This window comes from Lethenteron reissneri, chromosome 39 (assembly GCF_015708825.2).
Source record: "Lethenteron reissneri isolate LAM-NWPU_2019-01 chromosome 39, ASM1570882v1, whole genome shotgun sequence".
Lineage (NCBI taxonomy): Eukaryota > Metazoa > Chordata > Hyperoartia > Petromyzontiformes > Petromyzontidae > Lethenteron > Lethenteron reissneri.
In genome coordinates, this window is record NC_083817.1 from 2,491,326 (window position 1) to 2,598,986 (window position 107,661).

Genomic DNA, 107,661 nt, shown 5'->3' on the forward strand with positions numbered 1-107,661 from the left:
TTGGTGCACAATCACCATCACAAAAACGCAGCACATTCGTCAATAACAATGTGTGGCCTCAGAAGACAAAACATAACAGGCAACGTTTAGGGCAATGTCCCTGTTTTGTAGAACATGAGAAGAGAGGCGAGATATACTAATAAGAAAGACTAATAAGAAAGACTAATAAGAGAGACTAATAACAGTCGGAGACTACACTATGCACCTTGGGGCCTGTTGAGAAGCAACATTTGTAATGTTTTCTGATGACCAGTTTTTTTTGTACTAACATATTAATGAGTTACCTCATAGTAGCTCTTAGGTAATAGGCAAACACAAACCCCTTCAGTGATTTGTTTGTTCGCCTGATGATGAAGATTACCGTATAGAGTAAATGTGAGAATAAGTGCGTTTTTTAAACAGTTATCTTAATCAATATTAATCGGCAACGACGCCACGAACATGCACGTTGTCGACAGTGGCGATTCTAGGGCACAGATAACCGGGGTGTTGGGTTATTACTGCTATCAAAGAAGCAAATCACATTCATTCACACCCTCTGCGTAAAACTCCGTACAGAGAGATTCTGACATAGCTTCCCATCGCTAAATAAAACAATCTTACTGCTATCAGCCAAACATCCACATTTCTAAAACATTACCTGCAATTACTCATTTGGGATCACACGGAGCATCAACATCGCACCCTTACTGCGAATAATCTGGCAGGAGCCTCCTGAAAAAGATGTCCGAGACTGACACCCGTCACCATAGTTTTAGTTTTAATCCCAACACATTACAATTACCCTCAATCGTTGCTTGTCATTAACATTCAAATCACGCGTGGCTTATTAAGACAAGAGTAACAGTCTAATGAGAACAATTCAGAAATGGCAAACGATGCTCATTGGACACATTCCAAAAGATGAAAGCCTCTTTGAACGAGGCTCTGGCCGGGCGAGGCTAAGATGAAGAAAAAGGTAAATTCTGCTTGACGACGTGAAGAATGGGAGGACGTGCTGGGAAATGAAGGCGACAGCTTAAAATCCGACAGGGTGGAGAGAGGTTGAGCGTTTGGCTAACCATCGAACCAACACGGTCACTTCATCACGCTCTTTCAGATGCACTTCTGCGGCCGTCTAAAACGCTCTTTCTTCCGATATTAGGAAGCCACTGAAGCTATGCACTTTTAAATCTAGGTTGAAAAACTAATTTCTTTAGAATGGCTTTGCTTTAGAAATTTTTTAGTTTGTTGCCTTTCCCCCGGCACCTCCGATTGGCGCAGTTGGCTATGTACGGTGCGTAAGAAGTCCAACATCCATACATAATACAGCGACCTGCCAATGGGATGAGGACTAAAACGAACAGGACATCGTGGGCTCTACAGTGGAGCCTCAGCAGCCCGGAGAGTCGCCTCTTACTTGAACTTCTCGGCCAGGATTAGGAAGCCGACGAAGAAGACCCCGAGGAAGCCCGTGACACCGATGAGAGCCGGGACCAGAACCTCGTCCAGGGAGCTCATGTCGCCTTGAGGAGCCCCATGCGGTAGGCAGGTTCGGTAAATGTTGCGTGAATCCAAGCTGGGGCGGCCACTTCCAAACGAGACTTTATCTCCTTGGCAGCCAAACGCGCACGTTCACTTTGAACACCTCACGCACTGGGCTTGCCTCGTGATGAACACGAGAGGACGGCCTACCCTGGCTCTATCGGACAGCAGATGCCCTTTGCTGGAGGTCATTTAGTTATTTGCGGTTGAGCTGTGGAAAAGGCTGTCTCTGGGCCAGGCAACATCCGATAAAACAGCGCGTGTCTAAGTTCTCTAAAAGTAGCACGCGTAAGATATTTTCCCCCAATAAAGCCAACCTTTGTACAATACTTGGCTTTTAAAAGGCAATGATACCATAAAGACCGTAACCCTGATGTATCCTTCGTTAATAAGTAGCGTATGGTGGCTTTTTCAACATCAGCTCATGTTTACTCATTATCTAGATGCGGAGCTCTGCTTGTGGTTCTCACTGGTAGCGTGGAGTCTTGGCCCTGCTGAATTTGCAGTTATCGCTTCCCACAGAGCCGTTCTACTCGCCTATTCGCAGTATCTCGCACTTGACGGGTGCGCCTTGCAAGATACAGAGGGTGGCTTGCTTAATGGACATTTTCCACAACGAAGAATCGGCCTAGAGCCACAACCTCGTGTGTGACCTGACCAACAGGGGGCTACTGCACTGCCAGAACGAGGGCATCTCAACCACCACAGCCACCACCAGAGGTCACCAGTAAACACACCTCAACGAAAACGGCCGTCACGGCTCAGGAGGCTGACGGAAAATGTATATTTTAAGTAAAATATAAAGGGGAATATGTTGGGAATGGCCATACAAATAAATATATCCCAACACAAATATCATGAAGACTGCCATACAGGAGAAAAATACAGTATATAATATCACAAAATAGTAAGAATGACCACTATTTATCCGGGATAACCGCACCGAGTCGAGAAACGATTTTGCATCCACATTGGGAAGTTTGTCCAATGCCGTGAGTAGTCGACTTAACGTAGGAGGGGACCAGGGGAGGAGGAGGCAATTGCACTCAAAGCTATGCACATTTTAACATACAACATTTGGCTGCTCTGCCATGATTTGACTGCTATACATTTCCACATGATAAGCCACTTCGTTGAGCTATCATTTGTGGCCATGTCGCATGTAAAAAAAAATAGCTCAGTGGGCTTTACCTGGTAATATCAAACATTGTTTAGTTTTAGTTTAAATTTTTTTAGTGATTTTCTTACCTTTCCTACACCTACTCTTGGTTCTTTCGGTAAAGTCACGTAGAAAGAAAATAAATGTAATAATAGAATACGACGTTTCGATTGCATCGCAAGCAATCGTCATCAGGTAGAACTAAATTTGAGAGAGAGACAACACACAGACACAGAGACACACAGACAGACACACAAGCACCTATAGTTTGTTTTATTGTTTATTGTGGTAATGCTCTGACCCGCCTCTACTGGACATCTGTGAAAAATAGTTTTATAGCTCATCGGATTTCTCCAGGATAATAAAGATTCTGACTGCCATCTTTCGGCCACTTTGCAGCCCCCCCAGCGTGTAACACTCAGCACGGTGCTGTATTATTCCTCGGCAAGCCCGGCATTCATTCCCCATCGAACAGACTCAAGTTTCGGGGAATTCATCATATGATGATAAAGATTTGACTTAAAGTTTGGGGAGCACACTTTGTTATGAAAACGTTAAAATTATTGGCTGGCAGCTGCCATGCCGTCTCTTGTCGTGTTCCTTCGGTACAAACTCACGCAGTGGCCAATTCGTTGTTGCTTGTAGCAAGGGCGATGGCTGCAGGCAACCGGGGATCTGGGCTCAGCAGCAGCGAGAGAGAGAGCTACGTGATGAAGGGAAGCTTTGGCGCTGGCTGAGAGTGAAAACAACCATGACGGCAGAGCTGCCCTCAACATTGACAAAGCCCTAAAGCCTGTCCAGAAAGCCCTGGCTGGACCTCAGCCGTGCCGTGATCTCGACCCGATCCCCAGCCCTTCACAGTGGACGCCTCTGATCTTCCGAAGGACAGATTTAATAAAATTAACCCGTAAAAACAAAGTTTTTCACTATAAATCCTTTATATGCGTGGCGGCTAGAGTCCTCTCGTCCTCTGGCTTGAGATGGCTGCCACCTATGGGTCAGATGATTGCCTGCCACCATTAAGCAATTGGTAATTAAATATAATTAATTTTTTCCTAAAAAGTGTAAAATTTGGGAAAACTTTTCTTCACGAAAATAAATTGTCACGCACAACGAGTCTGTGTGGAAAATGTCAGCTCGATTGGATCACGGGAAGTGGGTTAAAAAACGACCGAAAGATTTGCACGGTCGTAAGCGCGCAAGCAAGCAAGTGAACTTAATATAAAGGATTTAAAAACAGTGCCATTGCCATTCGAAAGACCCCCCCACCCAGCTCGCCCTGGTATTTTATGACCGTACGAGTTCCAGAGTTTCCCCGTGCATTCGTGAGCCGAGGGGCCGTCCATAAATGACGTCACGCACCTGGGGGGGGGGGGTGAGACATTTGTGACGATGTGTGACGAGAGGGGGGGGGGGGTTGAGAAATGTGACGTCACATCAAAATGCGCAACTTTAAATAAATATAGACAACACGTTCTACTTAATTAAGCATACTTTTTAATAAATGTTTAAATCGATTTGAAGCATGTTTTATTTTGAAGTGGGGGGGGGGGGCAGAGATTTGTGACGTCATATTTGAGGGGGGGGTCTGACTTTTTGTGACGCCGCGTGACGAGGGGGGGGGGAGGGTCAAAAATCGTCCAAAATCGCGTGACGTCATTTATGGACGGCCCCCTAGTCACAGGTGGGTCTCGGGCGGCGAGCGGCCACTACGTTGCGCCCGTGGACGATGTGAACGCAATTTGGCGACCTGATTTGGGTGTCAGTGAGAACAGGAGGTGACCGCTTTTATTTTCCCACGATGTTCTGACCCGCCCCGACTGGCCATCCGCGTATTAAAACAAGAAGAGCTTTACATTCTAGATTTGAAGCTTTCGTGACTGCAAGGAATTCATACTTTTAGGTTTTTTTCGGTAAAGTCACGTAGGTAAAAATAAAAGTAAATAATAAAAATAATAGAAATAATAATAGAAATAAAAAAGAATAATCTAAATAATAATAGGAATAAATATTTATAAATAAATTATTTAGATTTTTAGCCCTATTATTTTAATTACTTATTATTTCTATTTAAAGCTTTCGTGACTGCAGGGATTCATCTTCTTGGTTCTTTCGGTAAAGTCACGTAGAAGGGAAATAATAAAATAATAAAAATATATAAATAAATAAATAATTCTCACGACGTTTTCTTTTTATTATTTCCCTTCTACGTGACTTTACCGAAAGAACCAAGAAGATTTCTATTATTATTTATATTTCTATTATTATTAAGAGCTTTACAGCTCATCGGGATACCTGCCGTGTTTAAATAAATATCCTTGATTCCGAAACGCGGTCGCGCCATTGGCTGACTAGAAACTGCGGTGACGTCACTTAACGGCTTCCTCTGCCGCCATCTTGCTCGGGGACGCCGGGGCCCAGCGAATCGGATTGGTGGTGACGCGCGGCGTGGGGACGTCACGACCAATCACGTTGCAGCACGGGGGGCGGGGGGGGTATTGGGTGGGAGTGGGAGGATGGGGTGGGGTGGGGTGGGGGTGTGGGGTGCAGGGTGGAGGAGTGGGGGGAGTGGGAGGAGTGGAGTAGGGGGTGGGAGTGGGTGTGGGGTGAGAGTGGGGGGTGGGAGTGGGGGGTGTGGGATGGGGTGTGAGAGTGGGGGGTGGGGGGTGCGGGGTGGGGGTGCGGGGTGGGGGTGTGGGGTGGGGGGTGGGAGTGGGAGGGGGGAGTGGGAGGGGGTGTGGGGTGAGAGGGGGGGGTGGGAGTGGGGGGTGGGAGTGGGGGGGGTGGGGTGTGACAGTGGGGGGTGGGGGGTGGGGGGTGGGGGGTAGGGGGTGTGGAGTGGGGGGTGGGAGTGGGGGTAGGGGGTGGCGGGGTGGGAGGTGGGGGGAGTGTTGGGGGGGAGTGAGGGGGGGAAGTAACCTCCCTACTTAAGATGGCCGCCTGAGGCGCGCGCTCCCAGCGACTGGCGGGGCCGTTTGAAATCGGCGAGGAGTGCGAGCAGCAGGCGACACAAAATCGGCGAGAAGTGGGACCACCGATTCCTCTCTGCCCGAGTGGAGCCCCTGACCCTCATTGCCCTAGAAGCACCCTAACTCTACTCCTTTACCCTGTCGGGACAACGAATCATCATCATATCGGAACTCCCAACCATTTGTTTGGCCGTAACGCAATCGGCGGCGACTGGGTAACCAACCCCGGACCCCATCGTGACCCTGACGACGGTGCCGGGACCCCGATCCTGCGACACACAAATCCTCGCCATGTGAACAAGAATCTCCGCGTGGACCCAGAGAAGAAGAAGCAGCAGCAGCAGCAGCGACGGCCATGGTGAGCGTCTTCTCGCCCTGCACACCGCCTTGTTACTAGTTTAGTTGCCGCCGAGGATGACCCCTGACCTCGCGGTGGTGGTCTGTGTGGGTTTGTGATAAAGAAGGTGGCCGCTACGGTGTTTCTCGTAACTTGTGTGACACAATGCTGCCGTGTTCGTGAGCAAGCCCCCCTGTGCCCGAGTGAGGCCCTAACCCTCATCGCCTTCTATAAGCACCGCGTCCCGGTTCGATTTGGATATCGCGGATCGATTTGTCTCCCGGTGTGTGTGCTTCGTTGTGTGTTGTTGTTGTTTGACGCGTGGCCACGTCTACTCCGACTGATGCTCCTGATGTTGTGGAGTGACTCATGCAGCCAGATATGGCTTGCAGGGTTTGGTGGTGGTACGTGTTGTTTGTGTCGTTTATTGTGAAAATTCCGTCAGTTCCTATGATCACTGTTTCATTGCTTTCGTGGCTTTATTTTGGTGATTTCGGAAAGTGTTTTGGTTTGTAGTACGGAGTAAGACTGATGGCCTTAATCTAAGCTGTCTTATAATAATAATAAAAAAGGTGTCAGTTTTTTTGCCAGATAAAAGGGTAAAAAACCAAATATCATATTTTGCTACTGGCAAAGGAGGTTCCAATGGTCTAAGTTGTCTTGTGGTTGTTGTTGCTGTTTGACTTGCATCCCACTGAGATTTTTGCACACAGTGTTGGTGTACGGTGCTTTTTCTGCAATATTTTGCTGTCTTTTCTTGGATTTTCTGTTTGCACTTGGTCACATATTCGCTTTAAGATGTTTTCTTGTTCATGTTTTTTGTTTATTGCGGTTGCACCCAATTCAAGAGCCGACTGGCTCACAGGGCTCTACCTAATACATGAACTTGAACGTTGCTGATGCTGCTGCTGCCCGTGTTGCCCCTCAGAGGCGGAGCTGTGCCCCCAGCCAGCTGGCCAAGCGGCAGCTGGGCGAGGATGGCGAGGAGTGGGTGCCACCACACAAGGAAGAGGTGCGTAGATCTCCCCCCCCCCACCTACCTGCGTTGACATGGGACTATCGGCGTTCACGACTCTTAATTGTACCTTTTGTGCCTTTTGGCGTCATCTGGTCCAACACCATGTGAGACTAGGCTCTAAGAAAAGCTGTCTCGGGTGTGGACCAATCCATTTCAAGGACGGTGCATACATTATCAGAGTTGTGTTTTTTGTGTGCATTCCGACCGCAGGTATTGTGGTCAATGCAAACATGACTCCTTGTAAAAAAGGTGCCAGATAAAAGGGTAAAAAAACCAATTGTCATGTACCTGTGATGTGTACGATAGGCACTCTGAGTCGGGGTCGTTAGAGAACATCGCGGCATTGAGTCGTTGGGCATAAATGTCACAGAGGGGGAGGCCACGGCTGCGTGTGTGACTGTGTGGCAACTCGCCGCTGCGGTGACGACTCTGCAGGTGTCCAAGCGCAAACGGCACGGCAAGGAGGCGGCGCTGGACTGGGACAGCTTCGTGTCTCCGTACCGCAAGCCCCTGGCGACACTCGACAATTCGCCCCACAGTTCGGATGGAGCGGCACACGTGAGACGCGCATTTATTGGGAGAGACGCATTACCCACTGGGATTTTTTTGCACACAGCGTTGATATACGGTGCTTTTTCCGGAAGACTTTGCTGTTTTTTCCTGGATTTTTCTGTTTCTTGTTTTTGTTTGTTGCGGTTGCACCCGATTCAAGAGCAGAATGGCTCACAGGGCTATACCTAATCAATGAAACTGAAACTGCTTTCACACGGGGTGCCCGAGAGTGGTGATGGCTCGTGGTAGCTTTCATTTACAGAATCAGAATGTTTATTTATTCTGAAGGAATCCGATGAGCTAGAACGCGCCCCCTCTCTCACTGACGTCCATTCTGCTTGCTGTCTGTTCCAGGAGGCATTCATTCGCAGCATCTTAGCCAAGCCTTTTAAAATACCCATCCCTAACTACAACGGTAAGTGTCTTGTGTGTGTGTTTTTTTAAGTGCAATTAATATATATATTATAATGCCATTTATTTATCAGGAAAAGCCTACGTGAGTGTATTAGATTCATGATGATTGTCAAATTTTATTGAGTGTTTAACATGTGTGAGGAAATTGTATTACTTGGGGATACCTGTACAAACTATGGGGTAACACTATAAGTTCTGTACAGCTTCAAGAATCAAATGCTCCTCTGCTGTTCCCTGGCCACAGACATGTCTCCCATCCAAGTACTAGCCACGCTCATCCCTCTAGCTTCTGAGATCTAATGATATTAGGCATATTTAGGGTGATATTGTCAATTTTATTAAAGAGGAAAACTTTGTGCAGTCTCATTCGATGATTTAAATGCAGATAGGTGGTATGTATGTTGAACTTCTTTCGCACCATACGTATCCCACCGTGCTATTCAGAGGTGCGGGGGAAGGACAACAAGGTTAGGTAGGTTTGTATCTTGCTTCATTGTAGTAAATGTAATAAAGGAAAATGCTCTTTACATGACTGACCTATTGTTGATAATTGGTTTTTTACCCTTCTATCTGGCAACAAAACTGACACCTTTTTTACATGGAGTCATGTTTGCATAGACCACAATACCTGCAGTCATAATGCAAACAAAAAACACAAGTCTGATTAATGTATGTGCAATGTCCTTGATGTTGATTGGTCCACACCCGAGACAGCTTTCCTTAGAGCTGTCTCGGGTGTGGACCAATCAACATCAATGACTGCACATTATCAGAGTTGTGGTTTTTGTTTGCATTATGACTGCAGGTATTGTGGTCTATGCAAACATGACTCCTTGTAAAAAAGATGTCAGTTTTGTTGCCAGATAGAAGGGTAAAAAACCAATTCTCATATTTTTTACTGGCAAATGAGGTTCCAATGGTGACCTATTGATGTTTTGACACTGTGTTCCACGTATCCTATGGTAGTGATTTTGAGGGCCGTGTGTCATTGGTGCTGGCAGGGCCGCTGGGGGTGAAGGCACTGGGGGTGAGGAGGCACGGGGCGCGGCGACCCCTGCACGACCCCTACGTGGATGGTGCCCTCGTGCTCTACGAGCCCCCCGAAGTCACTGCCCATGATCTGCTCAAAGCCGACAAGTACAGCCCAAAGTCTTCAACTGTATTGACATTCACAATACGTGCATAGAGTCGCGTATGTAAGAAATTATTACGCTGGTCACCACACTTTTTCTGGCATAAGGTATTCCAACGATTCTAAGGTAATTTTGGGGTGCTGATTCCAAATCTGGCATCAGTTTTTGTCTATCACATCAGGTTTTTGAGATCTCAAATATTACATTTTCAATAAAAACTGCAGAAGAAAAATATTAAATAAATGTGGATATCTACATAAAATGATATTATAAACGCACTATCCTAAAAATACAGCACCAGATTTTAACACTAAAGCAGTCACTGACTCGCAACAACTTGCAATCATAAGTGACAGAGTTAATTTCGGGTGAAATCAATTAAAATGGGGTATGCTGATAGCATAAAAATTAGATGTGATAGAGCAAATCTGAGATCAGATTTGGAATCAGCACCCTGAAATTAGTCTAAAACAGCTGCAAGAAGTCCAGGCCAGAAAAAAAAAATATTTTTTGTTGACCAGTGTTATTTATAATTCTCCAAATAGTTTACTGTACATAGGTAAGACAAACAAAAAGTATGCAAAACATTCGACAAAATAAACTATTCTGGGATCGTAATCTCAAAGCGACAATTCAAAGAATCGCTGGTGCCGGTGAATTATCACAGTCGAGAGGATGTTTATAATGTGTTTGTAAAGATTATTCTGATGTAAGGGGGCCAAGGTCGACTTGAGTTTTGTTTGTTTGCAGAGACACACAACCGGTACATGTGGTTGTGGATCCTGAACTGTGCAAAGTGCTGCGACCCCATCAAAGGGAGGTAAGCCATAAAAAAAACTCTAAGAAAACAAGCACTTATAAAGATTGTAAGAATGGGAGGTAACCGAATGGCTCGGGTCGGAACGCTGAGCTGACACCGTGGTAATCCTGGATTTAAATCCAGGTGGCCGTCTGTGATTGAACAAGGGTTCTAAAGTTTAGTGAGTTTATGGACTCTGCCATGTCACAAATGAGTACTATAAAAAATAGGTTCTGTACTTAATTTCGTCAAATTCCAGCGTTTCCTGAAAAGTGCTGTTAAGTGAAAATGCATGAAGCGATGAATTCCTGTACCGAATCTCATTTGTGCTGTAAAATCAGCCTGTAGGCATCCCATGGCAAGACAAATAGCTGAAATGAGGGTACGCCAACACGTCGTACTGTATCGTACCACTCGGGCATGCAGTTGAAGAAAGTAGTCGTCGACCACTCGGAAACTGCGTTTAAGAGGTGCATTCTGCGTAGTGCGAAAAGTATATTCTCGAATAGAAGAACAGTGTTTTGGCAAAAACGCGTCGTGTGAAAAGGCATTAAGCGAAGACTTTCCTTAGATCAGTTTGCGGCTTTCATGCTGTGTGGACCAGAGGTCACTAGAAGGGATCTCCGATATATCCGTCTGGTATTAATTTCCATGGGTTCTGTAACACGAAGGGTTGATGGTGATAGTACAATCGGGATACAATTTGGGAAATTAGGAAACAACGATCTATGAGAATGCACGTAATAAAATATGATTATGTTTACTTAGTCCCCTCATGTTGTTCCACATTGTCGCATGCCTGGTCACTGTGTGCAGGGTGTCCAGTTCCTGTGGGAGTGTGTGACAGGAAGACGTATCCCTGGTAGCTTTGGCTGCATCATGGCCGACGAGATGGGCTTGGGGAAGACGCTGCAATGCATCACACTCATGTGGACGCTGCTACGGCAGAGCCCAGATGCGAAGTAAGACAAATGGACAGACTGCGTTGCCGCATCCAGTAGCATGCGACGCAAACCACATGATTGGTGGGATTTTGTCTGAAGCAGTGGACAGTAGTGGAGGGGGGGGGGGTGTGTGCTAACGCTGCGTGTCCTGCAGGCCCGAGATCGACAAGGTAATGGTGGTGGCCCCCTCGAGCCTCGTGAAGAACTGGTTCAATGAGGTGGCCAAGTGGCTGGGAGGGACGCGTGACTCCGCTCGCCATCGACGGCGGGAGCAAGGGGGAAATTGACAAGATGCTAGGTTTGTGCACTTTGTGATTTCACGTGTTCAATTCATTTGACACCATATGTAGCTAACCGTGCGAATCGGAGGAGAAATATAATTCCTATGCATAAACACTTGCGAATTTCCGTTTGTCCTGGAACTAATTAAATTTGTGTAAATCACGTTACATTGTGACTGCACGAGGTGACGTCACATGATGCATGTGTGATGTCATCGCCTTGGTCGAAGAGACTTATTCTTTTAGTGCTGTTATTGCTCAGTTTTGCATAAACTTTTTGATTAATTTGGCCGGTTTTCTAGAGTAAGTCCCTAATAGCGTCGTAGCTTGATACTAAAAGTTTTGTGTATGTTGAATCATCTTTATGAGTGTTATTGTGAGTCCTTGGTTATAGGTGAAGGGAGAGAGCTAATGCATCAACCTTAGTTGGAAAAAATTACAAAAAGCTACACTTGAAACTCTGTTTGACAGAGTAAGATTGGTTGGTCTTTGGCTCAAAGTACTGTCGGTCTCCAGAATATGAAGCGGTGTTGTGTGGATTCACGTGCTGCATGCCGTGTGTGCAGGGAGCTTCATGGCGCAGCACGGCTTGCGCATCCCAACCCCCATCCTCATCATCTCCTATGAAACGTTCCGCCTGCACGCCGAGGTTCTGCACCGGGGCCACGTGGGCCTCGTCATCTGCGATGAGGTGACGTCATTGTTACACCGACTTGACAACCGACACCTCAAATTTTCATTTGGAATATAAAGCCACGGCGGTAGCGGAAATTTAATGTTCCGTTCTTGTGCGTCGTGCGGGGGGCAGGGGCATCGGCTGAAGAATGCCGAGAACCAGACGTACCAGGCGCTCAACAGCTTGAACGCGCAGCGTCGCGTTCTCATCTCTGGCACGCCCATCCAGAACGACCTGCTCGAGTACTTCAGCCTCGTGCACTTCGTCAACTGCGGGATCCTGGGTGGGTTCAGTGGCATCGACGAGACCGCCACCTCTCACACCCTTCCCGCGCGACTGCCACGTCTAATGATGGGTTGGCACCCGAGCGAGTAGCTGCACAACAAGGAAACTAAGTGGCGTATCGCAAGTATGCATGTGATTAAATACGTCACTACAGTACATAAGAAACCTGTTGCAGGGACAGCCACACGCAAGGCACCAGTCATTCAGCTGCATTTAACTGCAGCTGAATGACTGCTTGTTTAGCCATGGACCCAGCTGAACAGACATACTTGTGAGGCATAGTCCCCCTGAATAACACGCCATGTGTGTTCACGAGACTCGGGCTTAATGGGTCCCAGCGAACCGTCTCTCCCTGGTTTTACGACTACCAGAATGACCTTCACTACTGAGTGGCGTTTGATCCCACGGATGTGCTGTCTGGTGTTTTTGACACAGGAACGGCGCAGGAGTTCAAGAAGAAGTTTGAACTCCCGATCCTGAAGGGTCGCGACGCCGATGCGACCGACGATTTAAAGCGGCGCGGAGAAGAGCGGCTGCAGGAGCTGATTGGCATTGTGAATCGGTATGCGGTGCTCGGATGATCCGCACCTCCCCCAGGCTTGCGAGCTGCCCCCTCGCACCTCCGCATTTGTGCAAGGCCGGTTCTGTGTGCGGAGGTTTTGTGCGTTTCTATTTCAGGTGTCTCATAAGGCGGACATCGGACATTCTATCCAAATACCTTCCCGTCAAAATAGAGCAAGTGGTGTGCTGCAGGTGCGTGATGCCACATCTTACCGAGTGCTATCATACATGCATATGTAATGATTGTTTTGTTTCACCCGAAGACGTTTCTGCAAGTTGGCAAATAATCTCAACTTGTTTTTAATGTGTAGCTCTCCAATGTGTTTTTGGGTTGTGTTGTGTGTTGTTCGGTGTGATGTCCAATATTTCCTTCTATGTGCCTGGTAACTTCAGTTCCTGGAGATACTCCCAACACATGGAACGTGGAGCAAAAACAATAGCCATCGTGCCATATATATCACGCGTTACAACCCAGAAATACATAGGAGAGCCGGAATAAAAAATTCCGACGGCAGGCGAACAGTTGCGCGGGTACGGGTGCCAACGTGCCGGTGTGATGACGCCGCGTGCTGCCCGTCACAGGCTGACGGCGCTGCAAGCGGGGCTCTACAAGCTGTTCCTGCGACAGAACAAGACTGCGAGCGAGCTGAGCATGGCAAAGAACGGCACCATGAGCGCGTCCTCCCTCTCCTCCATTACGCAGCTCAAGAAGTTGTGCAACCGTGAGTTCTTAGCTGTTGCAATCCCCACGTGCACGCGAGGTTCCCACCAGATGCTGTATCGGAGGTCGGTGCACGTTGACGGTACGCATCACAGCTGTTGTCGGCAAGTTTAAAGAGAATCGCGAGATTGTGAGTTTTGTTTATTGCACGCAGACCCATCTCTGATCTTTGACAAGTGTGTGGAGGGAGAGGAGGGCTTCGAGGGGGCCCTGGAGCTCTTCCCTGCCGGGTACCACCCCAAGCTCCTGGAGCCGCAACTCTCAGGTGACGCGAGCTCATTGTTGAGTTTTCAGCAGCAGATTCTAATTGGAGCTCAGTCGCCTATGACAGGGGTGTCTAAACTTTTTGCAAAGAGGGCCACATTTGATAAAGTGAAGATGCCCAGGGGCCAATAGTTCCTTTTGACATTTTTTTAACCACAAAAGTTACGTGGAAAAACACATTGTTATAAAACAATTTTCATTGTCACAATTACCTTTATTTTTCAAATGACAATGTAACCAAATATAAGCCACTCAGGCAGACGTGAACAACTCTAAAAACGCAATTCTGCCTTTCATTCAGTCAGATAACATTGAACAAACTGTATAGAATACCTTAAATTTCCATGAGTTTTATGATGTATTTATTCTGACAGAGCTGGCGAGCCATAACTAACACATTATAAGACCGAAGCTGTGGGCCATATGAAATCTGACCGTGGGCCGTGATTGGCCCGCGGGCCGGACTTTGGACATGCCTGGCCTATGAAATAAACAAGGGCTGGCCTTGTATTATTTCTAAGATATGGTTTATTTTATCAAGATTTTTTTTTTACCCGTGTAGATTGACAGAAAAGGGGAGGGGGGGACCATAGGGGTTGGTATGGGAGGGCGAATGCTGCTATACGCCGTCCCGGCATATGCTCCCACACTGCACCGTCACGCTCGTCTTGTATCCAGGATCAAACAACGTGGCCACCATTGCTTGTATATTGTCAGTTACCTGTGTCGTGTAGGAACCCAAGAATCGTCTCCTTACAAAAGGCTGCATTGCTCCCGTGTGGAAGCAGCCCACAGCTGCAATGCGTCGGCCTGGTTGTAAACAATGGGTGGTGAAATTTCGATTTCAAGCTTTCGCGACTGCAGGGATTCATATTTAAAAATATATATTGCTGTGGTTTTCACACCTAATGATGATTGCTTGTGTTGCAATCGAAACGTCGTGAGAATTTTTTTGTTTTATTTTATTATTTCCCTTCGACGTGACTTTATCGAAAGAACCAAGAATAAAAATGGGTGGTGACTGTGTGCCGCAGGGAAGATGCTGGTGCTGGATTACATCCTGGCCGTGACACGATCCACCACGAGCGACAAGGTGGTGCTTGTCTCCAACTACACGCAGACCCTTGACCTCTTTGAGCGGCTGTGCCGGACCAGGAGGTGAGGATAAAGCCCGGTGGGCACCATTCCGGTACAAGTTGGGATTTCTCCAGCGCCTAAATCCATCTGCGTGTGTCTCGAAGCCGTACAATTAAGAAGGGGAGCGGGGGTGAGCATGTGCATGTCGTGAGGATTGTTAATAGAAGAGGGATCTTTTTTTGTTCAGAATTGTTTCATCACAACCAATGTTTATTTATCAGGCGGAAAAACTTTTGAGGTCTCGGCAAAAAAATATTTGACAGAACTGGTGAAGCGTTAAGACTGGTAATAGTGGAAGCGTAACAGAAATATGAAACCACGTAATGTATTGAATGTGCCATTTTTTATTTCAAATTACTGAAAGGCGGAGGGAAAGGTGCCAATATGGTAAATGTCCAGATGAAAGCATTTCAGAGAGCAGAAGAGAATTTTCTCAACAGTGAAAATGGCCAGGGATGGTAGTGCCACGCACATCCACGAGCCAGGGGTTAGAATCGTGATCTAATACAGCAATGGGCAAGTAAATGAATTGCGCCCATGTTAATGCAAATGTTTTGTGCATTTAAGCTACCTGTACGTGCGGCTGGATGGGAGCATGTCCATAAAGAAGCGGGCAAAGGTTGTGGATCAATTCAACAACCCATCGGTGGGTGACTGCTTAATCCTTTTGTACTTTCGAGTGCATGACCTCACAAATGTCCACGTCTATTTGTTGGTCTCTGGCAATTCATGCATCTATTCTAGGGAGCAGTAATGCAGTGGTTGGCGCATTGCACTACAAAACTGGTGTCTCCGAGTTCAATTCCTGGCTACTGCCAACATCTGTGACGAGCGATATCTGAACCCGTCTTGGACCTCCTCTCGTTTGACTCGGCCTTATTCGAGTACCTGGTGTGACGTGTAAAACTCGGCACTGGAGAGATAAAGGTGGTCGGGCATGGTGCTTCGCCGTCCACCACCCCGTGCACCATGATGACTTTCATTGCTGCTTGCTAACAACAGTTTCCCTAACCATGTGGCTATCTCTCCAATGTGTTTTCTGGTTCATCGTGCCGAACAACAAGCGAGATAACCGAAAACAGAGTTATATTGCACAGCCATAAATACCCTACAGTCTGTATGGCTGTACGGGAGGTGTTTGTCTTTACTTGTTGGTGGGTGTTTCCACTGCCTGCACAGAGCCCGGAGTTCGTGTTCATGCTGAGCAGCAAGGCGGGTGGCTGCGGGCTGAATCTGATCGGCGCCAACCGCCTCGTGATGTTCGACCCCGACTGGAACCCGGCTAACGACGAGCAGGCCATGGCGCGCGTGTGGCGCGACGGCCAGCGCAAGAGCTGCTACATCTACCGCCTCGTCTCCGTGAGTCCTACGTGGGCGCTGTACCAGGCCAGTGGCGCAAGTCGCGGGTGTGCAGGCGGTGCAACTGCACATGGAGCCCACGGGCAACAGGGGTCAAGGTGCCAGGCCACGAAGAGGGGTTAAATTGGACAGGTTCCCCTATTTAATTCCTTGCAGTGGGACCCATGATTCATTAAGTTGATGCACATGTACCATGACAGTTACACGTTTGTATATCACTGGTTTTTGATATACAGTTCGGGAGGATGCTATGGCAAATAAAGAAACATTTTGACTCAACACAATTATAATTAGCACTGCCTTATAACAGAATAGCCTGACATTTTTGGCAATGGCCACTTCTTCAGAGCAGAGCCACTGGCCAAATGTCTGGTACATATACATATTTTTTATAATGTGCTACCTGGTGTAGTATATAAACATCTGTGCTGTTGCAATTAAAAGCGGTTGGGTGTGGTGCTGGCAACGCCACCTCCCTCATACGCCATGCCGGCCTTAATTGGTGCCTACGAATGGCACTTTCTCCACCGCAGTCTAAACGGCTAAACGGGGGATGTTTGTCGTTTTGTGTGCGACAGACGGGGACGATAGAGGAGAAGATCCTGCAGCGGCAGACGCACAAGAAGGCGCTGAGCAGCTGCGTGGTGGACGAGGAGCGCGACGTGGAGCGCCACTTCTCCCTGGTCGAGCTGCGCGAGCTCTTCCTACTCAACGAGAGCACCAGCAGCGACACGCACGACAAGTATGACGCAGACAACTCGCACGCGCCTCGCTACCGCTTCTCCGCAGCAGCACTTTGCTCGCCAGCTGCCTTGCGCTTTCAACTATCAAATCGTACGGCCTTCAGTCTCAAAATAAAATCCAAAGGGTACTTCTCGCAACACTCATTTATTACACGAAAAAAGATTACAGTCAAACGTTCATTATCTGGGGTAATGGGAAGGAGTGGCCCAGATATCTTTTTCTCAAGCATGGTTAATCCTCACACAGATAACCGTGAGTTAACTGAATCATTTCCTTCATTTTTATCTCACTTGGGGGCACGTGGATCCCAAGCTGTTTTGTCACAAACCTTAAGTCGTCTAACATGGTCGGAATCATGAACGAGCGATCATTTGAAACCTGCCTGTGTTGATTTCCAGGTTCAAGTGCCGGCGCTGCGTGAACGGGATCCAGGTACGCCCGCCGGCGGAGGGCACGGACTGCACCAGCAACCTGTCTCAGTGGCACCACAGCTGGGACAAGCGGCACCTGCAGGACCGCGTGCTCACTGCCGCCTGGGACGCCGCCGTCACCTTCACCTTCCACCATCGCTCGCACGAGCCGCGATCCACCGCGTGACCTCCGTTTGTCCGGCAGCACGGGGCGCCATGACTTCACCTCGATCTGCTGCTGGGTGCTCGGATGAAAGCGCGGGGATGCAAATCTACTGACGAAACATTTAAGCGATACTGTAGCTATCAAGGCACGTGTGGTAAAGACTGCACTTGCACGGAGCGCATGTGTGGGTGTGCACATCGAATATAAGGCTGCTATTCAACATCATAAGTCCTGTAAATCTTACTGTCAGTTTTTTTTTATTATATACACAAATGCGCTCAATATTTTGTTATGCTCGTTCGACGATGCCATGTGATGCTGTTTTGTACGTAGCCATCAAGTGTCTCCAATAAAAAGCTGAGGGTCACGTACACGTTCCTCCAAAGTTCGAATGCCACCTCGAGGCAATAAGATTTTTCCGTACGGCCAGAGTCCGCACTGCCCAGGCTCAGGCGAGCTGCTCCTCTTCGGGGACGTTCCGGCTGATGACTGCCACGCGGCGACCACGGGGAACGCGTTCGCCCCGGAACACCGACTCCTCGTCCTTGAGAATCTCATGCGTGAACTCGTAACGAACCCGTCCCCTGCCAGCAGCAGATTGAGAAAGGGCAGCAACGTGTTTGCGTGAAAGAACTGTGCAGACCACACGAGCCGGGATGGTGCAGAGCGCACAGCAGGGGGTTAGGGGTGTGAGGAGGTGTGGCACACACCTGATGATGTAGAGGGAGCGTGGCTTGAGCAGCACATCGACTCTGATGGTGGGGTCCTGCTCGTGCACGAAGCGCATCACACTGGCCGACAAGAGGCTGAGTCCTGCGATGATGCTCCCGCAAAACTGCAGACGCGCAATGGCAGCACGACTCAACCAGCGTTTCATGTATGGGGTTATGATCAGGTGGACACCTATATTGGTACACAATAATGCAGACAATTCGTTTTGTAAATTGCAGATGTCTGCGCTTATGCAGGTTGCAGTAAAGCTACACTGGATGTGTACAGTACTGTCTGCAGACAATTGACTTGGTCGACAGCCTATTTAGTCTACAGTACATTAGCCTGCACATTGTTGTGAACACCTACATTAAACTACATCACTGCACACCTGTAAAAACTAGGTGACAATTGCCTATTCCACACTGCTGGAGACATATCCTGAATACATCTGGCTCAATGTTGACTTCGATTAATGTACCACACACTGCTGCAAATCGCTCTGTCCTACAGATGCGGACATCCGCAGTACAACATGACTCCGGTCAGGAGCAGGAGATGTATAACTGCTGTTCTACAGGCGTCTATTTAAATAGCGTAGCACACACAAGCTTTACATCAGAGCTATGTCCTTGTAGGTCTGCGCTATCGTGGAGGAGGTTGATGTGGGCCCCACCTTGACGCTGTCCACGTGGGGGCGGATAAACCCGGCTGCGTCCAGGTCGAGCACGTGTGTGAGTGGCATGACCTCGGTGCCCGGTGGGAAGGCCCTGGCTAGCATTCGTGCCAGCGTGGCCCGGTTTCCCTCCGACCAGCGGCGGGTCTCCGTCTCGCGGTATCCGTGTATCGCCTGTTGGGATGGATGGGAAAGCGTTCGGGCTCAATCATCGACTCTCAGGCAAAGCAATTGTATGGCTAAATCAATTACGACTGCATCTCTAATAGTTGTTCTTCATCGGCTATATGAAATCATAATTTCTAAGCCTTGCCGGTAGAGCGAACAACTCGCAATCAAATGTTGCGAGTTAAAATCCTGGTAGAGGGTTTACTAAGCCAAGCATCCCTCTGGGAAAGATCGCATGAATACCAATTTCCCTAAGGACTAGCCCCTGCCATAGGAATGTGGAATTTCCACCACTTGACTGTAAATGGGGGTGAGCACGACCTTTCAATTCTCATTTGAGCAGGAACTATCACTTCTGACCCAACCACAACACGTGGTGAACTGGGGCTCGTGCAAGGAGTTTTACACTCCACCGCTGGATGGCCTTGGGGGTTATTTTACAAAACTTTACCACGCGGTCAGTGCCACTTTCTAAAAGGCGGCGAGACGCACAGCCACAGAAGCTTAGACAGCATTCAGATGAATTTCGATTTAAAGCTTTCGTGACTGCAGGGATTCATCTTCTTGGTTCTTTCGGTAAAGTCACGTAAAAGGGCTGAAACGTCGTGAGAATTTTATTTTATTATGTTTTACTTTTATTCTTTTCCTTCTACGTGACTTTACCGAAAGAACCAAGAAGAGCATTCAGATGGCTCGATGGGAAATACTGCAATGGCTTTTGCTGCGCTGCCCTCTGCTGTCAAAAACGTAGCCACGCAACCGCCTTGGATAACCCGGCGTGCATGGGGGTCGTGGTTTACCCATCCAAGCACTATCCAGGTTCAACCCCGCTTAGCTCACGATACGGGCCGCCTTCCTGGTGATCCAATACTTATCAAATAACAACTCTGCTGATGTTAGTTATTAGCGCGGGCGGGGTGGGTGGGGGGCGATAACGCAGCCGTCGAGTTCTCACGTGGTCCCAGTGGTCGAACTGGTACTTGAGTCTGCGCAGGGTCGGCTCCACGTCCTTGACGAGCAGCCGCTCTTCCTCCTCGCTCACGAACTCGTCGCTCACCTCCACGTCCCCCCGCACCATCGCCTCGACCCGCGGGGACTCGCAGCTCAGCCACGGCCTGGGGGTATCGTGCCGTGCCGCGTGGCCGCTCTTGTTGCGGGCCCCGCGGGGCGCCGGGCAGGCGAGACGCGAGAGCGAGGCCCGCAGCGGTGATGCAAAGAAGCGAGCGAGGCCGGGCCACGTGCTGATGCTCATCGCTCCCGGGGGTTGTCGGGTCGGTGGAGAAGGCTCGCAAGCTGCGCTCAGCCGAGGGAGTCTGAAGGAAATGCGGCCGGGGAGAGCCACAGACGAGTTTCGAGCGAGAGGTCACAGCTGAGTTTGAGCACCGAGTGTGCACTAGGGGGAGACACCAGGTCTGGTGAGGTAGGGCTACATCCCTCGGCTCCTATCCTCACCCCTCTCTTCTCTATTCTTAGGTTTTTTCGGTAAAGTCACGTAGGTAAAACATCAAAATTAATTAAAATAAAATAAAGATCACGACGTTTCGGAGGCAACACAAGTCTCCGTCATCAGGTGGGACCGTCACAGCCAGATTAGCTGCATCAAGTGAGGCAATGATTCAAGATTCAAGATGTAATCAAGATGTAATCCATTCATTGGCTACCACATTCTGATGAGCTCCCCCCCCTCTCCTCCCCCCTCAACTCGCTTTTAAGGGATTACATCTTGAATCATTGCCTCACTTGATGCAGCTAATCTGGCTGTGACGGTCCCACCTGATGACGGAGACTTGTGTTGCCTCCGAAACGTCGTGATCTTTATTTTATTTTTTATTAATTTTGATGTTTTACCTACGTGACTTTACCGAAAACACCTAAGAATACCTCTCTTCTCTCTCACGATCTCTCTCCACCACGCGTCTCCTAGCCCGGCCTCCTACCCCCCGGCCTCCCTGAGCTCTCTCCCAGCTCACCTCGTGTCGCTCACCGCCCCCACGCCCCTCTGTGACCCGCCTCGACCGGCTCTCCCCCCCCTCTCCTGCGGGCATTTAAACCGGGGACATGGCCCCCTTCGCCTGCCGCCCACGTGCTCGCGAGCTCACGCACACGCCACGCGCCTTTCGTGAAATGTCAGCGGTGTCAAAGCCCTTATCAAGTTCCCTACCTTATTACAGAACAATTCAGAGCGTATTGGTCACCCCCCGTGCCCCTTAAGGCCGTCCATAAATGACGTCACGCACCTGGAGGGGGGGGGGGGTTGAGAAATGTGACGTCACATCAAAATGCGCAACTTTAAATAAATATAGACAACACGTTCTACTTAATTAAATAGACTTGTTAATACATGTTTCTCCTACAACATCAGAGTGCAGCGGCACTTTAAATATGCACTACAATGACAAGTTTAAAGCGATTTAAAGCATGTTTTATTTGGGGGGGCAGAGCTTTGTCAAAAATCGCGTGACGTCATTTATGGACGGCCCCTTATTAAATCTCAACGTTCTCTTAATCTTATTTAAAACACGAAACTGCTCCACCGACACCGGGCTATTTGCATGGGTGTAGAAAGTAAAAGTGTCCAGTGCTTCAAGATCGGTTAAATATTACCAATGTTAATATTAACGTGTGCGTGACGTCATCACGTTCGAGAGACGTCACCGCGTAACCACGCCACCGCGTGATGTCATGACGCTTTGCACGCTTGAATGACGTCATTACGCTTGGCGGTGACGTCGTTACGTACTCATAAAATAATGGATTTTAAAAATCACATAGATGACCGCTTGTGTTGCGATCGAAACGTCGTAGTTTTTTTTTCTTTTAATCTACGTGACTTTACCGAAAGACCCAAAGATTATGAATTCCTGCAGTCACGAAAGCTTTAAGTCAAGATTTTAAAAACAATCCTTGCACGGGATTCGAACCGGAGTCCTCGACTTAATGGATTAACCGCTTTGCTCTCCTCTCCACCACTCGGGCAGTAAAATACACGCTCGTGTTCTAGTTGTTATATCAGTGTCGTAATTTTACAACAAATAAAAATATTCAGAAATTTAAAAAAATTGCATAAGTTGCTCACGTGCTAAGATTTTTTACTAAGTTAGTTTTTGGTCAAAAGTAAAATGATAAATAGGATGCAAACCCACAAGTTCGATTCTCACAGGCGACGGACTGCGTTCACGATTCGGCTATCAGCCCGCGTGTGAAGAAGCTACGATACAACAGCAATCACCAGTGTCCCTCTGGACAATGTGACAAAATCAGGAGGCACACAATTCGCCTCCTTATACATTAGCAAAACAATACTCACCGCATTAACAATACACACCGGGTTAGCAATACACAACACGTGTCTTTTACTGGTAGGAACCTCCTGGTTACACCAGCCCACAGGGGATTATTGTGTCCGTCGTGCAGGGAGGGGCTGGGTGGGGAGGGAGGGGCTGGGTGAGGAGGGGCGGGTGGGGAGGGGCTGGGTGGGGGGTGGGGCTGGGTGGGAGGGGTGGGGCTGGGTGGGGAGGGGCTGGTCACCCCGTGGTGCCCTTATAAAACTCAACGTTTAACCTACTCACGCCGGCTTGTGCCCGCCCTCACAGTCGGGCATATTTGCGGAATACACCACGCCGCCGTTGACCCTGGCCATTGACCGAGCAACCCAACGTTCCTACCAGCTCCCTCCGCAGAAATGAGTTTGTACACATTCCATCAGCCGGGGCACCGCCTTCTGGGAGTGCATCATTGCAGCAGTATTTGGTTCATCGCAAGCAAAACTCTGAACCGGTTTCAACATTTGTCTCATCGGCAGGGTCAGGCCAAAAGTTTATATGCAAGGACCCAGTGAGACAAGTTTGCTTGTAGTGAACCAATGTTGTGGAAATTACGCACTCCCAAAAATAAGGCCGTGCGGCAGATGGGATGTTTTAAAAAACGCTTTTAAAAATTCCCTTGTATGTGAAGTGACATATTTTAATCATGCGCCGTATATGTTTATTTATTTAACCGTGGGCGCATTTGTGGAGAGGGAACTGCAAGCATGAACCTGGTCTCAAACTCTCTACTGCCCCAACGCGGAGGTGTGGGGTGTGTGTGGCATTTAAAGTGTCGTGTGAGCGGCCTGGCAATGGAAAGTGGGGCGATGAGAGACATTGACACCGCGTGGCCACCAGAGGACGCCACGTCCTCGCCTCGGGGACAGCATCGGTCAGGGGAAGTTGATAATCGGTCAACGTTGTGCACGCGGGCTTCAAGGAGTTTCTCGGTGCATTTTCTGAAACGAATGCTGCCGGAGAATGAATCGGAGCAGGCGGTGTGGCGTTTCGCACGATGTGGTCGAGTGATTTGAGATTGGTGACTGCAGTTGCACTCTGGGCCATTCTGAATTTAACTCTTTTCAACAACTGCAACAACAACAAAAAAACACGTTAATGGAGAGAATGAATGCTTCGTCAAACGCACTCCTGCATGAATTGTCTCCCCGTGCTATGCCACTCATGGTGGTTGTTTTGACGCCACACTTTACCACCCTGGTCAACATGGGTTGGGTGAAAACAGGGGGCTCAATGGGCGGTCTACATCTCGTTCTTCAATGATGTTAGCATTGGCTGGGAACCAAAGTCTTCTCTCACGGTTCATAAGCATCGCGCCATCGCTCCAGTGGATTTCCATCCGCAAAAAGGCATTTTCACGGATCGATTGTGGCCACGCATGAGTCACAGATAATAGGGCCATAAATAAGAGGCGTTACTCTCACTATATTACAGAATCAACTTGGTGGGGCGGTACTCTACATAGTTTGAGAATGAGTGTGTCTCATTAAGTGCTTATTTTAAATCGTGTCACCGCATCCTGGCGAGAGGATGCACATTGCCTCATCTGCGATATATCACGCATGACCGTATCGCCACTCGAAGCGCGATATTGATCGTGAAGCCGAACCAATCCATAAACCGCCATTCGCTACTAGGTGGCGGCGACGTCACCACGGCGCTTGTGCCAGGCTAAGTGCACTTTATGTCCACGTGAAGTGTCGAACGCCCGCTGCCAGGTCGAGGGACAGACCGAGGTGCCGTGGGTTGACTGAGATGACTGGCTGATGCACTCCACCTGTGCCACCGACTGTACCAACCGCATACCCCCACAGTCCCCGCACACCCCTTACCACTGCTGCGCCCGTGCACTGCCCACGCCACCTTCACCAACTCCAACCACAACCTGTCCAACCCCCGTGTCCAGGGGAAGGGGGGGGAGCCTGAAGACGAAGGGGCGGGTCTTAAAAAGGAAAGGCGCAGTGACAAAATGGAGTGGGGCTTATGGAGTAAAGGGGGTGGGGCATAAAAAGGAGGCAGGGCCTACAGAGGTTGGATCTTGTGTTATTTAAGGTAATAATGCAGCAGGCAGCCACAGGCCAACTAATGTACTTGCTATGTATCAGTTTCATGAGTCTGGAATGGACAATTGTGGCCACGATTGCACTTGCTGTTGATGGGGTTTTCAAGGCTTTTAAAGGGATAGGAGTTGCACGTTTAGAAGTTAAAGCTGGTTTGTCGCTTCTTGAAAATTATATCCACCCCGTGTAAATGCATCCAGGTAAACCGGTTTAAACTGAACGGACTAACGAGCTCTCAGGTGTGTTATCTGGTTGTGCTACGTGTTGTTCCGGAAAGATGTGATGTTTCGCCCCACGTGGTGGGAGTTTCTTCAAAAACTGCTGAAACGTCGGACATCGTGGCGAACACATGGCAGAACACAAAAACACATCACAGATTCGTAAAGCACAACCGCGGAAACCTAGTGGTGATGGGATAAAATCCGATATTTATTTTTTGAGAATAGGTCAAAACGGTATTGACTGACATCATAAGAAACAGGATTGCACTATAAATGAATAAAAATATTTGACCATTTCAAATATTTATGCCCTAATTTCAAGATATGAATACAAATAACACATCACTTGGGACGCTGATTAAAAATTCTTACTTTCGTATTATGCACTACTCTTATCGCTGCATCACTGAATAATAATTTACTTATTTATCCAGGAAAGCCAAACTGGGCCATATGGCTCTTTTTCAGGAGGGTCCTGCAATTTAATCTTTATTTAAAGATGTTTTCAGCCACCTAATGAATGTTTTATACAAGTCGGAAGAAACCGGAGCACCCGGAGAAACCCCACGTGCGCGAGGGGCCAACACCGTCTCCTTACGGATGGAAACAGATGGCGATTAGTCCACTCACTGAGCTGCCTTCTCCTGGCGAACCAGGGCATGGCACCTTGACGCCCACGGAAAAGGAGTTTCACACCATTTGCGTAATCCACCAACCCTCGCCTCCACACTTATCATTTACAGGCATTCATAGCAACCACGGTCATTCAATACAACATTAAAGAATGTTTATTTTTAGATTAATTGTACTGCATGTAAGAGGTAAAAGTACAGCAATTATTGGGAAACCATCATCAACCATCATTACTGGCAGGAGTTGGCACACAATTTGTCGCAAAAAAAATTAGTTGCCAAAATCTGGACAAATCTGGTTAGTGCTGCCCCTACTGGGTAACTGCGTTGGCACCTTCCAAGCAGACCATACGTCAGATTACACGGCTCATCATCAGCCATGGTTAATCCACTGGTGGATGAAGGCTTCCCCAAGCTGCTGCCATCGCTCATGGTACCTCAATGTACTAATGAACATAGCACCTGCACACGAGCTGATGTTATTGCTCCACGAGTTCAAAGTCATGGCAGGACAAACAATGGATATTTTCCTTGGCTGAGATAGAACGTTGTCACTATGCCAATGCCGTACCTAACGTAGCCTGTAAACGTTGCATCACGGCCCTGCGTGCGCTTCCTCTACGAGCGTGCGGCGTTCTCCACCTCCCGCATCAGACGCAGACACTGCTCCTCCTGCCAGGGCAGGGCCACGCACTGCACCGAGAGCGGGAGGCCCACCCCTCCAGCCACCGCCTGCAGCCGCGCACGAAGGGAGGGGGCACACGGGGCGGCAGGAGTGAGCACGTGGGGTCCATGTGGTGTGGCTTAGCGCCCCGGGTGCTGGGGTGGGGGGGCTCCTCGAGTGATGGTTTTTGAGCGAAGCAGGAGGGGTCTTGTGTGGCACGGTTTTTGAAGGATAAGGGGGTGGGGCCCGGGGTACCCATGTGGTGTGTTGGTGGGTGTCGGATTGGGGATTCCATGTGGTTTTCAGTAACTTGGAAGAGAGAACAGTTGGGGGTAGGGATGAGAGGGGGGGGGCGCTGACAAAATATCATGTTTCCAACAGGTTTTTTCCTTTCTAAAGCACGTCAACCATCTTGACAGCAACCCTGCCAAATGAAGCGTACCCAAAGCAAATGGCTCGGATGTCTATAAAGGACCACATTTACGGGCGTTACGGCAGGGCAGTGCAGAATGTGCAGGCTCTGCGGGTAGGAGTTGTCACAAACCTTGGGAAAGGCCTTTTCCCAGATATCCCCGTAGTGGCCTCGGTACTCGCTGAGTTCTTGCTCATCCTGCACAGTGACCGTCCCCATCGGAACCACACCAGCCGGGAAATTCAGCAGGTTGTACAATATGTGGAAGACTGTGAGCGCTGGTAGAGGGAGCACAAAGGTTCATAAAAAAAGCATTCTTTTGAACATTGAACAACACATGTGAATGTATAAAGCATCTCAATGTCATATGCTATGCTGTGCAAAAAAGCAAGAAGTGCATTATTAGATCGTGGAGAAAGTCAGATTTTTTATTTGTCAAAATACGATTTTTTTATGCTTTATTTTTTTACTTAATGTAATTTTAAATAACTGCTCGCAGAGTATTTAAGGAACATTTGTTTAAATTGGTTGCAATACAGTGCTTTTAAATTAGCATTTTATACTCCACAAGCTCCAACCAATGTGCGCTATGAACCCAGCGATCCCCAGGTCAAACTAACATTGGTAGATAGCGATATCCAATCCAGTCCTGGCCTCCCCCTACACCAAAGCATATTAAAGTATGATCAAACCCCTGCCACAATCGACACAAGAATGGGGAGGCATTCATCCAGCAGCAGATTAACAAAGCTAGCGTGCAAGTGAGAATCGAGAGGTGGGGGCGTGAGGTGGCCTCACCACCGAGCTTTCCACTGTGGCCGATCTTTAGAGCGGGGCCCAGCGCCGGGCACAGGAGCACTTCTATCCCCGCCACCCTCCACGCCGAAATAAACTCGGTGCGGTACGCCTGCCAAGCAGAGGCACCCACCGACAACGTAGAATGTAAACGACCTTCGTGTTGCATTGGTGTTCACGTTTCTCAAGTTTATTTTGTTTAACCAGGGGTGAGAACTCGTTTTCCAAAGTGAACCTGGCTCACCGGAATTACAAAAGCAAAACAAATAAACTGAAGTAAATCGAAATCAAAGGAAAACACCACTCAGGTATTCGTGACTTACTGACTGCACATCTCGAAAAGTGCAACCAAATACTGCGCTTTGTTTTGATGAAACTCATTGTGATTATACTTAAACAAAGCAGTCAAATATTTCCCTTATTTCCATTGTGCATTCCAAATTTCCGTGCCAAGCGACATTTATTTGTGTATTTCTTATCAACACACATTTCAAGATAGCTAAGAAAAGTCAAGGTTGATAAGAACCCGTGTTCTTTAAAAATAGTGCAGCATTATCTGTTTTACCATCACGGCCACTATCAATCTACCTCAATTGCTGTATGGAGTTTCCACAGTGCTGCAACATTTCTGTAAAAAAAACAAAAAGATGAGAAGATTTTAAAAGTCTGTGTGATTGATGTAGTGGCAGAAAGTGTCAGTCAGCTTTATTTGCAAATTTCAAAGCTCCTTTTCTTCACAATAAATAACATCGCCTGAATGCATGTGGTCTGTGCTAGTAAGAGGCCACGTGGGTTTATTATTTTCTGTGGATATTTTTAAAAAATCCATAAAGTCTGCTCACTTTACTCCACCCTGCATGCGAAGTGCCTTGGACTGTCTTGGGGCCTGAGACACGAATACGCAGAAACACACGCTCACGTACATGACCCGACCAGCAATGTGACCGCATTTTCAACATTGGGACGTCATTAGCAACCTTTTCAAATTGCAGTATTCGGGAATGAGTCGCTTACAAAGGGTTTTGTGAGCACGCTGAGCAGCCAGGATAGAAGCTTTGGTATCCGGTACATGCTGATTTGGTAGTGCAGGTTAGGGTCAACCACATCCCCAGCACTGGAAACAACGAGAAGCACCACAGTTACTAAATCACCCGCGTCAGCGAACAGACGCCACTCAAATGAAACATAAAGCAACTAAAAATTATCTGCGTAGAAATACAATTTTTTTTTATATAGAATTGCTTGTGAAAAATCCTTCAAGCGGCCTCATCATTTGCACTGTGGGCGGCACATTTTCCACTCTGCAGTGACACTCAAACTGATATATTAAATTCTGAGAGCTGGAAAATAGCCAAATCAAGTGTAAAACACCAAATATGAAGGCTTATCATATGAAGGCTTTATTGTGTCGTCACCGGCGACCAGGTTGAGAACCGAGATTAATCCTGCGAGGCTGCCTGCAATCGGACCCAGGTGCCAGCTCAACGCTCTAAACCTCAGAGCCACCCGGTCACTTCCACACGCCTCCTCTTTGTGTCACCACGGCCCATCGTGCTCTACGTACAACTTCCCCAGCAGCGTCTCGGCACCGTCGGCGAAGAGCGCCTTCATGACCAACTCGGTGAGGCAGTATTCCAGGCGTGGCGGCTCAAACGGGATCAACTGCACACGCGGCGAAAGCACATCCCATTATTCACAACAAATTTAAATGCATGTGTGTGCACCATATTCCCAGAAAATGATTATCATGTTGCCTGCCCAAGGGCATGACCCTCACTCAAGCTCCCGCCTCCAATCTCATACGATCCCATTTCCTCTCTTCACCTAACATCAGGGCTTCATTTCAGCTGGGTATGTCCAGGTCAGTGACCCGGAAAATATTTCTTGACTTCCTAATTTAGGCCTAGTCACCAAGCCTCCACAGTCCTATATCTAGGCCTACTCCAGTCCACCAGTAACCCAGAAAATATACGGTGAGCAATTAAGCCTTGCCTCGAGTCACCACTCTGTCCTAGGGTACTTGAGTCATTACTATGCAAGGGAGAGCTGAGACGGTTCTCCTGTCTTCAACAGTATTTAGGTTGACCCAATACTAGATGGGATGTTGGGAGCTTATGCCATGGACCTGCCCTTGGCTGGACAATGGAATACAGTAGTTTACATAAATAATTGACATAGCAAATTCATTTTATACAATTTAACTTTATCCATGTCGAAAATGATGTGTTGTGGGGAGCAGCAGCGTCGTGGTTAGCGTGCTGTGCTCCCAACCCAGTGACACGAGATCAATTCCCACTCACTGCCAACATCGGTGATGAATAACTGAATCGGTCCTGGGCCACCTCTAGCTCTACTCAGCCTCAACATCAGAATTGGCGAGACAAAGGGGGCCAGGCATGGAGATGGCCACTCACCCAGTCGTGTGTCCTTCCGGCCTTAAATAGGTGTTCGCTACCGTCACTTGCACCAACACAGTCTGTTAAAAAGGCTCTAAAGGGGTTTTATTTATCTTTGTTGATATTCTAAGTTCTAATACGGTTGGGTTGCTGAATCGATGGAACCCGTTGAGACCGAACCTTGTGGCCGTTGTTCTCCAGCAGCGCCCGGGCTTCCCGCACAGAGCGCCTCATGCTGGGATTTGGCTGAATGAACCCATCGCCCTCATAGTAGCCAACCACCATTGGGCTCTTGTTCTCATAAATCTGAGTGCAAAATGACATGCAAATTACACGCGCTTGTTACACTTGAAAATGTAAACGTGTGTGTGTGTGTGGCATACTAACATGCAGCGCAAACGTGGACGATAGGAGAGACTAAGAAAGTAGAGTCTGGGAGACGAGAGTAGAGGCAGCTGGTGCGAAAAAATTAAGACAATCCAGTAATGAGATTGGATCGAAGGAAGCAGACCACGTGTGAGGGCCAATGAAGAGGTGGAAAGGCAGTGCTGACGATGATGTGGAGGGCCTAAGAAATAGGAGACAGGACTGGAGAATGATAGATAAGGCATGGAGAGGTACTGCCTATCAACCGACCCAGGCAATGCCTGGACGACACAGATACTGATGATTGCGCCTGTGTGTGTGTGGCACGTTGATAATGCAGATTAAACTGCGACCAACCTTCCTGTCAAAGGGAAGCGGGGGAACGGTTGGGTCCAGGGTGAACAACTTGGGACACAAGAGTGCCTCCATGCACAGGGCGAGACCGTCCACGTCGCGGGCTATTGGACCTGCCGAAGGTATCACTGCAACAGAGAAACGCGTGCGCCGTTAGCCTGCTCCACCCGGTAGCTGTGCAGAGCCACTCTGTTTCACGATGTCGGGCCTGTTTTCAGGTGGCGTCTCGCTGGAAGCGTGAGTGCTGCAGCCACACCCCGACAGAATCACTGCTGCTGGAATGTGGCTGCACAATAACAAATAAAATAAGCAAAACTAATTCAACTGGTGTGTACGGTGCCTTTAGACCGTACGGCCAAACAGACATGAACTCGACATGTAACATTCTTACCCCCTTTTTGTCCAGGGATGCTAGACTGTCCGCCTTTGTTACTGCGGGAAAAGTGAGATAAAGAACCGCAAGTATGAATCTGGGCTGATTTAGGATGCACAGTGCTTCTGTACTTAACGTACAACATTTTTTTGACACGTCACACACAACAATGCACTGCACAAGGCATAAAACAGAGCACTTGTTGCAACAGCACATCCACGTCTCACATCTCAGCGCATCGCACCCTACACTGATTATGCATACACACACTCAACTTGTGGACACAAGACAAAGGTCAGTTCGGGGTACAAAGGGCAGTGTGGCCAACAGGATGCCCAGCCACCATTGTCTCCCCAGTGGTGATGTTTACACATCACACCAGGTACTCAGTTCATGCTAAAATCGGCCCAAAGGAGGCCCAGGGCCAGTTCAGATAATCATCGCCAATGTTAATCATGAGCGGGAATCCAATTCCGCTTGGCAAGTTCATAGCGCAGTGCGTTAACCACAAAAACACACACACACTCAGCGCGCATACATACACAAAGACAAAGATCCCCCGTGTAGCCTGAACAGACTGTTGGGGCAAGTGCTGTTAGCGAGCACCTATGAAGCCAGCACGGCTCACAAGGGGGTGGGTGGCCAACACCACGCCCGGCCACCTTTATCTCTCCAGTAGCGATGTTTACACACCACACCGGGTACTCATTTGAGGCCGAGTCGACCTAGGGGATGCCCCTGACCAGTTCAGATAATTGTCACTGGTGTTGGCTGTTAGCGGGAATTGAACTCGGGTCGCCGGATTCGAAGTACAGCACGCTAACCGCGACACTACCACTCCCCTTACGCGCGCACACTCACACACACGCGCGCACTCACACACGCGCACGCACACGCGCGCGCACACAGCGTGCACAAACATCCTGTGAGCTGGGTGGTACCTAAGCCGCCCCCCCGTGGGCTTGAAGCCACAGATCCCACAGAATGACGCCGGGATGCGGATGCTGCCTCCGATGTCGGAGCCGATGCCCAGGATGGAGCCCCCACCCCCGATGAGTGCCCCCTCTCCCCCAGACGACCCCCCCGGGGAGCGTGCCGCGTCCATCGGGTGGCTCGTCTGCCCGAAGATGGGGTTACTGCATTCAAAGCTGTGGCACAGTTTGTTGAAAGAATCACACAACTCGATGCACATCGGTAAGAAAGATCACTCTTTTGTACCATGACGCGTGTTCTATTTACAGGGACAATGTCAGACCATTCCCCAGTGCAGCATGCCTACACTTTATTGCCAAGATGAGGGAACGCACAGTAAGAGGTCTGTGGCAGTAAGATGGCCTGCGATGCGACACACTCTCTGAAAATACCAAAGTTTGACCTGCTGCCTTCACTTAAAGAAACAAATAACATCCTGGCATGGCCCCTGGTGCACAGAGACGTCTGTCCACTGTGGATAAAGTGGGATTTGAGAGGTTTACCTTAACAAGGACTGTGGCACATTTGTCTTTGCAAATACCACGGCACCCTGGTGCTTTAGAACCTTTGCGATGACACAATCCTCCGCGGCAAGGCTCTCCACCCCGCAAATCAAACCGCAGGTCGAGTAGCAGCCCTGCACAAGACAATCAGAAGTTTTGCAAAAAATACAAATTGAGAAATACGATATTCATCGCCATTTCAGCTTGCTCTTTTGTGATTTATTGACATTGCGGTTAAATCTTACAGCCAGGATATACAGCTCGGATGTAACATCCTGTTTTGCAAGACCGGCGTATAACAAAGCCACCATTGACACTGCTCGTTAAATACACATTACAAAACAATAGAATGGTAAAACACGACACGTCACATGCATGAAATGCAAGGGATGCTAAACATCTCAAATGACGTGAGAATATTTTTCCACTGACACAAGTCATGGGCCTTTCATCAGGGCTTACTTCTTCACTGGATATTTTCTGGGTCGCTGGTAGCCTCGAGTAGAAATGTGACAAGTCGCCACAGTCATAGCAAGAGGTATACAGAACATTTATTTATACTGGAGGAATCCGAAGAGCTATAAAGCTCTTTTTCACACATGTCCAGTAGGGGTGGGTAAGAACGTTACAACAACAAACAGTACAAAAACATGATAGTAGTGCAAAGTTCAAGAAAGGTAAACAAATTAAGAAAAGTAAAATCATACTGACTGTGGTGTGCCGGATGTACAAATATTCCACCCAGACAGACCCGGCCAAAATTAAGCCCTAGTTTTTATTGAAGTCACGTCATGAAGAGGCTTCTCACTGTCACCTGGATGTCATAGTTCTCCTTGATGCTGACCGGCACCCCGTGCAAGAGGCCCCGGCTGGAGGCATTCACTTTCTCCAGAGCCTGAGCCTGTGTGAGGCTTTCAGGAAGAAACTGAACAATGCAGTTGGTCTTCTCATCCACCTCCAGCGCCTGGCAGCAGTCACCCACACAAATATCAGCACTCAATACAAAGCCAAACAACCGCTCACAGCTGTGTTGAGAAATGGATGACAGAAGAAACAATGTAAATATACGTTTAACCCCTCTCTGGACATAACCTTGTGATAAAATTTCATGTTTTTATTTATTTACTGCCTCATACAAAATGAAAGATATACAAATTTCCACCAATTTTTGAAATATATTTTTTGGCTGCGACTTAGCGTCGACGATTCTACTGTGTGAACAATGCAGGAGACATGAACCAAAGGCTCTGCTCAAGGAACTTCTCCCATATTGGCTGCTGCGCCTGCAACCCCAACCTCATCAATCAAGGGCACATTGCCTCCAGCGAAACAAATTCTCATTTTCACCGTGCAGCCTCCAAGCGCGACCTCCCAGGGGATGCGCGGCCGCCACTGGGGAAACCGCAACACCCTAAACAATCTGCTTAAAACACATCTCTAACAGCCGCCACCGACCAAGCCAACCCTCTCTGAACAAAGCAATCTGGTTAAGAGCGAGTTGCCGTGAATGCACGAGGGATAGACCCTCAAGGTAGGAGATAGGCAATGCGTGAACGTGGCTAGCGGAGGGGAGCAAGATTGCCCAGTGGCGGTGAGACCAGAGCCAGCTGGTGGGAGGGGTGGGGGGTTGTTTTTGTGGAACTGCATTTCCAGGCTGTTGACCATGCTGTTTTCCCATATTCGAGAGGTATGGAGGTGAGTCGAGGAAGGCACCTTGAGCAGATATGTCCGCAGGACATCGCTGGGCAGCAGCTGGTTGTCCTGCAGCCTTTGGGTCAGCTCCTTCAGGGACAGCCCAAGTATCTCCTCCTTGGCCTCAACGCCTGCAGCCTGCAGCGGGAAACACTGCAGTGAAAAAACATCGTGCAGCTCTGGAAATCATCGCCACGCCAATCAAGGATTGTTTTAATGGTGCTCACGGGGTGTTGTAATGAGCGTGTTAATGGGCGTGCCGTTACTATGTTTCGGGAAAATAGGGGAAATAACCTGGGGTTAGCATACGTGTCGACCCTAAAGGGTTCAAATCGGCGAGACCACTCCATGAAAACATTGGCAAGAACTCAGACATTCAGAGTGAACCCCAAGAAACGGAGGGATACTCAAGAAACGGAGGCACAGAAACCTGTCTCACATATACTGTTGGCGAAATTGTTTTTACAGGGCTTCTTATTAAATGAGTTTGCATCGCAGTAATGGGCTAACGTACGCGACTGAGTGAAAACGCCCATAGTGAATGAAACCGTTGATAATTGTTACTAGTTTGCTGTTTTCTCGTAGAAAGGTTGCAGGTAAAGACAACAACTTCTGGAGCTGACCCTTCACATGAGACCTCAACCATCGGCGGCAGTTGCTGGGCCCCTGCAATGAACGGGGGCGGTGTGATTGGTGAACAAATCACGGCGTGAGACCCTCAACATCGTGAGAAATCCGTCTCAAGGGTAATCCTTGAGACTTCACATGTATGAGTTTGGGATAGGATTAGAGCTACGGTGTTAACAGCACCAGTGCCACATTGACAACACTTGTGTTGGGGCCTATAAAATGCTCTCTTAGCCTGCCATCGGGTCTGCGTTCATCTGTTTTATGTTTTATCTGTGTGTCTATGTCTCTCCACGTCTGTGTCCCTACTGCACGTCTTATAGAATAAAAACGCTGACGTAACTATATACACAAAGATCCCCCGGACGGTTGGGGCAAGTGCTGTTCGTGAACACCTATGACACCTATGCAGGCCGGCACGGCACACACACACACACATAGGTGTGTGTGTGTGTGTGGTCAACTCCACTCCCGGTCGCCTTTGGCTCCCCAATGCTGATGTCTTACACACCGCACCAGGTATTCATTTGAGGCTGAGCCGACCTGGGGGAGGCCCAGGCCCGGTAAATATATTCGGGAATCGAACTAAATTTGCCGGGTCCGTTGCGCAGTACAGCCCTCCCTTGCAAAAAGATGATTTGTGCAACCGGGGTTACGAATACATTCGTATACAGTAGTTACACATTGGGTTGACACTGGCTAGGTGCTGGCAGGTTACGGTACAGACCTCGGTGTTACGGGTTTAACCGAGATGACCGACAGATGCATCGCCTGTGCTCCCGGGATACTGCACCACCTCACTGCGTTTTAGCCGCCCGGCGCTCCGCTCGTTGTTGTGAGCGTCGCTTCTCTGCCCTCCGCTGTTGTTGGAGGGCGACTGCCACCCAATGAACTACCACTTAGCGTCCTTCAAGATGAACCGACGCGGTACAGAAAGATGTGTGGGCTCGTTGGACTTAGAGAGACAACGCATGCTGTATACGGGCAGTCCTCGATTCACGAACGGGGGTCAGTGCCCGTGGCTGGTTCGTAAGTCGGATAGTACGTAAGTCGGAACACAATAATGTACTGTATTTAAATACACGTACGGTCAATGTTTTAAAACGTGCTACGGTCCAACAATAAAGTGAAGCGTTGTTACACTCGTAAATATTAAGAAATGTTGTATGTAATACGGTAATAAATACTGTATATTTTTTAAGCTTGGTGGTGTTCATTCAGACGCTGTCTTTCCGACAGACCTGTTCTTCACCTGAGGACGGCTGCTTGCGTTGTGGCCGAAACGTCGTGAGAATTGTATTTTATTATGTTTTATCTTTATTATTTTATTATTTCCCTTCTACGTGACTTTACCGAAAGAACCAAGAAGATAAATACTGTATAGTAGATAAAATATAAAATAAAGTAACATACCTTGAGTCATGATGCTGGCTTGCCTGTCGGAAGGAGCTTAATGAAGTCTCCACGATTGCACACACAAACGCACGATTGCACACACATGCGTGTTTGTGTGTGTGCGCACACACAAAAACGCACGTGCGCGTTTACGCACGTGTGTGTACGCGCACACACGCACGTGCACGTGTGTGTACGCACGTGTGTGTACGCGCACACACGCACGTGCACGCGCACAAACGCAAAGACCCCCCGTACAGCCTTAACAGACTGTAGGGGCAAGTGCTGTTAGCGAGCACCTATGAAGGCCGGCACGCCACACGAGGACGGTGACCAGCATCCACGCCCGACCGCCTTTGTCTCCCTAGTGGCGATGTTTACACACCGCTAAATCGGGTAATAATAAGGCCGAGTCGACCTAGGGGAGGCCCAGGTACCGGTTCACGTAATCGTCAGTGGGTGTTGGCCGTGAGCTGTTCGCCGGGTAGCGCAGCGCAGCGCTCACCCGCGCGGGCACACGACCGCGTCCCAAGCGCGAGTTCGCATTTGCAAATCAACGTTGTTGACAACAACAACATCAACAACAACAACATCTCATGCGAGCCGATTCCCGTTAACGAGTGCGAGCGTTCGCCAAGACCGCCCGCAATGCAACGGACCAGGCCGGGTCTCAGCTCTGCCCGGGCCTCGGTCCTGCGGTGTCTGGGGCCGCGGGCTTTGCGGCTCCACTCGAGGCGGCGACTCGAGCCCAGGGCGGCCCGGGCGACGAGGAGCGCCGCGCAGACGCCTCCCGTCACCAACACGAGGCCCCTCGGCGTCCGCACGAGGTCCCACGGCGTCCAGGAGACCCCCAGCCAGTCCTGGTCGCCCCACATGCCCCGCAAGGCGCCCGGCACCTGCATTTGTGGCGTCTGTGGCTGGACTCTGCCGTGCGTCTGTGCACGTGGCCGGCTAAATATACACACACTGTCTAGATTGTAGAGTCAGATATACACTGTCCTGTGTGGGCCAAGTACGGTAATTATACCTGGAACCTCGCCCTTGGGACGTTGCACTCGTTTAAGGGTGGCCGCATAACAACGCACATGGGTTGTGTAACACGTGGCAGAGAACACATCGGTATAAAGATGCAATTCCCTAATGTGTATTGGAATATCGTGAGACGTGATCTGTCCACTGAAGTGTGATGATGATGGTCATGGGGGGGGGGGGAGGTGTAGCCCTAGCGGTTGATGGGTTATGCCACTTTAGGGTTTGATACGTAGGCTTTTGCGACCAATATCCATAATACAGGGGTTGTTGTTTTGGGGTATTTTGCCCGACTCTTTACAGCTGACCAGACGACTTTGGAAGAAGTTGGAGTACCCACCCTTTACCCCTCCACACGCCACCTACCGATCGACTGCGATGTCCCCATCACGACTCGTGGGTTGGCCAGACACGTCGGAAGTATTTAATTATTTGTGAATATTAACCTCATTAAATTATACAGCGAAGCAGGAACACGTAGAGTCGAATGGGCTTACGCAGGCGAGGCATTTTTGTTCAAACCTTTAAATTTAATTTGGCTTGGGCAGGACACGTGCTGTAATTAATCTATTTGCAGCCAATTTCAATCCACGCCTGAATAAATGCCTCCCCCAGGCTCTGCCACCAATGGAGTTGTTTGACCATACTTCACAACATTGGAACCTCATTTGCCAGTAAAAATATGAGAATTGTTTTTTTACCCTTTTATCTGGCAACAAAACTGACACCTTTTTACAAGGAGTCATGTTTGCATAGACCACAATACCTGCAGTCATAATGCAAACAAAAAACATAACTCTGATAATGTATGCACTGTCCTTGAAATTGATTGGTCCACACCCAGGACAGCTTTCCTTAGAGCCTGGTCTCACATGGTGTTGGACCAGATGACGCCAAAAGGCGCATCAATTATCATACTTCACAAGTTTGGACATCTCAGGTTAACGGACGCGGTGCCCGTGATTGGTTAAGATATCACTCGCCACCCACGTACAGCCATGGCAGGGAACTGAACTCAGGTTGGCAAAGGTTTATAGTAGAGTGTGTTAGCCACTGCTCCAAACGCTGTAGTCTATAACACTGCGAATGTAAAGTGTGCAACAGTGGCCTTCTTTTAACAGGGCCTCTTCACCTTGACAAAATCTGCTATTTTTAATATACATTTTGTCCTGAAGCAGCGCTTAAAATCCTGAACAAGGTCAGACTGTTTATATTTTAAAGTGTCAAAGCTGTAGCTGTAACCAACCACCTGTGAAACGATAGCGTGGAGGAAAAAAATCAAGAGCATCAATCTCGGATAGTAAAAAATAAATTAAATGCAAAGGTGCGTTTATAATGAAACGGTTGCAACTATAAAGGGTACCTTCAAAAGAGCAGGAATAAAAGGACAAAGTGAGTCAAAATCAAGCTGGGCACATGAGGATTGGAAGTGACATGAAACGAGAGTGAGATAATCAGAGGCCGACCGGATGAAGTCTTCTTTATTTATGGGGTCCTCGTCTCGTTTTGAGGTGGAGACATTAAACAGCGTTCAAACGACCGTACAAGTCATACAGTGGGAGCCAAATTGAGATTGTGCCCAGTTTTATATTTTATTTTTCCCCTTGGTGCCTTTGACTTGTTATTGCTTGCAAAGTTCACAAGCCAAAAAAATATATTTCCCCGCCTGCTGAGATGATGCCACCAAACGACGCGGTTGTTTAATCACACCGATCAGCGCTGCGAGTCGTACGGAGAGCCACAGCACATTGCTTTAAAGGCAATTAGGGCGCTACAGGTACCATAAAAGCAACACCTGTGTTTATGCACAAGTTCTGTATATTCAGAGCATGCAAGATAAATCAAGTACAATACGCCAGAGGGCAGCGCAGTTAGATAAATTGTTATTCTGCACTTCTATGCCCGCGCGTCTATGCCCCTCCACCTTCACCAACCGGCAATGACAAACGTGATGAAGTATGGCCAGACACCAACACCCACGTGCCCGCATGGCAAGAAGAGGCCTTCATCCAGCAGTGGAGTGACAAAAGGATGTGCATTTGCAGGCATTTTGTGAAAAGTTGAGACTCGGTGAGGCTTCCCAGGTGAACAATCCGCATTAGGAGTATTAATACTCATTCCAAGAACAAGTCAATACCATGGATGTTCTCTTTGTATTGGATTTCATAACATTAGCGTTGAGCATGGTTCTCTTGCAAGTCTATTGAAATGTGCATGTACATTTATACCCTCACCTGTCTGAAACAGCGGAGAATGTTTTGAGGAAATAACCCTGAAGTTGCCCGGCTGCCCTGTCTAATCAAAGCAGGTCCCCCGTCACGGGCTGGATGGCATAGCAGGTTCACAATGGCCGTGTCGGTGCACCAAGCAGGCCCCGATAAGATTCTATATTCAAATCCTAGCAACCACCCATGAATTGATGGTCTTTTCACGGTTAGCAACCACCAGGCAAAATAATATTATTTTACGAAAATATATTCATTTCATTTCGCGAATTCAAGCTGCGAATGGAAAACACGTTTTGGTTTGATGTGACAAACATTGTGCAAAGCATAATCAAATGTGTGCGACTAGTTTCCTTTAAAAAAAAAAGAGATCACTACGTTACTTCAGAACTAGTTATGCAATTTAACATTCCTTGACAATTCAACACGGGGCGCTAGCTTCGAGCACCTTGATCCAAGGGTTGACCACGAGATGCACACCCATACGCCACTGCAAGGAGTTCCACATCGAGCCCAATATCCAAGCCACTGGTTTTGCCAATCCAAACTGGGTTGGCCTCGCTTTCCTGGGACAGATCATAGCCTCGATGCCAATAGCCAATTGCAATGTTAGATCTATTGCCAAAAAAACAAGGGCTCGTCCTGGTTTTCACCTGAGGGCCAAACCCCCTCAGACGACATTAACTTTGCATTCTGAGACAAGTGGTTGTGTCATCTCACCGGACAATTAACCTCACTTCATTATCCCCGACACACACAGACACACGTACCCACCAACAGAGAAGCAAAACACACACAAAAATCAAAACATAACATTTTATTAAATAAATGAGTGGTGTCCCAGATATAAAATATTTGCCTATGTACAGCTTTAACCAACCGAATAATTGCGTGGTAGCAAAAAGACATGAACGCTACATCTAGTAAGTGGACACACGGCTGCAAGGTTTGAGCTGTATGAGCTGTACACTACACAGCAGTCCTGCGTGGTCACGAAGAGGCCCTGCGCGCTTGGCCAATGTGGCCGAGGCAACGAGTGAAAGTGAGGCGGACCAAGCAAGGGCCATACTTTCCGGAAACAAATCACTCCCCCACCCCAACACAAAGAGACTTCTTTTTCACTGTACAACTGAGCCGTGCAGAGCCAACACGGCGTGGTGCAGGAGGAGGTGGCCGGGTTGTTGTAAGCTGCTAAAGCAGAGCCGTTGCCGCTGATGTCACGCGTACTTAACGCATCTTTAGCCCAAGCCCGGACCCTGCTTAAGTCCTGAGCCAGATTCAAATGTCTTGTGAGGACACAATATTATGGTTTGGTTTGGGGTTCGGCTCGGCTAATATCGAGTGGAAACCCACCCGTAAACCTTGAGGGGCCTGCACTTGCCTCGGCTCGGATGTGCCAATGGAAAAAAAGGGTTCAAGAAGCTATTAGTCCTAACAGCGCTACATGCCTAATAGCGCTTACAGCACCACGAGATTGCGGCGACGGTGGGACATGGCAGGAGAGAGCACAGGGGCAGACTCCGCTTGCTGCGGCTGTGAAACCAAGGCCTCCATCCCAGAACCAGCTCAGCGCTGGCTCGTGTTACACAGAAAGGGGGTTCAGGCCCGTGCAGAGGGAACTTGCAGCCCAATCGCCGACGAGTGCTAATGACGTGGCAACGTCAGGCCACTCGAAGAGCCCCGCAGCATCACGAGCCAGGGCTGGTACCCCATTCACTGCTGCCACAACGCAGCCCGTTTCGTCAATCAGATGGGCCACCAAAACCTGCGATCGGTCCCCGCACGGGCCCTCCCGCAGACAGGATAGGGCACCGAAGAACTGCGGGGGCGACGTCAGAAACCACTCTGGGACATGGAGACCTTGGTCTTCATTAGTGTTGATTGAGAAAGTCACATCTTTGTTAGATTTCATTGTCAGCGTTTTTGTTGGTTGTTTAATTACTAAATGAAATCCTGATACGAAGGCTCGACGATAATTCCACAGGATGCCTTCGACCAGACTAAGACGAAAATGCCGGCGAGATGAACACTGCTCTCGATCACGCTCAAGCCCGTGGTGGAACCCGTTTTGCAGCGAGCCACCGGCCCTGGAGGCGATTCCCGTTTGTCATGGGGGGCCGACGGCCAAGGGGTCAATGACGCATCTGGTGCTGCCGATGTCACCTGCCGGGCTCGGCCCCACACAAGATTGCAGGCCCCTGACGCAAAGCTTCCAACAGAGCCAGTTCCATATCGCGTGGACCCAACGTTACCAAATAATTCAAGCCGGCTCAATTATACAACCGGCCACGCGCACTAAAACCAAATACTGCTTTCAAAACAGACAATAAAATAAATACTTTTTTTCCACACACACAAACTTTACAACCGGGTATGTTTACAAAAAAAGGCAGCAAAAAACTTACAAATGTTTTGGATTTTTTTTACTTTCAAGGTGATTGTTGTCCTTAAAGGAAAAGGGGGGAATACGTGAGGAAATGGAGCTATTTTGGGCAGCTCGAGGTATCAGGACGAACGTGAGGAGTGAGAATCCGCTGGGTGTTTCGCTTCCCGTGCTGCTGCTGTTTGCAAAGTCGCAGCAGCCCCCCCCCACCCCCCCCACCGGAAAAAAACGATTCTCGTTGGGGACCACACCGACGAAGATATCCCTCCCCAATTGTACTCTAGCACTGCAAATGTTCCTACTTCCATCATCCCTCTAAATTACCTCTAACAAGCACAGAATGTGAAAGCCAAACGTAAGTTTACAAAAAGCACGCATTGGGGCCGTTCTGCATAGCGCCAAAAAACTTTGTCCTCTCCGGCAGAAATACGGACTTCACACGCACCTCCGTTCTCCTGGTTGTCATGTATCCATAACTTAATTCACTACAAATTCAAGTATTGTTTACAATAAAAAAACAATATAAATTCACGACTCACCGTTCACGGCATAAATTAAATAATATTAATACTATACAGCAATAGGTGTCTATAGTGGCTGTGCATCGTTCGTATGTACATGGTAACTCTCGTTTGAATATAACGTGTTATCTATAAATATCCCTGAGGATGAAGCACATCACTTTAAAGATTCCTCCTCACGACTGTTTACACGGAGCGGAAATGGCTCGCCAAGAAAGCACGATTGTGTGACGTGTGCGGCACAGAAAGTACGAAACGCAACCCCCTTGGTTGACTGCGGAAGCAGAGGGAACAAAAATAAAAACGCATACACGAGGCTTTCTTAATAACAGGCAATGGCAACAACCTACCCAAGCACCCGCACTAGATGAGGAGAAGGCGGCGACAGTCATGGGCGCTTTGTTCATTGTTGTTTGCGGTGAGGGGAGCGCGATTTCCCACCTCGCGGGGAACACGCCACAGCACCCGGCACGACTCGCTCACAACATCGACGAATCCGTCGTCCCGCCAGAAGCCGCAGCGAGCAGGCCAAGCGCCCAGTGGGTGGGGGACTGGGGCTATCCTCTGGTCTCTTCCCATGCCCGTGTCCTCACGACCAGTGGCAAGAGAGCTGGGCTCGGTGGGCCCGGCCCAGATTCCCCACGGCAGCCTCATGTGGCCACGCCAGCGCTAACCGTGCAAGCGCTGTTCGTTTTAAACAAATCATGTTGTTCAATGCAGCTGCGCCGTGTTGCCCCGGGCCACCTTCATCGCCAGTCGTGACGTCACGGGGTCAGCATGGAAAACGCAGGGTCACCAGTTGGGAAAGACACGAGTGCCCGGCGACCCTCTCTCTCAGGTCAAATTTTAGGACTGTGTTTTTTGTGTAAATTATGAATAATAATAATACAGTATCTGAATACGTTTATGCCTTGTAACAAAAAATTACAATCACTTCAGTGCGGCTGTGAAGGGCAGGGGAAGGGTGAGAGGGATGAAGAGGGAGGGGTCAAGCCCACAGAGCCGTGCGCGACTCTTGAGACAGACATCGGGGCAAATATCGAGTCGCCGAACCGTTCCGAGAACCTCTCTAGCACGGCTTGGCATTCCGCTGGTCGTGAAAAATGCAGCACCAGAGAAGCAGGCCACTCATGGCACCGCCGCTGCCCAGTTTGTTTCAACTGACGCTTGCCACCAGGTGCTTCTGTTTTTGCATGCTCGGGTGCGAGGAGCGTGCGCCCTGCATCGCGACAGAACTAAAGCAGGGTTTCCCGGCTCTCTCTGGCTCATCCCACACAAAATCTCCATTTCAATTCCGAAGAACAATCTCTGAAATTGCGACGATGGAGCGGCCACGGGGCGGGATGCAGCGGGCAATGTGGCACACGCTTTAATAAGCGGTTTCTACTCGGGGAGAGCGTTTTAGGTTTAGAGGTGGCTTCGTTTTAAAACACAATCCAGCCTTCGAAGTAACCTCGCTCTGGTTTTGCTAAAGTTCCAGCCGAGAGGATCCGTATCAGGGCAGCCAAAACAATACCAGGGGAGCTGATGTTACCTCCTTTAAGCCAAAAAGCTGTGTGGGATCAACCCTTGCTCGGGGGGGGGGGGGGGGGGGGTATAAACAGAAAAAACATCAACAATGATCACTCTCCGCTGTGCAAATTATAAACCATGTTCAGCCTCCTGCACATCAAATTACCATGGGTGTGCGGTTTCACGCAAACACACACACACATATATATATTTATATATATCAACTCGTGGTTCACAAGACGTCCAAAAATCATCGTCGTCATCGTATTTTGTCTTTCGCCATTTTGTACCCAAGCCACGTCCGGCGTTGGCACGCGGCGGCGGCGGTCGCGTGGCCCGAGGACCGGCGGCGCCCCGACCGTCTCTACCCAAAGCGCTCGCGCACCAGCAGCATCAGCTTCTTCTTGCCCTTGTACGTCTGCTTGAGGCCATCGAGGAAGCGACCGAACTGCACGTGACCGTCGGGCGACAGGGAGAACGCCTCGCGCGCCTTGCACAGGAAGTCCACGAACTCGGCGTAGTGCCGCGGGGAGATGTGCGCCAGCCTCGAGTGGGCCGTGCGCACGTACGCCGACAGCGTCGTCTCCAGCAGCTGGCGCAGCGGCGGCTGCTCCGCCGGGAGCGGCATCGACGCCGCCACGGCGGCGGCCGCGGCGGCCGACGACCCCCTCGGGCACGCCGGGCGCCGGCTCAGGATGCCGGGCGGGCCCATGGTGCAGCGGCGCAGGACGTCGGCGAGGACCGTCGGGCACTCGACGCCCTTGATGACGAGCGGGATGATGGCGGCCAGCTCGTTGCGGCCGAGCGAGTGCGCGAGCGCGCACGCCCACAGCACATCGTTGACGGCGGGGTGCGTGTCCTGGTTGTGGGCGATGGAGAGGCGGGCGAGCGCCAGCGCCGCCAGCTTGTAGGCGCGCAGCGGGTAGCCGCGGTGGTCCATGAAGCGCGCCACCGTGAAGAGCTGCAGCCAGGCGAGGGCGCCGCTGTCGGCCGAGTCGAGCACCACGCGGTAGGCGGCGTCGAAGGCGCGGGGGTCGCTCTCGCACAGCGTGAGCGCCGAGTAGGCGCAGTTGGCGGGGTCGCGCACCGCGCACTCCAAGGCGAGCGCGCGGGCCAGCCCCGCCAGCTCCTCGGCGTGCCGCGGGAACTCGGGGCACAGGCCCGGCTGGTGCGAGCGTAGGCCGTGCGACGTGATGGCCGGCGCCACGATCGTGGTGGCCTCCACGGGCGTGAAGAACTGCTGCCAGCTCTGCATGAGGTTCACCAGCGCCTCCATGCCTGCCAGCGGCGGGGGGACACGCGACGACGAGGACACGCACGGTCACGCGCTCGCCCGGCCACGTGGCGCCTCGCCACTTGAGGGCTCTCCGGGGAAGTGGCTCAGCTTGTTGGAATCATAATTTGTCCCGGTATTACTTGCGCAAGTTTTTTTCTGATTTTACAAAACCGAATTGTGTTTGTCAACAGCCACTAATGGCGTTGAGTGCAGTGATCGACGTGTTTTAACAATAGCATCATCATTATAACGTCTCCGATTGGATGAAATACATCACGCGTTTGGTTATTTCTACCTAAATCTTTCTCTGTGCGTCCAAAGCACATTTATTTGACGAAGTATAGAGGACGTCATTCCTGTTTGCGAGTAGGCTGTGTTTTGGAAGGGCTGATGTGTTTTTTATATCCATTGTATACATGCACCAAAAAAAACGTATTCATATATAAACGTCTCTTTCCTCGCGTACGAGAGTTCATGGGAAACCTGGTAGGCGTCTCCCTCTCTGAACTAAATAAATACATTTGGGTTTCGAAGTTCCTCTCCTGTTCAAATAACTGTCAAACATCTGAAAAGGAAGTGCTAGTTTATTTTGCTTAACCAGGTGAGAACCACGTATGGACGACCTGGGCCCATACAAAAATGACCTTAACACATCACACCGTTTGAAAACGTACCGACTTCCGTGGCAGCGGTGACCACCCATCGCACCATTTCCTGCCGTCTCCAGTTCGCCGATCGCAGGGTCATCTGAGCCGACTGAGAAGAGACAAAGCGAGTGCGTCCAGCTGTGAGCCCCCTCTCGGAACTTGTCCACTCGTCCACTCGCACGCGCTCAACCCCCGGCCTAAGCCTCCGTGGATGCCAGTACGGAATAGAACTTCAACTTACAGCACTCTGCCAATCCACTGCTGGATGAAGGCCTCCCCCTACCTTGGCACGGTTTGCATGCTGTAGAGTGCGCAAGGCAGTATGAATGTGGCGTGGTGTGCGTTGCTACCGTGTGCGTGCGAGTGACAAGTGGTGGGAGCGCTTGTGCCGTGTACCACAGATCATGGTGTGTTGCGTGTATAATAGCGTATGTATCGCATGGTTTATGCCACCATGTGTGTATTCGTGGTGTGTTGCGCGCATACCGTGCGCCCCAGGAAGAAGCCGACCGCCAGCATGCGGTTGTCGCGCGTCCCCTCCGTGGACACCTTGAACGCGTCCTTCGCCAGGCGGAAGAGCAGACGCGGGGACCGCATGTGCATCTTGATGGCCCGCAGCACCATCCTCACGCGCAGCATGTCGCCTGCGCACCAGCACGGGCTCGTCAGCTCAACATTTGCCCGGACTCCCAAGACTCGACCCAACATTGGCCAAATGCCGGCCGAAGGCCGACTGAACACCGCCGACAAACGACCGAAGACTGGGCGCGCTGGCGAAAGCGCCGGTGGGAATCCTACGGCTTCTTTGCATACACTGCGAGGAAGTGCACCACAACTTCCTTTGCATACAGGCCCACGGCCACATAAGGCCTGCCCCCACTTTGAAAGGGCCCGCAAATGATATTCATCCGTCGCCGCAAGCATCTTAGCCGCACTAACCGAATACTCGAGGGTGGGGGTGCAGGGAGAGGGTGGGGGGGGTGAATATTTTTAACCTGGCCACAACGCAGCGTCGCTAATCTTAGCGCCACACTCAGTCACGTCCGTCAGTGCGGGGGCGCCTCTGCGCCTCGCTCGGCGCGCGCACGTCGTTTCTGCGTTACTATTGGATAACGCCGAGGTGGTAACATGCGGCCCGCTGTCAGCGAGCGGCAAGGGCGATAGACGAGGGTTGCGATTGACAGGGGAGGGTCGAGTGTGTGGGGGGGGGGGGGTAAGAGGCAGAGGTCGCAACCGGGCACCCAATACCCGTACCCTACCCGATACCCGGCTATCCGTACCCGGCCGGGTACGGGTACCCGTTTGCGACCCTGGTGCGGCCGGGTACAGGTACGGGTAAGGAATCAAAACCCGTTTGCGACCTCTGGTAAGAGGTGGGGATGGAACGGCGGCAGCGCGGGGTTGAGAGCGGCACGCACCCTTGGCTGAGGTGAGCATGGTGGACGCGAGCTCGCACTGCTGCGTCTCCAGGTGGTCGAGCACGGCCCAGGGGAGGGGCCACGTGGGCAGCAGTGGAGGGGGGCTGGAGTCGCGGGCGGACAGCAGCGCCGGGAACCTGCCGGCAAACAGCTCTGCATCAGTAACCAATCACCATTCACACCGACGGGCACACGGGATGGGGGTGAAGGCGCAGCCCTGCAATCGCCCGCTCACGGCCACTGCTGGCGGAAGGACCTCTGACAGAAGGGAGACGTGCAGAGCACCCTCTTGGAGAGAATTTTGGATTCCACGCTGGTGAGACGGTGTCTCGGAAGGAGTTGCTTTCCCACCTGATGACGGACACTTGTGTTGCGCCCGAAACGTCGTGATTTATTTTACTTTATACCTACGTGACTTTACCGAAAGAACCAAAGAGGGAGGTGGTTAGTACCGACACTTTACCCCACCACGTACGATCGGTCAAATGACCGTGGGTGCATCTGTTTATACTGCTGCGTGGACAGAGGCGGGTGGGCGGGCAGGATTGAAGAAACTCGCACCGTTGTTTTAAGTGCCTCGCGGAGAGATGGAACTGAGCCAGCGACCTCTGGATTTAAAGTCCAGTGGTACAAACCATTACACCGCAGAGGCAGCGTCACTATTTACTGAACATTTATAGAGCGCCCCGATACGAGGAACGTCCGTAGACGTTGGTCGCGCGGCAACAAACCACCGACATCAAATACTGCGCAGGAAATTGGACCAATGCGGAGAATCACGGCGGCCACGAGCATGCGGTCACGAGTTCAACCCCCACGTCCGTCCGTTCCACAACGACCGCAACCGCGACAGATTTATACCGTCCCACGGCGGCAGCGTTGGGGAGAACGGCGACAGCGGTTAGGCTCGCGCGAGCGCCAGGAAGAAAAAAATCCCAGCCTCAATTCGGTAACTCGGGCCAAAAACACGACTCGTGGGCCATGACTAAAGCGCTTCTCCCAGGGGTCTCCTCTTCAACCCCAAACCCCAGAAACAACGCCAATGCCAAGAGGGGAGGGGAGGGGGAAGAGAGGGGGGGGGGCGCACGTACCTCATGGCCTGGAAGCCAACGGAGTAGGCGAGCTCGGCGTCCCATGGCAGTAGCGCAGAGAAGAGGAACTTGGCGTACGTGTGCATGGGCACACTCTCCCTGTGGACCACCTTACCCAGGCCACTGTACGGGCCTCCTGCGCCCCAGACACGCGCGCGCGCGCACACACACAGCTCGTTACAAAACAGCTCATTGCGCAGCCTAATTACACAGCAGTCGTTACACAGAGCATGGTACCAGGTATAGGTGACAAACCCTTCTCCCAGCTAATTGACGAGCTGTCAAGATTTGAGGGTCGTAATTTGAGTCAAGAAGCCATCTCCTTATTTACACTGCGGTGAACCTCGCGCCGCTCATGGCTGCCATGCGTCACGCGAACAAAACGACATTCTGCGTCCACGGCCCGTTTGTTAATCCACTGCTGGATGAGTGCCTCCATGAACCGTGTGGGTCGTGGGAGAAGGTTTGGCCATGCTTCACCACGCTGGTCGCACGAGGGTTGGTGGAGGCAACGAGCATAGATGCGTGCACATCGAAGTACAGTACAACAATGGCATTTGTTCCAATCCTCTACTGCCTACGACGTACATGCAATGTGTAGGGATCGAAAAGAATCGATTCGTCACGCGAATAAAAGCCCGATGCCCTCATCGCGAGTGTCATCACCGAATGCAACCGGTGCGCGTCGGTAAGCGCGCCCCCCCCCCCCGCCCCCCCCGTCACGTGGCGCGCGTCACGAACCGTCGAGCTGCAGCTCCGCCTGGCGTCGCAGGACCCGTCCGAGCGGCTCGTCCAGCACGAGCTCCCCCAGGCGTCCGATGAGCTGCTCCTCGTGCCTGCACGCCAGGCGCTGTGCGGCGGAGCCCGGCGGCATGCAGCGCTGCTGCCCCAGGCCCAGCAGCGCCACCTCCAGCGCCAGCGTGAGGTACGACTCGCCGTCTCGACCGCCGGGGAACGGCACGTGGTGGAACGACGGCGCCTTGGAGGAGGCTTTGACGGGCGGGACGACGGGGTGGCAGGTTAGGGCGGTCCGGGCAACACACGGATGGACAAAAATATCTGTGTGTGCGCATATGCACACACACGCAAACAAGCAGACAAAACACAGGTAGACAAGCAGGCAGGCAGAAGGGCCCATGCAAACACAGGTAGGCAATCAGTCATTTAGCCAGACACATCAAGACAGATCAGTAAGTCAAAACGTCAACAGGCAAACATATTGAGAGGTAAACAAAAGCCAAAGATCCCCCCCGTATAACCTTAACAGACTGTTGGGGCAAGAGCTGTTAGCAAGTACCTATGAAGACAAACAGGCGAACAAAGACAGACAAAGAAACACACAGGCACAGATACAGACACACGCACACACAAAGTAATCTCACCGGAGCTGTCGGCGCTGACCCCCGACTCATCCCCCGAGCGGCAGGCCTCGGTGAGCGTGTCGTACAGCGTCCCCACGGGGTCGAGCGGGTGTCCCACCCACCCCTCGGGGTTCATGACGCTCGTGCTCTCCTTGTGCAGCGACTCTGGAGCACAAGACGGCGAGCCCGAAAGGCCGGCACGCTTTAGCGAGCCTCCCCCCATTACGCAACAATGCAGTCGAGAGAGGGCGAGCGTGTCTGCAGCCCCCGCGGGTCAAATCACCAATTACTTTGGAGGTGTGTAATTGGATAGTCATCATCGTCATCATCCAGCGTAATCAATCCACTGCTGGAGGAAGGCTTGTCCCAAGCCGTCGCCATTGGCCGCATCGGCCATCATCACGTCGAGCGACCGGCCCCGCCCGATCCCGATTATCTTTCCGTAAGGGGGTCCCCCCCCCCCCCCCCATTCGTCGGTTTGCGTTTTTGTTCCCTGATCGGCGTGTTCCACGTATGGGAAAAAATCAAATCACTAAACAATTTTTTTTTACCAGGTAAGGCCCACCGAGCTATGTAGCTCTTTTTCAGAGGCAACCTGGCCACAAATGACAGCTCAAAGCAGTGGCTTATCACGTGGAAATTTATAGCAGCCAAATCATCTAAAAACGCACGTTTCTAAAATGTGGAGGGAAAAACCGGAGGACCCAGGGGAAAATCCACACATGCAAACTCCAAATATACAGCAGGTGTCAGGGTCGGGATCAAACCCACAACCTCCTGCATACCAGGCGAGGCAGATAACATCTCGCAGCCACCGCGGCGCGTGTAATTGAGACGCCGCCCGGCTCTGCCGCAGGTGGCCGATGGGCGGCGCGGCGGCGGTCCCCGCGAACTCACCCTTGCGCTGCTGCTGGTACTCGCGCAGCTGCTTCTCCTGCTGGAAGAGCAGCGTGGACGCCACGGTCACGGCGAGGCGCAGCGCCTCCGTGGCGTAGCCGTGCGAACGCAGCGCATCCACGCGCGCGCACGCCGTCGGGAAATACTCTGGAGTCACGGGGACGGGGCGGGGACGGGCAACAAGGAGATTCACATTTGCATCGCCCGTTCGGCGCTAGCGAAGACAGAAGGGGTGGTGGGGGTGGCCCAACGTTCATGTTTGGTCAGCAAAGTCCCGGGCGCAGAGCGGAGGCACCCGAGCAGAGTGCAGGGCCTATGAGCGGCGCCCGGGGCCCAAAGCAGAATGAGCATGGGTAGGCCACTCACTGGGGCAGGAGCGAGTGTGAAAGTGTGGCACGTGGTGCTGACGGAGAGGGGGGCTACCAGCTCATCACGTGTCCTTGTTGTGCCTCCCAGAAATGTGGCATCTCAAAGCACTGCTGCTGCACGGCTGTGGTGCGCGACTGCTCCTGCCACCAACTCACCATGCCACAGCGGCCGTCCTCGGGCTCCGAGCAGATGGGGCTGCTGCGTCTGTTGCTGCTGCTGCTGGTGCTGCTGCGCGTCACCATGGTTACACGTCTCGTAGTCCCCGGCGATGATCTTCTGGAGGTGAGCGTCCCGCCAGTCCAGCTCCCCGGCCTCGACGGCGCGGGCGAAGACGGTGCGCCGTCGCCGAGCGCCATCTGCGATCGGCGCGAGGGAGGGAGGCACGGGGCACAATGTGCGGTGAGAAGAGGGTCGTGGGCGTTGTAGGACGGACATTATTGCACGGGGTCGGACCCGCTGCGAGCTACTCGATTGCTCCCGATGCCGGGCAGCGCCAGGGACAATCTCATGTTCAGTAGCTCACAAGTGTAGAGTGCGTGCGTTCCTCTTACTGTGGTGGGTGTCATTCAATCTTTAAAAAGGTACAAATCCATAAACCTCCTCTCCTATCCAAACATTAATTATCGTGGCCGCCGTAACGCAACCCCTGTTAGTTGTGTAGGCGGCGATCACGTAACGACGCGCGGACTCGCCAGTTGAAATGGATTTTTTTCTTTTTTACTACGCTCGCGACGCAAGCGTCGATCTGTGGGAATCAATCATTGACAACCTACAGTGGCGGGGCGCGCCGACGCCGGCGTGCCCACCACGGCTCACGAAGCGAGCGACGCAGCGCAAACGAGACGGCCGAGAAGAAAACAAACGAAGAATCAAATTGTGAGCCCCTCGCCCCACACCCCACCGAACGATGAGAATTCGTCAAATTGATGAGTGGAGGGGGGGGGCGGGGTTGGGGGGCGGGGGAAGAGGTGAATTGTCACAGGCCTCATTGTTAGGGCTCCTCGCTTTGTTTCTCTGCCCCCGGCACTTCCACGGAAACATGAGCAGCCTGAAAACACTGCACGTTGTTGTGGAGCAGCTGGGGGGTTTGGGGGGGCGGGGGCGGAGAGGGGGGGGGGGTGCAGGTGGAGACGGAGCACCACAGTGCCCGGTGGCGGCGCTCGTCACAAGCAGACCGAGCGAAAGCTTCAAGCGGCCAAGCAGCGCAAGGGGCCCAGGATGGTGGATGAATCATCAGCTCGAATACAAAATCCAAATAAACATAAAACGCCAGTGTACATGCAAGAAACCAATTAGTCTCCAACTTGTCTGCATCACTCTTCTCTCACCTCACGACAGCTCAAGTTGCGTCTATATTTCCCCCATCTTACCACAAACAGCGTATGTTGTTCTATAGCTCTCGAGCGATCTCGCTCGAATGTTGTCCATTTATTATTAGGGCCTCCCCCCCCCCCCCCCAATGGGGCCGGCAGAGCCGCGACCGTGCACCTCCCGCGAGGGGGCCCTCACCAGTGAGGGGCGCGCCCGGCAAGGCCCCCACCGGCTCCAGGAGGTCCCCGCTGGGGTTGCCGTCCTCCGAGGGGCAGAACTCCGTCTCGTCCCAGCGGCGCAGGAGACGCAGCCAGCCGGCGCGCTCCGAGGGGCGGCAGTGCGGGTTGAGCACCACGCACATCCACAGCGAGCCTGGGGGAGAGGGGTGGGTGGGGGGGGGGGCGTCACCACTTCTTCTTCTCTCGTACGGCGGGGTGTGCCGATCGGTAACGTTAATACGTCCGTGCGCGGTTTGGTGGCGGCTTCTGGAGCGGGCACCGGCGGTACAATGTGCTGCGATTCACATGGAGACCCGTGAATTCGCTTCGTCGGTCACGGGTCGAGACTGCCGACCGCAGTCGCGCCGCGGCCTCTCGACCGGCGCATCTGCCACGCGACGTGCTCATGACGAGGGGCGAGGGGGGGGGCCTCAATCAATTAACGCCGGCGCTAACGCAGGAGGCCTGGGCGCCAGCTGTCCCCGTCTCCAGAGGTCCCCGTGGTTTCCGCGGGGGCCGTCGCCGCGGGGAGGTCGGATGTCACAACTCGCGCCCGCGCGTGCACGTCACGGCCCAAAATTCATTCAGTCGTTCGCGTAAACACGGACGCTGGCGGAACAGCGAGTCCGTGGGGGGAGGAGGGGGGGGTGGCGACTCGGCAGACCGCTCGGATCAACGTGTGGTATGGCCGCGGAAAACCCACCCCAGCTGTACAGTTTTCATGGTAATCAAATCATAAAGTAATGAACAGACAAGGGTCTGTTGCACGACCGAAACATAAAATAACAATGAGGTCCATCGACCCAAAGGGCATTCTGCCGTTGTCCGGCAAACACTGCCTGCTGCATTAAACACTGCCATTTTCCAGCAGCATTTGTTTAAACAACAAAACCCTGCGCGGGGTTCGTCTTCATCAGCAGGGTACGACCCCCAAGAAATGCAGCAAATTTATTTGCCAAAAAACGAGTCTGATTGCTGCCCATCTGAGATGGGCGATGTTTGAATAGAGTGAAACTGATACGACAACGCATTTCAGGGGAGCGGTCAAATTGAACGTCGGGGGCGGGCGAGGATTCACACAATGCTGGCTCTCCCCGAATCTGATTATGGGGGTGGGGGGCCGGTGAAGGGGGGGGGGCGCGGGGGGGAGGGGTGTTGGTGCTGGGGGTCTCGCACGCACCCAGCTCGTCCCACAGCTGGCGGAACTTGTCGAGTTTGGCCACGCCCTGGTGCTGCCACGCCGAGAGGCGAGGGTCGGCCATGAACTGCTCCGTCATCAGCGTCAGCATCCGCGCGCCGTTGCAGTCACGCATCTTCAGCATCTCCCGCACCTGCAGCCGAGCCCACACAGCGACGACGGCGACGCACGCGTGAGCGAGCGCGTCCCTTACGCCGCCCGCATCTCCACGTCACCGAAAACCGTCTGATCCGAGATCAGGCCTGCCCCCCCCCCCCCCCCCCACCACCATTTTTTTAATTTTTATTTCGCTCGGACCTCATGGCGCTCACGCGATTTAAATTCTAAATGGTTGGGCACGCACGCAGCGTCCTTACGTTCAGGGTCAAGATGTCATCGTGGCGGAAGTCCCAGAATGCCACCGCACCTCGCCAAGGCCGGCTACTATCCTCAGACAGCAGCAGCAAATCGGCATGCAGCGACCTCAAGGCTCTGCCCAAAACGGCGGCATCGGCGACGATTTAAACGATTCATCATCCGATCCGAGATGCGATTTATTTGCTCGCAACCCCGACCGTTAACGAAACCCGAAAATGTTTAAGCTGCGGAGACAATTTATGAACGCAAACGAGCGGCATGAAGCGGATAAACATCGCGAAACCGCTCGGCAGCGCTCCGTCGTGCACGCGGACAAAAGGGGCCTCTCGCACGAACGCATTCGTTTGCGAGGCGACAGGGTTCGCAAAGATGTATTTATTCAAATTATACCCTCATTCAATGGGCAATCTGAAAGGGCTATTTCTTACACAGCCCACTGAGATTCATTATCCCTCTTGTAAAGGATGCTTGGATAAGCAATAGTACCACAGGAGCCGTTGCTTATTTATTTACCGCTTGGGAGCTAGCTAATTTTCACATTTGGGATTCGGGCTGTGACAACAGCGCACAATGGCCTACCTCTGCGAGCGACACAAGAGCATCGCTCAGATCCCGCTGTAACTGCGCGCGACGATGCTCGTTCGTCATTCGTTCCCTGGCAACCAAAATGCACGAGCGGACGCAGCAGGAGTTGAATCTCGACGCCTCCTCGCAAAACGAGCCGGGTGTGAGAGCATAAACCTGCGAGTCACCTGGCCCAACGCCTGGTCAGCTCGCCACTGGGACCACCTGATCGCGGTGTCACGAGATCACCCTCAGTGTCGTGTCACCTGGCCAATAAGGTCATCTGATGACGTGGTGACATGGTTACCTGGTCACGTAAAATCACAGAGCAACCAGGTGACTAGACCACCTGGTCACCTTAGTCACATGACCATTGGAGCCACTTGGTCACGTACTTCACCTTTCCACCCAACTATCTGGTCACCTGCCCACCTAGTCGTCACCTTGGTCACCTCGATTACGCATCCCCCCCACCCCCACGAGTCACATGACCACCTGGGTCACACGAGAAGCTGCCACACGGGTGCAGAGCGGTCCGTGGCCTCACCTTGGCGAACATGGAGGTGAGCTGCTTGCCGGCGCAGAAGTAGCCGCCCTGCGACAGGAAGTGCCGCACCTGCTCACGCACCTGCTCCTCGTCCAGGTGCCAGCAGTTGGCATCGTCGATGGCGGCGCCCGCCGTGGGGTCCGGGGCTCCTGCAAGGGACAGCGGTCAGGAGAGCGGCGGCGGCGCCATCGGCCGTCGTAATCACCGCTACCAGGGCTTAAGTTGCGGACAGTGTCCGTCCGGGTCGCTGGTCGTGTTGCCACCCTGTCCTACTATTCCCAGGATCATCCGCTTGTGAGTTGAAGCCAGTTGCTGTCCTGGGAAGTCCGTCAGGCCCTCCCAGGACGTAAGAAGCCCCGATTTGTGTCAGCTGTGTAACGATGCACCACTCAGGGCATCGCGTTTACAAAGACTTCTCCCCTCTTCCAGTACGGCGAGATATTCCTCTTCCCGGAACAGCTCCCGCTTTTTCTGAAGCTCATTTTACGGCGACCCAGACAATAAACTCTGCACCTGAAACCACCACATCCAGTGTGTACTTCCTCTTGCTATAGCTGCGGCAACCAGTCAGGCGGTCGCCTACTCCTTTCCACCAACGGCCCGGAAAACATTCAGCGAGAAACATTCAGCCCTGGCGGCGACGGTGACGAAACAATTATACACCGCGCGCGCGCACGTGTAATACACCGGGCACGTACGCATGCACACGCCACGTACATAAAAACTAAAAGCATTACAGCACTCAGAAGAATAATAATAATAGTGATTTTAACCGCACTTCTATTGTGGCACATGCAAGGCGGCCGTATATTTCACCAGACGCTGACGGGCGGGACAGAAAGCCGGACGGAAATAGGCCGTGTGTGCAACGGACGGGACGGGGGGGGGGGGGGGGGACGCATTTCATGCGGGTGATTGGGCCATTCACGCTCGCAGTGGAAAAAGATACAACGGCAAAACATTTTCCCCGCGGCGTGAATGTGAACGATAATTGCGCGGGACGTCGTTAAGGCCGCTATTAAGGGGCGCGTGATTAACGAAGTCGTGGGGGGAGGCACGAGAGCACAGTTCGGCGTGGAGAGAAGTCGTCTAATTGCAACAATTTAGAGGAGGCGAAAGATCCAGCTGGAAGGAAAAGAGGGAAGGAAGGAAGAAGGTTCGAGAGGATGCGGCGGAGACCGCACATCGGCCGGGCAAAACGACACACCGCAGACTGCGGTAAGGAGGAGCTGAGACAAAGCCGGCTGCTGCGAGGCGCCGGTCACGGCGGTGACGGAGCCCGTGCACGGTACGCCGTTGTTTTCTCCTCGCAGAACAAAAACTTAGAAAGCTGCAACCACTGCGTTGGGGCAGCAAGAGCCGGAGCAGACGACGAGTCCCCACGGTCGAAGACCAAGAGAATGATGAAGAAGAAGAAACAGAAGAAAAAGGACCCAAATTAGGCATATTCCAGAGGGATTGCTTTGCTGGAGCAAGCTCCAGATGGATGGGAGGGGAAAAAGGCACCTTGGTCATATGACCACCTTGGGACCACCTGACCACCTGGTCACCCCCTTGGCAGAGAACAAAAGGCACTGCTCAGTGAGGAGAGGAGAGCTCAAGATCAGACCGGAGGGAGGAAACTCGAACCAAGAACCTGCCCCTCAGGTAGAGACGGGTTACAATGGGGCTCAATGTTGGTGCTGGGCCCCGGGTTGCTCTCTCCGCTCTGGCCCCACCACCTCCCCTTTCACACACGCAGTTCGTTTTTTGCAATGCCGATTGTGATGGGGCGGCGTTTCGGCACCGCGTACATCGCCATCCTCCACTGCTCTGGTTCGGTCCGTGACCACGCTGCGTGCGGCACGATGCCCGCCGTCTTGCTACCCCTGAGTGCGTTCGGTTCCCGAAGAAGCTCCCGGCACGTGGAGCGGAATGTCGGACACCATCGTCTCGAACAACGCGTCGACGGCACGAGAGGGGAGCGCGTGGGCGTAACGTACCGTGGAGCTGGTTGATCTGCGAATCGCACGACAGGATCTCGTCGGCGAGCCGCTGGGCGGTGGGCAGCACCTCGGTGTGGTGCGCCGCGATCAGGTACTGTGCCAGCTTCTGCAGCTGGTCCCTGCTGAGCTGCGACAGCGTCTCCGAGATGGGCAGGCGCAGCTGCACGCGCTCGGCGCGCCGGATGCGGTGCAGCGCCAGCGCGGCGACGTGAGCGCAGTACACGATGCCGCGCTCGCCGCAGCCGCAGCTCACAGACGTCAGCTTGCAGCGGTCGAAGCTGAGCGCGACGCGCAGAGTCCGGTCCGAGTCCGTCACGGTCCCGCTCAGGTGGAAGCCTGGAGGAGCAGGAGGAGGGAGGAGAAGGGGGGGGCGGCCACGATCGGTTTTGCGTCGGTGGAAAAAACTTTGAAGAAACAGCGTCCGCTGCCGACGATTGCGCCGGGAAGGTGGCCGGCTGGTTCAGCGGTGAAAGCGCCAACAGCCCGTGGTGTGAATCTAGGTGGCGCTGCCGGTGATAAAAGTGGGTTCCCGAGTGTGCCCGGGTTGATGTTCTCAGCCCGGTTACCAGCGGCTTGTATAGAGACCCGCAGACCGACACGGAGACTCGCTCGTAGGCGCGTATATAAAAGACTCGGAGACTTACACAGAGAGCCATCATCAACTTACACAGGGAAGCGAGTTGTGATTACAAGCGTGGCGATTTGATGCTCTGCGCTCGCTTCGCGAGTTCCAAACGGATTATTTGTCTCAAAATTTTGGCTGCACACTCACAATAAATCGAGCGAGAAAAAAAAATTGTACAATTAAATGTTGCCGATCGAAATCTCATGCGCAACCTTTAACATTCGTTCTGTTTTTACATCATGTTACTCTTATTGGTGGCAGTAATTTGAGAAACAAACTATTATTTACACACATGTTAAGAGTCTGTGAATCCAATCCTAACCGCTGCCTCTCTCGGTGCGGGAGATTAACTTGCTCCTCCAACAACAGCAACAACAACATTTCCACCAACCTGACACTCAGGACACCTGCTACGGTTGCCACGTTGGGGGTAACATACAACAATAGAAGCCGAGGATGAACGCCGGTCCAGGGTTTTTGCCATTTACACGAACGCTGCTGGTAACACAATTGGTCTGCAAGCCCATGAGGCCGATGGACACGTCTTTACTACAATATCGCATTCTTATTGTGGGAGACGTAGAGAAATTCGATGTCCTGTCCGTTCATTTTGTTACCGCTTCCATGATCTTTAACCAGAGTGCATGAGGAGTTTACACAAACAAAAAGGCACATTTTCATCATGATGTGATTTTTTGACCCAGAAAACCCACACCGAGCCTCAAGAATCCTTTTCAGGAAGGGCGCTGCACTGGCTTGTTGGGACAGTTCTGTTTTATGGAAAATTGTTCACATGAGGAGGAGACCCATGTGCATATGTCAACACTAAAAACGCACAGTCGAGTTCAAGAATTCACTTGCTGTACCGCAACCTCCTTGAGGCTCGCTGGGTTTCACCGATCCACGTGTGCGAGATCCACCAAAAACCCGCGCCTCCAAAAGCGACAGGCCAGGGCGCACGCCCCACTGATGCCGCAAAAAAAAAAAACACGGACTAAATATTCCTCGGGAAAGACATTGCGCACCGACCGTGCAGCGCAAAGCCATTAATCATTCACGCGTCCGTCAGTCAAGCGCACCGGCGCTGAGCGGCACTGGCAGGCGCGAGGGTCTCGCCGGGCCCGATGCTACTCCGCAGCAGCGGCGGCGGCGGCGGCGCCCGGCTCCCAGGATTGCGAGCGTCTCTCGTGGCCGGCGCCAGTGAGGGCCGTACGCCCACAGCCAACATTTCCCTTCCAATCACCCCGCAAATTGGCTCCTCGAGTCAAATGCAATGAAAGAGTATGCGCATACATTTCCACGGGTACGCGTTTCCACGGCACCAAGAAATAAAAGGGTTTTTTTTTTAATTCACGAGTGACCTCTTTATTATTTGACGTTGAGCCCGATTTAACCAACCGCTCGAATAAAGACATTTTTTTTTCTCAAAAGGCCAACTCCGAATTGAGCCTCAAATTTGGCCCCCCTCCCCCCCCCCCAATGTCCGACGCCATCGTTCAACATGCCCGAGGGGATAGAGAGAGAGCTTCTTCTGGAACGGCGTGTGGCGAAACATCTGACCTCGTGCCAAACAACCGGGGGGGGGGGGGGGGGTAACCACACAAATACCATACAAATCCCACACAGGAGTTTTTTACGCGGCCGAATGTTTGCTTGGGTTTTTGCGCCCATTGTTAGGCGCCCGGCGCTGCACAACAAAACATTCTCCACGTACACCATTTGCCGCTTGTTTACCTAAATGACGGGCGCTTGAATAGAACATTGCCAAGGCCTCGGAGCGGAGAAAGGATTCAAATGGGCAGGCAAGCCGTTCCACGCACTCCATGGGCTTCAATGGGGGTGAAATGACTTCTCAAAAAAGCCTCGCATGTCCAAATAACCCCACTGCCTTTTCTTTTGGATAAACAGAGCAATTTTCATGTTCCTGGGATAAACATGCACATCTTGATAAGTGCATCAGCCTTATCCATGTACCCTGGCCCATCCCCGCAGACTACTCACACACAAACCCGCATAGCCCCAATACACACATAAATACAGATTTCCACACACCTTTCACACACATCACTGGACAAACTCAAACACACACACGTCCACGCATCCCGCATACAGAATTGCACATGTCTCTTAAGCAAAACACACGAACATATAACACGACGCACGCATCACTGTGCTCACACGAGCCTTCGCAAAATAAGTGTACGTCACTGGCAACACCGCCTACCCGGCCTGCTACCCTGGTACCGTGGTACCTTGCTACACGCTCCACACGGCGATCATCATCCTTAATTTTAGTGTCTAAATGAATCGGTGCTGGGGATGAATTGAAGATGCAGCGGTGGGCCTTTACGAGTGCTGGCGAGGCTGTGGGTTTTGATGTGGGGCTTGGCTTGTCAATTTCTAGGCGAGGCCAGTGGGGTGTTGTTTGGCGAGGCCGTGGCTGTTTTTTGGTGAGACCGTGGCCGTTTTTTGGCGAGGACGTGGATGTTTTTTGGTGAGACCATGGCCGTTTTTTGGTGAGACCGTGGCCGTTTTTTGGCAAGGACGTGGATGCTTTCTGGTGAGACCGTGGATGTTTTTTGGTGAGGCCGTGGCTGTTTTTTGGTGAGGACGTGGATGTTTTCTGGTGAGGACGTGGATGTTTTTTGGCAAGGACGTGAATGCTTTCTGGCGAGACCGTGGCTGTTTTTTGGTGAGTCCGCGAGATGTTGTTTGGCGAGGATGTGGACGAGCATCTGTGTGAGGAGGATGCTCACCACGTCTGCGTCCGTCCCATCCCGTGCTCAAACTGCCTCAGTGCAGCTCCCTCAGCCCCGGGCATTTTTAGCAAATCCTCAAAATTTCGTGCCCCACTAAACTTGTCAACACACATCACCGATGTTCCCTGCTGTTTGCTATTATCCCAGACTGCTTTTGAAAAACCCCTTCGCTTGTTTCACTGTGATCTGGGGGAGGAACCCACATCCTTTTTGTTTCCTAATGAATCTCGAACAACGCCAGACGGAGAAACGTAGATTCATTAATTTACAATTGGGCATGGAGGGGGGGAATAATAACATCATCGATATGTTGTATTGTATTAAACTGTGCATGTCCGTGCTGCGTATCCATAAACATCGTTACATCGTCGCTGCTCTGGCGAGGAACCAGAAGGTAGATAGGGGGGACCCGGCCACACTCTCCGTCGTCCGTCTCGGTCACGGCCGAGAGAATGTGGACGACTCCGGAGCGGTGGACAGCGCAGCGTCGCTCGGTCTGGCTCGCCACGACGAACACGCGTGTGCAAGGAAGGCTTCGCCCGGGGGGGGGGGGGGGGGGGGTGGGGGGAAGAGACACTCTCCGCGCATTTCTCCTGTGGCCATCTCGAGTGTAATTGACCAAATCCTCTCATCTCATTTGCGCTTTCACCGCGTGGGATTCGTTAGCGGCGCAGAATCCCGGCGCCGACCGCGACGAGCCGTGCGCGCCCGGCTTTGCGGAGGAGACGCAGACGCGACGCATTTTTTTAAAACAAAAAATCCGGCCGCCGAATTCGCCGAAAAAATGCCCAACGCCCACCGCGGTGCCGGGACAACAATAACGAATCGTCACGCCACCCCCAGCCCGGCCCGGCCCGGCACGGCGCGGCACGCCACTCGCTCGGACGTCCTTTCAGGCCGGCGCCGCTGCCCATTGGATCCGATGTCAGAGCCGACGCGGACGCCGCGCAGATTTGGAGACAATGAACGGCGGCGGCGGCGCTGGGCCCGGCCGTGCCCTCTCAAAAGGAGCAGCTCCGCCATCTGGATGATCGCAGCAGCAGCGAGCGGGGGCGGAGAGAGCCATCGCCCTGACCCAGGACCACAGCCCGGAATGACGTTGCGAGACCCAAGGCCGAGGAGGATCTCGGGAGTGAAATAAAAATGCGATTTGATTGTGGAAGTGGACGTCTCACCTCTCCCCGCCCCCTGCCCCCACCCCCCCCGCCCCCCACTTCGCATATGGCGGTCACTTTGAGAGGAAGGAGCCAAGCTCACAAAGCTGAGTGGAGGTGGGGGGGGCAGACGAGACCCCGTCCTTTGTTGTCGAGCGGCATCACCGGCATGAACCGGTGAACCGCCGCACACTCGACTCCCCGTGCCCCCCCCCCCCCCCCCCCCCATGGCGGAGACATGGCTGTGTGCGTTTCATGGCGACGCCGATTTCGGGCGACAATTACCACCGCATACGGCCTTTTAATTGTCATTTCACGAAGACCTTTGCCGTGCGTTTAATTAACGGCTATCAAACGCGCCGTGCTCTGAGGCTACGGCGCGCGGGAGGGACGTGCGCGTGCGCACACACGTGTCGTCTGTGCACGTGTGTGTAGGTGTGTGTAGGTGTGTGTAGGTGTGTGTAGGTGTGTGTAGGTGTGTGTAGGTGTGTAGGTGGGGAGCGGTGGTGGAGCGGTTAGCGCGCTGCGCTACGAACCTGGAGACCCGGGTTCGATTCTCGCTCACGGCCAACACGAGTGACGATTATCCGAACCTGTCCTGGGCCTCCCCTAGGTCGACTCAGCCTCAAACGAGTACCTGGTGCGATGTGTAAACATCGCCACTGGGGGAGACAAAGGCGGCCGGGCGTGGTGCTGGCCACCCACCACCACGTGTACCGTGTCGGCCTTCATAGGTGCTCGCTAACAGCACTTGCCCCAACAGTTTGTTCAGGCTATACGGGGGATCTTTGTGTATGTGTGTGTGTGTTTACGTGTTTGTGTATGTGTGTGTGTACGCGCGCTCGCATGTTGGGCACGCCGCCGCCTGTCGCCCGGCGAGCCCCCGACCTCCCAATCGATGTCTCGGCCAGAGAAGATAAACATCGCAGCCGGTCCCCCCTCGTGCCTCCGCAGACGCACTGCGGATTTCAAAAGAGGCTTTTATAAAAAAAAACCCGGGAGATAAAGCCAAGCGATGCGTGTCGAGGCGACACGACGTGTCATGTCATCCTCTCCGGCCCACGGCAATCGCGCGCTCCTCCTTCCTCCTCCGTCGCTCAGTCTGCACTCCATCACCGCTCCCGAGCGGGGCTGCCAGGAACGAACGGGGAGACCGCACGAGCGACTGCGGATGTCGGCAGCGGCGCCTGCCGAGTAAAGCAAGCGCGGCGAATTGTCCCGGCGAGTGCCGCGCGTCGAGCCGCGCGTCACTCGTACCCGTCATGCGTTCCGACTGAGAGGAAAAGAGAGTCAAGTTTGATCGCTTATATTCCACTCGAGCCGTGAAACCCCCCAACCTACCCACAATCCCCATAACGAAATGGCCAAACAGGCGAGGTTACTCTCTCGGCGTTTTACGAACGAGGCTGCGGCTCTGGCAAGGGGGAGATACTCGCTGCACCGGGCAAGCCGGCTGGGCCAGGAGCCCCGGTTATATTTGCGCTACGGCTCACCGTGTTTGCCCGAGTCAGGACATCCTTTGGGAGCGCGCTAAATCACCCTGGCCAGAGAGAGAGAGAGCGAAAGAGAAAATGGGCACGAGGAGAAACGGGGGGCCCGGGATTAGGGTCTGCGAAGAGCGATGAGACGGCGCTCCCGTCCAAATAAAACCCCCGCGCAATGGAGAGGGAGCGGGAGCGCAAGCGAGCGAGCGAGTTAAAAAGACAGCTCTGTGTCAGTGTGAAGGATGTGCATTGTCCGCGCGGCATAAAGGACACAATGGCCGACACTCGACTCCTCTCGCGAGCAGCCCTTATCGTGGGCGAGAAATACGGCAGGCCGCGTCTCCATGGCGACTGGCACCGCGATATCCACTGGGGCCCCCGAGACGATTCACTCGGAGGGGCAGTCCCCGACCCTGCTCACCCAGGCACCCCCCTCCTCCTCCTCCTCCCCTCGCGCGCGTGCCGCCGCCGCGCGGCGGAGAGATGTGGCCCGGTGGAGCCACGAAGGAAGCGGCGGAACACCCGCGCCATGCCAGAAAAGAAAAAAAATCCCGGGTGCCGAAACCCGTCGCTGCAACCGAAACGTTCCCTCGGTACCAAAGACCGACGGCGGTCGTACGCACTCGCCAAAACCCAGGCGCTGGCAGCGCGACGCCAGAAACGACCCACACATCTTCAGCTGCCTGCACCGAAACCTCGGCACCGAAACGGCTACAACAATGAAACCCTTGCGCCAAAACTCTCCATAGCCAAAGACCACCGAAACCTCCCGTTTTCTTACGGATGCATTCCGAACAAAAAAGGCCCTCCATAGCAAACCATGTCAAGTCCGTCGTGCCGAACGAACGCCTGGACCACGTCGCGTGAGGCCCAACAGCACCGCGCAAGATAGAGATGGAGAGAGAGATAGAGATAGGGAGAGATCGATGGAGAGAGGGAGAGAGAGAGAGAGAGTGCACGCCAATTGTTTCCTGTTTTGCATTTTTATGAAGTGAGCACGGGGGCACACAAACTGTTCTCGCGTAATGAAGTGCGGCGTCGCCCAATTTCTCCGCCGCCGCCGCCGCCGGGCGCGAGCGAGCAGTGCCGCATTTGGCCTCATTAACTCCGCCGCTCGGCACGGACAGCGCCGGCGCGGTGTCATCATCCCTCCCCATTGTGTCGGCCTCCGCAAATGTTTTTCTATCGGCGCACTTTATCTGTGAATGGACTTGCAGCAATGTTAAGAGACTGCCTTGAACCCGCCCCCCCCCCCAGACGAGAACGCGTCTGTCAGATGAATCTAATGGGGGTGACATTCTGCGCAGTATCACTTTAGCGCAAGGATCCCCCCTCCCACCCACCCACCCACCACAACGGTGAGACGTTAGAATTGTTGTGGGGGCAACGTGTCCGCACAAGATGGCAGATACGCGCGCACGGCGCGAGCACGTCCGTGCGGACGGACCGCACCGCGTATTTTAAAAGTCTCCACTGCGCACGCAAGCGATTCTTGGTTTCCGTTTGGTAGGTATCTCCGCGGTGGCTCCTGACGATTTACGGTGATCTGGCGAGACGGGCAGGAACGGAACCCAGAAACGTCGTCATGAGGAGCGGTTCACTTGGAGAGAGAGTGAGCTCGCACAGCACCTCCTCACGGAGGGCCCTGCCCCATCACCTCTTCGCCAGACCGTCGTCACCCTTCTCACAAGGACCCGATGGCTTTTCGCGCGAGCATGCGACCCCCTTCTGACCAGGAGGTGCCACGTCTTCTCGTGGGCTCTGCCACCATCACACAGGCCCCATCACATCCTTACGAGGATCACCCCCCCCCCTCACCATCACCCCCCTCACCGCCATCCCCACCACCAACAGCGAGGGTTCACCCCGAGTCTCTCGCCGCCCGTCGCCGCGGCAACGGCGGGGGCTGGAATTCGGTTATTCGGAAAATAATAAATAAATTATCCGCGTGACCTCCGCTGGTAACGTAAGCCGGGTTTCCAGTCTCCGCGAGCGGCCACTTCCCACCGCGTCCAATGTTCCCGGCGTGAAACCCCCCCCTCCGCCCCCCCACGCCTGTTCCACCTCCGACACGACGACCCCGACCGCCACCTCCCCCTCCCCGCCACGCTGGGCCCTGCCGGCGCTCCGACGCGGCCCCGCGACGATGAGGAGGAGGAGGAGGAGGTGGCGGCGGCGGGGGCTCCGTCGACTTTCGTTCCACGCCGCCCGCCCAACGCGACTTCGCCGGCTCACAACAAACGCGCCGCCGCCGGTCCGGCGGGGAAACCTTTTGCGCTCCGCGGGGATGCCACCACTACCGCCACATCTGCAAAGGATTTAGGTGGGTTTGCGCCCCCTCCCCCCCCTCCAACCCCTCACCCAAGCGTCAGTGTCAGCAGCTGCAACGCGTTTGCCCGATGGCTTTAGCAGAGGCAGGAGCCGTCACTTTCCACGCCACTGGCACCGCGCCCCACGGAGGAGAGAGCCCCTCCCCGTGCGTGCCAAGACACGACGGCGGCCCACGAGTTTACGACGACGCCGCGCGCGTGTGTGTGGTCACCTCCGCTTCGTTCCCATCCCTCATCATCCCCTTCATCTCCTTCTCATTCCCCCCCCGAACCCTCGTCACCCCCTTTTCATTCCCTTCATAGCCCATTCCCCTTCATTCCCTCCATCGCATCTTCATTCCTTTTTCATCTCCCAGTCCAAAATCATCCTACTTCATTCCTATCCCTCTTCACCAGTCTCTGGCTCTACCCCTGTTATGTGCGTTACACGCAGCTTGAACATCTCACAGTCCACGCGGATCAGAAATGTGTTTTTATAGCCAGCGAGAAGAAAAAAAAGATAAAAGAATTCCGAAACTACGCCAGTGGGGAAAATATGAACGCAACGGCCAAGGGATGTCGTCAGGCACGAAGCGGTAATCCGGTCGCGGAAACAGTAACCATCTCCAGAGCGGCTCTGCATCGTCGCGCCCACGTGCCGGGGAAAAACGTGCCACGGCAGTCGAAGCCAGCAGGCGGGAGTCCTGCGGCGGTGACGGTGAAACGCAGGGCAGCACCCGGCGGCTTCTCTGCATTGCCGTCCTAGAGAACACACGAGGGCAAGCCGAGCACGCTGCAGTGCGAGCGCTGGACACACGAGTCCTCGGCGATGCCCGTCCGTGCATCTCCGAGCACAACAGCTAAATCAACCGGGGGCAAGTTCTGTTAGAGAGCACCTATTAAGGGCTGACACTGCTGGTGGTGTGGCCGACACCACGCCCAGTCTCCTTTGTTGGATCACCGGTTTCGTAGCGCAGCGATAACCGCCGTACTCCCACCTCGCCACACGCACGCTCGCACAGACACAAGAGCCTCCAGCTCCCGTGACTCTCAGCGTTGGATGACATCTCCGATGCTTCAGCAGCCGCAACTGCCGCCGGGACAATCCCGACGCTACGAGCAGCCCCGGCCCCTTCAGAGCCCCGCCAGCAACGCGCAGAGTCGTTTTTAAAAAAGCACTTTCATTATTATTATTGCTGTTGTTGGCAGCATCGCAAATTAAAACCAGGTGGGCGACATTTTCAGCCTCGTTAGGAAAACGCTGAGTGCGCATAATGGGATCAAGAGGCTGACCTCGAGCACGGAACGACCGCGGACTGGCACAGGTGCTTCACCTGAGTGGACCCCCCCCTGCTCGAGCTCGCGAGGGGTGAGGGGGGTAGCTGGGAGGTGGCGGGGGAAGGGCAAATTACCCAGCACCGCGACCAATTGGCCAGTCACATAGCAGCATGGTTGGCATGGGACTCCATGCAAGGGATGAATTGGAGTACAGGATCCCCCTTTACAACAATTCCCCCCTCCTCTTTGGGCCCATAGGCCCCCCCCCCTGGTGCAGCCGCAGTGCCTGCACACCCCGACAGCTACGCCCCCCTACCCTGGGGTCCCAGGTGGCAGCAGCTACGGCTGCCGCTTTTCTCCGTGTGGATCGTAGATCTTGGTGGAGTCGGCGCTCGTGATGGAGACTGCGGCACGGGAGATGTAGCCGGGCCACTCTGTGGGGCCGAGTGCCGAGCTGGGCACCGTCGACAGCCCGGGTTTTGAACTGGGGTTTATGCCGCCTGTGACGAAACCAAATATCTCAAGCGGAGTGAGTTGATGGTCTCATCCCGATCGGCAACACAAAAAAGCCATCCCGGTGATGCATTTTTTTTTGACAAGTGGCTGCATTCCACCATTGACAATTACAAACGCCCTCAGTTTGACTGCCATGCGGCGAACATTTCTCTGCAGCACCGCATACATAAAATCGGGAGCTCAGGAAGCAGAGGTCCGATGAACCTGGCGCGTGGCCCAACCTGTGGCAACCACCACCACCACACCACACCACGCAAGTCACCGTCCTCATCGACTTTGCGTCAACACGCGGTGGGCACGGCAGGACGGGCGCCCACCATGCGATCGGCAACGGATGGAGGCGGCGAGCGGGGGATGTGGGTGGGCGTCTCGGTAGACGAAGAGTTGCCGTGGCGCGTGGCCAGCTTCCGAACTGGCCCTGCACCAAATGGGGCCCCGGCTGCCCTGTCCCGTCCACCCGCCCTCCCTCCCCAATGCCGCAGCCCCGTCACGGGCCGAGCGTTACCAAGAATTCGCTCCACGCTGCCCTTCCTGCCCACGAGCCGGCACAGCGGAGTAAAGGAGAAGGGGGGGGGGGGGAAAGGTGCTCCTCGCCACACACAAACACACACATCCTGCGAACCGAGGAGGGCACAGGGGGAAAGAGGCGGGGGGGGGGCAGCTCCTATATCACCTCATCAACATGGCCAGCGTCATCAGCGGGGGGGGGGCTCGTCCTCCCACCTGAGCTGAGTCAAGCGCTGCCGATGGGGCCGCGATATCCTGCAGAGTGCGGTCATCGTGGGACGAGCCGACGCCACTCCCACCGCCGCACGGAGATGCAGGGGCAGATTATTGTTGGGCGAGGAGTTTTACGACACGGGATGTGACGCGCTTCGCCTTCGGTGACCGTTAATGCGGCCATTTAAAGGTCCTCAGTATTGATCCGAAGTGGGAGGTGGGTGGTGGGGAGAGTCGGGGGGGGGGGGGGGAGGCAGGGAGGGGGGGGGCTGGTCATAACAATGGGAGCTTGTGAAGGCCATTAACACCGAGGGTTCATTACGTTAATTAGCGAGGGACACGCTGGGGCGGCGGGGAATCTCGGACACCTTGCGCGGGCGGGTTCACGGCGGGCACACTGCTGCGCGTGTCAGCCGCAGCGTGGCGGGCCAGGGAGCAGCGCCGTGTAACGAGGCAACCGACCGATCGATTAATAATCGATTTTCCGAGCTCGCGGATACACGCTGCATCGAGGCGAGCGGGGCGGGCGGGCAAGAATCGTTGTCTTTCGAGTCGCCTTCGCCGTACGCAACGGGTTCTTGTGACCCCCTGCAAGCCACCTAAGAGGTCCGGCTGCGTTCACCGCGACGACGAAGAATCGATTCGTCAAAATCGCGACTCCCCAAGCGCCTCGGCAGATTCGCTGGGGGGGGGGGGGGGGCGCAAATCGCTCAATCGCGATACCCTGGCGGGGTCGCGCAAGGTCAGAGGGTGTAATCTGCGCCTGCACTGCCCTCGCGTCTCGCGCTCTAACCAGATTGGTCACGTTGACACGTGATCGTGCCCGTGCCATTAAAATCGCTTTGCTAATTTTAGCGAAGCACTGTGCGCGCTCGTTTCAAAACGCCATTGCGTCGGAATCGCGTGCGCGAGCCTCTGTGCGTGCAAACACTTGCGCGGGTACTTGCACGCACGTGTATACACATATACGGGGAGCGGTGGAACGGCGATTCGCGCACTACGCTACGAACACGGCGACCCAGGTTCGACTCCCGGCGTGGCTAACATCAGCGGCGGGCGATAACCGAACGAGCACTGGAGGCCGTCAAAGAAGCCTCAAAACGAGTACCCCAAAAAAACATCAGCACTCGAGGAAGATAAAGATGGCCGGGCGCGCCGCGCTGGCCACACAACCCCCGGTCGTACGCCGCGTCCGCCCTCGTCAATAGGTGCTCGCCAACAGCTCTTACCCCAGCGACCTGTATCGGCTACACGGTGTGAGGGGGATCTTTGTCTTTGCGCACACGTCCACGCACGCCTGGTGCGCCGACCCTCAAAGGTCAAGTCTTTAAGTGGACGCTGCTCTTTTCGGGAGCCCCCTAACGAGCTCTGCCTCGGCGAACACAAACACGAGGCGGTGGCGGCGGCGCCGCCGGCGTGCGGCTTGTGATCTCCATCGCCACGGAGGTCGCCCAGGGCCTCCACCGCTAGGAGGTCTCCATCGCCAAGGGCGTCTCGTCACCAAGGGTCTTACATTCGACATCTCCACGGAGCCCCCCCCCCCCCCGTCCTTTGTGCGACCGCGGAATTCCCAATCCCCGGCGTTGCCGCCGCCACCGTTGCCGTGGCCCCCCGTCCACCCCCACCGTGGCACGGCGCGCCCCCTCCCCGCACGACACTTTAACAAATCGGACACACGTGGCCCTTCACAAAGGCCGCTTGATGGCGCGGCGCCCTATTCATCGTCCTCGCCGGCTCCACGCACGCTGGGTCGGGCTTGCTCGGCGGCTCGTCAGAGCCCGCCCCCACCCCGAGTCCAGACCAAGTTTCATTCCGCCCTCCTCCTCCTCCCCTCCATCCTCCGCGTGCCAAACGGGGAGTGGAACACAGCTCCCACGCCCGTGCCGTTCCCACGTGTCCTGTCCCCACTCTGGGTGACGGCGGTGACGGCGGTGACGCTGGGCGCTCAAGGGCTCCCGTCTGCATGTGCCGCGCTCGCTCACTCCCCCCCCCGCTCTCCCTTCTCGTTTGTCAAAATCTGCCAGAGTTTTTGGCAGCGCGTCGCTCAGTGCGTGTTCATTTCGTTACCCAAAACGACGGGAAATCCTCCAAAGCCAATAAGGGACTGGCAAGGAGGAGGGGGGGGGGGAGGCAGGATTTAACCCTCGACGTTCCGCAACATTTTGGCTCAGATTTTCCAGAATTAATAACTTGCCAAAATTATTCACACGGGCAACGCACTGCAGCTGGTAGCATTTTTAAATTCCGCGCGGCCCGGGGGAATTATGATTACAGTTTTACACCAAACGTGTTTAAGCTAAACAGGCGCACGGAGCGCACGGAGCGCACGGTCGCGCCAACACCGCGCTCTAAAATTATACGGCCACTATCTATAACGGACGGGCAGGGACACGGACTGCGGCACGCCGAGCCAGAACATCTCAAGAGTCCGAGTTGCAAGTGCGGCAGCAGCAGCGGCGGTAGCGACGGCACGGCCACGGCAGGAACACGAGAGCACTGCTTAGGTTTAACGCCGTTGTGCTACATTGCGGCTCTCCGATGTCTTTTCTGGTTGTACCGCGTGTCGTTCGGGCACGATGTCCGCCGTTTCGCTTCCCGTGATGGGAGCTGCCGCAGGAACCGAATCGAACAGCTCTCTCTTTGGCTGCTCGATTCAGTTTCAGTTCAGTTTCATTTATTAGGTATAGCCCTGTGAGCCATGCGGCCGACTCGGGTGCAACCGCGACAAAAAAAACATGAACAAGGAACAAGATTCAGCTCCTGTGAGAGGCTCCCAGCTCGTGGAGTGAAACATCGGGCACCATGTGACCCTGAAAACACATTGCGGGCGCAATGACCAGTGGCAATCAAACAAAGCTCCTGTGTTTCTCCAGGGGTAAGCGAGCAGCTGGCTTCCTAACGTCACCGAACGGAGCCTGATAAACTCATTCACTCACTCATTTCCTTTATTAAAACGGCCAGGTAAGAGCCCACCGAGACCAGAAGTCTCTATTTAAATGGAGACCTGGCGTGGCTGCGCAAGCAGTAATTAGCGCTCATTAATTACGGTTCAGAAAACGTTTCCATGACTAATCTGGTGACGCTGATAAGCACGATACTCCACCACTGCTCCCCCCCTCCCAACTCAACCCCCACCCCTCGCACCAAACTCCGGTCCGTTAGCCTCCTGTGTGAACGGCACACGTGGGATGAGCTTTAGGGCTGGGCATGGGGGCTTAGCCTAGCACCAAGCCTTAGCACCAAGGCCCTCACCAAGGACTTGCCCCCAAGGCCCTCACCAAGGCCCTGTCACCAAGGCCCTCACCAAGAACTTGCCACCAAGGCCCTCACCAAGGCCCTCACCAAGGCCCTCACCAAGGCCCTCACCAAGGCCCTCACCAAGAACTTGCCACCAAGGCCCTCACCAAGAACTTGCCACCAAGGCCCTGTCACCAAGGCCCTCACCAAGGCCCTCACCAAGGCCCTCACCAAGAACTTGCCACCAAGGCCCTCACCAAGGCCCTCACCAAGGCCCTCACCAAGAACTTGCCACCAAGGCCCTGTCACCAAGGCCCTCACCAAGGCCCTCACCAAGGCCCTCACCAAGAACTTGCCACCAAGGCCCTCACCAAGAACTTGCCACCAAGGCCCTCACCAAGGCCCTGCCACCAAGGCCCTCACCAAGGCCCTCACCAAGAACTTGCCACCAAGGCCCTCACCAAGGCCCTCACCAAGGCCCTCACCAAGGCCCTCACCAAGAACTTGCCACCAAGGCCCTCACCAAGAACTTGCCACCAAGGCCCTCACCAAGGCCCTCACCAAGGCCCTGCCACCAAGGCCCTCACCAAGGCCCTCACCAAGGCCCTGCCACCAAGGCCCTCACCAAGGCCCTCACCAAGGCCCTGCCACCAAGGCCCTCACCAAGGCCCTCACCAAGGCCCTGCCACCAAGGCCCTCACCAAGGCCCTCACCAAGGCCCTGCCACCAAGGCCCTCACCAAGGCCCTCACCAAGGCCCTGCCACCAAGGCCCTGCCACCAAGGCCCTCACCAAGGCCCTCACCAAGGCCCTGCCACCAAGGCCCTCACCAAGGCCCTCACCAAGGCCCTGCCACCAAGGCCCTCACCAAGGCCCTGCCACCAAGGCCCTGCCACCAAGGCCCTCACCAAGGCCCTCACCAAGGCCCTGCCACCAAGGCCCTCACCAAGGCCCTGCCACCAAGGCCCTGCCACCAAGGCCCTGCCACCAAGGCCCTCACCAAGGCCCTCACCAAGGCCCTCACCAAGAACTTGCCACCAAGGCCCTCACCAAGAACTTGCCACCAAGGCCCGACTACTGCTCGTTCTAGGGCACAATGGAGAGGTGCGTCAAGGGGGGCACCGAGCCCCACACCCTCAGTGTAGCACTCCACGAGCTCCGAGAGACTGCAAGAGCAGAGCTTGGGCAGGGGTGGGGAGGAATGACTAACCGCTATGGGATCTGGCAGAAGGAAGAAAGCAATGGCGTTGCCTGTAATGATCTCATTCACTTGAACTTCAATGCCTTCCCAGACACACCGAGGAGCTGGTTCTTAAATAGGGGGGGGGGAGGGGGGGCACACGACGTTGGAGAAGCGCTGGGTGTTCTAAGAGTTTGCCGTCAACGAGACGTGACGGCGGGCGAGGGACACAGTCGTGGAGCTGATAGAGAGCCGCGGGGCCAGAGGAGGCCGCGTTCGCGCCGGGTCCAGGCGCCCGTTTAAACGCAGGGCGACGAAACCTTCCGGGGTTTCATGGGCTCTAACCCCCGTGCCGTGTCTGCGCCGAGTGGAAACGAAAAATCCAGAGAAATATTCCTCTGTGACTACGAGAGTCAGAAGCCCCCTTCCCGCCCCCCCCCCCCCCCCCCCGACATTTCGAACGGAGGCGCGGTCTCTCTCGGCGTAGGGTCGGGGGGCGCGGAGCGTTACGACGAGCGGGAGGGCACTGGGCGAGCAGCGCCGAAATAAAGAGACTTTACGTTCTCCATTATTAATCGCTCGCAACTATTCCCGGAGGGGGCTCTTCAGCCGCTCTCCACGCTCTGTCAGACGCTTCGCCTTTAGCGGAATTTACCGCTTCAAGGAAGACGGGGCAGGCGAGGGGGCGCCGGCGTTGCCGGCAGACAAAGAGGCGTTCTCGGCGAGCGCCGCCGTTTCCAGGCGTCGCAGGAAACCTCGCCGGCCAAACCGCCGCAAATGCGCTCATGGCTCTGGCCTCGAAGCTCAAAACGTCAACAGGGCAGGCGGACGTCCGTAATTCGGTAAACTGCCACCGCCGTCGTGACGACAGAAGCACAAAGAGCGCGGCCGCGAGTCCTGCGCGTCACAATTCCGTCAAATGCGCAATTGTCCCAAGCCGACCGCGACGCTGTGTACACAAACACACAACAAGGGCCGCGTCCACCCACACGGCGCCTCGGAGACCACACACGGCCACATTCATCGCGGCGGCCGTGTGATCTTCGCGGGCCGTGCCCGGCATCGGCGGTGGCGAGAGCCGAACCCCCGACCCAACACAGGCCTCCCCCGCCACGACTCCGGCCGGGGCAACGCACGCGCGACGCGTTTGCGCCGTCGTCAGCGTCGTCGAGATCACGGCGAGAAACCGTGCAGAACGTATCAATCACATTTGCAGCACGTCGTCTTTTTTTGTTGTTAAAGCGTCACGCGACGAGCACGACGGTGGCGTTTTAGCACCACGCGAACGATAAGCTCCCGGTCGGTGGCGAGTGGTCAATGAGCGCTTCACTGCAGCGCGGAGCGTGGGCCGAGCGGAGAGCCGGCGCATCGCCGGCCTCCCCGTTGATCCCGACGCCCGGCGCGTTACTCCGATGCGGGACGGCGCAGACGCACCGCCGCAAATCGCCAAATAATAGCGACTCGCATTTCACATTTGCGGCTCGCCTCCGCGCTCTCCGCCCGGTTACCCTAAATAAAAAAAATGTAATCAAGGGTGACATTTAGCGCCGATGCGCCAGGGCAGCTTTCAGGGCGCACGGTCAGTTGCTTTTTGTCCGCGTCAATGGTGTAATGTTTTGCGCAAACACGGCCCTTCAAGCCCACAGATGTGGCTCGTGAATAGGCGCTGGGTCCTAATCACTGTAAATTGAACTTGTATGGGCAACCACTATGCAAATGCACGCTTTCTCCTGGGCTTTTTATTATTTCTCTCTGTTAAAAGAGCCCACTGCCCCCCCCTCCCCCCCTCCACGCCCACCACACCCCCCTTTCTCTACTATGCCCTCCCCTCCCACACACACACACAGCCCCATCGCCATCAGCCACCACCGCTCACAGAAAGGAGGAAGGGACAAAGAGAAAGCCGGGACAATGGGGACAGTGAGACAGTGGACGAGAGCGGAGAGAGCTCAGAGCACGGAGCCAGACAGAGGAGCAGCCACGGGGCCGGCAGGGACGGGCGACGGACGGCAGCGCCATGAGGAGCGCGGCGGCTCGCACTGGCCCGTGGCGGCGACGCGGCGTGGTTGGCACGCGCGCCTTAGGCGCAGTCCCTGCACACTCGACAGCCACGTCACCGTATGTCCAGTGGGGAAGCACAGTTGGCATGGGCCCACGGTGCCAAGAATGATGTGGGGCCCCCTTGTCAGAAATCCCCTCCCCCCCCCCCCCTTTGTAGTCCGACACCTGGGCCCCTCTGGCCCCGAGGGCTGCGGTGCGATTGTACCGCCTGCACTCGACAGCTACGCCGGATTTTAAGCGCCGTGGGGGTTTGTCGGCGGGCGACGAGCGCAGTCCAGGAGGGTCGTCTCCAAACGGAGACACCGTCCAGGGCCCATCTCTCCCGACCAAGAAACGCGTCGGATTTGATAAGCTGAGCAGGTTTGAGCCTGGTTAGGACTTAGATGTGTGTGGGTTTTCTCCAGCATCTTCAGTTCCCTCCCAAACGGAGGAATTGGCCATAACCTCCCCATGTAGCAAGAGGCTCCTCTTGAAAGGGTCTCGAGACTCGGCGAGGGCTGTCGTGCACAAATGAAGAGCGTTACCATTAATGATATTGTCCAGGCTCCACAGGACGTTGCCCGCACGCAGACAGCGAGAGAGCCCGTCCGATCGAATCGATATCATCAACACGGGGGCCCCCCCGCTCCAGTCGATTCCGCATGTCATGGGAGCGAGGCCACTAAGCCTCCATCGCTGCCTCTACGATGACACCGCACGCACGCTGCACCAACACAACAACCTCCCGCAACACAACCGAGACCCACCCCCTCCCGACCGAAACGATAACCGAATAAACGCGCCTCTCGACTGTGGAGCGGACGCTTTGTCTGCGTGCGTGCACTCCGAGTGCGGGCCCAAGGCTCCCATTCTCTGCACCGGCCTCGCCCCGGAGAGCGTGGTCGCGGCAGGACCAGCGCAGAGAGAGTCAGCTCCCGACACAAAGGGCCCCCCCCCCCCCCCCCCGGCGACCTCTGCTCCTCCGCACGGCTGTTCTTAGCCAGCAACCAAGCCGCGACGCCTGGCCTCATCGCACCTCCGAAGCCGGACAGGATTGGGCCGGGGTGAGAATCGTGCTTGGACGGGAGACTGGCCGGGAGTACGAGGTGCTGTAGGCTGCGAGGTGACCAGATGGTAGCACAGAAAAGGATTCAATCGCAATCCATCTGTGTGCCGAGCGGGTTTGCTCTGCCTTGAGCCTGCGTAGCGCCTGGACGCGCGAACACCGCGCACGGACACAGGCTCCGTGGCTGCTACGTGGATACCTTGTCCGCAAAGGGTAGTGTCGACAAAAAAATATATCGTCGTACTGCACGACGCTCCAACCTCGACGCTCTCCTCATTCACCAACCCACGTCAAATATCCCCCGTGACCCGCGCGGTGTGGAGAGGCCTTCATCCAGCAGTGGATTAACACAAGGTGTGCGCACGAATCCGAACTGTTCTATTAGATGACTTGCACTCACACCGTACCCCTAATCTCTCGTACGGGCACAGTCACCTGATCCACGGTAGCAGCAGCAGCAGCGGCGTTATCCAAATGTCAGGGGACCGGAGTTGGGTTTAGATGATGCAATCAGTTTGCAGCCTTCTGCTTCTGCTGCTGACTACAACGACGACGAATCCTGCTACACGTAGCCCTCGCCACGGTCACAATGGGTGATTAGAGATGAAAAATAAACGCGGCTCCGGCTGCTCACACACAAGGAGCCGCCGCGATGGCCCCATTGTCAAGGCCCGCGCCCTCTCGATTCGCCTCTGTATTGGATTTCGTTGCTCCGCTTTGGGGACAATCGGAAACCGAGCGGGGCTCGCGTAACCCGGTGTTTACAAGAAGCTCGGCAAATTGAAATTGGAAGAAATAAAAACAGACAATGACGAACGTCGCCAGCGTCGTCAACAAAGCAGCAAAGCCAGGCGAGCGCCACGAGCGGCTGCAGGAGTCGTGCGAATCCGTGAGCAGCCCGAGATCGGGGGACGATGAGATCGGCTCGCGCGCAAGAGCTAGATGGATTCACGGCATCTGGAAAATGAGAGGGCTTGCGATAACTTCATCCAGCAGTGGAGAGGTCGTGGCTGACGATGATACATGTGCAGGGTGGGAATATGCCCCCCGATTCAAAAGCACTCGCGTTCATAGTAACCAAATAATTATGGATGTGACCATACACTCATTTATTGATCAATATTGATTCTTAGCGTCCTGATATGTGCATGAAATCGGCACACGCTGTGATCTGATCATTCGATGCACCAAGGCATCGCGACACTACACCCGCAGTGCAAGCGGTGTCCAGTCCATCGACTCTATCACTCACCTAGCCACTCAGCTACCAACCGAGCCACTGTCCCATCCACTCACCCAGCCACTCACTCACCTAGGCCACTCACCCACCCACCCACATCAGCAGTGTCCAGCCCATCTACGAGGAACTCACTGCCGATCACTACTCACAATTCATCTCTAACGCTCCACCAGTTTCCTCTGCAGTAGAACTCAAAATGGAAATGTTCAGCAAAGCCTACGAGGTGTAACCATCGCACCTGTGTGACAGCCCGTACTATTTTAGAGTGGTGCAACTGCCAAATCTACGCTGTATTTGTGTGTGCAAGGATCACCATTTCTGTTAACCCATGCAAATCGTATGCTTGTCACATTCAGACAAACGAAACAGTCGAAGGAGATGGACAGAAAAGAAAAACAATCCACAAAAGACGGTTAAAAAAATGAGACAAAAGACTCAATTCCAAACAATACTCACGGCGGCAATTCATCGAATCACCACAGGGGTGGGATGGGATGAACCGGCTCATCACGCCAAATAACAACCAATACAATTGCCCATTCAGGGAGGAGACTGGCAAGGAAGCGGTTTCATTTTTAAACGTGAGAGGTGCCACAACGTCACTCGACTTGGAACAACGGGGGGAGGGGGGGTGGGCACCTCCAGAGCCCCCTCCCCCATCTCCCGCCGAGGTGCGATGGGTGTCGCTGGGCCGTAAAGGGCTCCCGGCGGCCTTCAAAGCGACAAGCTGCAGGCAAGTGCAAGTTTGGCGGCACTGGGCCAACGTGACGGCCATGGGAACAAAGTGAGCCGCCCCACTCACCCAGCCGCGAGCAAACGGAGCCCCCGGCTACAGGGGGAGAGCGTCGCGCCAGCTCCGTTCCAACTGGGTACCCCCCCCCCTCCCGGCTGCCCCATCCGTGGAGGAGACGGGGCCCTGCCAACCCCAGAGACGTATATGAAGACCCACATGGCACCCACAGAGTTACACCAGAGGTACAAAGAGATCCGTAGACTCCGTTGTCTACCTCGAGTGCAGGTGGTGCTACTGCACCACACCCCCATGGAGGGAGGGGTTACTAACGGGGGGGGGAGGTGGGGCATTTAATAGTTTACGCCAGGGCCCGTGCCCACCGCGCTACGCCACTATTCGGCTGCCAACTCCGGATTTGACAGGAATTTGTGGTTTTTCTGCCCAGGCCGTAGCAGGAGGTGGATGGTGGGGGGGGGAGGCGCAAGGGAAGAGAGCCGCGTGGAGCAGGAAACTATTTTAAAAACTTTCCCCAAGAAAAGTTTACAAAACATGACCCCCGCTGCACCCACACAAGCTTCCTAAGTAATTGGTTAAAAATATATTGTTTTTCCTTTGAAATATACTGTACGTTCACAAAACCTACTCCCGAAAAAGAAACAAATCCAGGGAAGAAATTGGAGGGGCAGGGGGAGAGGAAGGCAAAACGAGCGGCGGCTCGCGGGACGTTCGGCCCAAGGTTACGGACCGACATGGCTCGGAGAGACCGGCGGAGCGGGCCCTGGCTGGGCTGCCACGTCCTCCCACGTCCTCCGGTGCAGGAACGCCGATTGTTGCCTCCGCTAATTATTGACCCGGCAGAGCTTCGCGGGGAGGCACAAAAGTTTGAGTTATCAGGAGGTATGTATCCCTGCTGCAGTTGGGATGTCAAGAACACTTCAATGGAGCGTTTTGGTCGAAAACATCGATTTGAACGTTTGGGCAGCGTGTTGGGAGGAAACCACAGTACTGTACCCAGAGAAACCCCACAAAATATCCCCCATACAGCCTCAACAGACTTTTGGGACAAGTGCTGTTAGCGAGCACCTATGTAGGCCTGCACGGTACACGAGGGGGTGGGTAGCCATCATCCGTGCTCGACTGCCGCATCAGATACTCATTTGAGGCTCAGTCGACCTTGCGGAGACCCAGCGCCGGTCCAGATAACCGTCACTGACGTTGGCCACGAGCGGAAATCGAACTTGGGTCTTCGGGTTCGCAGCGTGCCAAGCCGCTACACTACCACTCCCCATACCGTGCAACAACAACAACCACCACCACCGCTCACCACCGAAGCAGCGGTGCCGTTACCACGGCGTTTGTGCCATGCTCGGTGCACTTTGAGGCCACGTGAAGTGTCAGCAAGTGGGGTTTACCGACCCATCTGCAGAAATAGATTTTTTAATGCTGTCCATTGAATTTTGTTTAATGCTGCACCCGTTGGTGTGGGTGGGGTTATTTTTTACGGCCAAATTGCTTTGCCGTCGCGTGAAAACGCACCGCGTTTTAGATTCCAATCAAAAAAGGGAACTGACCAAAGCTCCCATGTTTAATACTCAGCAACATTGTCTCTTGGTAAATACCGGACGTTATTATTATTATATCAATACAGGAACCTCCTACAAAGCAGAATAGAGACCGTGGGATTTTTCCCGGTAACGTAAAAGGCTTTGTGTTACGCAGTTCTAATAATCCCCTTCCCTGCATGACAACCACACGAACCACGCCGACGTAGCGATCACACACACACACAGACGCACACACAGCACACACAGGCGGACAGCGAGCCACCCACACGCACACCTCCCAATCAAACCTCGCTGCATCGTACTCGTAGTTTTTCGGTAAAGTCACGTAGGTGGGACCGTCACAGCTAGATTTGCTGTATCAAGATTTGCTGTATCAAAGGAGACTTGTGTTGCCTCCGAAACGTCGCGATTTTTATTATTTTATTTCTATTATTACTTTCATTAATTAAAATTTCATTTTTTACCTACGTGACTTTACCGAAAAAACTAAGAGTATGAATCCTTGCAGTCACGAAAGCTTCAAATCTAGAACTCGCTGCATCGCTCACAAGTACAGTTCTTTTGCCTGGCATTTCCCCACTCGAGCGGGCTCTGCCGTGTCCGGCTCCTCTCCCTCCACTCATTCCTGTCCTGGGCCATCAACCTACACTCCGCAGTCCTTCCCCCATCCTCCTGGCTCACCGCTCGGAGACACATTGTTGGTCTCTCTGCCTCTCGGCTTCCACGTCCATCTCCTTCTCTTCTTCTGAGGTCCACCCCTCCCTCCCCTCTCTTCGTACAAAGACCTCGCACTATCGCAAGTCTATTTCATCCTCTCGCATTTTATTTGGCGATGCTGTTGCCGAGGCTGGCGGCGGTGCACAACTACAAATAACAAAGGAAATGTTAACATTCGTCAATAACGAATAAAAAACACGGTGATGGTCTTTCTTCGCGCGTCACCTATTATGTTATATTTTTTATTCGAAGGCTGCGGTGGCATTTTTCAGCTCGTCCGAGATGGCTACGTATGTTTAACACGTAGGCTTTCGCGACCAGTATCATTCATAACAAAGGTTTTTTGGGGTTAGGTCGCATTATTTATAAATGTGTCACAACCCTCCACCACCCGACACGGCCAATCTATCAACCGCTGCGATAGCTATCGACTCAGCGCGGCCTGGAAGCTTACTATTATTATTATTATGCAATTCCTTACAGGTGAGTCACATGCTAAGTGGCCGATTATGGATCTATTACATCATTGCATACACCCCCACCTCTAATCTTGAATCCTGATGGGGTTCAACAATGATGACGTCATCCTGCACGATTTAAGACCGGAAGCAGGTGGATGGCTTCACTATTCTGGCAAATCGCCTGATGATGCTGGATGTAATTTCCAGCGAAACGTCCTACTGCTCAAATAGTAAATGTTGTGGATCCACTCTTGAACACACCGGTGGTGGGCTAAAGTAGCGAAATATTTGTCTTTTGTCAACGCGACACATTTTTTACCGACTGGCCGTGTCGGGTGGTGGAGGGTTGCGACACATCGATAAAAACGCGATCTAACTCCCCCAAAAATACTCTATTCTGAATGGCTACGTATGCACGTTGAACTTCTCTCGCACCGTACGCAGCGTGCCAAACCGGAGGGTGCCTCTCTCGCCTCCCTCCTCGCCCGCTCACCACCGATGGAGAGGCACGGCTGCCACACGTGCGTCGCACGGCTGCCACGCGGCTATCCGAGTCGATCGCGGCCGTGTTTTTACACCTGGCCGACGGTTGCCCCCATCGCGGGGAAAAGCACGGGGGAGGGGGGAGGGGGGCCCCGTGGGCTCGCAAACCCTCGTTTTTGTCATTCCAGTGTTAAGCCGTAGCGGCCTTTCATCATTAACCACCCGGCCCAATGCGAAACACCCCCAGCAGTGGCAACGTGGATCCGCTCCATTCCATCGCTTCATTCCGCGCAGAAGGACGCGGAGGGAGTGAATAAGGGCTCGCTCCCTTCCTGCGCCCTCCCCTCCGGAAAGGCAACCTTAGGAATGCTCCTCCCACGCGTCCCGCTCCCCAGCAGCGGCAGGGACGGAACGCGGGTTTGCTTTACGCTTTACGAGGGGCGGCGGTAGAACTGGCCAAGCGTCGCTCCGCTCCACAGCCCTCCTCTCGCTAAGAGGCGTCGAGCAGAGGCGCGACTCGTCCCAATGTCGGCCTTGCCGTGCGCGAGCGAGCGGGCGGTGCCCGGGACGTGGTCGAGTTTCTTAGCGTCATACGGACCCCATAACGGCTCCTATGCCTCCCCCCCTCCCCACCTCACGGCGTTACGGTTTGCACACTGGAACCTGCAATCCAGGTCACCGATTCCATTGCATATCAATCTCCCAGCATGGCAGTTCAAACAATGGGGTGAGGTTCATGAATCCCACCCGCTCTGTCTACCGAGCACTATAAAATTGATGCATCATAGTTCATCGGCAGCTCGCGTGTGGAGGGGTAAAATGTGGGTACTCAGACCTCTTCCGAAGAGGTCTAGCGAGCGTGGAAAAGGAGGCTAAATAATCTACAGAGGGGGCTCTCTAGCACGAGGAGGGCTCGTCGAGTTGAATGCCGGCAGGCCTCTCGCCGGAGGTCCTGAAGGCTCTCGAGAGCCCCTTCCAGTCGAGATTCTTCCACCAGCAGTGGCGTGACCAGGCAATTGCAGGGCTGCACCTTCACCTCCTGCCGCTCAAGCATTCGCCAAATCCGGCACCGAGAGTCGCGCCCACAACAGCAGCCCCACGATATCACAGCGGCGTCACCGCAGAGTGCGCGTTTGGGCCGACCACCAAATCGCCCTGGACGGGCCAAGCGTCATCACATCTCGGGAGCGAAGGAGGACTTCAGCCTGGTTAGGATGTCGATGACGAGATGCGAGCTGGCCAGACGAGGACGGTTGACGAATGAATTATCAAAACCATCCGTGTGGAGTTTAGAGCGCAACCCCCTTTGGACACGTGGGTTTTCTCCAGGTGCTTCAGTTTCCTCCCACATGAAGTCAAGCCTCTCGTGAATGGGATTGGTCAAATAACTCAAAGCAGCCAAACCACCCCCCACCCCCCCATTTGAAAATGAGCCTTGCGACTCAACGAGGCTACTGCGGATCAACAAGGCCACTACTTTGTCTTGGGAACAACAGTCGAGAGAAAGAGAGACATTAACTCGGGAGCGGTTGCAGCAAGAGAGAGAAAGCACAAAGGAGCAGAAGGGATGGCAAGACGAAATCAAGGATCCGGAGGCCACTACGGGACCCAAGAAAGTAATGGCAGAGAAACTGGTGGAGGCCTTTGGCCAACAGTGAGAGGGGGTGGAGCTACAGGCTGACCACCACAACAACAACAACATCGACTTTGTCCGATGGGGGCAGCGGCGGCGGTCAGTGGTGGCGGAGTGCCGCGGGCCCGGCCGCGTGTTTGTGTAGCTGGAAGCCGTTTCCCCCGTGACCTCGCAGGGGGGGGGGGGGGGGGGGGGGGGGGGGAGGGCCTCCGCCGAGAGGGGCCCGCAGGCATTCCGCTCGGCGAGCCCTCGTCGCGCCCCGCCGTCTAAAAACGGTCCCCGCCGCGTTCTCGAGCGCGGGGGCCGCCACTTTCCCACACGGCTCGCTTCCCAGCCGGGCTACGTTGGCGAGGGCCGCGTGACGTTACCCGCCGCCCGTCACCCTCCCCGCAGCACACGCGCCGCCACCAACCCCGTGCTAGGGTGGCGCAGCTATCGAGTGCGCAGGCGGTGCAACGGCACCGGAGTGTACACGCGTGGTAACGTTTCGTGGCGTCTACCGGTGCCTTGCGACGTACAAGGAGGTTTGGTGGCGCTTGACGTTTGGTGGCGGTTCGGCGGCGCAGCTACGGAGTGCGCCGGTGGCGCCGCCGCACCGGGGCCCCACGGGCCAGAGGGGCCCAGCGTCGGGTGACAAAGAGAGAAAGGAAATTGGAAAGGAGAGGAGGAGGGGGGGGAGGCCAGTTTGCTCTTTGCCCCGGGGCCCACGCGGTGTCGGGCTCGTGTCCCCAGTTGCTGATCGCAGACCCCGCGTGTGTGGGGGGGGGGGGGGGGGGGGATCTGATTGAACGTTAGGAACGAGGAGGTAGAAACGCACGGAGTACCGGTGCTGCGCTCTGCAGAGCGGTGGCCCCCCACCCCCACCCCCGGGATGCTGCATGGAGTCCAACCAAAGCCACGACCGCCACACACCAAGCAATCAAGCCGGCCCACGAGCACACGCGTCACGTGGACCTGGAAAACCCCGGGGGTGGAGTGCAGGTTCACGTGGAACTGGAGGCACAAGCAGCCACTGCCACCTCACCACAGAACTCCCCAACCTGCCACACTGCACGACATTTTCTCCGACTCCTCATGCACAGCATCGGCCTATAAATTGAAAATCACTCGGAACGCGGTCAATCTCGTCAGATCTCGCAAGCCAAGCGGGGCTCAGCCCGCCCAATATTTGGCTGGGAGATCGCCTGGCAATAGCAGGTGCTGTAGGCTTGGGCTGTGAGGTGCCCGGGAAATAGCGGTGCAGAAGCTGTCGGTGTGCAGCTTTCAGTACCGTCCACATCGTGGGGTTTCTTCTGGCGCTCTGGTCTCCTCCCACACGGAGTCAAACGCTCATCGATGGAATTGGCCCAACATACGCACCTCCCGAGTACAGCATTATTATCATTATTGCTCTAAAGCCTGCAGGTTTTTGGTGCTGGGTTGACCACAGTGAAGCGATCGCCCGATCATCCCGTGCACAACTCTGCAACGCACGCGGAATTTTCTGCTCCTCCGTCTCGTGGAGGGAAAACCGAGACAACACCCTCACACCGCCCCCAGGAGCGTTGGGGTTCAACACCCAGCACCTGTCAGCGCTCTCCCGCTTGCACGTGCAGCTCGACGGCTGGGAGGGGGATCACCGGGAGTGAGGGGAGCGAGCGGGCGGGCGAGCGAGCGGGCGGGCAAGCGGGCGAGCGAGCAGGCAAAGTGAGTGGGTGAGAAATCAGGCGAGCGAGTAATCAGGTGATCGGATGAGCGAGTGATCGGATGAGCGAGTGATCGGGTGAGCGAGTGATCGGGTGAGCGAGTGATCGGGTGAGCGAGCGATCGGATGAGCGAGCGATCGGGTGAGTGAGCGATCGGGTGAGCGAGTGATCGGGTGAGAGAGCAATCGAGTGAGCGAGTGATCGGGTGAGCGGGTGATCAGGTGAGCGGGTGAGCAAGGGATCGAGTGAGCGAGAGATCGGGTGATCGAGCGTGCGTGGCGTTGTCAGCCGCTCGGCACTCTCCCAGACGAGCCCCGCTCGGGAAGCGGATGTGGGTGGGCATCTCGCGAAATTTGGGTTCGGCTCGGGAGGCCCCGTCCCGGCAGCCGCGTGCCGAAGCCAGACGCGGAAGCGGGCGCAGGCACCCTCGGCCACGGGGAAGTCAAAAGATCACACGCAACGGCAATTTGTTGGCAGCGTTCACTCGGGAGCCTGGGCCGGATGTCTCAAACCCAACTCCACCCGCCTCCCCCCCTCCTCCTCACCAAGCCAACAAAACAATGTGGCTCCAATTGTGCCGGCGAAGACGGAAAGCCCAAAACTCTGCATTAAGGGAAGGGGGGGGGGGAGACCCGATGGTGCGTGCCGCTCCAGACGAGACGTGGATCACACGGGGACACGTGCACGCTGCCGCCCCTGCGTGCACCTGCTCTCGCGGCAAGTTTGCTGCCGACTACCGTCAGATTAGTCCCATTCCATCACTTGCCAAAGATGACACGGACACTGCAGCACTGCACGCACGCACGCCGGGATTTCTGCGGGTACTCCGTTCTCCTCCCGCGGGATGATTAAAAAAAACACTCATTGATGGAATCGTCCAAACAACCATATGCAATGGAACCCTACGGAAAAACGAAAGTCTTGAGACTCGAGGAGGCTTTTCTGGGTAAATAAAGAGCATCTATGGTTATTACTGTTGCTACTACTCATCTCAAATGGCTCTCAGCTGGCCCAATTAAGGCTCTTGTTTTTTTATCAGTTCCACACGGTGCAACTGTTCCACCGTCTCTACCACCGCACGCATAAATCCCAAACTGCCCCTCCGTTTTTAAAACGTTCCGGCTTTGGAAAAAGCGGAGTTGTTGGTAAATACGACGCGGGTAGCCACACAACGGTCAACTCGTCACCTCGTTCCCCAGCCGCTCACGGAACCCGCCGGCCGCGTGACTCACGTTGAGTCACCTCGAGTCTACCCCGGAGCGAAAACTTCCGCTGGTGGGATGGGGGGTAGGGGAGAGGCAGCGTTCGGAGGAAGCGATGGGCGAACATTTACAAAACAAGCAACAATTTACACACAGGCAAGAGTCGTGATCACGATCAAGAGGGCGAGCGGAAAAAGAATGCAACACGCGGCCGAGGAAACAAGAGGCGAGTTTAGTCACCTGCTCGCCCCACACCTTCGCCGTGACGACTGCCAGGAACACATTTACACAATACCCCAACACCGCCACTGCGGATTATGCAAGGGCTATGACTTGCCCTATTATTGGGCCGTCTGTATAGGAAAGCGTGTTATGTATGGGCTGTGGATAAGATCTATACGTTTCGGCGTCTGTGACTATGCAATGTATAAACGCACATCCGTTGCCAATACAATTATTTTATGGGCAACGATAATTATTGTATTAACTTTGTGCTGTGTTAGGAATGAGCTGTTGGCTGTGTGTGTTGTGGATGGGCGTGTTATTCTATAGGCTGCGTGTAATGTCTAGCAAATGGTTGTTTATGTAAAGGTTGTTTGTTATGGACTGTGTGTTTATGTATGGGCAACGAACGTGTGTTATATGTGCGAGCTAAGATGTATAAATTGGTTTATTTTGGGTTAGATCGTGGAGGTTTGTCATCTTCTAACCATAGCCCCCCCATCGCCCGACACAGTCAAACAAAGTTTTGTCACGTGGGGAAAATGTGCCATTTGATTGTGTTTTTTTAGATCGGGAAGTGCATTCAATCCGAGATCCGGGCCCTTGCGGAGAAGCACAGATGGTGCTCCGAGTGTCATCTCCATCGAGGCGTCGTACAGAATTGCCAACTTTCCCCACGCTTTAAGAACGTAACCGTTTTGGCTGATAAACCGGCCCAATTGGCTCATTTGCCTAAGTGACAACTCGATATGATGGGCCCTGTCGGTGGTAGTGGAGGAGGGTTACGGTTAAGACGTCGCCGTGTACACGCTACGATTCGACCCAAAATGAACCAAACGATGCATCCGTGGCATTGTTCGTGAAAGCCTACGAATGAAAACGGAGCTGCGATCGCACGCAATGTGGGGGCTTGCGTGTCCCATGAGCTGTGGCTGCGTGCCACGTAGGCACCCGAGCGCTGTGTAAGGGGAATAGGAGACCACGAGTGCACGTGCTTGCTACACGCTATGTATGGACTGGATGTTATGTATAGGCGATTGGTTGTGTTGCTGTTATGTTTGGAATATGGCACAGATGTGGTCTGTGTATTATGGCGATTGGATGAGTTTTGGGGGCTACAGCTCTATTTAATTAGTTGTTTACGAACTCGTGTGAGATACACGTACCGAGCTTGTCCGTTGACAGCTTGTATGCGTTATGTGTACAGCCGATGGGATGTGTCGTGTACGTCCCGTCTGTTATATACGAGCTGTGTGTGTGCTATATACTGCAATGCATGGGCTATGAGCTGTCTGGTATGCGTTCGTTGAATTCTGCTGGGCGTATTAACTTTGTGTTATCTCTGTGCTGTGTGTTGCATCTGGACTGTGTTGCAATCAGCCGTGTTCCGTGTATGACCATTGGCAGGACAGTATTATGTACACGTTGTAACCAATGCATTGGTTGGGTTAGGTGCTGTGTGTTGTGTACGAGCTTTGACAGCCCACAATAAAGTGTGGTTTGTATGCTGTGTGGGCTGTGTGGTGTGTAGAACGTGTGGTTTGTATGCTGTGTGTTGGCTGTGTGGTGTGTAGAATGTATGGTTTGAATGCTGTGTGTTGGCTGTGTGGTGTGTAGAACGTGTGGTTTGTATGCTGTGTGTTGGCTGTGTGGTGTGTAGAATGTATGGTTTGTATGCTTTGTGTTGGCTGTGTGGTGTGTAGAACGTGTGGTTTGTATGCTTTGTGTTGGCTGTGTGGTGTGTAGAACGTGTGGTTTGTATGCTGTGTGTTGGCTGTGTGGTGTGTAGAACGTGTGGTTTGTATGCTGTGTGTTGGCTGTGTGGTGTGTAGAACGTGTGGTTTGTATGCTGTGTGTGGGCTGTGTGGTGTGTAGAACGTGTGGTTTGTATGCTGTGTGTTGGCTGTGTGGTGTGTAGAATGTATGGTTTGTATGCTGTGTGTTGGCTGTGTGGTGTGTAGAATGTATGGTTTGTATGCTGTGTGTTGGCTGTGTGGTGTGTAGAACGTGTGGTTTGTATGCTGTGTGTTGGCTGTGTGGTGTGTAGAACGTGTTGTTTGTATGCTGTGTGTTGGCTGTGTGGTGTGTAACGTGCGACTTGTATGCTGTGTGTTGGCTGTGTGGTGTGTAGAATGTATGGTTTGTATGCTGTGTGTTGGCTGTGTGGTGTGTAGAACGTGTGGTTTGTATGTTGTGTGTTGGCTGTGTGGTGTGTAACGTGTGACTTGTATGCTGTGTGTTGGCTGTGTGGTGTGTAGAATGTATGGTTTGTATGCTGTGTGTTGGCTGTGTGGTGTGTAGAACGTGTGGTTTGTATGCTGTGTGTGGGCTGTGTGGTGTGTAACGTGTGACATGTATGCTGTGTGTGGACTGTGTGTACGCTGTGTGTTGGCTGTGTGGTGTGTAACGTGTGGCTTGTATGCTGTGTGTTGGCTGTCTGCTACGCATGAGCTATGCGCTGCATGCTGCGGCTAAGCTTTGCCAGGTGAGAATTAGCGAGGCGATCAGAGCCCCCCCCATACCCCCGGGGGGGGGGGTGACGGAAACACCGCTGAGCCCCCCCCCCCCCTATCCAGAGTAATCCTCTTGCACGAACCGCCTGGCATGGACCCGTGTGACCCCTTCACACACGTACATGTACAGTTCATACTGGATGCACACTCAAAACAAAGACCCCCCCCCCCCCGTGTAGCCTTAACAGACTGTAGGGGCAAGTGCTGTTAGCGAGCAGCACCTATGAAGGCCGGCACGGCACGCCAACCGGTGTGGGCCGTGAGCGGGAATCGAACTCGGGTAACTGGGTTCGTGTCGCAGCGCCACACAGCATCGATAAAAGATACACGCACAGGCACACACGTGAAGACAAGTGTGTACACACACACGCGCGCAGTGTGCGCCAACTCCTTACCTATAACCCTCACCCAGCCGACTACAGCCCTAACCATCGTATACAGAAACCCTATGCAAACCACTACCACCCTTAGTAGCCCTCAGCCTCGCCACCGTTCCATCTCTCTCTCTCTGTCAACATTCGTCTAGCCAGGGCACGCAGAGACGGGCAGGTGGGACGTTTGGCTGGGGGCCTCAGATCCGAGGGGGCGTCGTCTGGCATTTAGCCCCGAAACTCCAAAAAAAACCACCACATTTCAGTGGCTGGGATTCCAACTCGAATTCTATCCGCCTTAGCCCTAATTATTAGCACGGTTGGATACGTACGGTGCGAAAGATTTTCAACGTACGTACGTATCCCTAAAAACCCTAAACATCCTCGTATCACCGATCGTCTATCCCCAGGTGAGCGCCCTGCAGGTGAGACGCGCGTGGCCAACCGTGCGCGTCGGTGCCTCCAACGCGGCCCCCCGAGCGACACGCGCAGTCGGGTGCGGCGAGATAGTCGGCGACGTGGCACCGGTGGTGGGAGGAATCGCGATGATCCCACGCTGTGTGCCGCACTGATCCCCCCGCATCTCCGATTTGGCACGGGTGGCTAACGTACGGTGCCAAAGAAAAAGTTAAAGTTACTGCACGCCGATTTCTCAACCTCTGACCCGCACACCGCATGGCACACCGGTCCGAACCTCAACCCCACACGACTAGGCGGACGATCTCTCCTTGAACCTCAGGGGGTGGGGGGGGGGGAGTTGGGAAGCCGTGCGTGCATTTCTGAGAAGGGCTTATCGCGAATCGGTACATCGCATCCAATAGTAGCAGTCGTTGTAAAGTAGTAATAATAATAACACGGATGGTGAAAGAATGCGAGCAGCTGTCGCTGGAGGTTACACGGACCAGAGGGACCGGTTTGCGGTGATAAACCCCACGGGGCCACATAACTCGGAGTTAGCAACGTGTGGCAGAAGCCGGCCAGGGCTGCGCGCAGGAACCTCTCTCTCCGTGCGGCAGGAACCAGGCACTGCCGCGGCCCATCAGGAACCACCGGGAAGAACCCAGACAGTGGCAAGAACAATTGGGAACCACCGTGTGCTTGGCCAGGGGAAACCACCCCAATGGCCCCAAATGGAAAAAAAAAGCCACGCGCCAGATTCCGACAACTGGGAAGCCCCCCGCCCCCCTCCCCCCCCCGAACAGCGGAGGTCAGCATTGGGCATCACGAGGGATGAGCAGAGATCGCAAACACGAAACTTTTAAAAAAACTCGCAAATACGTCCCACCGAACATCACCAGACAATATCGCAAGATGCGGCGGGCACGATGTGTGTGTGTGTATACATAGCGAGGCATTACCGTGAGGGCTCCCCCACTCAACCCCGCGCAAAATATACCCAAACATCCCCCAACACACAATCGAATACCAGTGACGCAGCGCGGTTGGCATGGGGGGGGTCTGGTGGGAGGAATGAAACATGGGCTCCCTGGTCAATGTCGGCCACCCCCCCCCGCCGCCGTCTTGGTAAGCAGGGTGCACGCTATGCCACTAACATCACCAAACACGACTAAACACCACCACCACCACCCCACCGCACACCACCACTACCAAACACAAACACCGCTCGCAACAGCAGCATTGATAAACACACCCCACCCAGCGTCTCTCCCATAGTCCGTAGCGACATTCCTTAATTCAAGAAACGCTTGGACCTTCTCGGCCTTTTTTTTGGAGGGGGGCTCTGGGTTCAGCAAACGAGATCAAGTAGAGAGACCCCAAAAAAGAGAGATACCGCCAGGCATTAGTGTGGGGCGGGGGGGGGGTTGACCACCCCATGAGCGACCACCAAACAACCAGCAGCCGTCGCCAGACATCATCACTGGGCGGTGTCTCTATTGCGACAAAGGTGCGCGCGGGCCACGATCCTGGTGGTTGGGTCATTAACAAGCACGCGGCGAGGCGGGGGGGTCAGGGGAGCTGTGCAGGGTGGGGAGGAGATGGGATGGGTGGAGGCCGGTGGGGGGGGGGGGGTCGGCCAGACAATGCAGATGACGGCGATGGGAGGGGGGGGTGCAGACAACTAATTCAACCGCAATGGGGGCCGCATCCCGGCTGTGAGCGGGGCTCGCGAGAAACGGAAGCCCGCCCCCCCCCCCCGCGTCTGGGAGGAAAGCAGAGCGCGCCGATGAATATGACATCTGTGCGCGGCTTCACATAGTGTGTGTGTGCCCTCAGTTGCCAATACACAACTACTGCTGCGACGACTAAAACTCAACCCCCACCACCACCAACAACAACCGCACCAAGAAGACAAAGATCGCCCGTGTAGCCCTAACATCGCAGACCGTCCGTGGGGGGGGGGGGGCACAAGGTGCTGCTAGCCAGCACCTAAGAAGGCCGCCACGACCCCCCCCCCCTTTGTCTCCCCCCCCCCTCCTCCTACTCCCCCGCCGCATGCAGCCACCTTGTAGAGCCCGAGTGGACCTCGGAGAGGCTCTGGGAACGGTTTCAGACATTTGCCACTGATGTTGGCCGTGAGCGAGAGTCGAATACACACACACGCGTGCGCCACGCAACACAAATACATGGGGAGGGGGAGGGGGGGCGGCTCTCATGCAAATGCGGCGAAGAGAGAGGGAGCGGCCCTGCACGGGACGAGGAATACTGCCCCCCCACACACATGGACCGTGGCCACGGCATGCGGAGAGAAAGACGACGACGCAGCAGCGTGTTAGAGACATCGCGCGCTCCAGTTGGGGGGCTGGAGGCAGGGGGGAAGTGGGGTGGGTGGGGGGGGTCTTCACAGGCGGTCAAGCCAGCCCATTAAATACACTGCCCGCTAGCCAAATACACTGACACACGACTCGCCAAATACACCGCCACACTACATACCAAACACACCGCCACTCTTCATACCAAACACACCGCCACACACCTCACCAAATACACCACCACACGACTCACCAAATACACTGCCTCGCGACTCACCAAACACACCGCCACACAGCTCACCAAACACACCGCCACACGACTGACCAAATACACCCCCACACTTCACACCAAGTACTGTATAATACTGCACCACCAGCTCATTAAACACAGAGCCCGCTCACCAAATGGACAGCAAAGCTGAACAAGTCGACAGCCGGCGATATACGCACGGCACCCCGAATACACAACCCCCAGCTCACCAGGAACGCAGCAATCGCGAAACACGCCCAGCTCACCAAACACACGCACACGGTACACCCGTGAAGACACACACACACAATACAACACCGCTGTGTAGCTGTAGGCCCTGGTCGCACCGATATAACCCCGGTGAAGCAGGAGCCACATACAGAGCATCACAAAGACACACACACAAAGACACAGACACAAAAACACACACACAAACACAAAGACACACACACAAAAACACACACAAAGACACACACACAAAGACACGTATGCACAAACCCACCCACACACAAGATCACGGACAGACACGCTCACACAAACTCATACATGCACACACACTCAGACCAACTCATACATACACACACACTCACACAAACGCATACATACACACACACACTCACACAAACTCATACATACACACACACACTCACACAAACTCATACATACACACACACACTCACACAAACTCATACATACACACACACTCAGACACATTGCTAAGAGCCACACGCAAACTAACATGCCCACCCAACACGCACAGACATAAACAGACCAATACACACAGGTATTCAGACACACCCACACCCAAACACTCTTACACACACGGACCGAGACACACACACAGACAGGTATTCTTACACACAACACCAGCCGCAATTCAGCACAAAGTGCGCGTGACGTCACCGCACAGCGCTCGTGCCAGGCTAGGTGCACGTCGCAGCCTTCGCAGGGGCAGCCCGTGCAGGCGACAGACGCAGCTATTCAGGGTTAAGAGGCAGATGCCTCGCCACCTGTTCTCCCTACTATGGGGCACCTCGCGCACACACACAGAGAGACACCCTAACACACACAGAGAGAGACACCCTAACACACACAGAGAGAGACACCCTAACACACACACACAGACACCCTAACACACACACACAGACACCCTAACACACACACACAGACACCCTAACACACACACAGAGAGAGGCACCCTAACACACACAGAGACACCCTAACACACACACACAGAGACACCCTAACACACACAGAGACACCCTAACACACACACACACAGACACCCTAACACACACAGAGACACCCTAACACACACACAGAGACACCCTAACACACACACACACAGACACCGCCTAACACACACACACAGAGACCGCCTAACACTCTCCACACCGAGCAAACAACCGGCTCCATCCCCCCTCCGCGCCCGGCACTCACCCACTTGCAGCACGCTCTCCACGCACCCGCGCTCCAGCAGCTGCAGACCCCGTCGGAACGGGAGCCTCGACTCCGCGTCCTCGGCTCCAGCCGTGCCCCCCCCCGCGGCTGCTCCGCCACCCGGCGGGCCCCCCCCTGCAGAGTCATCGCCGCCGCACAGCATGGAGGAGTAGAGGCGGATCTCTCGCTCGTTCCTCGGGAACGACCAGAAGACGATCCTCCTTTGCACGGGCTCGGGCACGCGGCTGTAGCGAGCCTCCACCTGCTCGTAGGGCCACCACTGCGCCACCGCCTTGGCGCTGAGGTCCAGCAACGACTCGGGCTGCTGCTTCAGCTGCTGCTGCTGCTGCTGTTGGTAGTGGTGGTGGTGGTGCTGGTGACCCGGGGAACGAACACAGATCCTCTTGGCCGGCGGCGGCTCCGACGTGGCCGCGTCCTGAGCCATGGCCTCTGTCGCCCGCGGGGTTTCTGTCCTGTCCTCCCTCTCCTCCCTCTCCTCTCTCTCCTCTCTCCCCGGGATTCGCGGCCGCGGCGCTGCTGCTGCTGCTGCTTGGAGGAGGAGGATGAGGTTTTGTTGGAGGAAGCTCCCGAGAAGAATGAATGAATGGGGGCGCGGGCGCGGGACACGCGGGGTTTAAAGGGACGGCGCGGGTGGGGCGAGTGGGAGGAGCCTCGGCACGAGAGGGGAGGGGAGGGAGTGAGCGAGAGGGGAGGGAGGATGAGAGGGGAGGGAGGATGAGAGGGGAGGGAGGATGAGAGGGGAGAGGGGAGGATGAGAGGGGAGATGGGAGGGGGAGTGAACGAGAGGGGAGGGGAGTGAACGAGAGGGGAGGGGAGTGAACGAGAGGGGAGGGTGAGTGAACGAGAGTGAACGAGAGAGGAGGAGTTGGGATCGTGTGGCTGGGGCGCGATGGGTGTCGAACGGAGCGAGTGGATGGGGGAGGAGAGAAGAGCGAGCGAAGAGTGGGATGGGAGAGGAGGAGGGGGAGGATGGAGGAGACGGGATTGGAGGGGGAGGAGAGTGAGAATGGGAGAGAGGGAAGGACGCGAGGGTGAGAGAGTCAGATGAGAGGAGACGGAATGGGGGGGGGTGGAGGGAAGTTCCCTCCCCTCGCCGCGTCACGCAGCCGAACCCGGGCTGTGTCGTCACGGCGCTCTTTGTTGCTGCGGCCACTTCAAAGCGTGGGGGGAGGGGCAGTGGTGGGGGGAGGGGCTGAGGGGGGAGGGGCTGAGGGGGAGCAAGTTCAGTGCCCCCGGACTGAGCTCTCTGGAGTGGTGGCCGAGCGGTGAAGTCGATGGGCTCGAGATTTGCAAACTCTTCCCGCTACAGGTTCGAATCTTGGCGACTGCGCGAATTTTTATATTATTTTTTATATATCTACTGTCGTGTCAAGTTGACACGACAGTAGATGTATATAATACATACACGCTCGCCACATCGTATTCAGCACGCTTGGCTATGCGGTATTATGTTGGACTTTCTTCGCGCCGTACACAGCCAACCGTGCTCATAATGATGCCCATTCATCACCCACTCGTGGGGTTCGCCGACTCTCAACTTCTCGGCTGGGGGTGCTGCCCGCACTGGGAGTTTGGCGTCACGTGGGAGGGGAGCGGAGGGAGCCCCCCCCCCCCCCACTGCCCCTCCCCCCACTGCCCCCCCCACTGCCCCCTCACTGCCCCCCCCCCACTGCCCCCCCTCACTGTCCCCCCCACTGCCCCCCCACTGCCCCCCCCACTGCCCCCTCACTGCCCCCTCACTGCCCCCCCCGCTGCCCCCCCCCCCACTGCCCCCCCCCACTGCCCCCCCCACTGCCTCCCCCCCCCCCCACTGCCCCCTCACTGCCCCCCCTCACTGCCCCCCCCCACTGCCCCCTCACTGCCCCCCCCCCACTGCCTCCCCCCCCAATGCCCCCCCCCACTGCCCCCTCACTGCCCCCCCCATTGCCCCCCCCCACTGCCCCCTCACTGCCCCCCCCCACTGCCCCCCCCCCACTGCCCCCTCACTGCCCCCCCCCCAATGCCCCCCCCACTGCACCCTCACTGTCCCCCCCATTGCCCCCCCACTGCCCCCCCAATGCCCCCCCCCCACTGCCCCCTCACTGCCCCCCCCCACTGCCCCCCCCACTGCCCCCCCCCCCCACTGCCTCCCCCCCCCACTGCCCCCTCACTGCCCCCCCCACTGCCCCCCCCACTGCCCCCTCACTGCCCCCCCCCCAATGCCCCCCCCCACTGCCCCCCCACTGCCCCCTCACTGTCCCCCCCACTGCCCCCCCCCCCCCACTGCCTCCCCCTCCCCACTGCCCTCTCACTGTCCCCCCCACTGCCCCCCCCACTGCCTCCCCCTCCCCACTGCCCCCCCACTGCCCCCCCCCACTGTCCCCCTCACTGCCTCCCCCTCCCCACTGCCCCCCCACTGCCCCCCCCCCCACTGCCCCCCCCCCACTGCCCCCTCACTGCCCACCCCCACTGTCCCCCCCACTGCCTCCCCCCACGTGCAGTGGCTGTACTGTGTGTACAGTGGCTGTACAGTGTGTACAGTAGCTGTACTGTGTGTACAGTAGCTGTGTGTACAGTAGCTGTGCTGTGTGTACAGTAGCTGTACTGCAGGTTTACAAATGGCGTTGTGACGTGGAGAGACGCGCGTGTGGACGTGTTAATGCCGACTGGTGGGTTACCTGGTTACCTGGGGTTACCTGTCTGCCCGCACCTGTGTGACGACGAGGGTGGCGACTTGAGCTGGTGACGCTGCCAATTGAGTGTCAGGTGAGGGTCAGGTGAGAGGCAGGTCAGTGTTAATGGTGAGATGTGAGGTGAGTGGTGGTAATGGTCAGGTGAGTGTTAATGGTGAGATGTGAGGTGAGTGGTGGTAATGGTCAGGTGAGTGGTAATGGTGAGATGTGAGGTGAGTGGTGGTAATGGTCAGGTGAGTGTTAATGGTGAGATGTGAGGTGAGTGGTGGTAATGGTCAGGTGAGTGGTAATGGTGAGATGTGAGGTGAGTGGTGGTAATGGTCAGGTGAGTGTTAATGGTGAGATGTGAGGTGAGTGGTGGTAATGGTCAGGTGAGTGGTAATGGTGAGATGTGAGGTGAGTGGTGGTAATGGTCAGGTGAGTGGTAATGGTTAGATGTGAGGTGAGTGGTGGTAATGGTCAGCTGAGTGTTAATGGTGAGATGTGAGGTGAGTGGTGGTGGTCAGGTGAGTGGTAATGGTCAGATGATAATCAGGTGAGTGGTGGTAATGGTGAGATGTGAGGTGAGTGGTGGTAATGGTCAGCTGAGTGTTAATGGTGAGATGTGAGGTGAGTGGTGGTGGTCAGGTGAGTGGTAATGGTCAGATGATAATCAGGTGAGTGGTGGTAATGGTGAGATGTGAGGTGAGTGGTGGTAATGGTCGGGTGAGTGTTAATGGTGAGATGTGAGGTGAGTGGTGGTAATGGTCGGGTGAGTGTTAATGGTGAGATGTGAGGTGAGTGGTGGTAATGGTCGGGTGAGTGGTAATGGTGAGATGTGAGGTGAGTGGTGGTAATGGTCGGGTGAGTGGTAATGGTGAGATGATAATCAGGTGAGTGGTGGTAATGGTGAGATGTGAGGTGAGTGGTGGTAATGGTCGGGTGAGTGGTAATGGTGAGATGTGAGGTGAGTGTTGGTAATGGTCGGGTGAGTGGTAATGGTGAGATGTGAGGTGAGTGGTGGTAATGGTCGGGTGAGTGGTAATGGTTAGATGTGAGGTGAGTGGTGGTAATGGTCGGGTAAGTGGTTGTGTTTAATAAACGCGACTGTGCGTTTGTAGATTGAGCTGCTTTCTGCATGAGGGTTTTCGCGAATCTTAATTGACATAAACCAAGCATCACACTTTGTACCCACATTGAGTCCGACTGTCATCGCATCTCAGACGCGGTACGCAGGAGGTCGTGGGTTCGATCTCGACCCTGACGATGCCTACTTCTGCTGCTGTATATTTGGAGTTTGCGTGTCTCTCTCTCATCATCACCATCATCACGGTGGCTAGGAGATGTTAACTACCTCGCCTGGTGTACAGGAGGTCGTGGTTTCGATCTCGACCCTGACGTTGCCTGCTGTATATTTGAAGTTTGCGTGTCTCTCTCTCAAAATCATCAACATCACGGTGGCTAGGAGATGTTAACTACCTCGCCTGGTATGCAGGAGGTCGTGGGTTTGATCCCGACCCTGACACCTGCTGTATATTTGGAGTTTGCGTGTCTCTCTTTCTCTCTCTCCCCGTGGTCGCGTGGGTTTTTATCCGGGTCCTCTGGGTTTTCCCTCTACATTTAGAATCAACATGCGTTTGGAGTCCGTATCTGCTATTGATTTCCACACGATAATCCACTTCGTTGAGCTATCATTTGTGATAGCAAGGTTGCTTCCAAAAAATCGAGCTTTATAACTCAGTGGGCCTTACCTGGTCAAATTAAAACAGAATAACATAGCCCCCTGCCTTCTCCAGCTCCTATTGCAACCCTTCAGGTCCTCTGGTCGCAGAAATCGGCATCAGCAGCGGGGACCTCCCGTCACGGGGTCCGCTGACAGCTTCTGATCACGAGGAGGCTCCGGGCGCGTCCCGCGAGCAGAGCACGTGCCAGAAGTGAAACGCCACGTGCTGCCCTCCGTGTTGACTTGGCTTCTCTCTGCACCCCCCCCCCCCCCCCCCGTTTCCTCCCACACGAAACCAATGAACACTCATAATACTGATAAAAAGGTGTCAGTTTTGTTTCCAGATAAAAGGATAAAAAAAACAATTATCATATTTTGCTACTGGCAAATGAGGTTCCAATGGTGTAAATGCTTACCCCGAGCTCTCATACTCTGATGGTGCATTGTCTTTGAGTTGTGCGCCTTTTGGCGTCACCTGGTCCAACACCAGGGTAAGACTAGGCTCTAAGAAAAGCTGTCTCGGGTGTGGACCAATCAACTTCAAGGACAGTGCATATATTATCAGAGTTAAGTTTTTTGTTTGCATTATGGCTGCAGGTATTGTGGTCTATGCAAACATGACTCCTTGTCAAAAAGTTGTCAGTTTTGTTGCCAGATCAAAGGGTAAAAAAACAATTATATGTTTTACTGGCAAATGAGGTTCCAATGGTACTCATAATACTCTTAGGTTTTTTCGGTAAAGTCACGTAGGTAAAAAATTATATAAATAATAATATCACGACGTTTCGGAGGCAACACAAGTCTCCGTCATCAGGTGGGATCGTCACAGCTAGATTTACTGTATCAAGTGAGGCAAAATTCCAAGAGACAAGCTCTTAAATACAAGTTTAGGGGGAGGGGGGAGGGGCTTATCTGAATGTGGTAGCCATCGAATGGAACGTGTTGGGGGGGTGGGCGGGGCTAAAAGAGAACAATAGGTGCACTTGGGGTTGTAACCGGTGTTGGCTGACAATCCAAATTTTGCCTCACTTGAGACATCTTCTTGGTTCTTTCGGTAAAGTCACGTAGAAGGGAAGTAATAAAATAATAAAAATAAAACATAATAAAACAATTCTCACGACGTTTCGGCCACAACGCAAGCAGCCGTCCTCAGGTGAAAACCAGGTCCGTCGAGGCGACCGAGTCTGAATGAAACAGCACACGGGCTTGGGCCACATGGCCGGCCTGCTCTAGACCAATTTCTCGACCACATCAATTCCATACACCCAGCCATCAGATTCACCATGGAAGTCGAAAATGATGGCAAGCTACCCTTTTTGGATGTCCTAATCAAAAGGAGACCTGATGGTTCAATGAGCCACTCTGTCTACAGGAAAGCCACCCACACGGATGCTTATCTAAAACCGGATTCCCACCACCATCCATCCCAGAAGAATTCCCTCATCAAGACTCTATATCATAGAGCCCAATGCATCTCCGACCATGAACACATTTCCAGTGAACTCAAACACGTACGCCAAGCTCTTAAGGCTAATGGTTACTCCGACTACACAATCCGCAAAGCCATCACTCCAACCATCAAGAAGGATCCTGTTGAGGAGCCTTTCAAGACCATCACCTTACCCTACATTGCTGGGGTCACAAAAAAGATCTCCAAAATCCTGATTAAACACAAGATCCAGGTCCGATTCAACACAGTACATAAAATCCGTGATCTGGTCCCGTCTGTAAAAGATGTGGTTCCAGACATACAGTACCCTGGCGTCTACAAACTAAGTTGCCTCTGTGGTAGCAGTTACATTGGAGAAACCAAACGACATGTCTCGGACCGCATCCGTGAACATAAGGCAGACCTGAAACACGGTAGGACAAACACCTCAGCCGTGGCAGATCACTGTTACAATTCAGTGGGCTCACATGACATTGACTTCTCCAAGACAGAGGTTCTCTGCAAGCCATCTGGCTATCATGAGAGATTCGTTCATGAGGCGATCCACATATACAAACACAGAGACAATTTCAACCGAGAAGATGGATTCTGGCTTAGCAATCATTGGAAGGACGTAATAAACCATTTCGGATCTTAACTGATTGTGTTCACGTTAACGGTGACTTTCAGACCGCGTTCCACTCACTGGCATGGTGCAGTGTGCAGAGTAATGTATGGTGTCGTAATTGTACAGTAAACATATAGCAGTATGATACACATTAGGGTGGGTAGAATAATACATAGTGTTATATTAAAATGGATAAGGCAGCAACTGCAGCAGCAGCAGCAAGTGCAGCAGCAGCAGCAAGTGCAGCAGCAGCAGCAAGTGCAGCAGCAGCAGCAACTGCAGCAGCAGCAACTGCAGCAGCAGCAGAAACTGCAGCAGCAGCAGCAACTACTGCAGCAGCAGTAACTACAGCTCCCTTTGATGCTGTTAATCCTGCATAATGCACATGCATATGCAGTACTAATTACATTCCTGCATTTCCCATAAAAATGCTAAATTCCTGTTGATATGCAAATTCCTTTGTCAATGCGCCCAGCTTATATATATGCTCCAAGCCCGTGTGCTGTTTCATTCAGACTCTGTCGCCTCGACGGACCTGGTTTTCACCTGAGGACGGCTGCTTGCGTTGTGGCCGAAACGTCGTGAGAATTGTTTTATTATGTTTTATTTTTATTATTTTATTACTTCCCTTCTACGTGACTTTACCGAAAGAACCAAGAAGATGAATCCCTGCAGTCACGAAAGCTTTAAATCGAAATTTCACTTGAGACAGTAAATTTATCTGTGACGGTCCCACCTGATGACGGAGACTTGTGTTGCCTCCGAAAAGTCGTGATTTATTATTTTATTTCTATTATGTTTTATTTTTACCTACGTGACTTTACCAAAAAAACCTAAGAGTATGAATCCCTGCAGTCACGAAAGCTTCAAATCTATAATCAATTAACGTTCGTTTATTGCATTGGGCAAGCTTCAAGAATACAGCAGGAACCTCCGTGGGAGAAAAAAAACGAGTTTTGAGACTCTGCGAGGTGATCCTCTGTGAGGTTGTTCTGCGTCTCTGATTAGCGCGTTTGGCTGCGTACGGTGCGAAAGAAGTCCAACATAGTGTACATGCATTCTGGGTAGAATGGAGAGGAAGGGGAAATACGAGTCGTGAGTCGCTTATCATTTCCCGGAAACCCCCGTGCTGACGCGTCGAGATATCGCAGGAGGAGGAGGAAGAAGAGGAGGAAGAGGGTGAGAGGCGATGGGGGCGAGGAGTGAACGTGGGGGGGGGGGGTCCTTGTGAGCAGCACACACGGGGATGTTTCGTGGTGGTGAAACATCGTCACCATCATTGGAACCTCATTTGCCAGTAAAAAAATATGATAATTGTTTTTTTTACCCAAAACTGACACCTTTTGGCGTCATTTGGTCCAACCCATGTGAGACTAGGCTCTAAGTAAAGCTGCCTGGTGTGTGGACCAATCAACTTCAAGGACATTGCATATATTATCAGAGTTATGTTTTTGTTCACATTATGGCTGCAGGTATTGTGGTCTATGTAAACATGACTCCTTGTTAAAAAGGTGTCAGTTTTGTTGCCAGATAGAAGGGTTAAAAAAACAATTATCATCGTCACCATCATCATCATCAGTCGTCTCACCATCATGCATGAAGGCAGCACTCCACAAACATCAGCCACGGTGGCCGTGCGTGATGCTGACACCAACACGCCCGTGGCGCCGTGCCGGCTTTTGTCGCTGCTGGCTCACAGCACTTGGCCACGCTGTGCGGAGTGTGCGGTGGGGTGGGTACCCACTTGTTGTATAATATTATTGGGCTGCTCAATGACACAATCTGCCCAAAGCTGCGTCACTGCTGGCGAATCTGACCGGACACGCGCATGAATATTCATGTATCATTTAATTAAGTCGAGTGTGTGACAGAGAAGGGGCACGAGTGGCAGTGAAGAGGAGGGGAGAGGGGGGGGTGGCGTTTTCACTCAACACGAGGAGCGCCTCGCATCAAAGTGCCACCAGGTAGCTGCGATAACGTTTCATAATAAATACGCGACAGCACAGACGGCCAACGAAAATGTTGCGCCGTACCCTTTGACCACGTGTACTGCCAATTGCGCTCACGTGTTTGTGTCGACGGTGCCACAGCTGACACCCACACACACACACAAAACACCCACACACACAGACAATATACCCCGACGCACATGCGCAGTTCTGAAATTGTCGCTCTTCTCAAATACAAAGGAACAAAGCTCTGTTTGTCACCTGGAGTGTGATGGGTGCGCGTGCGTCTGTGTCTGTGCGTTTGGTGAGGAGCGGTGGCGAAGCAGTTAGCGTGATGCACTCCCAACCCAGCGATACGCGTTCGAATCTGTCCTGAGCGTCTCTCCTCGGTCAAAATGAGCGCTTGGTGCGGTGTATAAAAACATCAGCGCTGGGGAGACAAAGGCGGCAGAACGTGGTGCTTCTCGACACCACCCTCTCGCGTGCTGTGTTAGCCTTCATGTGTGCTCGCTTGCAGCACTTGCCCATACAGTATGTTAAGGCTATACGGGGGATCATTGTCTTTGTTTTGTACGTCGGGGGTCAATTAAACCTGAAATGTGTCCGTGATGCGCTGCGGTTGTAAATATATCGGCGCTGGCGAGCGAGCGAGCGTGGGTCTGGCGCTGGTCACCCATCCCGTTGTGCCGTGGCGCCCTTAACAGGTGCTCACTAACTGCGCGCCCCTATAAATAGCAGACCAAGACGCGAGCGGGTCCAGGTTTGGGCGGGGGGGGTCCGTGTGCGGGGTCTGCCACGGTGCATGCAGGAGGTTCTCTGGCAGGTTGGGTGTTTTTTTTTCTCCGCAGCACAAACGCAATCTAAATAATTTAGCGATGCCCCCTCCCCCCCCCCCCCGTACCGCGGGACCCGTTCGCTTCTGCTTGCATCAGCAGAGCGCAGGAGATCTGCCCGAGAGGAGATACGTCGGAGATGCAGCGTCACGATCGTGATCACCATCATCCGATCATCGTACTTTCATCGCTTCCATCTCGCCGTCACCATAAACATATCACCACCATCATCATCTCACCGTCACCATCAATATATCACCACCACCATCATCTCACCGTCACCATCAACATATCACCACCATCATCATGTCACCGTCACCATCAACATATCACCACCACCATCATCATCTTACCGTCACCATCAATATATCACCACCATCATCTCACCGTCATCATCACCATATCACCGCCATAATCATCTCACCGTCACCACCAACATACCACCATCATCATCTTACCGTCACCATCACCATATCACCACCACCACCATCATCTCACATGTCACTCCCATCATCATTATCATCTCACCATCATCATTTCACCGCCACCATCATAATCTCATCGACATCACATGACATCATCTCACCATCATCTCACGTCTGAAGACGCTGTCTTTCCGACAGACCTGTTCTTCACCTGAGAACGGCTGCTTGCGTTGTGGCCGAAACGTCGTGAGAATTGTATGTTATAATGTTTTATTTTTATTAATTTTATTACTTCCCTTCTACGTGACTTTACCGAAAGAACCAAGAAGATGAATCCCTGCAGTCACGAAAGCTTTAAATCGAAACATCATCTCACTGTTAATATCCAACCGATAATGTCACAATGTGCGTCAGTGATTGTACACGTGCGTCAGTGTATATCAGTGCCACAGTGTATAGCAAAGCGTGCCATTGTGCCACATGTCATTGTGCCAAATTGCGTGACATTGTGTCGTTAACGTACAACGGTGTGTGTCATTATATCACGTCGTAAGATCGTGGCATCTGTGTGTCAAGTGTTCTAAGTGTGCCATTGTGTTCCGTCGGTGTGTCAGCGTGCATCGTAGGGTTGCATTGTTTCACAGCGTGCGAGTGTGACAGTGTGTGTCAGTGTGACACACACCGTGACACACACCGTGACACACACCGTGGGACACCGTGGGACACACTGGGAGCGGTCGTGCAGCGGTTAAAAAGCTGCGCTACGACCGGTGACGATGATCTGAACCGGTCATGGGCCTCGAGGTAAATTCAACCTCAAATTAGCACCCGATGCGATGTGTAAACATCGCCACTAGGGCGATAAAGACGGCCAGGGCATTGTGCTGGCCACCCACGCCAGCGTGAGCCGTGCCGTGCCGCCCTTCGCAGGTGCTCGCGAACAGCACTTGCCCCAGAAGTCTGTTAAACACTATCTGTGCTATCTGTGCGTGTGCCACACCGTGAGTCGGTGTGTCCCAGTGTACGCTGACATCGCAGCTTGCTCCACCAACGTGCAGTGCGCACCGCATTGAACGCGACACTCGGGCCCGTGGACCCGAGGCAGCCACACTCTGCCTTTCACTGCGTGACAATGGGAACGGGGGGGCCTGTTTGCTAAGCCCCTTCCGAGGTGTTCTGTTTCTCCCGGCTTCATTCAGAGCCCTCCTCCCACCGCCAGCCTGGGTTTCCTGCCCTCCGTGGTTTCTATGTCTGCCACACAATTGCTCGGTTAACGAGCACACCATCATCATCTAACCACCATCGTCTCACCTATAACTTACCACTATCATTATCATCCCACCAGCATTATCATATGACCATTACCTATTATTTCACCATCATCTCGTCATCTTCTCAATGTGCTCTCCATCATCACACCATTATCTAAATCTCCTTGGCCCATCATCTCACTGACATCTTACAATCATCTCGTTAGCAGCTCACGTTGATTTCACCGTAGCATCACGAGCATCTCACAATAATGTCACCATCATCATATATCGCCGCTGCGCGCGTGTCAAACTGTGCCGTGCGTGCGTCTGTCCCGTCTCTCTTTTTTTACGATCAGCGGAAACAAGAAGATGATCGGTGTAGTCGGCACTTTGCTTCGTTCATCATTTCGTATTTTTTTTATAACTTTGCTTTATGTAAACCCCCACCTCTCGCTCACTCTCTCGTTCTGCACGCAGCCCTTCTCGCAGTCCAACGGCCTCCGACGGGTAGCTCATAACTGCACGCAGAGCTCCCCGTCATCTGCCACCGAGCACACGGCCTCCTCCATCGCCGTCTCGTCTCCGCTCTCTCCGCGGGGACGAGATGTCGTCGGGAGACAGGAACATATGGTGCTGGGCGCCGCGCAGAGGCCCCGGGGCTCATGGAGGTCTCCTCTGCGCGTAGTGATGTCACCTCGTCGGGATGTCGCGCACGTGTCCGCCCCCCACACACTCGCGAGATGACGTTGGGGCCACGCGGAGACGCGCAGAAGACCCGCGGCTTGCGTGGGTGCGTCACGCGCGGGGCACGGCTGCGTGAGTGGAGTGAATTAAAAACAAGTAGGCACTCTATCATCCTGTTCATACGCAATGTGTTATTTGTGTATCACCTGAAGGGACATCGTGCCTTCCGTACTCCTCGCCCAGATTGATGGCGTTCAAGTAACTGTTTTGTGAATTCGAGATTTGAAGCTTTCGTGACTGCAAGGATTCATACTCTTAGTTCTTTCGGTAAAGTCACGTAGGTAAAAAATGAAATCAAAATTAAATTATTATATTATATTATTTTCTTATATTATTTTATTTTATTAATTTTGATTTCATTTTTTACCTACGTGACTTTACCGAAATAACTAAGAGTATGAACTGTTTTGTGATTTGCTTACATTTGCTATAACTCTACACTCCGATCGTGTCTTTGTACTGTTTGTTGTTGTAACGTTCTGACCGCTTCTACTGGACATCTGTTGAAAAATAGCTTTAAGGTTCATCGGATTCCTCCTGCAGTATAAATAAAGATTCTTATTTTTAAATCGCAAACATTTCCCCTCGTGGCGTTCAGTCGGTGCTCATGGAGTTTTAAACCTCCTGGACACATAACCATTGCTACAGTCACGAAAGTTGCTGATATCTGGTGTTATTTTCGCGCATAATATAAACCGCCGATGTCGCTGGGTTAGAGCTCAGCAGAGCCCTCCTTCGGACGTGCCGACCAGGAACACGGCAGCCTAAACGGCATCAAATGCTGACAGATCAGAGCATAGGATGCCGCTTAAAAGAGAAAGTTACACAAGAGTCATGGAAACAATGTGGAGGCCACCCCGTGGCTCCGCCGTGAAGAAGGAGGAGTCTGTTCGGGTTGCCTGGCGCATGAATCTGTGACTGTGTGCGTTGTTTGTTGGTTTTGGGTTTAATTATTGAACGCCCTGTGGCGGCTAGGGGGGGGCAGGTGGGGGCGACGGCCCCGTGACGCCTTCATCTGCAAAGAGGCGCGGCTCCAGTCTGGGGCGAGGGATGGTGGGGTGGAGACGGGGACCCTGACGGACCCCATCGCGACCCATGTGTTTACGAGTCGCGTCTCACTGCGCTCGGACAGCAGGGCCAGCCACACACACCACGAGGATCCCCAGGGATTATCTCCCTATAGCCTCATTATCCCCTCCAGCGAGTCCCTCTCCTGCGAGATTATCTCGCTATAAGATTATCATCAATTCAGCTCATCTTCATACAAGCTCGTCATCCTCGTAAATAATATTCGTCTGAGTGAATTTACATTCATATATGGCTCCCTGTGAGTGTATCTTCATGCAGACTCGTTCCTGTCCACTGCAGCACTTTCTACGAGATTCACTTCCTATGAGATTATGTTGCTTTGAGATCATCTTCCTACAGGCATATCTTTCTCGGAGGTAATCTTTTTGAGTTCATATAAATCTATATTCATGTAGACTTACATTACTACGACCTGATTTTCCTACGTGTTCATTTTCATATTAATGTATCTTCCAATGAGTTAATATGCCTATTTATTATATTTACCCGAATCATCTCCCTGTGATTTACTATGAAATCAATATTCTTGCAACAAATTATATACAATCTGATCTTCCTACCAGATTCACTTCCCGTGAGTTTATCTTCAAGTAAACTAATCTCGCTATGCGTGTATATCCCTGTGGGTTAATCGTCCTGAAAGTTTAGCTTTCAGATGAGCGTTGTGGTCGTACGGAGTCCCAATCCCTTCCGCACGACAAACTTCCCACGTGGCTTCAACCCACCCCGCGCAATAGCAACGATCCAAACATTGCACCGTGATGATGACGACGATTATATGACGCAGGACAAAGCGGCGCAATTAATGAGTATTTTTAAAAAGGTGATTATAAATTGTTTACATCTTTCTGAAAATACGCTCTTGAAATGCATCACCGCTTTTGGCGAGAGACCAACTTCACCAACACGGGGTGGGGGTAATTTCAGGGCAGCAGTGGATAGAGCGCGGTGGATGGATCTACTTCAAGTTTCAAGTTTATTTATTAGGTATAGCCCTGTGAGCCATTCGGCTCTTGCATCGGGTGCAACCGCAACAAACAGAAAACAAAAACATGAACAAGAAAACATCTTAAAGTGACTATGTGCAAACAGAAAATCCAAGAAAAGACAGCAAAATATCACTTGGCGGCGAGGCTTGAATTATAGAGGTGCGCACGCGAGGAATTTCCAATTTAACTTCTCAGCTTAAGAGAAGAAGGGAAGGGGGAGAAAAAAAAACCCGCACACAAATTTAATGGTTTAATTGAACGGTCGGGTTCATTGGAACGCGACGCCGTTTGTATGGAGCCTCTTACACAGCTCCCGACCCACGCAGTCAGTCGTCGGCGCCGAGCTCCCTCGAGCCCCCTCCGCGCCCGGGGTAGCCACAGTGAATCGAGCCGGGGGCTTCATCGTGGTGGACAATGAAGCCATTTAGGCTGGGGGGGGAGGAGGGCGGTTGGTGGGCGGTGGGGCCGGCGGGCACGACTCGCGTCGTGGGAAGAGCGGCTGGGGCCATTATAGGTCTCATCCATGAGGGGCAGCGGACCGGAATCCACATTGCGTAATGAAGCCATGGAAACACATGCCCGGTGGATACGCGGACAATGGCGAGGCGGACGCTGTGGAGGCTTTGCACCCCCCTGCCCCCCCCCCCCATGGCCGAGCGGGACAATGGGGCGCGAGACAAGAGAGAAGGGACAACCTCTGCGTCTGTGAAGTTCGTGGTTCGGCGGTCGTGGTTACGTGACCGGGATGGCGGTGGATAAGGGTCATGATGGACCCGCGTCTTAAGGATATTGCAAACACGACCTCCTCCCCCGTCCCCTCCCCCGCCACGAGTCGCGTAGCCTGGAGGTGATTAGCAGTGGCGTAAGAGTGTAGTGGTCGGTTGGCGTGGGGCCTTGTGCAAGGAATGAAACGGGGCCCCCCTTTCAGGGCACCCAATCCAACCGAGAGCGCTCGCCCCCCCCCCCCCCGCACTCTGTGCACCCTGGGCCCCTCCGGCCCGTGGGTATCAGTGCAGTTGCACCGCCTGCACACTCGATAGCTGCGCCACCGGTCATCAGATTTGTCCGAAGAGGGAGGTAGAGAGGGACGACTACGTGAGATCACGCGTGGCGTTCTGCCAGCACAATATCATCATCCATTCACGTTGCAAAATCATCATCATCATCATCGCAATCTACCCGATCAATATTCCATCGTAATAATCATCATCGTCGTCGTCTTTTCAAGTTGTAATCCATCATCACGATCTATCCGGTCGATATTCCATTACAATTATCACCGTCGTTTCAAGTTGTACTGCATCGTCACCATTGTAGCCACGAGCTCCATGCGACTACGCTGGAGTTTGCGCGGGGGGGGGGGGCCATTCGCCCCCATCGCGATGGCAATGAATTGTCGCGATTTAGCGTCGAGATTCGATTCGAGAATCGCGGTGAAAGTATAGCGGCCTGCAGTGCCTGGCAGGCGTCATGATAATCCATTACGTGCAAGACACACGGATCGGGGGATTAGCGTCAACGAAAAAAGCCACTCTTAAACAGGCGATTGGATGCGTGCATGGTGGCGCTTAACAATCGATATCAATCGAGACATCGAAGGATCGTCGTACCCCTAATGTTTAAACCCAGAGT

At 53.5% G+C, this 107,661-nt stretch overlaps 4 protein-coding genes across 5 annotated transcripts; 1 reads left to right on the top strand and 3 right to left on the bottom strand.

The window, feature by feature from the left end:
• Positions 1–5,571: 5,571 nt before the first annotated feature.
• Positions 5,572–17,824, top strand: RAD54L (RAD54 like). Its single transcript, XM_061567558.1, is given in 20 exon segments — positions 5,572–6,010; positions 6,918–7,001; positions 7,443–7,565; positions 7,914–7,974; positions 8,975–9,110; positions 9,857–9,926; positions 10,722–10,867; positions 11,004–11,085; positions 11,087–11,147; positions 11,697–11,821; positions 11,939–12,089; positions 12,527–12,653; positions 12,770–12,844; positions 13,235–13,374; positions 13,528–13,638; positions 14,672–14,795; positions 15,342–15,420; positions 15,954–16,133; positions 16,712–16,875; positions 17,276–17,824. Coding segments are annotated over 20 exon segments (2,241 nt in total). The 5' UTR covers positions 5,572–6,007; the 3' UTR covers positions 17,475–17,824.
• On the bottom strand, positions 17,704–20,499 carry ALKBH7 (alkB homolog 7). Its single transcript, XM_061567559.1, has 4 exons — positions 19,964–20,499; positions 18,841–19,014; positions 18,164–18,288; positions 17,704–18,037 (listed from the first exon to the last, which is right to left on the bottom strand). The coding sequence occupies exons 1-4, from the start codon at positions 20,258–20,260 to the stop codon at positions 17,902–17,904; spliced, it is 732 nt and encodes a 243-aa protein (XP_061423543.1). The 5' UTR covers positions 20,261–20,499; the 3' UTR covers positions 17,704–17,901.
• A 4,300-nt stretch (positions 20,500–24,799) lies between these two features.
• Positions 24,800–36,765, bottom strand: FAAH (fatty acid amide hydrolase). The gene is made up of 15 exons (XM_061567605.1): positions 36,453–36,765; positions 33,793–33,909; positions 32,894–33,043; positions 32,080–32,213; positions 31,546–31,752; positions 30,623–30,663; positions 30,235–30,359; positions 29,692–29,817; positions 28,680–28,777; positions 28,130–28,229; positions 27,958–28,001; positions 27,704–27,743; positions 27,119–27,227; positions 26,453–26,598; positions 24,800–25,976 (listed from the first exon to the last, which is right to left on the bottom strand). Exons 1-15 carry the CDS (start codon positions 36,693–36,695, stop codon positions 25,863–25,865), a joined length of 1,794 nt encoding a protein of 597 aa, XP_061423589.1. The 5' UTR covers positions 36,696–36,765; the 3' UTR covers positions 24,800–25,862.
• Positions 36,766–39,849: 3,084 nt separating this feature from the next.
• On the bottom strand, positions 39,850–92,911 carry LOC133351846 (zinc finger SWIM domain-containing protein 5-like). 2 transcript variants are annotated; one of them, XM_061567410.1, is made up of 14 exons: positions 92,296–92,911; positions 56,700–57,038; positions 54,718–54,866; positions 53,232–53,382; positions 52,032–52,205; positions 50,678–50,878; positions 50,154–50,300; positions 49,278–49,421; positions 48,637–48,885; positions 47,896–48,031; positions 46,805–46,908; positions 45,873–46,030; positions 45,414–45,495; positions 39,850–44,741 (listed from the first exon to the last, which is right to left on the bottom strand). In XM_061567410.1, the coding sequence occupies exons 1-14, from the start codon at positions 92,738–92,740 to the stop codon at positions 43,828–43,830; spliced, it is 3,393 nt and encodes a 1,130-aa protein (XP_061423394.1). In that variant the 5' UTR covers positions 92,741–92,911; the 3' UTR covers positions 39,850–43,827. The 2 variants fall into 2 exon arrangements, with proteins under 2 accessions (XP_061423394.1, XP_061423393.1); XM_061567409.1 differs by having other exon boundaries at positions 46,805–46,941; positions 92,296–92,910.
• Between the last annotated feature and the right edge of the window lie 14,750 nt (positions 92,912–107,661).

What these genes read in the sequence shown, in the direction of transcription:
- FAAH (XM_061567605.1), bottom strand. Translation starts at nt 36,695, where the DNA reads ATGCAGGTGCCGGGCGCCTTGCGGGGCATGTGGGGCGACCAGGACTGG. An exon ending in TGCGGACATATCTGCTCAAG is followed by an intron (nt 33,044 to 33,792) that starts GTGCCTTCCTCG and finishes GACTGCTGCCAG; the next exon opens with GCGCTGGAGGTGGATGAGAA. An exon ending in CATCCCTGGACAAAAAGGGG is followed by an intron (nt 30,360 to 30,622) that starts GTAAGAATGTTA and finishes TCTCTGTTGCAG; the next exon opens with TGATACCTTCGGCAGGTCCA.
- LOC133351846 (XM_061567409.1), bottom strand. Translation starts at nt 92,740, where the DNA reads ATGGCTCAGGACGCGGCCACGTCGGAGCCGCCGCCGGCCAAGAGGATC. An exon ending in GGCGGAGCTGCAGCTCGACG is followed by an intron (nt 48,032 to 48,636) that starts GTTCGTGACGCG and finishes TCTGGGGCGCAG; the next exon opens with GAGGCCCGTACAGTGGCCTG. An exon ending in GCTTCTTCCTGGGGCGCACG is followed by an intron (nt 45,496 to 45,872) that starts GTATGCGCGCAA and finishes GTCTCTTCTCAG; the next exon opens with TCGGCTCAGATGACCCTGCG.
- ALKBH7 (XM_061567559.1), bottom strand. Translation starts at nt 20,260, where the DNA reads ATGAGCATCAGCACGTGGCCCGGCCTCGCTCGCTTCTTTGCATCACCG. An exon ending in AGTTCGACCACTGGGACCAC is followed by an intron (nt 19,015 to 19,963) that starts GTGAGAACTCGA and finishes CCATCCCAACAG; the next exon opens with GCGATACACGGATACCGCGA. An exon ending in CCCACGTGGACAGCGTCAAG is followed by an intron (nt 18,289 to 18,840) that starts GTGGGGCCCACA and finishes GCGCGTCTGCAG; the next exon opens with TTTTGCGGGAGCATCATCGC.